The 111,305-nt window shown below is 40.2% G+C and overlaps 1 protein-coding gene across 1 annotated transcript; it reads right to left on the bottom strand.

Moving 5' to 3' along the window:
- Nucleotides 1-12,546: 12,546 nt before the first annotated feature.
- Nucleotides 12,547-91,686, bottom strand: ATP13A4 (ATPase 13A4). Its single transcript, XM_041002740.1, has 21 exons — nt 91,516-91,686; nt 66,237-66,410; nt 53,696-53,842; nt 48,965-49,035; nt 48,789-48,869; nt 47,554-47,623; nt 45,938-46,072; nt 42,635-42,704; nt 35,595-35,729; nt 33,243-33,413; nt 32,315-32,472; nt 31,237-31,425; nt 28,427-28,488; nt 24,526-24,676; nt 22,933-23,019; nt 22,553-22,706; nt 21,327-21,438; nt 17,705-17,829; nt 15,054-15,217; nt 14,044-14,166; nt 12,547-12,653 (listed from the first exon to the last, which is right to left on the bottom strand). Exons 1-21 carry the CDS (start codon nt 91,576-91,578, stop codon nt 12,570-12,572), a joined length of 2,526 nt encoding a protein of 841 aa, XP_040858674.1. The 5' UTR covers nt 91,579-91,686; the 3' UTR covers nt 12,547-12,569.
- Nucleotides 91,687-111,305: the final 19,619 nt, after the last annotated feature.

Genomic DNA, 111,305 nt, shown 5'->3' with positions numbered 1-111,305 from the left:
AGACTTGAATTTACACACTGAAAAACTCCAGAAATCACACTAAATGAAACTCTAGTAGAGTTACACCAAAACATTATAATTCAACTTTGAAGAGGCAAAAACACAGAGCAAGTCTTGAAGACAACAAGACAAAAATTACCCAACATCAATATAGGATCTTTGGTGTGCTAACAGTCAATTTCTCATTGGAATCATGAGAACCAGAAATAGGAGGGGATGGCATATTTAGTGCTGAGAGAAAATAGAAAGCCTACTGACAAAGAACTTTAAATTCAGTAACAAACCAGGCTTCAAAAATGGGGGACAGATTAAAGACATTCTGAGATAAGCAAAAATGGTAAGAGTTTGTTATTACAAAACGTACTGAAAAGAAATGATAAAAACCACAGGTTGAAATGAAAAGACACCAGACAGAAACTCACACCCTTAAGAAGAAATCATGAACTCCATTAAATGTAATTATATCAACAAATGAAAATGCAGCATTACTGTATTTTTGGTTTGTAGTTCTATTTTCTATTCCTATATGATATTTAAAAAGTTAGATGAAAGACTGAGATCATGACACAATGGATTAAGCTGCCAACTGCAATGCCAGCATCCCATATGGACACCAGCTCCAGTCCTAGCTGTTTCACTTCCAAACCATCTCACTATTTATGCACCTGAAAAAGCAACTGAGGCTGATTCAACAACCTGGGCCTCTGCCACCCACGCAGGAAAACCAGATGGAGATTCAGGCTCATGACTTTGGCCTGGCCCAGTCCAGTTGCTGCAATCACTTGGAGACTGAACTGAGAGAGTCTAGAGCCAACGCTTCACCAAAATAATGCCATCCCACATGCCCTTGCCAGCATATATACTGCTGCTCCTTACCAGCAACTAAACAGAATAGGCTAGGAGGCCCTTATAACATGTATCTGCCAATTAACAACAAAATGTTGACTCCAACAAAAACATACAAGAAAGGGCTCCATTCAGACTGCCCTGCCTTCACAGTAGCTAATGTATAACCAACACGCTTGCACATCAGATATCAAAAATAGACAAATGGAATTTCATCAACTTAAGAGGATTCTGCATTGCAAAGAAAACCCTCAACAAAGTGAAGAGGCAACAACAGACTGGGAGAAAAAATTTATAAACTATGAAAATGATAAATGATTAATATGCAGAATCTATAAAAAGCTCCAGAAACTCAACAACAACAAAATAAGTAATCCAGTTAAAAATGGGCAAGTGACATGAACAGCCATTATTCAAAGGAAGAAACTCATACTGCTAATAGATACATGAAAAAAAATGCTTGGGGATCACTAACCATCAGAGAAATGCAAATTAAAACAAGGAGTTTTAACCTCACCCAAGATAGCATGTCTATAATACAGAAATCAGAATGCAATGAATGTTGATGAAAATATGAGACAAAAGGCATCCTAATCTACTGTTGATGGGAAAAAAAGTACAAATACTATGGAAGATAGTACAGAGGTTCCTACGATATCTGAATGATCTACAATGTAATCCAGTCACCCTATTCCTGGGAATTTATCGAAATGAAATTAATGTATGAGAGAGATGGCTATACTCCCATATTTATTGCAGTTCAATTCACAATAGCTAAGATATGAAATCAACCAAGATGTCCATCAAGTGATGACTGGATTAAAAAACACAGTATATATGCACTACGGAATACCACTCATCCGTTTAAAAAATGAAATCCTATCTCGTGCAACAAAATGGCTGCAACTGAAAACCATTATGTTTAGTGAAATAAGGCAGTCACCAAAATACAAATATCATGTTTTCCCTGATGACTGCTAACACATACACAGAAAACAAAACAAAACAAATGTAATCTACACCAGCCAACTTGATATTTTAAGTTGTTATTGTTGTTAACATTCTTTGTCTATACTATAGAGGAACAGTGCGAGAGTGGGGAAGTGGCTTTCTATTTGTTATTTGTTGAATTATCTACCTAATGGAGTGTTAAGCCTGTGACTATGAAGTGAACTGAAAATATGTTACTGCAAAAAAAAAAATTTTTTTAAGAAATAAAGAAAGAGAATTGTTGAGGAACATAGGCAGGAGAGAGTGCTGGGAAGTATTACTATGCTCTAAGTCTGTATCATGAAAAACATAGAATTTGTTCCCCTCATACAAAGAAAATATGTTTTTAAAAGGGATAAATTGAATTAGTGCATTCATGAGTAAAGACCTAAATACAAGAAGACTTAAACACAAAATTCTTAGAAGATTAGGGGGCTAAATATTCATAATCATGGATTTGGCACTTGATTCTTAATATACCAACAAAACCATAAGCCACAAAGAAAATTGATTTTTAGCAATATTGGAACTTTTTATTTCAAAGAATATTATCAAGAAAGTTAAAGAGAGAAAAGCCAACAATAATGTTTTTCAGGTGTTTAATATTCACAGTTTATACTGCTCTAAAGATTTATTTTGTTTATTTGAATTAGAGACAGAAGAAGAGAGATTTGCTGGCTCACGCCCCAAATGACCACAATGGTCAGGTATGAACAAGGCCAAAGCCAAGACCCTGGAACTCCACCTGTATTTCTCACATAGTTCGAAGCAGCCCAAGCACTTAGGCCATCTTCTGATGCTTTTCTAGGTGCATTAATAGGAACCCATAGTGGTGTGCATGAGGACTGGACCTGTATAGGCAGGGATAGGCTGCAGCATTCATTGGCTCATGTGAGAGATGAAGCTAGGGGCAGAACTGACTAGGCATCTGCATCCATAGATGTATGCGTTGGCTGAATCTGACATTGCACTAACTGACATAAGTAAGAGTCAAGTCTGAGATCACCTCAGACAAGGTTTCTTAGGGGATGCCGCAGCTAGACCAGTAGAGTCAAATACCAGCCACAGGGAAAAATCAAAGAACGTTTGGCCTGATCTTGGAGTACATGTATTGAGACTGGGACTCCTCAGTTGCTGTTGCCTGTGTAGTGGACATCATGTTCAAACACAAGTGGGGGACATGACAGTCAGCTCATCTAGGCCAACAGAGGGCATTGGGAATCTCATCAGAGGATGGAAAGCAGAACAGGTTGGATGATACTCCTAGCCAAGATTTGCAACAAGGGTCTTGATCTATGGATGCATTAAAGTGGACTTGGTCAGCCAACAGACCTTGGAAAGATTTTCTCGATCCTGGAGCAATGAAGCTGGCAATGCCTCAGAACTATCAGTCACTCAAGTAACACCCTCAGAACATTCTTCCCCTAATCAGAGTCTCATTGGTGTCACAACATGACTGTCCCCCATCCCAGGTGCTGATATAGTTTGGCAGCAAGGAGCAGTATCCCCCACCTCAAGCAGACCATGAAAATTAAAAAAAAAAAAAGAACTGAAATACTTGTCCCACCCAACTTCCTCCATATCTTGACCCTCCCCACTCAAATTGGAGGCCCATATGAGCTCACATTCTTCTTAACTATGTAAACAATATTAAAAATAAAACTTAAAATTAAACATTAAAAAACGAATTATATAGTGATGATGATTGTATAATAATGTGATTGTAAATACTAGCCCTGAATTAAATAATTAAAAAGGACAGATACTGATATATATACAAACATGATACTATAATTAAGATAATTAAAATATTAAGATATTTAATGACATTAAGAATAATTGAAAAGCAAAGTGAAAAATATGATGCACAATTGTATGGAGAACAACTCTAATTTCTTAATTTTATAGAAAAAACACTGGGAAATGCATCAAAATACAATATTAAATGCAATAAATAATAGGATAGGTATTTTTTCACTTTATTGTATCTTGCAATGTTTTCCTCTCAATAGTGAACATGTGCTAAAAAATATATTTTAGACTTTGATAAACAGAAAAGAACCAAGTGTTTTTTAGGAAAAAAAAAATGGAACAATATCTGGAGGTGCTCATTAGGGAGTAAAGAAAAATCATAGAATGAGAGTTGCTTCAAATATCGAAAGAGCTATTTGGGAGAATAAAAACAAACCTAATCCAGATCACCTCTTGTAGAACTGGGACAGGTGACATTATATAGGGATACATTTGGCTTGACATAAAAGGCTGGCAACAGTAGGGACTGCCCAAGGGTGTTCTTTTATCAGATGTAACAATTATTTAATGAATTGCTTCAATACGTCAGCATTGTTAGAAGCACTGGCAGGGAACATGGCAGAGATGCATAAAGAAGGCGGGGGAAAAAAAAACAAAGGTGAATATGATTTGTGAACATGAAAAGTATCGCACAAAAGTGAAACAGAATTACATGATGGAAAAGCAGTGAATTTAGTCACTACCTAAAGACACTGAGGGGTGACATTTCAGTGTTCAATAGACAGAAAGGCCTGTGTGGCAGACACAAGTCAATGAATAGCAACGTGGCTAGAGATGATGTTGGAGAAGGCAAGTACAACAAGGAGAAGCAAGTGCTTGTTTTGACAGTTCAAGTATCATGGTGGGCCTTGACAATGACCGTGTCAGGAGGCAGCGGAAGTTTAGAGAAAACTGCTTCACTTCAGCACATTCTGAGCTTTACAACAAGGCTTTAAAATAAATAGCTGTAATAGCAGTTAGGATTAGGTGAGGTGACAAAAGAGGGAATAGTGTGAAAATAAGACTATGTAGCAGGTAAAAGAGGCTGTTAAAGGCTTATAACTTTGGTATGTGTCAGCCATGTGCACCTACCACAGTGGTAGGTGGGGCTGGCTCTTAAGGACCAGCCGCTGCTACATTTGCAAGCCAATTACTAAAACATGCCACTATTTTTGAAAATCACATAAATTTGTAATTCATTAAATAAATATATGAAAAGCCAAAGAACAGAATATGCAAAACTGATCATCTCCTGATTATTTTACCCCATTTTAAGATTACCGATGACCTTGAAGTTAATCATAGACATTAAAATTTCATATTATATTCAATACATTGCAAATGTTTTCAAAGAAATCCTGCAGAACTATCCTTCCGGTATTGAGAAACTGCTATTCCATACAAACAGGTGAGTGGTTGAAGCTTTGACATAATCTTTGTTGCTTTTCTTTTGTCTTCCTCATTCAACTCAAAGTAAAAAGTCAACCAACATTTATTTTGGAACAAATTCAGTCACCGATTGTCATCAATATGTTGATTATAGACACAAGAGTTTAGAGCTTAAAAAAAGAATTCTTTTGTTGAATTTTACCATGTGAAATTTGCAACTTGCTCACTACATTCTTGTTTTTAGTGAAGTTGATAATAAACTCATATAGATGTACAAACTTTTTGAGAGACAACTGTAAAGCAGTTACAAACACACCACTATTTTCTACCAAATAACACAAGCCAAAAAGTTGAGTTTATGCCCAGGATCTGGCTGATAGAAAGAAAAATGGTAGTGAAGTTATAGATGGGAAATGAACAGAGTACAAATAACCTCTTAGAGCAATTAACAATAAAGGGGAGAGCAGCTAGTGCTGAGTCTGGGTCAAGGACGAGTTTGAATAGAAACAGACACAAGAATATATGTGCTGCTGAGAATGCTCTGGTAGAATAGAGAAAAGCTGATGATAATGGAGAAAAAAGGATTGTCACAGAAGCAAACTACTAGATGAAGAAGAAGGTCTAAAAGTAAGAGCCCTGGAGGAACCAGTAGATAACATTAAAATGATCATGTTACAACGCAGAGCATTGACAACACCAAATGTTGGTGACGATACAGAGCAACAAGAGCTCTGTCAATGAGAACACAAAACAGTGTAATTCCTCTGGAAGCATGTTCTCATCGTGTCATCCAGCTATACTCCTGCACATATAACTCATGAGACTGAAAACATGTCCATGCAAAAACCTGCAAATGTGCAGCAGCTTTATTCCTAATTGCCAAAACTTGGAGGCAAGTAAGATAGTCTTCATAACTGAGTAAATAACTTGTGCCACATCAAGACGATACAATATGATTTAGTACTAAAAACAACTGAGATATCAAGCCATGGAGACATGGGTGGAGCAAAAACATGCATTACTGCAGTAAAGAAGCCAGACTGAAAAGACAACTGTTTGGTAGTCTGGAAAAGCTGGAACTCTGAAGACGACCAAGAGATCACAGGAGTTAGTCAGGGCTTTGGGGAGCAGGGAAGCAGTTGAATAGGCATTGCCCAGAGGACTTTCATGAGATGACTCAGCATGGTGCCAGCAGGAAAGATCCCTGTCATCCCACATGCATGTGTAAACCTACAGGATGCACAAGACCAGGAGTGGACGCTAATATAAATGATGGGCTTTGGGTGATTGTGATGTAGCAGCTGTATGAAATGTGTCATGTAGTGAGAGAACATAAAGGAGGAGGTTATGTCTGAATAGGGACAGAGCTTATGTGGTAAATCTTCCCTTCCTTCCAACGTCACTAGGAGGCTAGAACAGCTCTTACATCAAGAATTCTAAAATCTTCTTTATAAAGGGAAGTTGGGAAGAATTCATAGGGGTTTTTTTTTAATTTATTTGTTCTTTATTTCAACATGCAGAGAATTCATAGGTTTGTTAGAAAGTGAGAAGTAGGAATAAAATCATGGTAAGATTTCCTTTAAGCTCTGTTCTAAATTCAGGCTAGATTTGGAAATAAGAAACGGACTCATTGAGCTTCTAAAAATTGGGCACATTTCAACTGTAGTTGGCCCTAAAAGCAGTCAATGTGATTGATTTTCAAGCTGCTTATTTTATTTTACATGTTTTGCCATAATTTAAGAAAATAGCAAAATAATCATTCATCCTCTCATTTGCTAATGCTTTCAATATACTAATGCTGATAGATAGATAGATAGATAGATAGATAGATAGATAGATAGATAGATAGATAATAGAGTCAGTAAACATTGATTAATCGATCTATAGATCTTTGGAATTAAGCACATTTCACTGTTGCTGCTGCTGTCCCTCATGATAGACAAATCTTTGAGGAGTATAAGAAACTGGCTGAGGGGAGCCCCTCTAGAAAAAATTTTTTTAAAATGTCTTACTTGTTACCCCAATAAGAGTTGTAATGGCCAGATCCTGGAACAGAAACTGGTAATTTGAAAGGCTGTTTGTCTCCTGAAAGTAGAAACAAAGAAAGCAAATGTTTTCAAGAAGTTAAAATCTCTGGATTAAGTCACACATCAAACATCTTCTTTTATACTCTACAGCATGAGATTTTTCAAGTAAATGAGCAGGGAGATTGTGTGGTCAGGGCATATTTGGAATGGTGAGCAGCAACAATTCAGGAAGGTGGCCAGGCCATGCCTGTGACAGCTTCTCTGACCAGGAGGGCCGTCTTCATGGCATTTCACAGGGTTTCAGGTCTGGGTCTTGGAACAGCACTGTTAGTTTTTGCAGAGGAAAACATTTCCCTCTACCACATTCCCCCATTAGCAGGAAAGTCAGGCTCGAATCTGGCTCAGTAGAAGCAACCATCTCCAATAGTAACCAGTAATATTTGATAGTGCTACCGACATTCTACCAATGGAAAATAAGAATAGCTGAATCTCCTGGTTGTACACTTAGATGCCGTTAGATAAGAGGTTAGAAAGTCCTGATGGAGCACATTAACACTGTTCGGGGAAAAGGTATTCAGAGATCACTGATTTCAAGGAACCAACTTCCATGTTCTTCATCCCTGGGCGGGAGGACTTGAATGAGCCCCATGTCAAAGTCTACTTTTGAGTACAAGTTATCAGGATTACAAAATAGGGCCAGATTTTCATAAAACCCGTATTTTTCCAGCAAACTCATCAGTGAATAGAAAAAGACTTAGTCTGAAAGCAATGGAATGAAAAGCCAAAACCCAAGAGAAAAGAAAAAGAAAGGTAGAATAAACTCAAACAGTGCATTCACAAATAGCCATTTGTTGTCTCTTTCTGTTTCTTTCTGTTTCGTGTTAGATAGTGAAAGTTAACACAAGTTCTGTGAATTTTTATGGTATAATATGTCAGTTATCAAATGCCTATATTCAAGGAACCAGTTATATGCTGGCTTGTACTAACTCTGAAAGACAGTTCTTACATTTTTAGGAATGTTGTGGGCTGGGTGTTACATATAGGCAATGTAAAAACATAAATTATGTAATTATAGCATTAAATAAATATTAGAAACAAAGGTCACGTGCAGTTTAGTATTTCCTAATAATTTTCAGATATTTTAGTGCTATCCATACCCTTGGGGCTGTTTACAATTCTTGAATCTATAGTGCGCAAGTAGTATGTAACAGTGTGTAAGAGTACATTTATCACTCACTCAACAATTAATGATATCTGGTAGATCGCTTAAATTTGGCCATGTCGGGAATATTAGCATCAATGTAATTGGAAAGCATTAATTCAGTACGTGTTTTCCCATAGGACATCCAGTTGTGAAATTCTGAGTTATGAAATTATGAATGGGATTCGGAGACCCATCTATGGAACTGGAAAGATGCAGACTTGGTCCAACCAGGTGAAAAGCAACAGTGAGAACAGAAGGGACATGTTCATTTCTCATCCTCAGCCACGGCCAGTAAAACATTTCTCTGTTAAGAGAGTCAACACCAACAACTCCTCTTGTATGCTTCTATTTCTGGTGAATTTGATAAAATATATAGGATCTTTTTGTAGAGGGGCTGATGATGTGAACATACACTATTTGCTCTCTTTTCCCTAAGATGCATTAGACATTGAGAGCGCAACACCATTTGACTTTATTTCTCACTAACCAAGTGCCTCAGTCCCAAGTCATACCCAGTAGAGCAGCAGAACACCAACATACTGAATCATGCTGTACAGAGCCATGTACTTAAACATGCAAAATGAGGTCACAAGAGCTGCACGTCCTTCCCTGTGTAAGAAGAGAAATGGAAAGGGAATGAGATGAATGTAATGAAGAGAAATGAGTGTGCTGTTTGGCTGGATTCAGATGTCTGATTATACCCTTGTCTGCTAGCGTAGACCACCTCGAGCCAATGGGAGATGGCTACCGTTGTGCTCAGCAACAGCCGAGACGCTGAAGCTAGAACAATTCCAAGCCAGGTCCATTGGCCTTGTTCTGGTGATGCAGTCCAGATTTACCCAGACTCAGGTCCTTTGTGTGGATGTTGTGTCAGCTGCATAACTCAAAGTCAGTTCACAGAGCTCTGTCTCAGATGACATAGCAATGGCATGCCCCTTGTCTTGATTTCTTCATCTCTGAATTAAGGATTTAGATAAAGATTACAGGTTTGAAGGCTATTTGTATGCAATGAGCATCTTCACTTGTGTTATTGTTGATGACTGGTGTTGAGTAAACAAGACACATTTAAAAATAGATGACTTAGAAAATGCAACTTTTTCTAATCCACTTAGGAAAAATGAATTTTAAAAATTGCATATATGGTCATAGTGATTTCCTGGCATTCCAGTATGACTCTCAAGCCAGAATTTTCCTGTGTCAGAGTTTTGCTGCTGACATTTGCTCTGCCTAGATGCTAATTTCTCCTCTTTGCTCACCTCCTTAAACAAGTTTTCCCATCCAATCCATCCAATGTAGCCAATTTCACCTCTCCAGCCATGTTGCTATCATTTTCATTAGCCAATTTATTTCTTTGACAGTACCTATCAACCTTGATAAATACTTCATTTATCTCCATTAGTTCATGGCACTATCTGTCCAACAAACATTTGCCAAATGTTTGAATACATTTAACAAATTTAAAGGAGTTAGAAAGGCAGTTATTTTAATATTGTGGAAGGAGTGTGATATTTCTAAATAAAGCACAGTTAAACAAACCCAACTCTAAAATCATCTTCAGTCACGTACAGCTGTGTGAGCTTAGTTACCCTAAGAACTCTGAGATTCAATTTCTTAACTTTTCAAAGAAATAATAACCACATTCTTATATCTCTAGGCTGTTTTGAAGTATAAGTTAGCAGACATTAAATCACTTTTTAACTGTAAATATGCACTATTTAGAATAGTGAAAGGAAGGCACCATGTTAGCATTCAATAAAATGGAGAAGTCAACATTTTGTGCAAGAAAAAAAATTAAAGCCTGAAGACAAATTTTAGTGTGATTGAAAGAGATAAAGATTTTGAAAAGCAGAAATAGAAAGGGCATCACAAAAAAGCATGAGAAAGCAAAAGGGAATGAGTGTAAATGGGCTTTTCTCTGTACCCCCGTATAAAGCATCAAAGGGCATGCATTTTTAAAATAAGAGCCTAATCAACCCTTTCAAAACAGTCTTAACAAGTCCCAGATTCGAATTGTCTAAAAATAACCTAACCAATGTATTTCATTGAAAATGCCACTATTCTTTCAGTGTTATTTTTAACTCCAGATAATTCCACTCGGAAATAGAATGTTTGGTTTCATTTTTCCATGCAGTGGGCATGAAGACAAAGCAATGAGATCTGTACCTCAAGTGGGGAGAGAGGGTGTGGGGAGAGAAACGATGCTGAGCGAAGTGTATACTTACTTGATAAGGTGAGGTACGCATTCAATATTTGGAGTTTTAGAAGTGAAAGGCGATGCCACAGATGCCTCCTGCTCTGACAAGGAGATACCCACATGAGCCATTTTCAAAGCCTGAAAATAAAGAGGCAAATGTCACTCATGTTGACTCACACACATCTACACTGACGTCACATTAGAAAAGGCCAGCTGGTCACAAATGGCCTGTGGGCTCCAACATTAGTGAGATGACCAACCTTACTCTGTCTGTTGCATGAAGAAGACATGGAACGGAAACAGACAGTTAAAGCATCAGGAGCTCCAGAACCAAATTTCACCCCATTTAACCTGCCCTGATCACCAAGGATTCGCAGGCCTTTTAAGTCTCAATCCTGCCAATACCAAGAGGCAAAGAGGGCATATGTTCTCGAAGGCACCATATCCGACGGGCTCCAGGTGAAACTGGCTGTGAGGTTTTGGCCTCCCACCAACTACTTACCCCACAATCATTGGCTCCATCACCGCACATACCTACAAAGTAACTAAAAGGAAACAGTGTCAATCGTAGAGATTAAAGCTATCTCATCAGCTCAGTTCTCCCATTAGAAAGGCAAAGTCATCATTCTAACAGGATTTAAAACAAATATAGATTTTGAGCACATTCCATAAGAATAAGGTGTGGCTGAGCAGTTTGGACATCTGTTGAGAAATCCTGCACATTGTTTCAGTCAGTGTTTCGTGCACACCCTGCCCTTCACTGCCGAGAGATCATTCTCTACTATAACACAGGAAATTCACGATAATGTGATTAAGCATTACCACATGGTGGAGAACATGCAGATTTTAAAACTAGAAGATACAGTGCTTTTTGAAGTGTGCAGTTAATTCTTTGTGTTATTTTTGAAATGATTAGCAGACATACAAAAATATGTTCCTCATTATGGGATAATACATGATGTTTTGCTCCAGGTATACCTGTTACATCCTATCAGAATATAACAGCAGGGCCAGTCATGATTAGAACTTGGATGGGGAATCTAAATTTGAGCTTGTCATTTTTGCCATTTGTGCCACTAATTCTCTCTTCTAAAAGTTGTCTAAGTATTAAATTAGCTACTGGATGGAAAGTACATTAAAAGTGTAAAATGATAAATTGATAAGTATTAGTTGTTGGCACAATTAATACTAATAGGAGGAGGTTGTCCTGTTGTATTGATAGCCACTCAAAAACAGAGTGCCAGCTTGAAGAAGGAGAATGTTTTCCTACTTCTGGAAGGCTTTGTGAGTCTGAGTGAATAATTTTCTCTTATAGACATAATTATTGTTAGCTTTTTTAAAATGCAAGATTCACAACAAAGGCTATGCCTTTGCACTAGTTGCTATATTTTCTAATTGGTTTACTCTAAATTTTTTATCAAGTAGGCACACAGGGATTTCTGATTGGATAATTTTCTAATGACTGAAACAAGTGAGTGGAGAGATGGAGGAGTGAGCAGGAGTAGGAATCATGTGGATGATTGTACTGTTACTGCTACACTACAGTACTGTACAGTACACTACAGTACTGCTACCAGTGGTTTTCTACTAACAGAAAAATTAAAGTCCCACATGACAGGCATTTTATTTGGACTGTCTACTCCATCTAGAAAGTGAGAACCTTTGTGGCAGAAAGTAAGCCCTTTTCTGACTTGCAACAGACAGAATGTTTTGGTTTAAGAATATGTTTGAATTTTTAGTGTTATTAGAAGTGTTATATCCTATGAACCTCCCTCTATTATAACTATGATGATGATAATAAAAATAAATATAAATTCCCATATTACTCAAAAGAGCTGAGATCATACCTCTCCACTCCAATGACTACCACAGCCCCCCATGCCCCTTAAGCTCTAGTGTAGCTATTCCCAACTTTAGATGCTAATCGTGAAAAGCTTTGAGAAACGCTGAAGTCTAAGAACCAAATGAGCAGCTGAATCAGAATCTCTGAACAGGGGGATCCTGGTATTGCTAATCTCAATTGTAATCATGGGAAGAACCAAACCCCTAACCAAACTGTATGTCTTAGATTCCTCCCTGTGACTGTTTTGCCTCCATGCAGATCTTGCCACCTAAATTAACAAAGAACCTACTCCAGCTTCTGGAACTCTTCTACCAGACTGGATTTCTGCCCAGGAGACATTCTTGCAAAGATGGTCCCATTGATCAGTATCTGCAAGGAACCCAAAAAAGACATACTTATGATGTCAGGCGGTCATACATGATATAATTAATAATGTCTAGAACAGTAACACATTTGACAACATCATAAGAATTGGAAAATGGTTCCCGGGAGCCCCTTTTTCATCAGCTAAGTGGCTGGTGGAAACCAAGCATCAGTAAAGAAGACTAATAAAGATGAGCTAGAGGAATTTACTCCAGGTACCATGGAGAACACAGATCTGAAAATCTTGACCTTTATGGATTCTTGAACAACTGGATATGAGAAATCACTACATAAAAAGAGGTTAGGACCCCAGGAAAAGAAAAAAGAAGCAAATATTTCTAAAGAAATCATTCAAAACAAGCAGAAAAATAGCCAGATGGTGGATAATGACAATTTGTGGTCTTTGAATTAACCAAAGAAACCAAAGGTGATTAATTATGAAAGTAAGCTGAGACCCCAAACCTAACTAATGCTGTAGAATACTGATGGTTTGGGGGAAGTAAAGCTTGTGCAAGCTTTAGGCACCTGAGCTCTCGCCACAGAACCTGAGTTCCTCTGCGTTAGATCTATGTGTTCCCTACAATTTTTGGCAATAAGTTAATAAAGTTCTTTCAGTCTCAAAGTCTACTCTCTTTTTCACAAACACTGCTCAAGATGATGAGCAACTGAATATACATGCCTTCCTTTCACAATATATTGAACACAACTTTCTTTAATTGGTTCATATGCATATGGCAACTACAAATTTTTTAGAGAAATTTTGAATTGTCTTTCCATTCTGTTATTTCTGACACTTCTGAAGCCCATTCAAAGCTGTGTGCATGTGTGTGTGTGTGTGTGTGTGTGTGTGTGTGTATGTCTTCTCCAGTTTGTCAGAAATAGAGATGCAGATATCTTGCTTGTCCCCGCCATAGGTTTGTTCTTCACCAGAAAAACTTAAAGTTTGATCCTTTAATGAGCATCAGTACAGAAGTCCTCCTCTACAAAGCTAACAAAGCTTCTTTATTCCTTTTTATTTTCTACTTTAGTCTTTATTCTTTACTATTTGATTCTTTAGCCTTTTATATTTTTTACTGTATTTTAGAATTTCTACTTCTACCATACCATAAGAACCTTAATCATGACGATATAGTTACAGCTACCAAAAATCAATCTTTGTGATTTAACAAATCATAGATACACTAATCCTACAGATGGTAGAAATTTGGCTTTCATGTTTATTTCAAATCTAGCACTGCGACAGCAACACATTCAAAAATATCTGCCTTTAGTATGATACTTTGAACTAACCAGCTATAACTAGCCTAATTAGAAGTCTGAAGTTAGTTAGGACAGTTTTCTATAAGTGACATCATGAGTTTCTTCTCGGGGAGAATGCAGCCCTATTAGGACTTACCTTTGGAAGAAGGCTGCTGAAATGTTGACTTATAACATGGAAGGATTTTCCACTTAAAGCAAAATGGTAACTTCCTTCCTTACCATTTTCAGAGACTTCTTCTCTGATGTCAATGTAATTGTTCTGCAAAGCAAAGCACAGCTATTTTAGATTTTCTACTTGATAGATGGTTAAGAACATAAGCACATTTGGAGAAGAGAACGGAGACAGAGCAGGGTCTCTCTTTAAGAGTCACACTGTAATTGCTTCTCGGTCTTTTGGCTAAGATCAAGTGTGAAAGTCACACGGCAGCTCTCGTTCCTCGGAGACGCAGTGTCTCTTCACTGGCTCAATCTTCACGCATCACACCACTCGTGAATAGGGAAATAACATTTACTCATGTCCTCTTCTCATCCAGATTTGATCTCAGTGAGCCCCAGAGAGGAGCACTTTTCACATGTTTCAAGTGATAAATACAGAAGCACTGCAGCTTCACAAATCTCTCCCTGAAGTGACAACTTACTGGTGTTTTTTTTCTTCCCCCCCACCCCCCGCAGAATTAATACTATGCAGCAAGGACACAAGGGAGAGAGAATACTGATGAGACTGGAGATACATGAACACTCGTCTCTCTACCAAATGCATAGTTGGTTTTCTGAGGAATGCAACATGTGCTTCCCAAGGACCAAGTTCCCTCTGAATACAATGGGGAGGCTGACAAGGAAGGGGAAACGGGAAATTCACTTCACAGCTCTGGTTACCACATTGTTTCTCAGACCAAATCAACACTTTTTGAAAGAAAGTGAAAAGAATGAGTTCTTTCAAGAACCCAGGAGAGAACTGTACTTGCAAGCTCAGTGGGAACAATTCAGAATATTGAGATTATTGAGTTCATTGAATTGCCTATGTGTTAGACCTTTGAAGCGGTTATGCTGACTCCAGATCAGCCATAGGCTTGCCAATCACAGCTGTTCAGTCACAGAATCTAATCCCAGGGAGGTAGAACAACAGAGGGCCAGCTTCAGTTGTACCTGATTCCCATATGCGATGTGCTTCTTCTCTTCCACTAATTTCCATGATATAGATGCTGAAGAGGATCCAGTAGATTCATTTGCCTCAATGAGAATGACCTTCTGATTTTCAGAAACCATCCCAGACTTTCTGGCCACTGTTATTGCAGTCTGCAGATTATCACCTGCAAGAAAGGACAAGTACCCTGAGATGACACTGAAAAGATGGAACCAAATCACAAAGCCTGGAAAACCAGACCAGAAGGTTAGGCTTTCTTCAGCACATGGGAAAATTATATCTAAGATCTTTTCCAGCCCTAATCTGTGATTCCATGGCCCTGTTTCTGGCCATGTTACATTTCATCAATAAAGTTTTCAACGGTAAAGTTACATTAATTTAGGACACTGACAGCCTGCTCGCCAGCAGAGGTCCATTCCACTTCCACCACCCAGAGAGATTGAATACTGACCCACCGAGCTTCAGACACCTGATGGAGAAATGTAGCAACTTCTCTATGAGGTCCTAGAAGCTGGATAAGAAAAGATGAGGCAAAACAGCAAGCATGCATGCCTGGTGAAGTAACACACCTACCATAGGTGCACTTTGCCCCCACAATAATGAGAATGCTGAAGGAAACTCAAATGCACCATCAAAAGGGGGGAAATTTTTCTACTGCTTAATAACTTTAATAAGCCAACAAATGGTTTGAAGGTAATAATGAGAAATGGAATTTAGATTTACAAAAACTGGATTAAAAAAACTTAAAGCACCAAGAATATAAAAATATGATCACCATCACAAGAAGAGAGAGCACAGACTGTACCAACAGGTCCTGGTGCGCAGTGAAGCAAATAATGAATTTTCTAGAAGTTAAAAAAAAAGACAAGGAACAAAGGCAATCAGCAAATGAACAGTATCAGAAAATTTTCCTGAGAAGAACCAAGACAAAAGCATCCTCTGTTTCTCTGTTCCAAAATGAATGAATGAAAACAAAGAAAAGGGTAAAGATTATGTACAGACAAGGGCAAGTTGCCTACAATGAACTTGAACTAGGTTTGCAATGCACAATGTCAAACATCAAAAAGCAAAAGAATAAGAATAGCATCCACACAGAGATCATTAATAAAGGTCTATATCCAAGCAAGAGATATCCTCTATGTATCAGGACAATAAAAACATATCTCAAGGTTGCATCTTAGTCCTCTATTCCATTCAAGAACAGTACATGAAAAAAAGTTAGAGAAAAGCCATGAAAGAAACAGAACAGAAATTTCAAAATTGGGAAGAGAGAAATGGAACAGGGGTTAGAGAGAAGTGAACTCTTTGTATGTAGATCTAAAAGCTCACCAATAGATGATGGAGCCAGTATCATTACGCAAGAGTTAAGATGCCGCCTACAACCCCAGCATGCCACATGGGTGCTAGTTCAAGTTCCATCTGCTCTGCTTCTAATCCAACTCCTTGCTAAAGTGTCTGGATAAGCAACAGAAGATGGCCCAAGTCCTTATTCCCCTGCATCCATGTGGATGTGGGAGACACAGCTGAAGCTCCTGACTCACAGCTCCTATCTATGGCTGGGCCTAGTCCTAGTCATTGAAACCATTTGGGAAGTGCACCAGCAGATGTAAGACCTTTCTCTCTCTCTTTTTCTCTCTCTCTCTCTTTCCTCTCTGAAACTCCAACTTTCAAATAAATAAATGGAATAGCAAAATTTTTAAAAAAGAAAAGGTGATATGTAAGCACTAAATGATAACTTTGTGAAATAAAAGAATCAGGGTATAGGGGAAATTCTAACGAGTAGTAAAACTAAACCAGCAACTCCTTAATGTTGAACAAGGGATTAGAAAGGAAGAAAGTAAAGGTCATCCAAAGCTCTTCTGGATGTAGGCTTGGAGATGAGCAATGGATCTTTACAGAACAGGGAGTGAAGGTATCCCGAAATCCCCAGTGTGGAATGATGTTTGGAGAAATGGAGATCAGGAGGATGTGCTTTATTAAGAAAAGATTATATTTTTGTGACCCAAGAAATAGTGCTAGTTTTTTTTTAAATATGAATATGAGAGTAGAGAAAGATAAGCCAATACATCCTCAAAAAACATGAATTCACTAGAAAATCACTTGTTTAATCGCTAACTCTAGTCTCTTTCACAATTAAAAAAATAAAATCAGTTGAAAAATGCTCTTTACAGTATTTGACACATCTGTTTTGTATGACCCTTTCTCAGTCTTCTTTGTGTCTGTGACAAGAGCCTGGGGTTAACAGTACATAGGATAACCTCCACAGTCATAAGCCTTCTTCTAGAAGAGCCTCCTGTGTAGGGCACAGTACACATTGACAAAGGATTCTCCTTCTCACAGTGACACTAAAAAGCATCGTGTTGTCGACCAGGTCTTAACTCAAATGTCACTTCTAGAGAGACTCTCTTAACCACATCCTCCAAAGTAGTCAGATACGTTGCCCCAGAACACTCGTTTTTTGTACTTCAAGACAGTTGTTACCATTTGATTGATGTCTCATTAACTTTTCAGAAGTTTGGTGAAGCAGTAATTCTGTTGATTCTGTCCATCCCCAGCACTCAGCATGGAGTCTGGCACAAAGCTGCTAGTCAACCATGTGCAGTGAATGAACCCCTGTCCAAACCACAGTGAACGCTCACTCTTTTCACTGTACCTGTGATCATTACAGTCCTTATCCGGGCTGAGATGAGCTCTTCTAAGACAGGTTTTGTCTCTTCCTTCAATCGATTCTCCAAGATCAGCAATCCCAGGAATATCAGGTCTGATTCTACCTTTTCCCTGGAAATACACATGTGATTAAATAGGAACAGCACCTACGTGCTTTCTTGCAGAAGTGATGCAAAATGGAAGACTGGCCGAGTAGTTCCACTCACTGAAGTACTGTTCCTTGGGCCCTGATCAGGAATGATCCAGAAAGAAGATGTTCACATGTGTACTCTGACTGAAGCAACAGGAAGGAAGTGTTTCTTAAGTAAATCTTTGCTTTAACTGGTAAAGAGAACTAGCTAACTGAGCACAAAGGGCTTTGCTATGTACAGGGGTTACATTTATGGTCATGGCCTCACTACTTATCCACAAAGAGGAGCTCTAGTTCTGATACAAAACATGGCTCAGAATACATTAGATGAAAAAGAAAAGAAGACACCATTTCCTCCCAAAGCCATGGCCATAATAGATGGCATTTTAGCCACAGGAGGTAAGAAATCATTATTTCAACAAGAAAGCTCCTCCACTGAGGTCATGCTCCCCCTGCCATGCTTTCCTTATCAGTGGCTTTGCTCTTCTGCACACAGCATAGGTGTGTATATAGGTGCTTTTGCAAGTCAGTAAGACCTCCAAGGTTCTAATCTAATTATGAACATTTCCAGAACTCACTCTCCAAGACCAAGTGTAGCAGGGTACATCTGGGGTCAGAGATTCAAAGATGCATACACAAATAATTATGTTGCATGCAGGCGACAAGAATAAGACACCAGGACTGCCTAATTCTAATTCAAATACAGGTGGAATGGCACCTACTAAAACTTCCTTGCCTTGTTTGCCATACATTTGCCTCTAGATTTACCTCTATTCTAGGCCCTACATTAGCCAGAGCCATGGACTCCAGTTGGTGGGACTTCCAGGAAACTGTCAACACCCAATGGAATGGCAAAAATAGACATCATTTGAACCACTCATGTCAGAGTAAGGTACATGAATGGCATTTCCAATGGAGTCTAGCATTTAAGTCTCTTCATTAGCTTTCATTATATTTCAAACTATTTTCCCAGATTCGTTGATCACTTTATTATCATCCTGATCTCCAGCCAAGTTGAACTACTTGCCATGGACATTTTTTTTGCACCATGCTGCTATGAGACCTTCTTGGTTTCAGGTAGGAGGCTGAGCATTCTCCATGATTTACCACTGAAATTATTATTGTGTCTTGAGGCCCCACTCAAATGCTGTCTCCCCCAAAGACACTTCCCTAGATAGAAATGATTGCTTCCTTGGCATGTTTATCCTATCACCATTAAGATCATATTTTCCCATTATCATTGTTGATCTTCTAATCTCTCTAGCTTAACAACTTGAAGGAAAGCCCACCTGTGCTCAATGCTGTGTCCAACTACATCCATGACACTAGGAAAGTACACAGCAGATATATGCCTGTTTTAAATGATTGGATGGTAGTGACCACTTCTTGTTGAGTAATCTAAGAAAATTCAACTCCTTGTTTATGATTCTCATTGAGAAACCACATAGTAAAACTCTCAGGCCTGGGGGCATTAACTACTAGGAAACGTCAAAGGGGAAGAGACCATGTACAGAAACTATAGTAGTTCCTCACCCCAAAAATTTCACATTCAACTAGGAGGAAAAGATTAAACATGAATAAATATCTTGGTTGCATGGATGGCTAAAGAGAGAACTGTGGCAGGTCAAACTAGAGTTGCACAGAGTTGAAAACAATGGCACATTTTTGGATCGAGTATTTTGAAAAGCCTTTCTGAAGGAAGTGAATTTGCTCTGATCTTTGCAGGATAATCTAACTGATGTATGGCTGAGGTCCTCCAATCTTTCTAGTAGCCCAGTCACTCAGGCATAAGTTTAAGATGCATTGTTAAAGATGAGTCCGTTTTATATATGTGTCAATCACAGTGTGCCAGACAGGCCAAGAAAACGCCTGCAACATTAAATATCTGACACAGCCTGTGGTCCACATCAGCAGTAGCATCACTCGGTCCTCCGGCATTGGGCCTCGGGAGGGCTCACTCTACAGTAATCAGGATACTTAGATCCTATTTTCAGCCCTCCCTCTAACTTTCTGGGTAATCATAAATAAATCACATTTTTATCTGGTCAGCAAATTCATTTGTGGGTCCTAAAGTCTCTCCTTCTATCCTTTTATAGTTCATCTTTCCCTGAGTATTGAGTCTGAGTCAAGAAACAAAAAGGACTAAGCCCCCGAAGAGTCTCAGCTTGGAATAGTATGCTGGCTGTTCCTGCACCTTTCAGATGCCTCACTCTCTCCTGAAGTCTCTAAAACTAGCGGTGTGATACAAAGCAAGCACTGTCACCCCCATGATGGCACTCCACATGATTTTTACAGGCTGAAACATGTATGTACTGGGCCAACTCAAAGAGATTATGATTATAATACTGGAAACACCCTGTGTGAACACCCACGCACACACATACACATGGAAAGAAGATTTTGTCCTAAGCAAGGAATAACAAAAAACAGGACAATTAACTTAACTGTAAGAATATGTCATAATGTCGTGGTTTTAAGGTTTAAAAAAAAAGGCAAATCGACAACATGATATTTAGTCTCATTAGCGGATTTGTAATTAAGCCTCAACAGATTGAAGAAGTTACCACTTCATTATCTTTTTATAGGATGCAGGCCGTTGTGCAGCCTCACCTGTAGGTATCTGCAGGGTCTTCTAGAACAAATCTCCCCCACCCACAGATACCAAAGGACGACTGCATTATTTTTGGTGATACCTTCCTTGCATTTGTTTTTACCATGTAGGAAGACCTTATTTTTACATCCAATGTGTGCAGATAATATTACACATAAATTTTTATTTTATAATAGAGTGGAAATATGAAATATAGCTGTAACAAAAAAGTATTGAGTCTGATAAAGTTGAAAACAAATATATTGGACTTTCCAGATTTAAAATCCTTTTTTTTTTTTAACAACCTAGGTCTCATTATCTCCTAGGCAGTATAATCAGGAGTGACTGACACCAAGTATTGGAAATTGAATTGAAAGTGAAATGACCTCACTAGCCTAAGAACAATGAAAAGTTTTCAAAATAACCATATTAAATAAGATTGAACTCATAAGCACCACAGTCCATTCCAGCTGGGGAACATTTCTATTGTAATCTGTGATTCCAAAATTTCCCTAGGATGATCCTGCAAAAACTTCCTTTATTCTTTTCTATATTTACCAAAATAATGTAAATATAAACTATGTCATTATTGAGCTGTATGTTTATTACCATACAGTGAGATACCAGAATGTTTTACCTTCCATCCAGTGTGATAATTTAATAATAATAAGGATATAATCCCTTACTCTGAAACATTGCTTGAATTCATCTATCCATTTTTACAAAAAATATGAAATCACATTTTACATCGTATATAGTAATTATTCCTTAGAAAATTTCCCAGGTAGCAGTTAGCAACTGAAGCAGAAAGATGGCTCTACTCCCATTCACCAAAGTTCAGAGTCATACTTGAACACTAACTCGAAGAGCTGTTCTGTGTCTACTCACCTTGTTAAGGCAGTTGTGTGATGGTCGGTTTCTAGCTTCTTGTAGGCCAGTGCTATGACTCGGAAGCCCTGTGTCGTGTAAATCTGAAGTTCACTGACAAAACTAGCCGGTACTGTACAGAAAATATCATAGGATTAGTAAGAAATGTTTATGTAGCTGGTACTGGCAGCTAAAAAAATCCATCCTTTGCACAAGAAAACATTCCTCCAAAAAAAAAAGTTCACTACCAAGACCATGAGAATTGTAAACCTCACTACATTGTTAGGGTTACTGTTTGGGATCTAGTGAACCAGTGTAGAAACAAAGAGAAATAAAGTGGGGCAGAGGGGTGGATGAAGCAGTATGGGGAACATATAGAATTATTTTGTTCTTCAGTTTACTAAGGAAATACGTATTGAAGCTCTACTATACAACAGGTTATGCAGAGATAAAACTGTGAGCCTTATTCTAAGGGTTTATGCTGAGCTGAGTAGCAGCCAATGTGCTATCAACACACTCAAATAAGATCCTTGCTGTGATGCATGCAATTGCAATATGTTATGCAAGTGCTTCATTCGCATGTAAGACCGGGAGAAAGTGGCTAGGAGAAGGAAATTCATTTTTCACCAAGTGAACATCATGTTTTCGGGCACCAAGGCATGAAACAGGAAACCTTGGCTACTTAGTTCAGCTTAAAGAAGTTCAGCACGTGAGGAGAGGGGGCATCAGGCACATTTGGGGTGTCTGACGGACCCAGATTATGAAAGCCTTACATAGGATCTCAAAGGAGTTGGCGATAACACTGGAAGCAACAAAAGCATCAAAACAATAATGTGACAACACAGTTGTAGTGGAAAAACCTACACGTCCATCGTACAGAAAGTGAATCACAGAGACTGGAGGTGACAATTCACCAACTGTCAAAGTGGTCGGCAGTGGTGACAGCCTGAGCTGATGCAGTGATGGGGCCATGATTAGCAAGTGACAAGATAAAGGTACTAAGGGAAAGGGAGGGCTCAGATGTGACTCCTGAACTGTGTGCATGGAGGCATGGTGGTACGATGCCAAGACGGGAAGCTGGAAATCCAGAAAGCAGGAAAAGAAGGTTTGATTCTGGTACTGTTTGCAATGCCAGTGAGTTACACCATTGGTGAGATCCAGCAGGCAGCTGGGTTCATAGGTCAGCTGCTGCACGGTCACATGTTTGGGATGCAGTCCTACGGTCTCAATAGTGTCTGTTTACCAACCTGTCTCAGGGTAGCAGAAGCTGGCTACCCTTTCTGGTGCTCCTTTCATGAATGCCAGCCGGTCACCTCCCACTTCTTGGACAATGACGGTCATCCTCTGCAGCGCTGATGAGAATGGGAATTGATGCAGGATGGCAATTCCTTCAACTGGGACCTGGTTGAGACATAGGGAGTGGAGAGAAGCAGACAAACACAGCCTCCAGTCATTGAGAATTCTCTCTCCCTCCCTAAATCCTTAGGCTGTTAGCTAAGGAAGAAACATCTACCAGTTTTTACCTCTGAAATTCAAAGACAGCTCCGTGAACTTTGAACACCAGGTGTCAGAAGGGAGCTTCCCTTTGGGTCTTGGCAGGGTGAGAGGAATGGGAAGCAAGACTTACCTGGCTGTCTGTTTTGCAAGGCTTAACCACCATGGCATGCGCTGGCACTCCCTTGATATGGAAATCATCTCCAGAAACTGCCATTTCCTATTTCACAAATGGGAAATTTCATGGTAGGTATTTATGTATTGTTTGACCACAGATACTATGCCCAAATCCTCCCACTGAAAAAAAAAAATCCTCAGATCAGCTCTGTGTTTTCTTCATGTCTCCTCCCTCAGCTGGATGGAGGTAAGCTAGACTTTTTTCCAACACAGAAACACAGAATGCATTGGAAATGCTGTGGAACTTGGAAGGCAGACACTTCTGAATTATTCATGCAATTTATCCTGCTTTCTCTGTTTGGATGTGTTACACAAGTATAAAGGCTCATTCTCAATTTCTGAAGAATCTAGCTTGAAAATGGTGAGCATTTGTAGCCAGATTTATTTCGTATAAAGCAAACACCTTACATCTTTCTTTCCCTGGAGTTCAGTACTGAAACCGTTATCCCCAGTGTGTCAAATTTGGAATGATTGTCCTCAAGGTGAATCTGGACAGAACAGGGACTGTGAGTGTGTGGTTAATGATCAGTAATTTCTGTAATAGCGATCCCAGAATAAAGTCAAAAAACCATTCATGCAAAGACAATCAACTACTTTTAAGCATCTTATTGAATGGCTGAAATTAAAAAAAAATCTAACAAAAGAAATTTTACTCTCTAAGATTCCAAACGGGATACGGGATTGGCCAGATACACCAGCTTACTGTGGGATCATGCTACAGTAGAGTAGGAGGACCTGATGATGGGGTGAAATAGCACAGTAGTTGGGGACCTGTATTCTCTTATTTCCACCCTGTAGCCCCAACAGACCAACGCTACTTAGTTTTTAGAGGATGTTTCTGAATAAGATGTTCGAGATTCCAGCATTTTGTCTTGTCTTGTGTCATGTGAACACTGCTGGGCTAATTCAATCCTTTTATCTTACGGTCAAAAGAGCCAAGGACCTGACACAAGACTGAGCTGTCAGAGCAGAGCAGAAACTAGACCCAGAGGAGCCAGATTCCTAAACCACAGCACTTCTCTTACACTGAGTTCAGAGTCTCCACAAAAGCTCTGTAATGACTTTCCTTTACATTGTTTCCGTCTTAGAAATGAAACCACTGCTAAATTAACTCGGGCACAGTGAGTCTGTGCGCTATCCTAAGCAATCTAGACAGTGGTGTTTCTTAATCCTCACTTTCTAAAAAAATGTGTTCTTTCCATTTATTTATTTTTGTTGACAAATAAAAATTGCATGTTTTTGTGGTGTCCAATGGAACATTTAGATACAGGAAAACACTGCATAAAGAATCAGTCAAGCTAATGCATCCAGACGCAGGTTTCATTTTTAAATGTCTCATCTTATTGACTCCCCATAATAATCCTGTAATGCAAGTTGCTCTCGTTAGTTGCATTAAACCAGTGGGGAAACCAGGCTGCAACTAGTTTTCACTTTACTGTGTGATAGTGTTGGAGACTTGCATTTTGCAAATGCTAAACAGCCATAAGAGAACCTGGGTTTCTCTGGCATTGAGGATGTTTCTGATATTCTCTGCAGAGTTGAAGCTTACCCAGGCAGTGGCTTCAAACATCTTGAGGTCCAGGGGGTCTCCCTGGATGGTCCCATCAAGGAGGATCAGAGAGTGGCAGCTGGCCATGGCGGCACACAGCGGGCCCCATGGCAAAGCCCTGCCTGAGACAAAGCTGTGGACTTCCTGGAAGCTAAAGGAAGAAGAGGGAAAGTTTTAGTCCTTACCTGTTCATGCCAAAATGGAGCTGCTTGAAGCTACATTGTTTTGACCAATCATGTTAACACTTTTTTGTCACCTCACATACTCACTGTCCAAATCCCCTAATCAAGAACCTTTGTTCAGCATCACATTTGGAGTAAGGTGCAGGAATGAACTCTGATGTTCTTTCCAGGTCTCTTCTTCCTGTTTTCCTCATCCCTTCTCTGACTAGTTTAATTCCAGAGACAAGACAAGAACTTAAGAATCCCCCTCTGTTCCATGCTCTTCCAGTTGCACTCCAACTAGCAGACGAATTCTTCTGCAGTTCTTGAGACAGAATAGACCAACTCAATGCTAGATATTTGACTATGTGAGTATTTTGCTCTATCAGTCAGTTGTGTCTGAAGAAAGTGTCTCCCAATACATTTGATGTTTGCCTGACAGCACACAGCCAATAAATGCGTGAGTGAGTTGATTCCTAGAAAACTTCAATACCATAATGTTGAATATATGAAATTAAAAACATTTTCAAAAACACATTGAATTCCTTTCTTCTACCCTGACATCCAGTGCATATATCGCAACCACTGCCCTCATCATTTCCTACTGAAATCAAATGGAATATCATGGAGTAAACCAGTTAAGGTGCCAGTCGGAGCACACAAATCCCAGGTTGGAGTGCTCACACTCAGTGAGGAAGTGGAATGCCCTACTTCCAGTTCTGGTTTCCTGTCAATGTGTGCTCTGGGAGGCAGCATGTAATGCCTTGGGTACATGTATCATGTATCCCTTCACCCACAGGGGAGACCCAGCTTGGAGTCCAAGCTTCTGGCTTTGGCTTGATCGAGCCCTGGTTATTGCAGCCATTTGGGGAACCAGGCATTGGATGAGAGCTACGGGAAAGTTTCTCTCTTTCTCTCTCTTTCTCTCTCTCTCTCTCTCTCTTTCTCAGCCTCCCCACCTCCAACCATTCACATACTAAAATGAATACACAAAGATAACAAAAAATGTTGCAAACAGTTTTCCTTCACTAGTCAAGAGTGAGACCAAGTTCACTGTCAGACCCACTGGAGGGATGGCCTCTTCAGTCAGTGGACAGGTCCTTCCAGTGCACAGCAGAGCAGTAAGTGCACAAAGCAGTCCATCCTGCTTGAAGCAAAATCTTCCCCATGGAGGCATGGAGGCACTCCGGATCTACGTGCCCCCTCGTCTGCATGCTAACTTCTTCCAGACTGTTGGATCAACTCTTCCCTTGTCCTCTAGCTGTTCCACTAATATGCAGCTGTTTTAGACTTCTCATCTGCCCAGTTACTGTGTGTGTGTGTGTGTGTGTGTGTGTGTGTGTGTGTGAAAGTTTGCATTTGTCGGATTGCTTTTAATGTGGTTTTCAGGATCAGAATATGATTTCTCATCACACAGATATGCATTTCTTTAAATGCAATCTTAAGTGGATGTAGCATTTGGTCTTGGAAGGCATCCACATCACAGAGTGAACTCACACTGCAGACACATTTTTGCCCTATTTTAAATTCAAGCTTCCTGTTGTGACACTAAGCGTTGTAAACCCAGTGGTCTTACTACTGACCTTGTGGGAGATTATTATGCATTGAACTACAGGTCCTCTTAGTGGTTTGCAACATGCCCCATGGTGTTTGAGTGAACATCTAAAAGGAAGAACTCACCAGCTCACAGTAGGGCCCGGTGCGGTGGTGCAGTGGCACAGTGGTTAAGGTCCTCGCCTTGCACGCCCGGGATCCCATATGGGCGCCGGTTCTAATCCCAGTAGCCCTGCATCCCTTCAAGCTCCCTGCCTGTGGCCCGGGAAAGCAGTCGAGAACGGCCCAGAGCTTTGGGACCCTGCACCCGCGTGGGAGACCCGGAAGAGGCTCCTGGCTTCAGATCGGCATAGCATCAGCCGTTGTGCTCACTTGGGCAGTGAATCATCAGAAGGAAGATCTTCCTCTCTGTCTCTCTTCGCTGTATATCTGCCTTTCCAATAAAAATAAAATAAATCTTTAAAAAAAAAGATGACATGTACATGCTGTCATGGATATGTAATCCTAAATTCATAATTCCGAGTCCCAAAGGATTGGGTCAGACACCAGTTTGGCAAAATACATGGAGTGCTCTGTCATCCCTGCCCTTGTAGGTTTATTAAGCCATTTACGGTGGATCAAACCTGAGAAGCCTGAAGCAGTTAGGGAAGGGCCCGAGGATCTGTCAGGACCTTTTTTGGAAAAAGATAGGAATAATCAGAGACAAGCTCACCTTTAATAAGATATTTAATAGTCAGTTAGTGAGATGCTATGCTTTTATTTACAAGTAAATCTGTTTTCTCTCATATTAGTTATTAAATTTGTCAATTTTTTCAAGTTGCTTTGAGTCACTTGATGTCAACTTTGATCTTTTTGTCACAAGAAAAAGGGGGAGTAGGTAGCAGGGAAAAAAGGGAGGCGGTGCTAATTAATCAATGTAATCCAAATAGTGTATCAATCATTTTTGTAGAAACGTTAAAAAGCCATTTTTAGAAACAGCAAGTTTACAAATTTCTTAAGCAGAATGGTCCAAATGCAGAACATGCTTAGTTCATTTTAAATGAATAAATTTGACTGTTCACCACCTGTGTGTCCCTGACACAGTGGGGTGGCATTGAGGATGCACGTGCAAACAAGAAAAAAAATTGTTCTTAAGATGCTTATGTATTTTAATATAGAGATGCAGCTTTTTTTAAAGAAACTTACAGAAAACCCAATGTGCTTAATAGTGTATGCAGGGAGAGTAGGTGCTAGCTAAATCCACGCTCCAGAAAAATCAAAAAGAAATTAGAAAAGCCTTTGTCTGTACACTAAGGTGGTGAGAAGCATCAAGATTATTTCTTAACCCCAGAACTCGATTTGCGTATAGCTAGTATTCTAGTAGACAATGTCTTAACCATATATGATTTAAAGATAATTTGTGAATAAATTTTATGTCATCTGCATAATACAAAAGAACCTTAAGGAACCTGTTTACCTAAAATTCTCTGTGATTTAGATTGTCAGGGTGAAAGATAAGTATTTTCATTTTCAAACTAAACATAAGTGTCAAAGGTGTCTCATGCTGGGTTCCTAGCATGCTGGAGGTGGCGATGGGGAGAAAAGCCAGGGAGAGCAGCAAACTCATACGTGACCACAAGAGGGCAGGCCAATCTTCACTTTCTTAGGTTGGTATTGCCAAAATAGTGTCTTTTCTGGCTACCAAAACAAAACAAAACAAAAACAAAAACAAAAAAAAACAAGGGGAGGGAGTTGTGGCAGTGAAAGTGAACTTCTCAGAACCAGAATACGAAGGATGAAGAAATCCACCAGCTGTGGCTCCAGCTTCCGGAGACTGAGGATCCAAAGCCACCGAGAGGTTTCTGTTGGGCAGGAAAGACTCTCCCCGGAGGGTAATGTTCCGGCGATGTCCTAATTACTTGGACTGGGCCACCTTCGGGCTTCTGACAAATAAAAATTGGCCTCTGGGAGAAAACTGCACACCCCAGGAAGGATTTGAATGCTATCATAAAACTTCTTGGTCTTCTGGGTTGGTGAGTGGCCTGGGACTAGAGAGCCCAGGGAGAAGACTTGCCTTAGGTTAAGATACAATGTGAGTCAGTGCTCACCAGAATCCAAGCCCACGTCCTCCATTCAGTGTTTTCAACTGATAAAGGAGGGATTCTGGACAAAGGTACAACACAGCGCATTTAGCCTAAGCTACTCACCCATTCCTATCACAGGGCACGACTCCCCAGAGATCCAAGCCATCCCTTGTTAAGGTACCTGTCTGAACAGGAAGAAAAAAAAAAGCAGCTGAGTGACGCTGAAGACCCAGCTGGCCTGTAGTGAAGGCCATGCTACCAGAACATGTACGTCCCCACACACAGTCAAGGTCAGCACCTCAAGGACAGGCTAGTCAGGGAGAACGTGGAGTCCTGGGCACGAGTCAGAAGACTTCAAGTGGTCTTTCAAGCTGGCCCTTAAGCCCTTTGAACTTAAAAGCACCCCAGTTACACATGTCAAAGGATTACTTTTGAGGTTCTATGGGCAGAATGAATGGATGGGAAGATCTGTGGTAAGCTTGTGATGGGTAAAACGGGTGAACCCCAGTTTTCAGAGAAGTTCAAAAGAGGTCATCAGAAATAAGTAATAGGGTAGAATTTTTACCTAAATGTTAAAGTGCATGGAAGACTCTAAAGAAATGATTTGCTATTTTTAAAACTTACGTATTCCATTGTTTCAAAGAGAGGAGAGAGGTGAGAGAAAGAAAAAGAAAGAAAGAGAGCTTTTTTTCACTTGCGGGTTCACTCCCCAAAGGCCTGCCAACAGCTAGGAGTGGGCAGGGCTGAAGCCAGGAGCCAGGACTCAGACCAGGTCTCCCACTTGGGTGCCAAGAGTACAGTCACCTGAGCCAGTACCTCTTGTCTCCCAGGGACTGCATGTAGCAGAGAGGCTCTTAACGGTCAGGACAAATGCTCCCTCCCTCGTTTACTATTTGACGTTTCCTTGGTTAAAGATGTTTACTGGAATTTCTCTCAAGACGTTGTGATGATTAAGAAAGAGTTCAGACTAGGTTCAAACAGCAGCTGTGTGACCCCAGGCAAATTACCTAATCCCTCAGAACATCAGAGCAGGGTTCAGTAACATGGTTGTAATCACATAGAAGATTTTGTGAAGATTAAGAAAATTAATACAGATAGCACACTCACTCTCCAAAATAATGTAAAAGCTAAGCATAATGATAACATAATTATTGGTTATTTTTAGTTTAAATGCATGTGACATTTATCTTTCTCTCACGTCTATATCTTTTCCCAACTCCAAGGATATTATCTATAAATAGAATGTATTTCCTAATGATTATAAAATATTGAAATAATGTCAAGAGCCTTGTTTATCACCTGTTATTGGTAGACTTTTTAACTTTTTATTTTAGAGTAGTTTTAAAGTGAAATAAGTGCCATTGTATTCTTAGAATTATATCTACAAACTACACTAAATCTATTGTTTTTATGACTAGCATATGAACATGAGAAATTTTGAGGATTGGGCTATAGTAACTATTATATATGTACTGTGATGCTGAGAATCTGATATATTAATAAACTCCTTAAAACTACATTTAACTTTTTTATAAAAGAATAGTTTTAAATTTACAAGTCAAAAATGCAAAAGTAGGGGGCCCAGAGGCGTGGCCTAGCGGCTAAAGTCCTCTCCTTGAACGCACCAGGATCCCATATGGGCGCCAGTTCTAATCCCGGCAGCCCCACTTCCCATCCAGCTCCCTGCTTGTGGCCTGGGAAAGCAGTCAAGGACGGCCCAAAGCCTTGGGACCCTGCACCCGTGTGGGAGACCCGGAGGAAGTTCCGGAAGAGGCTCCTGGCTTCGGATCGGCATAACATCGGCCGTTGCGCTCACTTGGGGAGTGAATCGTCGGACGGAAGATCTTCCTCTGTCTCTCCTCCTCTCTGTATATCTGACTTTCCAGTAAATAAATAAATCTTTTTAAAAAATGCAAAAGTAGTACATTATGATAAACTAGGCATTACAGAGTCCCAATCCCATTGGTTCTCTGCTACCAAAACCTTCCATGTATTCTTTACCAAGCATAGACTTTGGGAAAATGCAGAGGTTTTCTCAAGATGAATGATGATTATGGCTGTAGAACACTGAGAATGTACTTAATGCCAATAAGTACATTAAGTACATTCTCACTGTACTATGAAATGGCTGAAATTGTAAATTTTGCATTGAATTTGCAACAATAAAAATATTAAAGGAAAAACATGGCAACAACAAATAACCTTTACTGTCTCTTCTCGGCTCAGAGTGTGTAGAAATTCTTACGCAGATGTGCAAGACCCACAGACACCATCTCCCATCACTAATGCCCTTCTCCTGTCAAAACCACACACTCTGCTTTGCCGTGGCCACCTATCAGCAGTCCCTTGCAGTTCTGTTGCATCTCCGCACAGCCCCACCTTCATCCCAGCACATGTGTCTGCAGGCTACAGCAATACTCTCAAGAGAGGTAGAACGCGGTTCATAATGGCAAATACTCAACCGTAATTTTAAACAATTGAACTACCGATGGGAAAATGAAATAATGGCTCATGTGGGCATTTGTGTAATCAAATCTCATAGCAAGACACAGTTTAATAAACTCTCCTTTTTTACTCACTCATTAGTGCAATAGCTATTTATTGAGCACTGTCTATAGGACAGGCAGTATTTTTAGCATCAAGGATACAGTGGTGACCAGAGTGAAGGGTTTAAAATTTGTCCTTCAAATGAGGATTCTGACTGTGGCGTGACAGGATGCTTTTCATAAAATATCAAAGTTGGGAAGACCCTCCAAGAGTCACCTATTCCATACCTATTACCTCTTCTAAACTGCAAAATCTGGGAGCTCAAACAACTATCTGTCCCAGAACACACCAAGCAGAAGTTGGTATAGAGATTTTCTGCATTTCCTGCCTCCTGTGAGGGCTAAAGCACCTATTCGAGCTGCCCAGGACAACAGAAGCACACATACCTTGTCAAAGCAGACAAGGTTTAACTGTCCACATACATTGATCCTCTGCGGGCTAATGCAGAAGATGCCTCTCTTCCTCAGCCTCCTCTGGGCATAGATGATGCCTGTGGTCAGAGCAGCAGGGAGAGCTGGGGGAACTGCGATTGTGATAACATCGAGGGCTTTCTTCACCACCTCTTCAGGAGGTTCCTAGGAGACAGTCAGAAGCAGCAGTTAGGTGACTCCGTGCAGTGGGTTTGTGCCTTCCACTTTTTTCCTGTTTGCTTCCTTAGGCTGGATTCTGAGACATGGTTTCAGTGGTCAAAGGGTATGAAGATGTATTAATTCAACATATTTGTCTACTAGCTTCCCAACACCTCACCAGCTCTGGCTTGCTGAACTTACTCGAAACCCCTCACTTAATAGCTGCCAAATAAGCTTAACAGAAACAAAAGCTTTCTGAAATTGAAAATCTAAAAATCTTGTTTTAAAAAAGTGTGAGGGAGAGCCCATGTTGCGGTGCAGCAGGTTAAGGTAATATCTGTGATACTGGCATCCTGTATCAGAACACCAGTTTGAGATGCAGCTACTCCAGGTTCGGCTCCTTGGTGATGCATATAGAAAAGCAACAGAAGATGGTCCAAGTGCTTGTGCCTCTGCACCCATGTGGGAGACCCAGATGGAGTTCCTGGCTCCTGGTCTCCAACTGGCACAGTCCCAGACTTTGTGGCCATCTGGGGAGTGAATCAGCAGGTGGAAGGTTTCTCTTTCTCTCCCTCCTTTCCCTCCTCCTCTTCCACTTTGCATTTCAAATCAATAAATTTTTCAAAAAAATTAAAAGTGCAAGAGGAAAGTATGCAAGAGTAAAAACGTGACATTCAACACACCATCTTACCTCACTAGTCCATGAGAGCTAAACTGTTACATCACTCAATGATCACTTGTATGTTGGGGAAATGGGAGTCTATAAGCAGGCTTTAGTATTTGACTTTGTTAGTAAACCATGTCCTGGAGTAGAGTCAACATGGACAGCATAAAGCATGTAGAGATGATTGTCCAAAAATATGCATGTGTGTGCATGATAGCAAAGGCAGCTTACCCCACTGAGCACAAAAACACAGAGCGTGTAGATCATGCCAATGGTGGCCGTCCCTATGAGGCACAGGAGGAACCTAATGGCATCCCTGTACAGCTTAAAATTCATTGGCTTTGGGTAGAGAATTGATCTCACGAGATCCCCCTTGGCAGTGTTGAATCCTGAAAAGCAAGCACACACATACACACCCTTCAGCCTTTCTCTGCTGCTGCCTTGTTCAAGGTCTTTAAGCAGTGTTTGCCCTCGAAGGCAGCTGAAAGATCCTTAGGAGAAGGCACAGTGGTTGAAATGGAACTTGCTTCTCTCTCTTGAAGCCAGCTAGCCTCCCTAGGCTTCCAAGCCACTGCTTCCCATTTCAATGCAATCCAGAAATAGGAAAGAACGAAACAGGTGACAAGACATAACTTTTCCAAATATAGCTTTAGCTTAAGGAACTGATTCGTAATGTGCACAAGCATGCATGCACACAGCTCAATTCAATTAAACTTAGGTGACCCATTGAACAATGACAAATCTGCCCTTCTGACACTGATCTGTATTATCAGTTTCTGATCATCCCTATGTAGAAAGAATTTGGGATTTGGACTTAGAAGACCTGAATCTCATGCCCAGCTCTGTCACTGGTTAGGTCATTTTTTTTCCCTAAAATTCACCTGAAACATGTGGCCTCAGCTTACTAATATGCAAAGCAGGGACACACAGTATTTTGCCCTGCCAGATGTAATATTGGAAATCAAGGATAAAGCGCAAAGCACACAAAAAGTATATGCCCTGGCTCAACTGACAATTAGAATATATTCATTTACATGTAGTTGCCTTGTTATCTAAAGACTGCTCCTTATATAAACATTTCTTAATAAATACAAGCTACTGGATACCTTAGCTGAGATTATTTGATTAATGGTGACAAGAGCAAGAAAGAGGCACTAACCGGTTTGTAGCACCACTGCTCTCACATTCCCGGAACAGGTGGCCTTGACCTGGATGACCTCTGTCCCACAGAAGAGGACATGCCGCTTGTAGTCTGCTTCACTCTGTGTTTTCCAGGGTGCAGAGCTATCCATCTTGGGCAATGGAGTTTTGGTGACTGGAATACTTTCTCCTACAGAAAATAAGACTCTCATTTCCAGAGGTGAGATGCCTCATTCGTTCAAATCCAGCCAGCACTCACTCACCATGCAACTGACATTTGTGGCAAACTTGCCATCAGACAGACATGACCCTGGGTGCTGAGAGTATAAGGAGAAGACACCTCTTGCTGTTAAGAGGCCTCTAGTTGACAGTGGGAGAAAGACATACACACGGAGAAGAATATAATCTGTAATGTCCGTGTCTAGTGCTATGCTCCAAACATGAGAGTTAAAATAGACAAGAAAAACAGCTGTGCAGTCTCACATGGAGGGAGGTGTTGGAATCAGAGGCCGTGGGAGCGCTGTAAGAGAGTCTGAAATGTAACGTTCACCAGCACTTCAACGTTTTCCTATAGGACAGGGGACTATTGAGCTGTTTCACCCTCAGAGAACTAGCCCAGGTGCGTAGGAGAGCACTCTATCCTCAGTGTGGGAAACAGTGGGGTCTGGTGGAGTCGAAGGCTACATGTGCAGTTGGGAAGTGATCACCAAAGTCCCACAGGAGGGATGGTGGTCTCCATCATGGCAGCTCGCAATCAGAATTGACAAAAAGGGCTGGGTTCAAGAAATAAGGAAATAAGAAGCCACAAAGCTTGAGGAAACATTTCTATTGACCGATCACAGGGACAGAGGAATTAAAATTTATTTCCTTGTTCCTGATTTAAGAGGTGAGGCAGAGGGTGGCATTATTACTCATCAGCAGAGGGATTCTAGAGGAGGAGGAATTGTCCTTCCGGCCACTGTGACTTGGAGCCGCCTTAGAGAATGATGGTGTTGAGATGCCTTGTAGTCAGTTACCTGTTACCTCTTTATATGAGCCCAGGACTTGGAGAGCACTTTATCTTAAAAGTTAGCACAAGAGAATTTTCAGAAAACATGAACAGGATAGTCAAATGCAACAGAAAGATCAGTAGGGGGGGAAATTAAAGAATCCACTGAATCTGGCACGTGGGATGACCTTGGGTTGAAGTGTGAATGCCACATAAGCAACAAAGTTGTGAAAGCCAACTGTGGCCTATTCAGGGATTGCACCTGGAAAGCCTTCTGCTGTCTTGCAGAATGGGGCAGAAGAAAGTAAGTTACGGTACCAAAGCATAGGACTTCCTACATATGGAAAATAGGCGTCGGCAGTACTGATGTCCTAGCATTCTGGGATTTGTATGAATCCATGAGTTTCTAAGCAAAAGATACTTGACCCACAAAGAAAGGAAATGGGTGCTTTTGTCTCCGTTTCATGCCTTCCTGGTCTGCTGAGAGAAATGGATTTGTCCGGATCCAGACAAGCAACTGGAAACATCACTGTGCTTTCTGAGATGCCCAGGTCTTCTCTGAGGAACACTATGATTCTTCATCTGACAGAAAGGCTGGCACAACACCTCCCACAGAGCTCTGCACATGCACTTGAGCACGTCACTCCTCTTTGAGCTTCAGTTTGCACATCTAGAGGGCTGAGGTGGCCTCTCAGGACCCTCCTGGCTCCAGCACACGGTGTAGCATTTTTTATTCATTTTCTTTAATTTTGCATTTAACTGACACATAAAAAAACTGCATATTTCTGGGGTGCCATGTAATGTTTCTATACATGTATACACTGGTTGACCTCCAGTCAGGGAAAGGATTTTTGAATGTGTTCATCACAAAGATGCCTTAGGAGTCACCACAAACTCAAATGCCTGAGGAGATGGAGATGTGTAGCTGCACCCTCTCTAAAAATGAAATAGTTAGTCCAAAAAAATCTCACTCTGCCAGCTGTGTCACCATGAACTTTCCACACGTTTAAGCTAAGTAGAAAGAGCTTGGACTTGATCCAAACAATTTCAGAATGCCATCGATGGTTTTCAGACACTCCAAAATGTATTTGAAGACATATTGTATGTCAAAAAAAATTATGCTCAAAAGACACAGACAATTCTGAAAGAGCTGATCAACTCTACAACCTTTTAGGATACAAGGAGAGGTCGTCACAATTCTTTCTAAATGCTAACCACTCAGTCACGACGGTATGACACTCAATACTTAGATTGTGACTTTTGCTTCCACTCTCATATTCATCCAAGTAGGACTAAGGGATATTGGAAATAGAGGTCCCAGAGGAGTAGGGCAAGAGCACCACAGCACTGGGACCGTCCAGGGCTATGGAGACAGATGCTCACCTGTCAGCATCCCTTCATCCACCACACAACTGCCGTCAATCAGCAGGGCATCACATGGCATCTGCACTTTGTTCCCTGTCAAAATCAGTACATCTCCAGGCACCAGGAAGCGTGATTCCAACTCCTGGACTCCATCTGAAAACAAGCCACAGAGATGAGGAGATGTTTTCCCAAAAGATCTGCTCCAGCTTTTCTCAATGTTGGAAATCAATTAAAAGGTAGCCAGGAGACTTTTAAAAAAATATTTTAGAAGAAGAATATTTTTCAACACTTAGTCAAAATATGGAAGCAAAAAAAAAGTACACAATACACAATGTAAATGGCAACCTTTGTGTGGGAAATAAAGATTAATGACAAATTCAGAAAATATTCTAAAGTTTATAGATAAAACATTAATATTCCTAATATATTAAAAAAAACTCCTTGAAAAAGAGATGTATTTCAATTAACTGTATAGAAAATTTACTAAATAAGAACAGATCCTGCACACAGAGCAAAAATACTTAGACACTTGAAAAGGTGCTAGTTCCTTCCTGATTTCCTCCTTGCCTGCCTGGGCTTTCTTCCTTCCTTACACAATGTCAGGGATCATGGCTCTGTGCGAGACAGGCAGCCATGGAGCGGCTCCTGAGACGGGGGCAGCCTGATTGAATGTGGAGTCAGTAGGATGGAAGGGTGTTTACATGGCTCAGTACAGAGTGGCAGAGCCTGGCAGATAGCACCATGTTATGGGATGCTGGGATCTCCTCAGGGTGAAAAAGGTGAGAGTGGGATAAGAATCAGAGAGAGTGCCAGCAGTGATGGAAGATAGATTACATTCAAGCAGATATGATACAATGATGAGATACATTGAAGTTAATTAGATACAGATATCTCATTAAATACAGGAAGTTACAAATATAAAAAATTATTTTTTTACAAAAAAAAACCCTATGGTATTGGTTTAGAATTAGAATGTGTGTGTGTGTATGTCTATGTGTGTTACATGTAACAAAGATAATGCAATTTTAATTGTGTATAACAATGTCTGTGTGTGTTTATAGAAACTGAACTTATAATAGGTAAGATATGGAATCAACCCAGAAATCCATCAACTGATGATTGGATAAAGAAAATGTACTACATAGATACTGTGGAATATTAGTCAGCCATAAAAAATGATCCACTGTCTATTGCAACTAAATGGGATGCAACTAGAAACCAGTATGCCTAGTGCAATAAGCCAGCCCCCAAAAGACAAATACATTTTTCATGATCTGTGATAACTAATACGGAGTACAAAGAAATGTAATCTATATGAGGAGATTGATATATGGGATTTTGATTTTGATTTGCAATCTTTGCTTGCACTCCTGAGGAATAATAGGTTAGGTTTTTTTTCCTGCTTGCTATATGTTAATATCTTTAACTAATGAAGTGTTAAGCCTGTGCTTGCCAAGTGAAATGAACACATACTACTCTAAACATTAAGGGGAAAAAGGAAGTAAGGACGAACGAGGGTGTGGGGAATGTGGGTGGGAAGGCAGGTCAGTGGAAAGTATCACTAAGCTTCTATATCTGTATTATGAAATACAGGAAGTTAGTTCACTTTATAATCATTTCAGAAAAAATTAAAAACAAAACACACAAAAAAGTGTACATAAACACACACACATAATGTTTACTACTCCATTTGCTTGTGCATATCTTCTGTCACATGTAAGAGCTTAATATCAGCAAAAACCCAGTAACAATAAGCATATCCATTTGTCCAACTTGTGCTTTACAAATTCCATTAACTCAAAAAAGAACAAAATTTCCTAAGAGGAATGTCGTATTGCAAGGCTAGACCTGGAGAAGTATAATGGAAGCAAGACTATTTTCTTGTGCCAACACGTAGGGAAGCACTGGGAACAGATGAAAAATATATCAAAACCAACTTAAAGAGCTCTCTGTGCCTCAGTCTGCAGCAGGTTGATAATGCTAACAAAGAACTACAGCCGTTGAATACAATACAGAATGCAGGAGCCCATCACATCATAAGTGAGGAGAAAAACAGGCTTTCCTTCAGCAAAATGGCAATTATTGAATGTAGAAAGACAAAATTAGAAAATCATTATTTGGAAAGTATCAAAGTAGTAATTAATTTAGCCGAGAGACATCAATGAATACTCAAATTAAGAAGTAAAAATTCTGTGGTCTGTTTATAAAGTTTCAGAGTATCTCTTAACGAAATAACTATTAATTACCAAGAGCAAGAGAGTACACTGACAATTTTGGAGGAACGATTTAATTAAGTAATTCAAGTCAACATTGACACTAACAGAACAAATTTAAATTATGTGTCACCTTAGAGGAAGTAGAGAGAATGCAACATTACACCTGTGATAGGATATCCAACAACGCATAACCTGAATTTATAAGAAACATCAGATAAATTCAAAGTGAGAGACATTTAGCAAACATTAGGCAAATCAAAATTGGGGGATACAGAGCTGAGCTGATCTGAAGCCAGGAGCTTCTTCCATGTCTCCCACATCGGTGAAGGTTCCCAGGGCTTTGAACGATCCTCTACTGCTTTCTCAGGCCAGAAGTAGGGAGCTGGATGGGAAGTGGAGCATCTGGGATTAGAACCAGCACCCAGGTGGGATCCCAGCACAGGAGTGTTGAACTTCAGCCACTAGGCTACCATGCCAGGCTCCACCTATTAGGTTTTTTTGATAGAACCATGCAGACAACTATTTTGAGCGACTTTAAAGTGTAATATTTTAGAATTAATTATATAAGAGTGAAATTAACATTTTTCATTTAATTGTTTTTCATAATCCTTGTTTATGTTACTGCTGCCTTTTAGCCGTATTATTGTTACTAAACTCTTTATTTAATAGACCATTAAGTCTTTGATTATCATGTAAATTAAAAATGTGCTATCTCAGAGCTGGCGCTGTGACACAGTGGGTTAAGACACTGGTGTCCCATGTGGGCGCTGGGTTGATTCCGACTGCTCCACTTTCAATACAGCTCCCTGGAAAAGCAGCAGAAGGTGGCCCAAGTGTTCAGTTCCCTGCACTCATGTGGGAGACCCAGATGAAGCTCCTGGATCCTACTTCAATATGGCTCAGCCTTGACTGTTTCAACTCTCTGGGGGAGTGAAGCAGTGAGTGGAAGAGATCTCTGTGTGTCTCTTTCTCTCTCTCTTCACCTTTAGCCTCTGCCTCCCCCCACCACCCTGTTACTCTGCCTTTGAACTAAATAAATAAGTCTTTTTAAAAGTGGATTGCCCCTAAAATAAAAAATGAAAGAGAAAAAAAAGACAAAAGAGAGAGGAAGGAAGGAAGGAAGGACAGTAAGTATTAGTCTACTCAGAATAGTATCTCTGAACTACATTGAATCTTTCCTCTGTGTTAATATCTTACTAGGCTGAGAATGGAAAAACATCTGTGTGATGAATTTTCCAAGAGTAATATTTAGTATCACACTGGGATATCACAAAAAGGGACAAGCAAGAATTCCAAAGCACAATGGTTCTTGAGTGCTTGCTCACCACTCAGAGCTCTTGGATATAATGAAGAAAAGCAAGTGATTGCATTCATGTCTTGACAGTAAGAATTTTTGGTTATATAAAAAGGAGTGATCTGAGTACAAGCATTAAAGTCAGGTAAAATTCCAAACATTTATAAAGTTGAGCTAGCATCATTGTAAGTATGAGCATAATTTATTTTATCCTTAAAAATTATTTCCCAAATATATTGTTAGATGAAGCCTGGAAATCATCACTAACACCATTACAATAAAGTAATCTACAGAAAGACTGAAAAAATAGATGCACCCAGGATTGGAGCAAAGATTTTTCAAATGAATCTAATAAAGCTCTCAATGATGATCAGGGTCATGGTAAACTTGGGGTACTATTTTAAAGAGGCTCTCAATGATCAAACAGGACAATTTGAACAAAAACAGGAATAAAAACTAAGATAGATGAAAATGCATCAACCATGTCTAACGTTAGCACTTTAACAATGTCTCAGATGTTAAATGATCCAACCCTTAATATGAAAGCTATTTAAACAAAAGAAACAATCAAATATTTGTCTTACTTTCTTAAACTGAGTCTCGGGGTAATGAAAGAGTTGAATAAAGATGTTTCTCCTTATAGAAATAATCTACCTTGAATATATAATGGTGTGAGAGAAGTAAAAATGAATTATTTTCTTTTTTTAAAGATTTATTTTTTTATTGCAGTCAGATATACAGAGAGGAGGAGAGACAGAGAGGAAGGGCTTCCATCTGTTAATTCACTCCCTAAGCTGCTGCAACAGCCGGAGCTATGCTGATCTGAAGCTAAGAGCCTGGAACCTCTTCTGCATCTCCCACGCAAGTACAGGATCCCAAGGATTTGGGGCCATCCTTGACTGCTTTCCCAGGCCACAAGCAGGGAGCTGGATTGGAAGCAGGGCTACCAGGATTAGAACTGGCACCCATATGGCATCCTAGTGCATTCTAGACGAGGACTTTAGCCATTAGGCCACCGTGCCAGGCCCAAGGCTAGTGCACTTTGAGGCAGGTGTGATTTTTTTTCTTGCTTCTTCTCTTTACCCTGTCTGGAAATATGTTTAGATTTTCCTTCATTAGCATCTTTAATATAACATTCACAGATGTGAATGGCACGTGAGACTATGTCTAAAATGCCAACTATTGACATGTGGAGCAAGGAGGAGCCTGTGCAGTGAATGATGGAGCCTTTCACCTCTACTCTGATGGTGCTATGCTCACTGTAAGGGAAATTATTCATCTTTGTGCTAAGGAGCACTCTACCTGCAACTTCTTTTTCTAATTTAACACATGCTGATTGATGGGATTCTCTGCTGTAGGGCCCAACGACTTCTCAGGATGGCGATGACAATCTGGGGGACACAGTCATTCCAGTACCAACTAGAATTTCCACCTCATGAGACGGGTAGAGATTGACAAGCCTAGGACATGTAAGGCCTTATGCTCTTAATCAGTAAGAAGTAGCTACAGAAGATGTGATGAAGCTACATTCTTCATCAACCCTTAACATAGGGGGCCAAAAATCTCTGATGAGGGAACCAAATCAGACAGACAAATAGTAGCTTAGAGTTATGAACTGGAAACCATAACTCCAACCCCCACATGACCCCTTCTTCAGAATGTACTTCCCCCACTCGGAACTTGAGCAATGGTATCATGGTACCATGAGCCTCCTCTTTCTGGGCTCGCAGGAGGCCAGGCAACAGGGAGGGATGCTCTCTTTCTTTTTCCCACAAGCACAAGATGAAAGCTGAAAGATCTCTGTCCTGTCTTGCTCCTTCCTGTCCACTCTAACCCTGAATGTGTCACAGGTGTATCTGGGATTTACTCACCTTTTAAACAACTGGAAAGATATATCATAGCCATATGTTATGAATAAATTAATGCCCCAAAGATCAAATTATAGCTTCAGTATAAATCAAATCAAAATCCTGTCATTTTATTTAAAAAAATAACAAGTTATTTGTAAAATTGATGGACATAATATTCTATATCAAAACTTATTATGAGGCTATTTTTGTGGCAGTGGTAAATATATCAATAGAATAGGACGCAGAGCCCCAAAATACATCCACTTGTATATGTACAACTGATTCTTTACAAAGATGCAAATGCAACCACTAGATTAATCTTTTAACAAACATTAAGGCATTTAGATACCTACTTGAAAAAAATAAACTTCAGTCCCAAACAAAAAAAAATTGATTAATCGAAACAGAGAAATCAAAATAAAATATAAAACTCAATAAATACCTAAAACTACAAAGCCTTAGGAAACAATATGAAAAATTGGTAACCTTGAGCAAGCAAAATTTTCTTGGTTATAAAATCAAGAATGTGATTTGCAAAAGAAAACAAATTATAGACTAGATTTAAATGTAGAGTGTGTTTTTAGAGAAATGCTGTGAAGAGGATGAAAACGTAAGTCATGGACTAAGAGAGGCTATTTGCAAAGCATGTTTCATACAGGACACAACAAAACAATCATATGAAAAGTCTTGAATAGACATTTTATAGCATAAGAGGTATAACAATAGATAATAAACACTTGAGAAGATGTTCGAGGCCATCAGTCACTAGGTAGATACAAATGAAAATGACAATGAGATCATACTATATTTGAAGGTGTCTAAAACTAAGAAAGATTAACCATATCAAGTGTTGGTGAGAGTGTGGAGCGACTAGAACTCTCATCCCGCTGCTGATGGCAATGTAAAATGGTACAGTCACCTTGGAAAAAGTTTGACAGCTTCTTGAAATGATAAACATATGCCTACCACATGACCCAACCATTCTACAGCCAGTTATTTCCTGTAAGAAATGAAATTGTGTGTCCATGCAAAGACCTGTGACCACAATGGCATAGCAATATTATCTGCAACAGCCCAAACTGGAAAAAATTCCAAATACTCATCAGTGTGTGAATAGATGGATAAATTGGTGTTACCATGCAACGGGATACTCTCAGGCATAAAAAGGAAAGAATTATCAGCACTTGTAATAAAATGGATAGAGTGAAAGAAATTTATAAACTCTGCTGCTCAAAAATGAAAACAAAATAAGTAATAAGTACAAAATGCATACTGCACAGCAGCACTTGTGTAAAATTTCCAAAAATGAAAGCTGATCTAACATAACAGAAGACAAGTAAGTGAATATCTGAGTCTGGTGGGAGAGGAGGAAGGGCTGAGAGGTACTATAGACAAGCACAGGATACCCATAGGTGTGGTCAATCAAATTATCTTGACTGTGGGGATGGCTTCATTGCTATTTATTTTGTATCAAACAATACATCATAAATAAGATCCATTTATCATATGCCAATTCCATTTCAATAAAATTATTTTTAAAGGTCAAAAATATACTAAATGCTACACTTTCATAAGAAAATGCAAAAAAAAAAAAGGTACATATAACGAATGGAGTAGTAGCAACAATCAGAAACACAAATTTCAGTGCTTTTCTGATTCCATATACAAACCACATAGATCTGTAACAATGGATCTTACCTTTTCTTCCCAAAACAGAGACTGTAATGCTATTGTGTGACTCAACTAGACGATGGAGTTTTACAGATTGCTGAAAAAGAAGAAAAAAGAGGAAAGCCTTATCTGCTTGAGTAGAGATGTCAGATGTTTTACTCTGTAAGGTGCCCACTTTATTTAAAGATAACTCAGTTTCCAGCTGAATACACTCTTTATAAACAAAACAGTGAGCACGCTACCCTTCAACAGAAAAAGCTTCCAATTTGCTGTGCTCCTCTCCGGGCCAAAAAAAAAAAAAAAGGTGTTCTTCAGCAGAAACATGTTCCCACACATGCTTTTCTAGTCAAAAGGAGTATTTAAAACACACACACACAAATTTGTGTTCAGTTAAGTAGGTGCGTGTCATTGAGAATACATCATTCAAAATGTGTGTTTGTACCTACATAGTTTAAAGGACCAAGTGTCCTTGCAGCTTTGAGTTGTCCCATTTTATAGTCTCCAGTCAATTAACACTTAAGGAGTTTGGTAATTCCTGCTGCTTCCTCATGGTATTTATTGTTCTAGTACAAGAAACATATGGAGTAATGAACACACAAAAAAATAAAATTGTATCTATTTCTACACGTATTAAAAAAAAAATAGATCTTCCAACTGATTTGGGGCGTGAAAAGTACCCATCATTCAGTGTGTTCAGTTTTCTCCTGATTTTCAAATAAGACACTCTACATTTCCTGACTTAATATTATTTGCAAATAATATTTATGTATTCTAAAAATGATTAGCAGATATAAAGTCAAAGACGGGGAGTTTGCTATCAACTTTTCCATTTACTCATTTGTGCATTCACTCAGCATTTATTGAGCAGCCTGTTCGTGCTCCGGAAACTCTGCTAAGAAATCGGATAGAACGGTAAAGAGAAGATAGAGCCTTCTACCATTAAGGGACATACACTGTCTTGAGAAAATGCATCTCAATGCAATATTCTACATGAATGCATGATCACAATCAGCAACGAGATGAGACTAAAAGCTCCAGGACTCTGTGGAGCAACAGGAACAAAGAAAGTTTTCCCTGAAGAGGTAATATTGAATCTAACACCTGAGTAGGAGTCATTTTAGTCAAAGGAGTGAAGGTAAATTACGAAGATGCAAAGAAAGGGCAATTCCAGGTGACATGTCTCCATGTGCTCATGTAGCCACAGAAAGGACTATGTTTCAGGAAACAAGGACTGCTATGGTTAGAAGGCAAGAAGTACAGAGGAGGCTTGGGTGAATTCAGGAAGGAGAGCTAAGCAAGACCAAATGTAAGCCACAAGTGCAGTCAGAGCAGTTCAAGCTACAAGAACCACCAGCAAGTTACAGGTGCAAGAGGAGCAGGGTACTCTGACTGCACTCTGAGAATCCCTCAAGGTCTGAAGGGATTTTCTCACAGGGGCTGAGAACTCAAAACTATTTCCATAAATAAGATATTTGTATCCCATCCAAAACTGTAACGTTCCAGATACCAGAAAACTGAAAAAACTTCTCAGAATCTTAAGGTAATGGTGAGGTTCAGAAGTTAACGGTGACAGGAGCCAACAGTAATACTTTGCAGGAACTTGGTCAGTGAGAGCATGTGAATAATCATGATTTGGGTTTATATTTCAAAATGGTGGTTCAGGGAGGCTAGTTTTGTAGTTGAGCAGATTAAGCCACCATTTGCAACAATCAGCACATCGGTTGTTCTTCAAGCCCAGTTACTATGTTTCTCAGCCTTTTGGCTAAGATCAAGTGTACTATGTTTCCAATCCAGCATCCCTACTAATGCACCTGGCAGAGCAGCAGAAGATAGTCTGAATGCTTGGACCCCAGTAAGCCATGTAGGAGACCAGGATGGTGTTCCTGGTTCCTGGAGTAAGCCTGACACAACCTCATCTGTCTCAACCATTTACAGAATGAACAAACAGAGGCTCTCTCAGTCTCTCTGTTTCTCTCTCTCTCTCTTCCTGTCATTTTGCCTGTCAAAAAAATAAATCTTAAAATAAATGTAGTTCACCCAATTGCACGGAGACTGGATTAGAGGCAGGCAAGAACAAATGTAGTGAGACAAACTGGCAGGCAATTGACAGGCAGGGGATGGTAACTTGGACAATGTTGGTAGAGCAAGAAAAGTAACTAACACTAGAACCATCAACAGAACCGGTCATATGACTGGCAAAAAAGGAAAAACGATTTTAAGAATGGGATGGCAGGCAGATTCCAGGCTTTTGCAAATGAACAGTCAGTGGTATCATCAAACCAAAGAAGCCTAATGAGCAGATCTGGGGAGGAATTCTTGAGTTCAGTATTGACTGCATTGAGTTTAAGGTAACATTTTAGTTATGAGAATGGGGATATTAAACCATCTATTTGAGCTTTGTTTTTAAGGTGGAAGAGGTTCCAAAATATCCCATGCTGATGAAAGGAGTCTCAGGCAGAATGAGAAAGAACTCACAGACTGCATGAGCTTCCCAGTAGGAGGAGAGAGGAGAGCATCTTAAGCCGGCAGAGGGCCCTTCCTCCACCACAGTGAGGAGTGAGTACAAGAGGAATGTGTGGAGGTGCATGTCTGGGTCTGTGAGCGTGGGGAGTTGGGCAAATTGTCCAGTGCCTCCCATCTTCTCTGTGAAGTAAGTGGTCAGATAATCAGTTGAATCCTACAGAAAGTGGAGTATAAAAAAAATAGGCATCCCAAAAAGTTAAAGAGATGACTTGGAAAATTAATTTCAAAGAATGAAAGAGTAACTTGAGTAACTTGCTCAGAGACATAGAAAGTTTACCTGTATGAGATGGGTAATTCATAGTTTTAGAGAGAAGTCAATCATGTCTTCTCTGGGATTATTTTCCAGTAGTGCCTAGACCCTCTGGTGCCTAGCAAAGTCAGGAGCTGAATCAGGACCTTGACAAATGAGTGTCAGTCAAACGTGAAGTGCAGGGGAACGCATGTTGAAAAGGTGCCTCTGCCTTCTAACCTTCTAGCCTTCACCATCTTCAAGGTCCTCAGTATTCTATATATTTTTAAATTTACAGTTACTTCTTGAGCCTTTGCATTTAGGGGAAGAGGTGGCTAATCATCCCTGAGTAAAATAAAGACAGGGGAAAAAAACTTGAGGTCAGAGCTTAAAACGAAGAGGAAGAGATGGGACCAGCTTGCTGAGTATTAGTGACTGTGCTAAACATTTGCAAACTTGATCTCAACCAATATGAAGTGGGCAAAACTATTTATTGGCTTTCCTTTTTAGTAAAGTTTCAGTGAAGTAATTATTGCTGTCTCTCTTTCTTAAACTACAAAATTAATGGGAAAACTCACCTCTCTGAGATCATATACTGTCAAAGCTATGGAAATGATGGACATGATTATGATGGCAAAAGCATATTCCTTATAATCTTCACTAAACCATAGACAGACACTGAAGAGTTGAAATATGTAAAATGGATTTAGAACCTGTTAACAGACAAAAAATAAGAAGACAAGGGAGATATTTAGACTTCACACTTGGTAATTCATTGACCTGTTTGTTTCCATAACATCTCTTTGAGATGAGTCATCCCATGCAGTCTTACTATTATTATTAAATTTATTCAGCAATTACATCTGTCAGATACAGCAATAACAACTTTACCTAAATTTGTTCATTTAATTTCCGTGTAACCTTGTTAACCAGAAGCTATTGATTTACTACATTGTAAAGATAAAGAAATGGAGCCTTCAGTCTTGAGAAACTTGTCCCATCATACAGCTGTGATCAGCACTGAGTGGAGATTCAAATCAAGTCAATCTGATCCTAGAGCACTTATAAACACAAGTGCTACTGCCTTTTAAAACTTGCGAAGCAGCATGTCTTGTGTCATCATGGTGACCATCTCCAAACTGTCTAAGAAATAGATACAAATATTTTCCATTTATAATCACTAGACTGGAGAAAGCTGAAATTCTAGTTCAAGCATATGAAGTTGAACGATTGTCTTGGCTATCATTCTATTCTGTGGCATATTTCAGTCCCTTGAGGAGCTGTACAATAACAGACGAGTTCAAGATTACATTTTCCCAAACGTAGAAAGCTGAGTCAAAACTGGTAAGTTATAGTGGAATGTGGAGAAAACCATAAGGGAGAGACATTAACTCCATGAGTTGTGCTTCTGCTTTGTGGCCTGAATCACATGCTTCTGCATGGTTTCCATCAGGGCAAAACCAGCACGGTAGTTCTTGCTCCTACTGAGAGAGGAAGCATAAGAAAGCTCCTCTCAATTTGCTTCTCTTCCTTTCATGCTTCAAGATTTGCCGGAAGTATTGAGATGTTACTTTGACATTAGGAAACACTTTTTTTCAAGCAAGGACCAATGGGTGCCAAGTACAGAGAAAGTTCTAGAGCACAGCTTTGTGGCTATGAAACATGAGAAGGCCAGGGATGGAGTCCACATGGAACATTCGTCCTTCTTTCCCTCTCGTAACTACAATGAATTAGGTCAGTAGAACTTAGTAAGGTTAAATAGATGGTTTTATTCTTCCCAAAGCTTTAAATGCCAAGGAAACTGTGTATGTCCTTAAGAAAAAGATTATTTATATAATATTTATCATTTTAGCTTCACAAAACTGAAATGGGCGAGGTAGCAATAGTATTGCAAAAATTAGAAGAAAGAGAAGGAAGAAAGAGGGAGAGATGCAAGTAGGATGAAACAGCACGTATCCAACTAGACGTTAAATCACACAAGTACGCATGAGAGTCCCATTCTGCATTTTATTACACAATGAACAAAAGAGGCACTTCAAGAGAAAGAGAAGATAAGAAATATGAAAAATTCACTTGACAGTCTTTTTAAATACCTCAAAAATTAATCATTTATTAATAAGTAGTGCTACTGATTCTTTGACTAAAACAAAATTAATTTCTATCAAATACTGAGAGGAAATATTAAAGAAATTACCTCTTTGATGAGAAGTTTCCAAATTGGTGTTATTTCAACATCAATAGTGTTGGGTCCACATATTAACCTCCTGTAGGAGAAGAACACAGCTCACTTTGTTGCCAATAATGAACAATGAAACTCACTCTCACCCATTCAGAAAAGGCTCTACTCCATGCTTGCTAACTCACTTGTATGATCAACATAGCCCTCTCTTGTTTTGTAATATTTCAATCTTTTTCTGAACAACTGTGTTCCAAGTATTCAAAACAATAAACAAAACCATATTGCTTCTCTTGACCTAAATTTCCTTAAAGGTCTAATAACTTCCTCAAATGGTGATTTGGATATTGTATATCACCTATTCTTTCATTCAAGCAGTTTCAAAACTGACATGTTCCTGACTTTGTCTCTCCTGAATTTTTGATTCATGGAAGAAGGATGGGGAGGTCATTTAGAAAAAAATATACCATACCTATCATCCTACCCCAGTCCAGAAATGATAGAAATCTGCAGAATTTGTTGCAATATGAGGGGAAAGATCCAGGGCTCTCAATACATAGAATTACACGTCTGTCTAAAAGAAGACTCAGAGATGTGTTTTTTTGGTTATGTGGAAGACTGACATTTTGACTTATTTTACCTTTGCGAGAACTCTAATCACGCTCTGTACCTTTCACAGACCCTCAAATCCAAAAGCTTGGTAGAATGTGTTAGAGCAGGGCTCTCCAACTGGCCCATGCATAAAGCTGACTTGGTGACCTTATTGAAAAGGAAGGCTCTGGTCCATTAGGGGAGAGACCTGATCTGAAATTCTGTATTTCCAGCAAGCTCCCCAGAAGGTGCTGATGTTCCGTGACTCTAGGTGTTCCCAGAGCCCTGGAAACAGAGTGAGGAAGAATGCAAAAGTCACAGAAAGAGCCCCAGCAAGTCCATCACTCGGTCCCCCTGCCCTGTTCTACAGCTTGGAAGCCAAGGCCCAGAAGAAGACATTTGTTCAAAGCCACAGATGCACTCGCCATCCCAGTGGCCATCCTAAATCCTCTGCCTCATAACTGACTTGGAGTTCTGCAACAGCAAATCTTCCATGGAGTTCTTATGGGGCTCCCTAGCTGCTGTTGAAGCATGTAGGAGATAATGTATGTGAAAGCATCCAAATAGTGCTAAACAGAGCATCATGACATTTTCTGATGTTAAGCGATCGGCTAGGGTGATAACAGTTCTTTTAAGCTGCATGAGCAACAGTTTCACAATACCTAATTTCTTGTTCTTCTCTTGTTAGACCTGATCCAAACCTTAGGTGTATCTTGGCAGAACTGAGCCAATCTTCCAAAGAACTAGAATAATAATAATAATTAGATGAGCATATTTAGCAGTAACACATTTGAAGTCGTAATTTTCCTTATTAGAGGTACTTGTTAGAAGAACATACCCAATTTTCTGGAACTGTTCTTCCAAGTTGTTCCAAACATATCTTATTTTCTGCACTTTTATGCATCTTACCTACAAAAGAAAAGCACCAAGTTTCTAGTGTGAGGATCACAGAGGACACACAACCACAGATGAGACAAGCATTTGTGGAAGAAACAAAGAGTCTTGATACACTTATTTATTTTATCCTTCTCTATTTTATCTATCCTTTTTGCTTCACCAATGGCATACTTTATTAGAAGTCATGATTCAGTAAAATTTGTCCTGGGCCTACTCTATTGATAAAATACATTAATTAATAACTCATGTTTCTATACTCTATTACTTTTTTAAAAAAATTTAGTTATTTTTATTAGAAAATAAGATACACAGAGAAGAGGAGAGACAGAGAGGAAGATTTTCCCCCCCCCCGTTGTTTCACTCCCCATGTGACTGCAACAGCCATAGATGAGCTAATTTGAAGCCAGGAGCCCAAAGCCTCTTCCGGGTCTCCCACATAGGTGCAGGGTCTCAAGGCTTCGGGCCATCCACAACTGCTTTTCTAAGCCATAGCAGGGAGCTAAATGGGAAGCTGGGCCCCCAAGATTAGAACCGGAACCCATTTGGGATCCTGGAGCATGCAAGGTGAGCATTTTAGCTGCTAGGCTACCATGCTTGGCCTGTCTATTACTTTTAAAATGTGAAGGAAAGAAAATATTTTCCAGGGCCAGCACTATAATTTAATGTGCTAAGCCTTTACCTGCAGTGCTGGCATCCTATATGACTACCTATGTGAGTCCCAGTCATTCCACTTCCCATGCAGCTCCCTGCTAATGTATATGGGAAAGTGATAGCAGAGAGTCCAACTGCTTGAGATCCAGAAACACAAATAGCAGTCTCAGCCAAAGCTCCTGACTACTGCTGTGCCCTGGTTGTTGTGGCCATTTGGACAATGAAGAAACAGCTGAAAGAATCCCACCTCTGCTATTGTGCCTTTCAATTAAATATTTTTTTAAAGATTTATTTTATTTTTATTGGAAAGGCGGATATACAGAGAGGAGAGACAGAGAGGAAGATCTTCTGTCCGATGATTCACTCCCCAAGTGAGCGCAACGGCCGATGCTATGCCGATCCGAAGCCAGGAGCCTCTTCCAGGTCTCCCACGTGGGTGCAGGGTCCCAAAGCTTTGGGCCATCCTCGACTGCTTTCCGGGGCCACAGGCGGGGAGCTGGAAGGGAAGCGGGGCTGCCGGGATTAGAACCGGCGCCGACATGGGATACAGGCGTGCAAGGCGAGGACCTTAACCACTGCGCCATCGCGCCGGGCCCATAGTTTTGAAATTCTATAGAAACATGGAGGATGGAAGACATCCTGAAAGAGATGACAACTGAGCTACAATATTAGAGAAATGGAAGAAGATTGCTCAGGTGAGAAGAGGACAAGTAGAAGAGATAGTCCACGAGTCAGTTGAGAGGTGCGACTCAAGGAGTGGGGCTCTGTAACTGCAGAATGGAGAATAAAACTGGAAGAATAAACTAAGACCAAATATGAGCAGGGTTAAATGCTAGGATAAGGTATCTGTGACTTTAACTTATAGATGACAGGCCTTGGAATAATCTATAGAAGATGCTAAAAAAGATTAAGCTGGTAAGTGAGGGATTGAGGGTGTTAGCAGTGGAAGAGGAAGGGCGAGTGCTGGTGATGATTGCCTTCTTGCTTCTAATGTCTCTAAGCAGCTTTATATGTGAATCTGAGTTGCCATGAACTGCTGCACCAACCAAGCACAAAGAGAAGCAATAGGAGTGTGATACTGCAATACAGAAATGGTTATAGTCTCAGACTTCAAAAACCACTTGTGTTTGCCTGTTCCTTTCCCCTCCAGCAGGTTCTGATTTTATTTGGCTGCAGTGCATCATGGGCATGAATATTTCAGAATTTCCCCCAGGTAGTTTTAATGTGCAGCCAAAGTCAGGAAACAATGTTCAAAGCTTCTTTTTATAGCTACTCTGCTGCTGTATGCTTTAGCTGAGTATCTTTGCACCTCAGTTTCTCCAGGAATAAATGGAGGTAATTGGCCAAAAAATGTTTGAGTTCTACTTCAGCTCCTCTAGCTATCTCCTATACCTAGAAATAATATAGTCAGTGCAGGCATTATATAATAAATTGTAAAACTGGAAAGAGCATATAGCTGGAAAGTTTTAAGTGCTCAATATATTCTTGATTAGGTAAGTGAACGAATGCTTTGCAAAACCATATCAACTAGAAATATGGTTTGAATCCCTGCACTCCAGTAAAAGTTACCTCAAATGAATCTTGATTCCACTCATTAAGCAAATGTGTGTGTGTGCATGTGCGCACACACAAGCTTATTCAATAAGTTAGTTGCAAAGTAAAGTATTAAAAATGTGTCCTATTTCCAATTGATTTTCATTACAAACTTAAAGGGAGCTTTCATTGATAATACTCAATAATTGATAATAAATAGAAAATTAGAGAACAAAGTATTCGAAAGTGTCCAGTGCTGCAAGGGCTCAGCTATCATGATCCTATGAGGAACTCAAGTTTGTTGCCTTAGAATTTAACTTTCCTTTGCAGTACTCCCCAAAGTTTTGCAGAGAGGATTGGGTACTGACAATCACTATTTTTTCAACAGCTTCTCACACATTGTCTTCAGTCTTTCTCATCATTCTATGGTAGGACAGACATTGCTTCCCACTCACTCTGCAGCTGAACTTCATTTTGATGGAGCCACTTGCAAGGCTGGAATTATCACGCTGGTCCATCTAACTCTAAAGTTCAGCCCCTCAAAGGATATAATATTTAGTTTTCAAAAGAGAATTTGAAAATCCCTTAATGTCAGCATTCAATTTGTATACAGTAGGGACTGTCCACTTGATGAACTTCATAAATTTGATGATCTGTTTTAGAAACATTTTTAAAAAAAGAATAAAGGAGAATCCGCAGTAGAATGTGAGGCCCTGAGAAGTAACAGAACTTTAATCAAAAGGCTGTGAAACCACAGACTGAAACATACAGAGCATCCTGAACATGGAACATCCAAAGATGAAGGCAGCCATACCAAGGGATAAAGGGACTACTGGTACATTGTATTGTAGGCCTTAAGATAGAGACTGCATGATGACTTTTACAGCCACCCTTGCACAATGAGAAAGCTAATGTCCTCATAGACCTTCCAAGCATCTTTGAGATTCCCCCACACAAAACTCTGCCTGCAGTTTAACTGCTTAGTTCATCACCTTGGGAGCCTCTGCAAGCAGGTGACAGGTTAAGAAAGAGATTAGTTTATTCACCCATTCCCTAGAACTTTGGACCAGGAAACTGTAACTCAGAAATGGAGCATTTACTGCAGAGTGGATTTCGTCATTCCACCCCTGAATCAGGAAGAGTTCCTCTTCCTAGGCTTCTCGCCCTCCGTTTCTTGTTGGCACATGCTGCCAGAGCACCCTGTTTCAGCTGTGGGTTTCAGGTTGGCATGCCATCCCACAAGGTGGTCCTTATAGTCTCCCCAGACTATATTTGCAAACCAGAGTTAGTTTCTTGGTGGCACTCTCCAAACTTCCTGTAGATGGTCCAATTGATCAGTTTGGTTGCTCGTTATTGACATCATGTCACCAAGGCTGATCCCATAACTTCTCTTTCAATCCAATGAAAGTTTTAGCCCTATTGTCAATTTAAATTGCAGCAATTCACAAATCACCTTAATATATGCCTTTTAATACAAGCCTTCTTTTTTTGGATTCACAATCGCCCTGAGAAGCAGGCAGGGAAGGGATCATTGCTCTAGTTCTGTAAATAAGAAACTCAAGACTCAGAGAGGGACGGTTATCAGCCCAGCTCCCTGAGAAATGAAGATATTGAGCATAGATAGAAACAACTTTCCTTTTCTAGACCTCTTCGCCTTTCTCAAGTTCTGTTTACTTATTCGAGCATCTCTTCATTTGTCTGTACATTTATATATTCAATGCAGTTAAGAATGCATGAATTTCCAGACAGTAAGACTCTGAGGCCATGTGCATAAGGCAGATCTGTGAAGCCCGCTTCTCCACGTGAATTAGGAAATCTGTTAGGTGGAGGGATTTGACCTCTGCTGCTATGCTTATTTGGGCAGCTAAGATCACTAGGTGAAAATAATTGACTGTTTAAAAAATGCTTGACAATTGGCTTTTATTATTTTTAACAATGTAGCAAACAATTTGTCTCATTAAATGTGTCACAGTATCAATGTTAACTAGTCATAATCTGAGTTGTATTAATTTAATATAGTGAAGAAGGATTATCCCAATACCTTTGAATGACAGAATTCAAAATAAGGTCATTTTATAGATATAAGAAAACTCCTTAGAATGTGCCTTGGGTGATAATCGCCTACTGTCAGATTAATCCTTTATGCAGGTTATAATCCAGAACATAATACCATTAAAGGATGATGTTTTGGACCTGGCACTATATGGACCATTGAATTCCTTAATTTACTGAATTTCACCAACTAATCATAGAAATGAGTATTTTACCATTGTATTTTATTGATGAGAAAACTTAGATTCAGCAGAACTAAATAAATCAGGTTTGCACTGTTTAGAAGCATAAAGCTGGGATTTCAAGTGAGTCCTTTCTAGCTCCAAAGTCTATTCGTTACACTGCCAGTCAAGGATTGGCACAATGGAGCTCCCAAAGTTCACCTTGTTCTGGATTGTGTGAATGTGGAATCAACTGCAGGCATAAATGCACCTACCTTTAGGTCTGGCTTTCTGATGGCTCTGTTGATGATGTATTCCTCCTCAGTAATGAGAGGGTGGTCAGGAGTGAGACCAAAGGCACTGCTCAATGCTGACAAGTAGATCCATGTTACCTTTTTCCGAGAGTAAGTCTGGAATTCATCCTGAAGAAACAGATACCAGAAACTCCATAAAGTTAAGACAAGTCATTAGGCTATGATTCAACTTGAAAAATAGTATTTTAATGCAACTCTAAGTTTATGGAGTTGATGAACATTCTTGGCAGAGTTATGTCTTTGAAACATGTTGGATACATAGCATGTATGAATATGAATTGCCAACAGAGCTAGAGAAGCAAGAGGTATATTCTCAGTTAGGAACCCATGCTCCTCCCCTTACCTTACCTTAGGCCGTAGTGCTAGGTCCAGGTGCAAAATTTCACAGAGAAAACAATAAAACAAGCATTTCAAAGGTCTCAGTGTATCTCCAAGGGTGAGGAAATCACTTAAGAACACCATCCTCATCTTTTTAAAAATAATAATAAATTTATTTTAATTTTGGTGATGTTTACATAGTTGAGAGGGATGCATACCTATATGAACCACCAATTAGGGTGGAATGGGTCAAGGAAAGGGGGAAAGTGGGTGAAACAACTGCCTCCAATCTCCTTTTTTCTTCTGAGTAAGTGGAGAGACAAGGGGAGAGGGCTGCTCCAAGCAACCCAATTGCATTCACTACCCAGAAATGTGGGAAGGCCACCCAATGTCATTCCAAAATCCCCAATGTGGAGCATGTTCCAATGACACTGCAAAACTGATGCTGAAAGTTCTGACATGCTGTGATTTCACTGTTCCAAGCCTGAGGGAATCCTTCCAAGATCCATTAGCTGACATAGTCTACCTTAGAGTCTATTCACTCAGATACTTGTCCAGGAGAGCTGTCTAATTTATTCAGCTCTCTATAGTACTAGACGTCCTCTGTAGGCCTCAATGAACTGGTTGTCTTGGCCCCCAGGACCATCTGGGCATGCCATCTGCCACCCAGGCCTCAGCAACTATGGAGAGCCAGTACTGACACATGCACTCCACGATCAGACCACATATTGTGTGATTTTCCACGGTTGGAGTTCTGAGTTCAGTGATCCAGTTCAGGGGATCCCCAAAGAAACCTTGCCAGAAGTGACTCCAACCTGATTCCTTTGTGTGCCAGACAGTGTGGAGTCCAGCTCAGTCCATCACCCATATCAGCTTATATACACACACACACTGGTGGTTGCAGTCACCTGATCAGTTCTGTCCCCAGCCCCATCTCATATGCAAAGCAATGAATACTGCGATCTAGCCTAACCCTATCCACCACATACTTGGCCCTCACATACACTAGCAGAAGCTAAAGCCTAGTCAGAGTGACCCCATTAGTCCCTAATAAGCCCAACCCCAGCCCTGGTTCCTGTGCATGCCAGTATGTACAGCAGACTGATCCAGTCTGTCCCACATCCCATTCAACTCTTGTACACATCAATGGGCATTGGAACCTAGCTCAACCCAACCAACCCCATATCCATCCCACACTCATATCAGTGGGTGCCACCACCTGTCCAGCCAGGTCCACCCTTAGTCCTGGCTCTCAGTGCTCACCAGTGGGAGGGGCAGCTCATTAGAGAATTGCCCAGAGTTTCCCTACTGGGCCAACTCCCATGCCCAGATCTTGTACTTTCCACATGATACTATGGCCTAGTTTGATAGGAGGTTTTGCCCAGTCTCAGTCTTTTCCAGCTTACACTCATTCCAGCTCTTACTGTTGGGTGCTGCAGCCTAGCCATGCCTGGTCCACCCACATACCCAGCTCACATGTGATACAGTGAGTATAGAGACCAAGCCCAATCTGACTTATATGTACCCTGACTCTTGCGAGCACCAGCAGGTGCTGAAGCCTAGCCCAGTTTGGCACATCCAGTCTACATCATGCCGTGGGATGCTGCAGCTATGTCCAGTCCATCTCAACACCCCCATTCCAGCTCTCATGCTCACTAGTAGGAACTGTAGCCCAGCAGGGGCATTCCCTTAGCTCCCTGACCAAGTTTGCTCCCAGCCACAGATCTTGTGCATGCCAGTGGTTGTTGCAACCCAGCCAGGCATAACCCATCACCCAGCTTGACCTTTGCCATCAGATGCTGTAGCTTGCCCTACTCCCATGAATGTTGTTGAGCTCCATAGTCATGTCTATTTCAGCTCATCACCATTTTAGCCATTGAGCAAACCAGCTAGTATGGCAGTCCCACACGGATGAGCCCACGATCCCCCACAGAATCTGCTCCCAGACCTGGTTCTCTCATGAGCTGGTCTGTGTTGTAGCCCAGCCTAACATGATCCATTCCCTGTCCCAACACTCACTATGGATACTGCGGTTGATCCCTATCAGGCAAGCCACCCAGCTATGGTTTTTGTGTGCCCCTACAGGTGGTGGTTGATACCCACAGTCACAGTTCAGGTCTCCCACATGGGCAGGTGTATCGGTTTGGGCCCGAAAAGTCCTCCAGCTTCCCTCCTCTAAACTACCCAGTCTCAGCATCCTCATTTATCTGCAAGTGCAGGATCCAGGTTGGAGGAAGTCCCCCAGAAATCACTCCTAACCTGTCACATTCTCCCTCAGCAATCCTCTCTCCTAACATCTCCATCCCGCTTACACTCAGTAATCCACAGCTCCCCATGCCTGCAGACCCTCAGAAGCATGGAATGAATGGATTAGTGAAGATCACAATGGTCCACGGAAACAGATGTAGTAACAGCAACTATTCTTATCTGGAAGGGCAAGTGCTAAGCATAAAGCTCGCTCACACGTGTGGTCCAGCATTAAGATATAAAGGAAAGTCAGGCCTGGGAAGAATTGTATGCCTGAGGAATGCAGATCAGAGCTAAGGATATTCACCACCACAGCTACATCTGCCATAAAGAGCTGCAGAGCTGACTGCAAAAGGCACAGATTCTCCCTCCAAGAGAAGCCCACCTCCATATCTTTGCTCCTGCTGCTTCCTTACCCTGGAATCCATATTCTCCTCTCAGTTCACCTTCACATGAATATATGGGATGGAGCCTAACCATTCTTCAGGGTCCAGCTCAAAGTTACAGCTGAGGATCCTCTAATCTCTCTGAGTGATCTGTTCTCTAAACCTTCAAGATGATCGTTTCCTTCATCATCCCACCCTTGGCCTTCCCACATTATAATTACTCTTGGACTGGGGCAAGTTTTTGTGCTTACAATATCTGTGAGGATACTCACAGTCCCTATCTGAGTGCCTAAATTTGAGCTTCAACTCTACTCTAAATTCCATCTTCACGATAACATGAAACCATGGAGTCAGCAGGTGACAGACGGTTAGTTGACTGGGTAGCTGACATTCATGTGGGATTCCTGGACTGAGTTCTTGGCCCCCAATTTCAAGATGGTCCAGTCCCACATGATGTGAACGTTCGGGGAGTAAATGAATAGGTGCGAGAGTGTTTTCTCCCTCTTTTTCTTTCTATCCTGCTTCCTCTCCCTCTTTTTCCCTCCCTCTTAAGTGGTTAAAACAAAAAGTGGTGTTTTGTAAAAAGGTAAAGGTTAATCTAATGCAACAGCTTTGTTTTTACTCCAAGTGACTAATGAAAAATGAAACCCATTTCTATACTACTTATTGTATAAAGGTAATTTATATTACTTGCTGTATAATAAGTATTATTACCTTTATGCAATACTACGTATTGTATAAAAGCAATTTTAGAAGTTCATAAAAAGCTTTTGGAATGCGTGCATATTTCTCTACAAAACACAGTTTCTATAGATGTTTGAAAGATCTCTCCTAGCTTGCAGCATCAGTAAGTCAAGGATAAACTTGGGTGTGTTTGCCTCTAAGTTTATACTTCTTGCCATTATTAGCCCTGAGTTCAAGTAACCCATAATTCTGGATGATGTAAAATGGAATCCTGCAAAATGTAATATACAACAGCTAAACAGTTTTGCTAGTGCGCAGTGCTGACCATGAGTTGCCTCTTGGTTAACACATTAAGAGTCTGAAATCATTCAAATTTTTAAGAGTCAAAAAAGCAAATAAAAGCAAAGAAAGTATGTCAATGCGTAGTAACACCCAGGGAGATGATATTACCAACTTCCCTCAGCTTTCAACTTGCCGTTGACCGTTAAAGAAAAAATAGAGGGTTGATCTTAGAACTCTCCAAGCCTGATTTTCTTATTTCAAAAAGTAAGAGTAATACTCATACTGCATTTAATGGTTCCTCAAAAGATGTGAAAAAATAGTGTTTCTGGTGCTAGGTCTGGATCATAGCATAGATACAACAGCTAGGTAGCATATAGTGCCTTGCCTCGTTTTTTGCAGCATGTGGTTCTTGGGAGCTTTCTGAAACTTCCTTTCCCTTTCTGGAGAAGCAGCATCTTCCCTTGGAAATGTCTTCTTCCACTTTAGTCTGCTTCCTAACTCTTTTTCAAGCACTTAACACTTTGGAAAAACAGGTGAACCTACCATTATAAATAATTGGCCTGAACACAAATACATGGAATGGTTTGCCTGGCAAATCTGGGATTGTTCACATCTCAAGCCTCACCAAACAGGCTTTCCCTTCTGTTTAACAAAAGAAATGATGACTTGAGCCCTTGAACTCTGGGAGAGTAGATTTAAAAAAAAAAAATTAGCGGTAGGTTTCGGAAGTTGAATATACGCAGAGGATGTATGTTTCACCTGGACAGAAAAAGACAGACACCTGAGCATTTGTTTTTAATCTCCTGTGGCCTTGCACTTTCTGAACCTGGAAAATGTCAGGCTAACATATCACTGAAGTGGATTATTTCCTTTCATTTTTTTTTCTACAAGCAACCTCGTTCCTTGGAATTTAAAAGCAATGTAATGATCACTTGAAGTCAGGGCTGTGACTCTTCCAGTCTGGGAGCTCACTACACACACCCACACACACACACACACACACACACACACACACACACACATCTGAGCTTACTTCAAAAAGAAGAAAAAGAAACCCATTACACAGTTTCAGGAGACATTAGAAAACCTGCACTTTTCGCTTGGAGATGGATGCACTGCAATGCTAACAGGATGAACTCTAGCCAAGGTCAAGTATTTAGAGGATTAAAATTAATGCTCAGACTCTTTTAAAACATCACAATTTTGACAAATTGTATAAGTAAGGATCTTTTAAAAATTTTTTTCACTCTCTCTCTCAGCCAGACCCATGGATATTCTTGATATCTTGACCTCATATTTCCCATATTGCTTCATTAGGAAAAGTTAACAATGGTTAAAATGTAGGCTTTAGTTATAAGAGACATAGAGAAAATTCTAGCCACTGGAGAAAGTTCACATTAATTATCTTATAAATTTCTGGGGATATATTGACCTAAAACGTGAAGTGGGCAAAGCAATCAAGTTGTACAGCTGAGAATTTTTTGTTCACATGCAAAGGAAATAGTTCTTTTTGATTTGTTTTTGAAGTTGTTTTCTAAGTGTAATGGGAGATATGGATTATCTAGTTCATTGAAATATTGAGAGAGGAAGTGTTAGTAAGAAGTAACCAGTGCTCATTGAATGCCTACATGCAACGCAGTCTCCATCACGGTGTTTTACACACATCTCACCTTGCTCAGTCCTCTCAAACTCTCAAGGAAATAAATGTTCTCAGCAGCCTCATCTAACAAAACATGCATTGGGGACAAAGTGAAGGTCAGAAACTGGCCCATTATAGACTGACTTGTGCACCCCAAAACTCATGCTCTGAAGCACTATCATGAAATACATTTGGAGGTGGAGCTATTAAAGAATCATAAAGATGAGATGAAGTGCTGTAATCCAATAGGAAGGATGTCCACAGAACATGAAGACGTGACAATGGAAGTACAAGTGCTAAAGGAAAGGCCCTCTGGGGGTCCAGGGAGAATGCCATCACCTGCAGGCCAAGAAGAGGCTGCACCAGAACTGACTCTGCTGGCACGTCACTCCTGGGACTTCCAGCTTCTAGAACTGAGCATATCTGTTTTTTGAGAAAGTCTGCACTATTCTGTGTTGAAGTCCTATCAGCAGAATAAACTGTTCAGGGAAGGCAGCTTTAGTCACTTCACAGTGCGGTCACTGGGGAAGCAGTCACTGCGCAGGACATAGTGTTAGCTAGCTCCTATTAAACATTATCTCTCAGCATGGGTTTCACTTCTGCTTGCAGCTTTGATCCTCATGCTTTTTTTTTTTTTTGGCTTTTCTTTGCCTCTATGTGTAAAATATGTCAAGGGGAATCATCTCTACAGGGAAGTAGCAAATGAGACATGTATGGACTTAAAAAGCTTAAAGCTCAGGCCCAGCACAGTAGCCTAGAGGCTAAAGTCCTCTCCTTCAATGCATATGGGTGCAGTTTCGTATCCTGGTGGGCCTGCTTCTCATCCAGCTCCCTGCTGGTGTCCTGGAAAAGCAGTCAAGGATGGCCTCAAGGCCTTGGGACCCTGCATTCACATGGGAGATACAGAAGAGGCTCCTGGCTCCTGGCTTCAGATTGGCGCAGCTCCAGCTGATGCGGCCACTTGGGAAGTGAGTGAATCAACAGAGGGAAGATCTTCCTCTCTGTCTATCCTCCTCTCTGTATATCTGACTTTCCAATAAAATTAAATAAATCTTTTTTAAAAAGCTGAAATCACAATATTAATGGTCATGTGTTATAAAGGATAATGGCTTAAGACAGAGCAATGTCTGAGAGGCTAGGTCAAGGATGTCAGGGATTTCTGGCTGAATATTTAATTTACAAACTAGGTTGAAATGGGAGGTGAACGGGTAGAATCCAGAAAAAGAAACATGTACCTTAAAGAAACTGCACTGTAATAATCTACTTTCTCAACCATGGCAACTCACTTTAGTGTTTACAATAAAGTGCCTGACAGAAACCATGCAGACAGAATACCAATTAAATTCAGTATATTTCATTGAATTAAACACAGATTGAAGATATTGAATATCTTCTGTGCATATGTGGTAAGTTATAGAAAGAATGAAAAGTAAACCACAGTCCTTATGTGCAAAAAGTTTAACATAAGAAAAAGCTAGAGAAAGAAATTCAGCTGACACACTATCTGTGTCCATCAAATTTATGAAGAGAAAGGGGATAAGAGAGGGGAATCCTGCTTCCAACATCACTTAGCTTGCAAAGTCACTTATTCTCTGTGTCTTTTTCTGTAAAATCGCAAAATAGCACCCATTTCCCAGGATTTCTAAGAGAATTAAATGAAATAATAACTGACATGTTTTATTACAAACTACAAAATGTATCGCATTTTAATACAAGGCAACATGCAAAAAAAGAACTACAACAGTCAGGACCAAAAATGGAGCTGAAAAAACACAGGGCAGGTTACCAGGCTTCTCCAGAGCTGGGACAGAGAATGAATCAACACAGAAGCAATGGAGAAGCTGATATGAATGAGGAGGTCCTAATAAGTAGAGATAGAGTGCCTGCTTTGCACATCTGCTCTCTAGAGAGAATGTGTGTGTGTGTGTGTGTGTGTGTGTGTGTGTGTAGGTATGTTGGCTCCTCACTGCCATATCACATCACCCTGTAAACATGTAGTTATCACATACAAGAAGTCTCCTTGGAGATCTTCCTAATCTAAATGCTGGACTCAGAACCCTAACCAAGAAAAGAGAGAAGACAGAACAGGTCAACCAACCATCTCAACTATAATGGACTATGTCAATCAGTGGACTCTTCAAAGACCTCATAGTGCTTGGAATGGCAAGATTGGCAGCGGTTCATAACTTGAACTATCAAAACCACTTGAGCAAGAACCTCAGAGCATACCCTACATCCGGGACCTGGGGAGGGTGGGAAGTTGGGTAGGCCTTCTCCCTTAATACCCCCAAGGAAAAAATATGGAAAAAATATTAGTCTTATTCACTTTCCTGTAGCCCTTGAACCTTTTTACCCTAATTAACTACGTAAAGATTGTCAAAATAAATTAAAAAAAAAAACATATTAGTTATCACCTGTGTCCTTCATACCTGTATTCCTAGTGATTAGAAAAGCATCTGGTAAATACTAAATGAATGAATGAATGAATGAATGGAAAGAAGAGTTTCAGAAGAAACATCATGACATTATGGTTAAGAGTATGAACAAGGCATAATAGATATTACCATATCCAGGTGTGAAGATACAATGCAATATGCATCCCTACTTCTAAATCAAAGATGGACTCCCAATGAAACTGTTGGAAGTATCTAGACAACAAAGTGTTGGATTGTCTGACAACGTCTGTACCAGCAATGTTGAGACACACTTAAATAGCAGACTGATGCAATTATTACTCCTTATGAAGAACTAAACTGTTATAATAATATGGGGAAAATCAGTCAGGGGTGGGAATGGGGGGGCAGAAATCCCAGACCCTATGGAATTGTACCATAAAATTCATCATCATAATAATAAAAAGAGTATGAACAAAACAAAGCATCAGCTTGCATAATGGTGCTGGTTTGGGGAGAGACCACTTGTGGAGGAGGAGGAAGCACGTTCGGGCAGCACAAATGCTGCTGATGGGTGAGAATCCTGGTGCACGGGCAAATGCATTTGCATGGCTGATTTGCAGTTTCTGTTTTTGAAATGCAGGGCTCTAACCTTGGCATCTTTAATTGAAATCAAAAAGAAAATGTCCTTCTCACCTCCAGTAAATACATCAGAATTAAGTGCCTTGAGTCAGGCCTCATAAGCCATCACTGCTCTCCTCTGTATGCCGTGATGCACAACGACAGGGAAGGAAAAAATGTGTTTGTAATTATAATAAAGATGAAAACCATGGAAATCATCAGGAGCATTGAATTCAAACCGCCAATGAATGTAAATCATGCTATTTGCATAGAAATATGGCATCGTTACAGATATTGGTCAGAATTCAGAAGTAGTTGAATAATGAATAAAATGCCACTTTAAATGTGACATAATAAAAATGTAATTGCTCTTACCTTTTGGGAAAAGATGAAAATCTCTAGAGGTACTCATTAAAGGGGAGCCAAAAAGAGCTAAAGGGAACGGAGAGTGCGTGATGGACTGTGTGTATGTGTGTGTAAGAAGGGACTACCGAATCAGCAGTGCCCTCTGTAATCTTACCAGCATGAGATTGATGATAAACCCCAAGCACTGTGTGTGAGCATATATGTGTGTTTTAATAACATAAAGAACAGACAGACACCATTTCAGGTGGGAGTCATGCAGTCCTCACTAATGGGAAGTCATTATGCCATAGCTATTGTGACATAATTCAAATAAATTTTAAGGTGACATTGTCATGCAAAAAACAAAAACTCACTAGTACAAGACTTTCAAACTACTACTTGTGCCCTAAGCTTATTTCCCTCTAAGACTTAGACAGTAAGAATGTTAGAAATACTTGAGTTCTTGCCTAATTACATAAAGGCTCATTTGGAGTCTCATTTATTTGGAGAGTCTCTGGCATAGCAAATCCATTTAGTATAACACACCAGAGTAGGTAATTAAAAATTAAAGTTGAAATCAAGATGAAGAAGACAAGATCGAAGCTGGTTTAGACTGTTCTGATTAGTCAAGGAGGGGCAGTGACAGGCAGGAAGGATTTCACACATTTCCAAAGAGGCAAAGAAAGGGGCCCAAAGAGGGACCCCGCTTCTGGAAGACTCAGTGCTTTTTTTTTTCAGTCATTCCACTACATACCCAATTGCAAACCTGACCACATGCAACTAGAGGTCCCTTGTCAGTATGGCTGAGGGTTAAGATTGCTAGTCAGACGGTACCCTCCCGGATGCTGGGGGTGGGGAAGAGTACACCAGATTTGCTGTGGAAAGAGGGAAGGGTACAGCCTCCAGAGGAATAGGGCTGGGAGAGGTGGATGGGGCTTAGTGCAGCAGGTTCTTTTGTGTAGAAAGTCATTGGAGTTTCTTGGACTATAACACACTCACACGTGCATGTGTGCACACACGCATACAAAGTGATGTTTTATCAAATGTGTGACAGTGTGCAAACGGCTTTTATGCACATAATCTTGCTGCATCCTCACAGCAGCCCATAAAACAGCAAGTATTTTGTTTCTTGTATTTTGTAAGTGAAGAAATTGAGATTCTGGAAAGTTGGGGAATACACCTAAGTTACTAGGACTAGAGGTCAAAACTAAGGAAAGACTCCAGATCCCCAAATGCACTGTCTCTAAGTTACTCTTTTTACGTTTGTTACTCTGAGCTTCCTCTTCTTGTTTCCCTTACCTACCGCCCTCTCCACGTCTCCCATTTTCCTGCTTCCCCTTTCCATTTCCTTGCATAGTTCCTCTTATTCCTGACAATGTTCAGACTCGGCAAGCCAAGGGAGCACAGTTCAGCCATCAGCCATTTTCACGTGGGTGAGTGTTTCACAGCCCTCTGGAAGGCAAAACCCTCTTCATTTCTTGGATTCTGTTCTTGCTGCAGCAAAGGCATAGACACAGAGGAAGAATCATCTAAGAGACAAATCTCAACACCTGCTGGGTAGAGTGAAATTCCGTTCATGCCAAAAGATGTGAATCTCATGGGTCTCTATGTTCCTGTGGAGGAATTGAACTATGAAAGGTTCCAAAACATGGTGGCCTTATATACCTATTGATGTGTGTGAAAGAACACATGCCATCACCCTAGAAAAGCACTCAGGTTGTGAATTGGAGGGCCACTTATATCACCTTTATAAATCTGGATCATTCCTCTCTGAGACTACAGAATTATACAAAACGACTCTGAGTTATAAATCAAATGCACAGGTGTCTGTTCCTCTCCCAAGAACCTAGTAAGTTATAGACTTCTCAAGGAAGAGATCACCATTTTCAGCAGGTTTTCTCCAAGTGTAGTTTCTTACCAGAATTATTGGCATCCCCCAAGAACCAGCTTACAAGCCATACTCTTCATTGTAAATCCAGCAGATTTAGAAAGATGCCCCAGATTTCTTCTGTAGCCTTTCTGATGTCAGCTGAAGTTTGAGGCCCACTTTGCTCAGTATATTCTATGAGACGGGTCCAGAATCAGGTGCCAAAATGGACTTAATTAGGCCCATTGCCTGCATATGAGCCCAGGAAGGTTGCATCACTTCCCCAACTCCTAACCCTCATGCATCAATAAAGACATTTCATGGAGTGATTTCCAGACACTCTTTTCTCGTGCACATATTGGGAGCTTTCATGAAGTAGGATCTGAAGCATTAGCAAAATGCACCTGCAATCCAATATCACCAGAATGATCTGCTCTTACTCCACTACAAACTCTTGCTTTCTTAAAGTTTGAAGTTTACTCTCCAAGGAGCTCTTACTAAATTATACTTCGGTAGTTCCCTCAACTCTGCCTGTGTCATATTTCACAGATCAGCTACACTGAGACATAAAATAGATTGTTCTGAAGACTCCAGGATCAAGAAACGAGGGCCACAGTTGACCTCAATGGAGCAAATCAACATGAAAGAATACCTCATCCAGTTCCTCAATTTTGTTGATTTCAGATTGAAACACATCATGTGTATGTGTGTAAATGTGTGTATATGTATAATTAGAAGGGTTTTTTCTAATCTCCCTCATTATGAATAAAATAGAATATTTATCTGAAGAGATTATCACATGTAAAAGAAGCCAAACTTCCAAGATGTGCTGATTTTTCAAAAATCCTGTTGAACTCGGTTTTTGTAAAATGACTGAGACACCACGTGGACGATGGGCGTTCCATGTCCCAAGGTTCAGGTACCAGCTATTTCCAGTTTCAGATTTGTGTTCATGTACACCTGAGGAGACAGCAGTTGATAACTCAAGTATTCAGGTCCCTGTCATTCACCTGGGGGACTCAGCCTAAGTTCCTGAATCCTTCCTTCGGTTACACAATTTCAGGGATCTGAGGAATGAACCAGTGGAGAGAATCTCTCTCACGCTCTTGCCCTCACTCTCATTCTTGCTCTCTCTCTCATCCTTTCAATAAATAAAATGAACAAAAATAAAAGTTGTCATTCACTGACAGGAACACCAGAGAGAATCCATAACCTAAGGGATAAGGTGAATGCATTGCTCCCCTAGCACAGCTGTAGAATGCAACATACCATATCAATAGCTGTCACTCTATCAAATCAGAAGACACCATCCCCCGCAGAAGGATCCTAATCTCTCCACCTCACCCTTCCCCCGAACACATAGTGCCCTTCCAATTGAGGGGGGTGAGGAAGACAGACCTGGATAATTCAAGATTCACAGAGGAAGGGTGAGCATGAATTTTGTAACCTGGAGAACAATTTTATACTGCTTACTATTTTGAGCCAGAATTTAGTTGTTCTCTAATAGTCATAAGTCTTACAATTTTTTAATGCTCTTTCAAATAAAGCTTCTTAATCAAATTCCATCAAACTATGATATTGAATTCTTGATAGATGCAAAACTGTATAGAAAGTTAAGACGGAGCCTCTACCAACCACCTGCTTTATGCACCTTTATTCCAGGCATTCCACAATTCAATGGGAGAAAAGGCCATAGCTACAAAGTAAGATACACACTTACTGTTGTCCGCAGCAACACAACATCTGCTTCTTGCAAGGAACATGGGACACAATTGGACCATACATGCCAAGCCGGTCTCCAGTAAAACACCAAGGGGAGAATTCCAAATGACAAGATGGATCCAACCAAACAGAGGGCTTGTCGGCATCCATGAGTCCGGTAGCCAAATACTTCCTGGGACATAATCAAAAGGACACAATACTGGTTAAGCATTACGAACAATACATGAGCAGAGTTTAATCTTAGTGATGAAACTGGGTCCAGAGGATGAAGGAGTTGATGAGGGTAAAAAGAGAACTGAATAAGTGATGCACAGAATGGAGAAGATTCTTGAACAATAACTGTAAGGCATGATCCAAGAATGCCAGGTAGTTGCAGTCTAACTGGGAAAAACCATTTGTGTTGTTTGAGTACCCAGGGTAAATTACTACATTACAACTTCAGATACCTCTGACCAGATACCTCTGGTCTTCTAATCATTCCTAGTCCTGCTTTATTGCTGAAATGAGATCATATTAACTTCATTCCTGAAATGATGGTACTGAGCTCAGAAAGGTTAAACAGAATGAACGACTTGTCCAAGGTCACACTGCAAGAAATTCTGCTAAGATCCAAACCCAGGTCATTCAGCCACTAAGCTTAAAAGTTTGATTCAGAGCTATCACAGTCCTGGTCACAAGCCAGGTGACAGAAGGCTAGTTGATGACAATAGCCACATGATCCCTTTTGTTGGAAGCAACAGTATCTTGAGCAGGAGGGACCGGCACCAGGCCTAGTCTTTGGAATCAGGATTTCGTGAAATGTCTTTGGATCACAAAGATATTAACAGCCAACTTGTCTATAGGAGTTTGGTGTGGAACTATTGGTTTGCATGCTCCTTTCCTGTTCAGATGCAAAAAGAATTTTACATCAAAAGGGAAGCCCATGGAGATTGGTCTACCAGAAATCATGCTATTAAGTACCTGCTTTATTCTATGGCAGGGTGTGGGAGGACTGTTATTAGAATCTGGAAGATACTATGAATGTAAATAAGTGCCTTACTTCAAATGAATGAATAATCAAAACAAGTTTTCTTAAAAAAAAAAAAAATGGGCCTGGGACAGAGTGGAAACCATCTTCACAAAGTTTATAGCTTCAATTCCACAACTGTATCCTGCAATGTCACAGCCATGTTACACTGAATAGAAAGGATGAAATAGAAGTGGCGGAGTGACTGACTAAAAGTAGAGTCTCTAACCAGGACATTTTGAGTTTGAAGATCAGCCCAGCCACTCCCGCGTTGTACAAGCGTCACTCAGTTATTTAATATCTTCATTATTCAGTTCGTAATTTATAGAATTGAGTAATGATGATACTCACTTTACAGAGTTGCTCTAAGATCTCAATGAGTCAATCAGTCTAGGTGCTAGATCAGCACTTTGCTATTGCTGCCATGGCTTGAACCCATTTGCCCAACACAAACCTGAAATTCTGTCCCTTGGCTTATCAGCAGTTGGATTCAGGAATTCTCAGTGTGAATGTTCTTCCCTTGTTAGAATGGCCTCTTGGGTAACAAGGGAGCTGAGAACAAAACTTTAAATCACCAACTTCTCTCTCTCATCTGATTAAGACTACATTATCAGTAGGGGTTCTGTGCTCTCAGCTGAAAGCTGATTTCATGTGTAATTATTAGGTTCCTTCCTATCATTAGCAAAACATAAAAATACTATATGGCTTCCTCCAGGATTGCTCAAGGTTAGCAGAACTCTGATAACGTATTCCAATTAACCCAGAAATGCACTCTTTTCAGAGAGGCAAAGTACATCTCTCTGTTTTGGTTAGCAAGAATGAACAAGAGCACGGTTGTAGTGGAGAAGGACTCTGGTTAAGTTTTTCCATGTGTTTTTCTGTTAAAGTTCCATAATAAACAGATACTATTGTTCCTTGATCCTCCAGGAAAACAAAAAAGCAACATGCTTAGAGTATCTCAGAAAGCTCTTGCATAACCCATACTCTTGGTCTGCTCACTTCGATGGTGACAGCACCACTTCCACGTCTTCATATCCACTGCATTGACTGTGATTTGTCTCCAGGACCATAACCGTTCTGAAAAATGCATGCCTCTTCCCCTGTTCCAGTTCTTCCATGAAAAGTTTCAAAATCTCAATCCCATTTGTTCAAAATTTCCATCGTTAGCTCTGCTTTTATCAGCAGCACAGCTAATCATGATGGTTTTGTAGCCACTGGGCAAAAAAGTTTTCAATCATAATTGTACAAGCTGAACCAGTGAATATATTTGTGGTCCTGGTGATCATTTAATGATCAGTCCTCTTCAGTTAGAATAAAATGATGCAGAAGATCTGCTCCTGTGAATTCCATCATTAACATCATCTCTCTACCCAAGTGCAAAAGGCAGCCATTGCAGAGTCAGGGCAAGGGGAGATGTTTGGGAGGACACAGAGGCCATAATCTGTTCACAAACTTCAGTGACTTCATGATTCTCTCACCTATACTTGAACACATTTTTTTCTATTTCTTCTTGGGTCAATGTTAACAGAGTCACTGTTGCTCTTATACAGGCTTTTCAAACTCGTCTTCTTACCTTTCTTACTGTTTCAAATGAGATCTAGTGCAGATGTGTTGTAGTAAGCTACTGAAAATTTATCAGAATGAAAAGAAATTGAAATTGATGCATGTTTTTTCATAACATGAATTTTTTTTCCTGAAATTTTTGAAGATCTCATTGTATTCTCTCATAGGAGAAAAACATTAAAGAATTTTTCCAAGGCACAAATGTCAGTCCAACGCAAAGCTGGTCTTAGTTTCAGAATTTTGTCACCTGTGGAAGATTACATGTGCTGGACATTGCTTTGCCTCATTTTCTCTTTAATTTTAGTTCAATTTAACAAGTGTTCATTGTCTTCCAAATGTTAAGCATGTGCTAAATCCAAAAGCAAATGAGATAGCACTTCTAGCTTCAAGGAACTCACTTATTTAATTAGAAATGGGGGCACACAAAAATATGACACTTTAAAAGTTAGGGCAACTGGGGCTGGCACAGCAGCTCAACAGGCTAATCTTTGACCTACATGCACTCCTGTCCCATATGAGTGCCAGTTAGTGTCCCATCTGCTCCACTTCCAATCCAGCTCCTTGCTTATGGCCTGAGAACGCAGAGGAGAATGATCCAAAGTCTTACAATCTTGCACACACGTGGGACACCCAGAAGAAACTCCTGGTTTTGGGTTGCCTCAGCTCCAGGTGTTGCACCATTTGGGGAGTGAATCAGTGGATGCAAGATCTTTCTCTCTGTGCCTCTTCCTATCTATAAAATCTGCTTTTCAAATTAAAATAAATGTTTTTTTGAAAGAGCAGAATCTTCTTTCAATAAATTAAAGAAGTTAAGGCAATACATGTGTTATATAAAGGTGTGATGCTATTAGGTGTTACCTGAATGACATGCCACTAGTAACAGAACTGGGATATGAGTTGTCAACCAGAGGGGCTCCACAGGGGCTCCAGAGAGACTTTAGTATACAGCACAGTGTCCCTCTAAGAGATGCCGTGCTCTCAGTCTGGTGTAATTGGGTGGCAATAATCTGTAAAACATTGCTACATTTTTTAAAGAAATTATGAAACAATGTGGACTAGAGTCATTCAATTATCACTTATTGAAGAGAGTTTCATTGTACCGACCCAAAATGGATTACATTTCAGAGACTATTGCCAGACATGGGGTTTGAAATTGTACAATGTCTTGCTTTGCTATTGTTATCATCAGGTGGCAATTTATTTCCCGAGTTTATGCAGTATCTTTTCATATTCCCAAATATGCTGAAGGGAACTGCCCCTGCCAGCCTGCCCTCCACCCACTCTTACCTCCCACAAGACAGTGATCAATGAGATAAACACACAAAGAATATTTTTTAAAAATGTCAAAAGAGTACCAGACAAATAATTAAACTCTTGGTAATCCATGCCTGTTATGCAATAGCACACTGTCCCTTTTTTAGCCCTGCCTTACCCACACATTTCTCCCTTCTCCCTCTGTTCCTGGACATCCAGGTCCTTTGCATCCCTCGGGACTTGACCTTTGGCTTTCAGGTGTCCAAGCCATCTCCCCTACAGCCCCTAGGCTGTATGTGCTCTCTGCAGCAATGATTTACACCACAGCCCAGAGAACCTTCTCTGAATCTAGAGACCCTCTCCAAAAAAAACCAGACATCAATACACAAACTTTTATATAGATATTTGGAAAGGGCAGCTTTCCCAGATGCTAAGTAAAGCTATACTCTAGAAGGATCACGAGGCTAAATCAAGATCAGTCATTCAGAACTCTCCAAGATGGGAGAATTGGGTGAGTTCATGTTAGAACAGATGAGGAAGGAGTAGCCTAGGAGAAGTTTAAAAAAAAAAAAAGGTGCTATCCCATGAATCAGGAGAGGACAGGCCAGTGGCAGAGGGATACCTAGAAACCTTTGGACATGGGGAAGAAGCAGAGACAGCACTGCTGTACTGCAGTGAACAGATACCCCAACAGTGATTGGAGCTCCACTGGTGGTCAGGTGGGAAAAGGAGATTGTGGGGAATTTAGAAGGTAAATCCAGCTATAGCATTGTGGACTCTGCTGATTTTTTTAATCAGATTGTGAGCAGAAGCAAGGTGGTGCTGCCCAGGTGCAAAGGTGAGGGAACAGAGTGTGTTTCATGACCCAGACCCTCACCACTTCTACATCAGGCATCATTCTGAGTTCAGTGGCAAAGACTCAGGAGGAGCAGGTATGAGGAGGGGCAACAGCAAGCTGTGCATGCAATAAGCCAGGAGAGAACTCATTTCTGGCTCAACACATTGCAATAGTTCCACTGGGAAAATAATACCAATTTCACATCCTACAGATTCCATCAAAAATAGGTCCAGATTGCCTACAGACCTAACTGCCAATGGGCTCTGGCGAGAAGAGAAAAAAAGAAAAATACTTCTGCAATGCATGCCACTGAGACCCCCATAGTCTAATTTGAAGTCACAGCTTGTATCTTCCTAATCCCAAGTTTTGCTGGAACTAGGAGAGGGAAAAGTCTGAGCAGATAATGGTGTAGCACAGCACAGAATCACAAGGAGTGAAGAGTGGCAACCTAGAAGCCATGGCTGCAGAGGCCGTGGCAGAAGTGGAGCATGGAAGCCCAAAACTGAAACTCACTAGAAGGAGCAGGGCAAGTAAAGGCAAATGGAATATCAAGAACTGAACAGGTTCAATAAAGTTGACCAGTAGACCTGTGTATGACACAGCTTAAAAAATGGTTTCAAGGAAAAGAAATTGCTAATCTGAGTTGCAATGACCAAGGGCAAAAGAGGCACAGACACAATGAATGCAATTACTGATGCCTCCTCTGTAAAGGTATGAAAGAGTATGTCGACCTCAGAGTTAATTGAGAAAGACACACAAAAAAAAAACCTGCCAGATAAAGAACTTCTAAAAACCATTATAAAGCTCCTTAAAAGAATTAGAACCTTGTGCAGGAAATAGCAATATTGAAACAAAATTAAACTGAATTATTAGAAATAAAGAATACAGGTCTGGCATGTTAACCTAGTGGTGAGATAACATTTGGGTGCAAGTTCATGTCCAAGCTGCTCCACTTCCATCCAGTTCCCTGATTGTGGGCCTGGGAAGACAGGAGAGAACAGCTCAAAGCCATGGGACCCTGCACTCAAATGGGAGACCTGGAAGAAGATCCTAGCTCCTGGTTTCAGATCCACTCAGCTCCAGTCATTAGGACTACTTCAGAAGTGAACCAGCACATGGAAGATCTTTCTTTCTCTCCTTCTCTATGTAAATCTGATTTTGCAATAAAAACAAATAAATATTTTTAAAAGCAGAAGTGAAGAACACAACACAGCAAATCAAAAATTCATTGGTGAGCCTCAATAATAGAATAAATGAGGCAAAAGAAAAAAAATCCCAGAACTGACAGATACCTCCTGTAGTAGTGCTGACACAAGAAAGCTGAAAGAGGAATTTCTGACTGAAGCTAAGAAAAGTACCCCAGAATTGAGGCACACCATCAAAAACTGAACATAAGAGTCATGGGAATGTCTAAAGGGTAAGAAAGATAATCTGGGGTGTATTCAATTAAATAACAATTGAGAATTTCCCAAACATAGAGAAAGATATGGGAAACAAAACACAGGAAGAGCACAGGACCCAAAATAAAGTCAACCAAAAGCAGTTCTCACCAAGACACATCATAATCCAGCTCTTCTTGGTTAAACATAAAGAAAAGATATTTAAATACACAATTGAGAAAAGTCAATTAACTTATAAAGGAATCCCAGTCAGACTCACAGCTGACCTCTCAGAGGAAACTCTACAGGCCAGAAGAGAATGAAATAACATATTCCAGATCTTAAAAGAAATAAAATGCTAGCTGAAAATAACATACTACGCAAATTTTCTTTGAAAATGAAAGATTATGCTTCCAAAGCAAACAAAAGTTGAAAGATTCCACCTCTACTATACCTGCCCTACAAGTGTTACTTAAAGATGCCTAGTGACAGAATAACACCAACCAAATAGAAACAACCAAAAATAATAATAATAATAATAATACGAACCAATTCCCAAGTGCAGAGAACTCCTCAATAAATGTGCAAAGGAAATCTAAATCATTGGGTTTATGAGACACCCAATGCTAAAATGACCACCGTAAATCACTACCTGTTGATGTTAACCCTGAATGTAAATGGCTAAAAATCATCAATTAGATGACATAGATTAATGGACCTGATAAAAAAAAATTCCATCTGTTCCCTACAGGAGACACATGTCAGCAACAAAGATATGCAGAAACTGAAAGTGAAGGCTGGAAAATGATATGCCAGGCTAATAGAGGAAAACATGAACTGTTGCAACCTTTTGAACATCAGGTAATACAGACTTCCATGTGAAAAACAATAAAAGAAATGAAGAAGAACAGGACATAATGATCAACGGATCCATTCCGAAAGAAGAAATTACCATAATAAATGTGTACTCATCAAATGCCAGGACATCTAGTCACTTGATACAAATACTAATGGATTTAAAGGGAATAGATTCCAATAAAATAGTAGTGGGGAACCTTTACATCCTACTAATGTCAATACACAGATTGATCAGATAGAAACTCAATGCAAAAACAACAGAACTCACCTAGACAATAGAACAAATAGATTTAATTGATGTCTACAGAACCTTTTGGTCTATATATGCAGAATACACTTTTTTCATCAAGACAGGTAACCTTCTCCAGAATTGATCATATTATAGGCCACAAAACAAGCCTCAGCAAATGTTTAAAAAAAATCAAAATCATGTATTCTAAGACCATTATGGAATAAACTTGGAAGACAAGAAGAAGATATGAAAATACTTGGAGACTGAGAAACATGCTGCTAAATAGCAATGGGTTATAGAAGAAATCAAAAAAATTTTAAAAATTGCTTGAAATGAATGAAAGCATCAACACAACATATTAAAACTTATGGGACACAGTCAAGGCAGGATTAATAGAAAGTCTATTCCAATTAATGCCTATATCAAGAAACTAGAAATGCACCAGGTAAATGAGCCAACCACACATCTGAAAGAGCTAAAAAAAAAAAACCAGCAGAATAATTGCAAGATTAGCAGAAAAAAATGATTAATCAAAACAAGGGAAAAAATGACAAAAATACAGGGAAAAAAATAAATGGAGACCAAAAAAATATATAGATATATAGATGTGGATACAAAATCAATGAATCAAACAGCTAGTTCTTTATTCTATCAGATCTACACAGAGAAGAAGAGACAGAGGGAGAAAGATCATCCATCCACTGGTTCCCTCCCCAAATGACTGCAACAGCCGGAGCTGACCTGAAGCCAGGAGCTTTTTCCAGGTCTCCCATATGAATGCAGTATCCCACGGTTTTGGGCCATCCTCTACTGCTTTCCCAGGACTCAAGCAGCGAGCTGGACAGAAAGTGAAGCAGTCAAGCCATGAAGCAGCACCCATATGGGATCCTGGCAATTGCAAGGTGAGGATTTAGCCATGATACTATCATGCCCAACCCAAAGAGCTGGTTCTTTAAAAAAAAAAAAATCAACAAAATAGATTCCCTACTAGTTCAACTAATCAAAAAAGGAGGAAGATATGAATCAGTAGAATCAGAGGTGAAAAAGGAAATATAACAGGAAAAAGGAAAAAAGGAAAAATAACTATTACATGCAACTATACACCATTAAATCAGAAGACCTAGAAGAAATGGATAGATTTCTGAACACATACAATCTATAATATTGATTCATGAGGTAATTGATCATCTAAGTAGACCTATAACTGAGACTGAGATTGGTTAGGTAATTAACTCCTTCCCAACAAAAACAACAACAAAAAGCCTTGGGGACCTGGGCCAGAACGAGGAGTAACCTGAGTGCAACTGTCCCTTGCCTAGATAAACAAGATTGCCATGAAGAATGCACTCTCTATGACAAAGATTGTCTGTCTTCTCTGACCCTGATTGGCACATGTCTTCATAAACACATTAATTCATTCAATCATATCACAGTCAAATGTTCTTCCTGGGAACCATTCAGCTCCTGGAAGACAATTTTTTAACCCAAAGAAGGCTCTTCTAAGCTTTGCCTGGGTAATTTGACTTCTATATTCTAAACGTGAATGACCTGGATGACCTGATCCATGAATTCTGGAGGCTCAGAAGGAATGGCTCATTTTTAGGCTTCTTATTGACATTTATTCCTAAAAGCTTTATATCAGTCCCAAGTTATTTCCACATAAAGATTATGATTTATATTAAAATAAACCAGACATTGTGACAATATTGTCCTCGTCTTACACTGTAAGAATCAGGCCTAAGACTGGAAGAGAAGGTCATAAACATGTCCTGCTGTAACCCCCAAACACAGTCTTCAAAATATCTTCAGTTCAAATTCTCCACCACATTTGAGGCATGGCCACGGTCTACCAGCTAGAGACAAATTTCTCATCCTCAAAGGACTCACATGGAAGATGAGGAATTTTTTAAAATGACTATGATTCAAGACAGAAGTTATCAAGCACTCTGTGAGATGTGCAAAGGAAAATACGAGCTTCAAGTGGGTGAAGAGCTCCCACTGATATGGTAATTAGGAATGGCCTTCCAAGAGAACAGCTAGTTGACATGGAGCTGGAAGGAATGGGTAGAAACTCAAGATCTGGAAAGGAAGATTGTGGAAAGGACTCTCCGAGTTGAGGAGCTGGTCTTGAGCAAAGGTGCAGAGGCTGCAAATGTGGAGTGTGTCTCAGGACACAAAATCACATTAGTATATGATGAGGGGTCAGCACAATGCAACATAACAGTTACCTCAGGCATGCATGGTCCAATATCACAGTTTGGGGTGGAACTTTAGGATTTGAAGGGATGTGTGCCACTCCGCCTAGCAGGCAGCCAAAGAAAGTTTGCCAAACACTTAAAATAAGGCACCTCCATCTCTCCTCACAACCAACAACACTTCTCTCACACTTACCATCATTCCCTGGAAATTCCAAAGACAGAGGTCACTAGCTGTGACTCAACCAGTCAGGCAACAGTCTAGTCACGGGATGAGGCAAGACAAAGGATGCTCAAGGCTGTAGCTCCTTTTGACTAATCGAGACTAATCCTCTTCTCAAACCAGGATGCTGCCAGCCTGGGTTGTGAAAGGTATTTCTTGTCACACAAGTTGGCTGGTGGGAAAGCAGCGGCGGCAGACAGGGTGATAACACTCAGCTCTGTGAATAATTCTCCACCCAAACTTGGACCGAAGATCATGAAAACAGAGTTCATGTGAACCATGACTTCTTACAATGTTCCAGACACCCTAAATCCATGTTTCTCCACACCCTACTTTAATTCGTACAAGCAAGGTACTTATCAGCCACGGGTCAAAACAAGGAAGGAAAGCTTCCAGGAGGTTAAGGAATGTGTCCAGAATCATCCAGTTGGTAGGTAACAGAGCCAGGTTCTTCTTCATTGAAACTGTTTCCACCTGACAAGACTGCCTCTCATGAGGAACCTCCCTCCTTCTCCTCTCCTCCTCCTCCTCAGTCTGATATTTCTATCTGCAGATGTCAGAGGGGACAGTGCTTGAACACTTGCTGTTTGTTCACATTTTGAGCTAATGGCTGTGATGCCCAGACAAGTTCCTAGATTCCTCTTAAACAGGTTTTCATAAGCTTCAAACTGCAGAGTGAGACAAAGCAGGCAAGAAGGACTACACCCAAAGCCAGACAGCAGTTTCTGTAGGAGACATTCTAATCTCCTGATGGAGCAATCTTGAGCAAGAGGCATATCTTAGACTTCCAGGTGATGCTGAGATTAAAATTTCTCTTCCATGTAATATATATAATTGCTTTTGTTCCTAGTGTATGCTACTAAAATTTTGGAATTTCCTGAATGATTACTAGGGCCCTTGGAACCACACCTGGGTTTATGCTAATAAGGTGACATTTAGTGGAATCCTAGAGAGCCTCTAGATGGGGAATGGGTTATGGAGGAGTCACCCATGTGAACTCTGCCATCTTCAGCAAGTTCAAAATCAATCCTGCCTGTGTGGCGGAATCTTCACAGAATCCCCTAGGGAACAGATTCAAAGAACTTCAGAGCTGATGAACACATCCATGAGCTAGGAAGTATCACACCCCCACTCCAGGGGACAGAATCCCTCCTGTGAGAGGAAATTTCGTGAGTCATTCTAGCATATTATTGAACATGAAGTGGCATGGATTAAAAGAGCCTTGAAACTACACTTGATTTAAATAGAAGTTTGGCTTGCCTGGAGACTCCATACTTGATCATTTCCATCCTTAGGACAGACTCACGAACTGCCTGTGATCCTGTGGAGTATGATCATGAATCTGGGTGCTTACTACCAGAATTGAGCTTTATGATAAGACACACATGGAGAGTCTAGAGGATTCAAGGACTGGTTGGTGCTGAAGGGAAAAGCTCCACACATTTGGTGTCATAAGCACCGCCAGGTCCGTATCTGGGACTGCCTGCCCTCTGCAGACAGCCTGCCCACTTGAAATGCAAAGGTCCGTATGGGAGAAAAGGCAAAACATTTAGAGCAAAGCACCTGCTTCTGCCACTTCCTAAATTTATCATCTGGAAGCCATAACCTCATAAGAGAAAATAAAAACACCAATGCCTTCCTCACAAAACCATTATGAGAATGAAATGAGATGAAAGCTGTAAATGTTACTCATTTATAAGTTGTTACTATTATGAAAAAGTTGAAGTATTGACTGTTTGGAATGCCCTCAGTGACACCCCAGTGTGTGTGACCCCTTGGCATTCTTCAGCTTCTCTCATAACACAGTCTAAATAGTTACTCAGCCACTTTCTAAAACATCATCCTGTTTTGAATCCATGGAAGCCCTTAACTCTGGTATTTTTCTTACTTGTCTTGTGTAAATTTTGAGAACTCAAGAGGCGTTTCTGTCTGACTTGTTGATTCCTGGATTCCTGGCATAGTAAAATTATTTCTGACAAACACTAGACCTACAAATATTTTTAAGTGAACAAGTGGTGCAGAATCCATTGTAGAAATCCAATCTAAAAACTAGATTGGAATAGACGAGGTTAGTGGAACAGGGGGGTTAACAGTGACAATCATACACTGTTGGCTTCTGCAGAACATTTAGCAGACATTCAAGTCATCATTTTTCAGAGAAGAAAGCTGAGGCCTTAGGAAAATTCTCAAATGAGGAGCTAACGAGAAAGCACTGAAAAATAATATTCTCCTTCCACACTCGCCTCCATCCTGCAATAGGAGGATCTCAAGAATCACTTCTCATTTACCATAGGAGTTTAAAAAATGAAAACCGACTAATGAATTCTGAGAGAGGGACAGATCAACTATGCTTTCCCTCAACAATATCTATAACAAATGCCACCCTGGCTCACACACCTCCAGTGAAGCAAACTAAACTTCCTGAAAAAGGTTGTTCCATTTCTGGACAAACCTGCTAATAGCTACACTGTGTGCCAGACACCAGGCTACAGCCCAGAGCGTGGGAACGTGACCTCCCAGCCCATTACCACACATGAACGCACACACATACACACACTTTCCTTTCTGTCAGAACAGTTCTGTATCTTTAAAATAAATTATTTTATCTTTTGAAAAACAGGATTTCAGAAACAGAGGGAAAGACGGTTCCTCTATATATTAAGTACTATTTTGCCATTAAAGGTTTGTGCCTAAACAAACCTTTTATAAAAGAATTCTTTTGCAAATCACTACATTATCAAGCTCTCCTGTTGAGATGGCCTGGCATCTTTTCCGTGCAAAGAGTGTTAATAAAAAAGTAGAAGAAATGCTGAAGACCAATGAGTCCCACCCTATGTAGTGGGAGGAACATTCGCTTATTGTGTTGGTGGTGAGAGATAAAATTATTGACATCACTGCCATTATATGGTAATATTGGAGAGACACATTCATGTTTTATGACCCAAAAACTCCATTCACAGTATTTTCTTTACAGGATCATGGCCTTATATTACCTGAATATGCAAACCATTAAAAAAAAAACTCTCAAAGCTGAAAATCCATCCACAATTAAGCTTACTTTTCAAATGATAGTCTTATAGTAATGCGCTCTGCCTCAATGAAAATGAGCATACTCAATGTAATGTAGCAGTAGGGATGTATGTCAAGAATGGAATGAACAGAAGAAAACACAAAAGAATATAGTGTGATTCAATTTCTAGAAGCTTCAAAATCATTGTTTAACAATACATAAACAACTAGGAAACACATTTTAACAGAAAAGTAATATTTATAAAAGTCATGTGTAAAGTTACCTTTGGGGTGGGAATAAGCAACAAGGAATAGAGATGGTTAGAAAGAGCCCAAGGAAGGCCTCTGGAATAACAGCGGTGTTTTAGTGTTCAGACAAGCACCATGACCATCAATTTCAATTCAATCTTAAATTGGCTATGTATATTTTTAGGCAATATGTGAAATTTCAAAAAAAAATACCTTATGTTTTCCAGTGATTGCCTTGCACTTCTGCTTATAGAGATGATATCAACATTTGCCATACATATGTGCCCCTCAGAACCCATAGCAATGGCCCTTAGATTTGCTTAGAGTCATGAACCACAGGTTCACAATCTCTAGAACAGAAAAACAATTTAATGGCCTAATGGTATGATTTTCTCAAATGCCTGGGTTCCAGTTCTAGCTCCACTTTTTATTCCAGTTTCTTCCTCCTGTGCATCCTAAAAGGAAATAGGTAACAGCGGCTAAGTTACCAGGGTCCCTGCATGCGGGTAGGAGACCTGCATTGAGTTCTCTGTCTCTATCTTTCCAATAAATAAGTAAAACAAGTAAGTTTTTCAAGATTTTTAAAAGAAGTTTCCAGTGTGCTACCTTTATTGTTTCCTCTCCCAGAGAAGAGAAAAATATTCTAAGAATCTTTAAAATTACTATTCATGGGACAAGCATTTACATGGTGGTTAAGTTGGCACTTGGGGGACACACAACCCATACCAGAGTCCCTGGCCACATGCCCTAGCTCTAGTTCTAATCCTGCTTCCTACTAACCAGTTCCTAAAAGGCAGCAGGTGATGATTCAAGGGCCACACACATGGGAGATTTAAATGGAACCCTAGCTTCCTGGCTTCAACCTGGACCCACGCTAGCAGTTAGGGGAATTTAGGGAGTGGACCAGCCAATCGAAGATATGTCTGTTTCCCCTATGTGCATGTGTGTGTGCGTGTCTGCTTTTCAAATAAAGTTTTAAGAACAAGTAAATCCGTAAATAAAGGTATTATTCAAATTAAACTCTTTTTTGGCATGAAACATCCTCAGTCACAATGAGTCACATATTTGAAACCAAACACACCACTTACACCCTCCTCTCTGTGAGTCACCTCCACACCATCATGGACCTAGCTGTGTGACTCAGAGATCTAGGAATTCCCTTTAATATGCTCTTCCTCGCTCCTCAGACATCTGAGTGCCCAAAGCTTGTTGTTCGTCTTCTAGACAGCTCTGAAATCGGTTTATTCTGCCCTAGCCCTGACACTACTGCTCTATTAATTCAGTCTGTGCTCTGACTGGATCAGCGCGAGAGCCATGTGGACAATTCCACCTGTCTGAGGTTTCCTATCTATGGAGTGTCCTTCTTCAAACTGATTACTAAAATGAGCAACTGTTCTGGTTTCTCAGGATATCGGCTTTTCAATGCTAATGCCCAGAAAATTCAAACAAAACAAGAAGGTTGGCCAAATACTCGAAGCTTTAAATCCCTTTAAAATGCATGTACAGCCCTCCTGGAACTTAATCGCACTATCTTTCCAACCTCAACTTTGTTCTCCCTGTCTTACTTCACTACCCTACAAACGAGCTTAGCCAACACACACTTGGTTCTCTGAAAACAACGCACTTTGTTCCTTTACATCTCAGTACCTTTGTACATTGTGTTTCCTTGCTTGTAACGTGCTTTGCCTTAACCTGGGCTTGCAGGCCAAGTCCTATTCATCTACCAAGAACTTTCAACCATTTTGCAATGTCTCACTGAAGTCTTTCAGAGGTTGGTTATAGCTTTCTGTTCTCATAGCACTTGCCATAGGACTAGCTCACTAATTATTTCTTCCACCAGATACTGAGACAAAGAATTTTGCTTCATATAATATCTAGCGTGGGAACTTGTACATAATAAATACTCAATAAATAAGCAAACAAGAAAGTAAGGAAGGAAATGGGAAAAGGTAAAATTATGTTGACAGTATTTACAGTATTTATTTAAAACATTTATCCTTCTTGATGAACCTGAGTGTTTTTAATTGACATATTATACATATTCATGTGGTGCAATGTGATATATCAACACATGTTTGTGACATGCAATGATCAAAACAGGAGTAAATTATCATATATATCATCTTAGACATTTAGCATTACTTTGTGTTGGAAACTTTCAAAGTACTCTTTTCTAGCTGTTTTAGAGTATACAATCAATTATTATCTACCGTTAGCCTCCTGGGCTGTGGATTCCTAGAACCTATTCTTTGTATTTAACTGTATTTTGGTATCCATTAACCAGTCTTCCTCTGTCTCACTTTCACCTGCACTTTCCAGTTTCTGGAAGCCACCATACTGCCAGGATTTTTAATCTCCTACATATGGATGAAGACACATGGTGGTTGTCTTTCTGTCTTATTTCATGTAACATACTGTCCTCCAGGCTCACCCATGCTATATAAAATGCCAGATTTTTATTCTTTTTATGACTGAACAATACTCCATGGGTTATGCCAGCCAGATACCCTTAATCCATTCACCCATTGATGATTGACTCCATATCTTGATTGCATATTTTGACTATTGTGAAGAATTGCCATCAACAATGTGAACACCTATCCTTCTTAGCAGAATGAGGAATTTCCCTCTGTCTTTGACTAACTATGAAGTTGAGTAGGCAAGAAAAAATATACTGGGAAGGAAGAGAGAAAAATAAAGATCTCCCACCCTCTGGCCAAGTCTCTAAATGCCCACATCAACCACAGCCAGATCCATACAAATTCAGGAGCCAGGAACTCATTCCAGATCTCCCAAGTGAGTGAGAGGGATTTGGTTCTTCACCTGCTGTTTCTCAGCACACACACCAGCAGGAAGCTGGAACTGGAAAATCCAAGGCCCGGCTCTCTCTCATACACGATGTTGGAATTCCAAGTGGCATCTTGACTGTTGCACTTAAACACTGGCATACACGGAGCTTGTAGGAAGCTCCTTAAAATAATGCATTATGAAAAAAAAAGCTCCGTGTCCCAGAATAAACTTATCTTTTAACTACATTTCCCCACAGAATTTTTAAAGTACACATGGAGAGGATAGCACCAAGATGACAGTTGTGTTGAAATTATCCGAAAAGAATTTTCAAGTCAGTATCACCAAAACGGCAATAATATTTACATGTACACTCAAAACGAACAAAAATTCAAATGATTCAAAGAAGAAATAAAAAAAAAACAAGGAGTAGAACCAAACGGTAATTCTTGGAACGGAGTACTATAATACCTGAAATAAAAACTCAGTGAATGGATTCAATAGCAGAACTGAAGGAAAATAAAAGCACCAATGAAATGAAAGAAAGGACAATAAAAATATTGCCCTTTCAAAACCACACAGAGAAGCTGCAGCAGCAGCCAGAGTAATGGCGCTTAACTATGAAAGGAAAAGTTTCAACTTCCACAGATTTCTCATCAGAAACCATAGATCTAGGAGTAACACAGAACATTTCTAATGAGGAAACAAAACATCTGCTGATGGAAATGTTTTCCATGAAAATATGCCTCAGAAATGAAAAAGAAATAAAGACATTCTTAGATGAAAAAAAAAACTAGCAGCAGTAGTAGTCACTAACACACTAATCCTTAAAGAATGGCTAAATGGGAGGAAAGAAGGAGGAGGAGGAGGAGAGGTAGGAGGAGAGGTGGTTGTGGTGGTAGTGGTGGAGGAAGAGGAAGAAGAAGAAACACTACAGACCATTATCCAATATCCCTTGTGAACTTGGGAATATAGAAACAAATGTACATACTAAAATATCAAATTGAACTAAGTCAAATCAAACAACATGTTTAAAGAGTGGTACACCATGATTAAATAAGGTGCATTCCAGGATTTAAGCTTCTTCAACACTAAAACCTAAACCAAGCAATGTCAGTTTAACAGACTAGAGTATTAACAGACTAAATAAGAAAATCACCTGAATATAGCAGTAATGCAAAAAAAAAGATAGTTTAGAAAAATGCATCTCCATTTGTGATAAGAAAATCTTACAAAAACAGGAATAAAAGAAAACTTTCTCAGATAATAGGGAGAATCATTAAGAATCTACAGCTAATATAAGTAAGAATGATAGATTGAATGTTTTCACAATCAGAACATGAACAATACAATTGTTCACTGCTCCTACACAACCATGTACTAGAATTTGTGGTTAGACAAGAAAAAAATAGGGATTAGCTTTGTGACATAGCTGTAGAGCTGCCACCTGCAATGCTGGCATCCCGCTTGGGCAACAGTTTGTGTCCCACCTGCACCTTTTCCAATCCAACTCCCTAATTGCAAGATGACTGAAATGCTTAGACCCCTGGATCCCATATTGGTGCCAATTCACATCCCGGCTGCTCCACTTCCCATCCAGCTCTTTGCTTATGACCTGGAAAAGCCACGGAGGATGGCTCAAAACCTTAGGCCATTGCACCCACGTGCAAGACCTAGAAGAAACTCTTGGCTTCAGATTGACTCAGCTGCAGTCATTGTGCCCATGTGGAGAGTGAACCAGCAAATAGAAGACCTCTCTCTGTGTCTCCTTCTCTCTGTAACTCTGACTTTCAAATAAAAACAAAGTAAATTCTTTCAAAAAGAAAACAAAACAAAAGAAAAATCTAAGGAGAATAAGATAACTGCATGCAAATTACACCACTTAAATAACCAGATATAGTGACATGTAGGGATTGAATTTACAAGCAGAATCAAAAACATCACCTGTGATTTCATCTGTTTAACACTTAAAATGTCCCCAGCTTAGGCAACAAATAAAATGATACAGTGGACCCGGCTTGGTAGCCTAGTGGATAAAGTCCTCGCCTTGCACGAACTTGTCTTCCCAAACTCGATTCTTGGGTCCTTCTGTTTTGAAACTGGCTTTAAAACACCAATCATTCCTCACAAAATTGTCTTCTATGTACTGATTTTCAGATTGGAGTTTCGGACTTTCAAACTTTGCCAAGAGTAATAGCTTCTTGATACACCAAAGTGATCACAGTCTCAACTAGAACCTGATGTGGGCACTCACAGAAGTCAGAAGGTGTCCTTGCCTGGGGTACATTTCTCTGGAAAGCTTGCCAGAGTTGGCCTTCTTCCTGGTCCTTTTCAGAAGAACATCCAACGCACAGGCATATTCCTTGTCCAGAGCAGCCTCTGGCTGTGGGTGGATTTGAGTTGACCATGTTCCGAGATGTCCTTCCTACCAGGCTATGGCTCCAGAACTAACCAAGAGTTTTATGCTTAGCATTTGGAAATAGTTATGGGTCATTTGGTGGAGGGATGGAGGGGTGATAGTGCTCTGGCTGGGATCCACAGAGTCTTGAAAGTGGCTTCTGGGAATGAGACTGCATTGAAGAGGTCATTCTGAAGGACAATTTCTTACAAATTACTGTCTTCTGTGAGTCTGAAAACCCTCTGAGATCCAGCAGTGCTAAATCAAACAGTTGTGCTCATTCCTTCTTTCACAAGTAAGTCACACAACTGCCATAAATTCCTAGTTTCCACTTCATACAAGGTCTCCAGATATGACTTCCCTTCCTTGACTAAAGTTAACCTCACAATGCTTCGAAAGAAAATTGAGTGTCATTTAAATTTCTTAAGATGGCATACATGGATTTTTTTTGTGCCTGTTTTAAATTTTTGAATATCTGTGTGTGTTGGCAAGGGTCTTAAAAAATTTTAAATTGTCTCAGGAGTGAGAACGGATCTCAACAAGTCATGTGCATTGAGACCTGGCTCAAACTGGTAGCACTGTATTATTAGCTCCATCTAGAAGTCCAAGACTAATCTGATCACGCTGAATTGAGGTGAGATGAAATGCTGACAGAGCCAACACACAATACTTGTCATCAGACTCCTGATATTGTGCTTGTGTCAAAGATACCCTACTACTTTCTCCACCATTAACAAGTTCAACAAGTGCATTCGGCATTCAGCAAAATCAAGAGGCAGCGGTCACAGTTTGCCATTTACTTAGCCAAGTGAACTTTAGTGTCTCACCTAAACAGTCCATGCCTCTGTTACCTTATATTAAAAATTGAGATGGTAAAGACTCGTAGGAATTCCAAGAGGACTGAATAAACTGGTGTGTGTGTAAAGTGCTTAGTCCAGAAATTGACCCAAATCAATCACCACATAAGTATTTTCTGTTTCTCTTCCTAATCCTACTGCTAACTTGATCCTATCTTCCCTCGAGGGATTAAAGGACAATGTTATCTTCTGACACTGGACAAGCCAGTAACCTCTGAGACATGCTTAATAACTATTCACCCGGTTCATTCCTTCCCTCTAATCCCACAGTCTATAGTTTATAAAGGTGTTTAAATTTCAGTTTCTAAAGATCTTTCAAATCCAACCATGTAGCCTGCACAGTCAGACCAAGCCCTACACTCAGAAAAATCCTGACACTTGGATTTAAATGCTCTGCTGATGCTATACTAAAATTATTGATGGTTGTTGGACCAGGGACACCTGATTTTCATGTTGCACTATGTATGTACTCTGCCTTGCCCACTCAATTGTGAGCTTCTTGAAAACAGAAGCTGTTTATTGTTCACTCAAATTTTTCCTTGATTAGCATGGAGGATGCCTGACACAAAGCAGAAGTTTCTTAAACAATGGTAGAGTTTATATATTAATGGATGAAAGGATAGAATGCAGTACTTTATAGAAAAATCGTATAGTCTGGCTAATTAACTCTAAAGAATAAGCTTTATGGGGCTGTGTGATGGCTCAGCAGCCAAAACCTCACCTTGCATGAGCGGAAATCCCATGTAGGCATCGGTTCGTGTCCCAGCTGTTCCATTTCCCATCCAGCTCCCTGCTTGTGGTCTGGAAAAGCAGTAGAGAATGGCCCAAAGTCTTGGGATGCGGGAGACCTGGAAGGAGCTCCTGACTCCTGCCTTCACATAAGCTCAGCTCCAGACATGCAACCACTTGGGGAGGGAACCAACAGATAAGGCATCTTTCTCTCTGTTTCTCCTTCTCTCTGTAAATCTGCCTTTCCAATAAAAATAAATAATTTTTTTAAAAATCATAAGCTTTGTTGATGCTTGGTGGAAACAGAAGTCAATCGACAAATTAATGGGATTATTGACCGCTTCAAATAAACAATACAAAATTTTCTAGTTTTTTTCTTTAAATTAGTCAAATGGTTTCTCCCTTCAAACCCTGTTGTCTGCTTTTCTTGTCAGAAAGTAAAATTGCAGGTTAATGGCACTTACAATTGCACCATCAAGCATGGCTTATTTGTGCCCAGTATTATGCCAAACAATAAGGGAAGGGGTAGGGCAGGAGGAGGCCTTGGAAAGAATAATTGAACAAGATCCCTGTATTATGGATTCAAACTCACTCCTCAAGAGTTTATATCAAAGATGAGTTGACTTCATAAGAGTTCTGTAGTAATGAATCAAGAACAAAGACATTCAATTTGGCCAATGTCCCAGCTTCCTGAATACTCCACTGACAAAAAGTCTCAGCCTGAACACAATCCCTGCACTATGAGTGCTGTGGGCTCACTAGTTAACATTGGCATCCAACTCAGAAGTACTCATGGAGCATAACAAGTAAGGGGCTATTGAGATGGTGGAGTGCTTCTGCTCAGGGTACGAGAGAAGACTGACATCAGCTATCAAAATGGGCCTGAGCATTGGTGAGGACAAACGTTCCTCTTGCATGCTGAATGCACGACGGGGTTTCCAGCGTGATGGAAACCGCACACCACGTTACTGCCACCTTAAGTAGTGTTAGTGTGGCAGTATTAACTTCTTGCTAGGTTCTCAGAAAAGACACAGAAGTTCAAAATGAGTTTCTCTTGCTTTGCAACATTCACTAGTTTTCAGTAACCTACTATTAGCATAACTCAATATTCTAAATATTTGCCAGCACTCAAATAAAACAATCATTATTTTATTATGGTTCACCACCACCACCACCACCACCCTGTGAATACATGCCCAAGGACAATAAGAATATTCTACCTGGATATCATTGATTCATTTGTACCACATGTCATACCAAACCAGAATAAAAAATAAGTCACAATCTATTCTTTAAAATGTAAATATTTTAATTAAATATTTAGCATAATATTAATTAGAATAACATCAAGGATAAAGCAGAGAAAAGTCAATGCCAAAAAACACATATTAAATTTTGTTCAGCTTCAAATGAAGCAAATGCAAAAACATACAGCCATAAAATATCATTTCACATAACAGATGAGCCAAAGCTAAAAGATTGATAATGTTCACTACTGGCAAGTCTGAAGGAGAAAAAAAGCCTTCTCATAAAGGACTTCTGCTGAATATAAATTGTTAAAATCACAACACTTTAAAAGGCAATTGAGAAGTATATATCCATCAAAATATAAGATGCACATCTCCTTTGATGGAGAACAATTTCGCTGGGCCTTTATCCATAAGTAAATAATGATAAATATGGAAAAATGCATATAGAAAGCTGTTCCACACAAAATAATTAGAAATAACAGAAATTGCAATTTGGGAGAATTACTTAAATTAGAAGCGACATGAATATGCAACCTGGGAGATTTGTTTAACACACACAATCCAACTATGACTGAGACAGGGAAATGTTTATGTAGCACTATAATTATGAAAAGGAAAAAAAATCCATTGTGCATTTTCATGTGTTAAAAAGGGTAGCTTCAAAAAAACAGTAGGTGAAGAAAGGTGGAGATGGTAGCTTCAAGAAAAGAGATGTGTAGTTACACATTATTATACAATATTTGTGCAATTTGGAAAAACCACATATCAGTAATTTCACATAGCAAATAACTGGAAAGTAGTAAATTTTATGCAGGTATATTTTATAAGTATGGAAGAAAAATCATCAATGTGATACTTATCATATTCAACTGTAACCTCATCAATTATATTTACTTCATTCTTTAGTTCCTTTTGGTTATTTCAATATTTTGACAACAAATTTTACCTTTATACTTGAGGGTTTTTCTTCTCCTCTTTGTTAAAATCTAATAATAAAGGACAAAAAAGAAATCTGGGAACTGTATTTTGAAGTCTCCAAGGCCTGGTGTCATGGCATAGCAGTTTATGGACATTGTTTCAAGTCCTGACTCCTCCACTTCCAAACTGCCTCCTTGCTAATGAACAAGGAAAAGCAATAGATTTCGTGTTCCAAGTGCTTGAGCCCCTGCCACCCACTGCAGACCGAGAAGAAGCTCCTGACTCTTATCAGCCTGGCCTCCTCTTGATTGCTACAGCTGTTTAAGGGAAAGAACCAGTGGATAGGAAATTTCTCTGTCTCTTCCTCTCTATCTGTAGCTCGGCCATTCCAATTTTTTTTTCTTAATCTTTGAAAAAATCTCACTTGAAACAAAACACCTCTCCAGAGAGATGATGGTTTCAGCTACTAAGCCATGCTTAGTTCAGTCTTGGTATAAACAAATGAATACTCAATGTTCCTAAGATATTTCAAAGCAGATATAGATTATATTGGAACTCAAAGGGATGTGAGCTCTTAGAGTGACATTGTCCTTTTAGAAATAAAGAAACCCGAGTCCCCAAGCAGGTGTTTTCCCAAAGTAATCACTGCAAAACCAGCACAGGGCAGCTCTGTGCCTTTCCATGTCTAAATGGTTTCCTCTTACCATTATTGGATGAAAACAGATGACCTCATTTTGGTGGGGTAATATCCATTCAGTTGGTTAACTACAAGGGCAGTTAACCGACTTAACTTCTACCTTTGTTTATATAACAACAACTAGGACACCTCCAGCATTTTGTGTTTCTCAAAGCACTTCCACATAGATATTCTCAGTTGATCCTCATAAACACCCCATGAGACACTAATGGGGTTCAGACGCCCCCCCCCCCGGTGCACTTTTACAGATTAGAAAACTGAGGCTCGAGTCAGTAAGTGGCTGGCCCAGACAGGAAGAACTAGACCTCTGCTCCAGCCTGGCACCATACTCTTTGAGTCTTTCCCATAGTTTGGAAGACCATCTCTGGAGGTCATTTTCAACACATTCTTCCCTCCTTTGGCTCCTGTCTCATTGTGCAGTTTCAAGGTTATCGTTTGAGGTCACCCAAAAGCACTACTTAATTATTGTTTCTTTCATTTTAGAATGAAAGGTAATCCCAGGCATCTTTAGGCTTGATTCTTATTCCTGTTCTTTATATTAACCTGGGAGATAACTATAGAGAGTTGTTTCATCTTAAAATGTGGAGACATTCTGGAATCAAAGAAATTTAATTTTTCAAGGACACAAACTCAAGCAATGGTATGAAGTAAGAATCTGTGAATGCTAGTATGACCCATTTCTAGACAATCTTGACTTTCTAAAGGGGATTAACATGGAAGCGAAAGAGAATGATCTATTCAGAAAATATAAATCATATATAACAATACTGGCACTAAGGAATATGAGATCAGATGTTGTAATTGTTCTATGAAAGGAGAAGAACTAAAAAAGGTATCAATGGACTATATTCAAATCCAGAGGCCGAAGAGCTGCCAACTTAGGTGAATCTATATGAAGTTTAACTCCTAGGCCTGATAATAACCATAAATTCTCTAATCATCGGTTTACACATCTTTAAAATGGGGCTCACACCATCTTTTTTATAGGGTTATGGTGAAGACTAAGGTTAATAGTGGCTAAAAAAAATAGTTCACAAACTAAAAATCAATATAAAAATATGTGGGATACACTTAAGGTGTTCCAATAGTATCTGGAGGCTAGTGCTGCAGGCAAGAGGTGAAGGAGTGAGTGAAAGAGAGACCTAGTGTCGGACACTGCACCAGGCAGGTGGCCAGGCTTCTCCAAGCAGAACAGAACAAGGAGCTCCAGGGCGCATACTAATACATCGTGTCTGCTGTGAACCCTAGCCAAATGACTCCTCACCAGAAAACACAGTGTCCCTGGCCAGAGCAAAGGCCCTGTCTTGGTGAGGCTTTGACTGCATACAAAACCAGGCTGACCACCCTCATGCCTTTGGTGACGCTGCAACAAAGCTGTGCTAGGACAAAATGGCCTTGTTGGAACGTGGAGGTTAGGAAGATGCAGTAGCTTCTCTAGAGGTTCAAATGGCTTCTAGAAAAATAGGTGATGCTTAATACGGCTTGAAAGATCAATCATTGAAGAGTGGGAAGGATGCCTAGCAGGAGAGGGGACGTGTTGCTAAATGAAAGACGGAAAACAAACACATTACAGGAGGAGGGAGCCACTGCCTTCTGTGAGATGTATTTAAGAAGAGAATAAAATGCTCAGCGTAATACCAAGAGTAAGGAAACGCATTTCCTTTGAGATGATTTCTAACATGAAACCAGACAGCAATTTCTTCAAGGTAGGACCTAGTGGCCATTGTTGGCAGTCAAAGCCAAGTGAGGATATGGCTAGGAGAGTCACCTGAATTAAGGTGCCTTTCATTTCTTTCTAATATTTTCATCTTTGATAGAGGAATGAATCTACTCCTGACAGTCCAAACAATGTTGTTACTATAGGAACAGGTAAGCAGATTAGACTTGAGAGTTTTAGAACAAAGAATGTAATAGGGCTAAATCAATTAACAACACACAAACAAAAACATTTTAAGTAAATATCTTTCAGGTTTGCTATTTATACATTATTAATTCCAGGAGAATAAAATGCGATTATAGATAAAATGCTATTATAGCAGGAGAGCATCGCATTCTAACATTTTAATTACATCATTACTGACATAAAAGGCTATGCTTACACAATTAGCAGAAAGACCTTATTAAACACAAGTGCACACTTCAAGCTCTCTCTTGATTACATTGTAATTGAGAAATACAGCTGAAAATTCAGCAAGAGCATAGAAGTCATTTTGACTGTCCTACAGTTCCCAAGCTGGGAACACATCAAAACTAAGGGAGCCCGTCAACAATTCAAGTTTTCTGTGACACAACTTGAAAGCCACAAGTCAAACTCCAAAAGCAAACAGACGTGTGTGTGGAGAGAGTTGCTAGTATTTTCTATGATTTTTTTGGCTGACAAGCTCCGTGAGCGAGACATGTCAGAAGAGAAAAAGGTCAAAGAGGCCGTGTACTGAGGCTTCCCTGCTGATGTTCTGCTCCTTGCTATCTGACAACACCCTACTCCTCACACGACAGATGGCTGACAGGACTCGGAGTTTGGAACAACTCGCTCAGTCTCCAGGTTCTAAAGGCAAACAGTGCGTTGTGCCTCTCTCCCTTTCCGCTTTATTTCCAAAGAAAACATACTTGATAAAAAGGAACACAATGCTTCCATTCTAGCAACCATCTGTCAGAGGAGGTAACATTTCTGGGTCAGACAGATTTCTTGGACATCACTTTTTCACACGTAATAACGGAGTCAAATCACAGCGCTGTGTGTGACCGTGTCTCCGAGGGAGAGCATGTAGGTTGTGAGCACGCGTGCGTGTTGTGAAAGTTGGAGAGGAGGGAGAGGGGAGTGTGCTAGAATCTTACCATCTCATTCTCTTCTCCTTCATTGAGCAAAGCGTGCTGGCCCTTCTCAAAGTGGTCCCCCATGAAAGAGTTCCTGCACTCCTGCTCCCTGACACACGTCCTGAGCACACACTTCCAGGACGAGCTCGCTGCCCGCAGAGCCACCAGCGCCGCTCCCCAGCTCACTGGAAGAGTTAAGGCTCCTTCAGGTTAACACTCCTGGAGCACACACCTCCTCTCGGGAAACTGGACTCCTCCCACCAGTCATCCTCTGCTCACAAGAATTTCTGGTTGCTTCTAGCCAAATGCATTCTCTCTCTCTCTCTCTCTCTCTCTCTCTGTTCTCTTCTCTTTCTCTCTCTCCTCTCTTTCTCTCTCTCGGAGAGCAGCTGTCTCAAAGGAGCCTGCTCCCATGCCGATCCCTTTGTGCCCAGCTTGCAGGCAAAGAATTCATTGCCTGCCCAGTGCCTGCCAACATCGGGCATCTCACTGCAAAGCCAGCAGGACTATACCAAGTTGGCAAGACTGTTCCAGGGAGGAGCCGGGACAGGAACTCCCAGGTCTGCCTTCTCCACAGGAGCTGAGGAACAGGAGTGGGGGAGGATTTCTGAGCCGCAGATTATATTTGATTAATGAAAGCCCCGATCCTCAGGTTTTTAATAGTATCTCCATTCATTTTGCTTCCAAAAGCTACAAACGATCGCTAATCCCTCTCAAAGGCTTTTGTAATCATATTCTCCTGTGCATGCCAACACAGTCCCATTTAATAGCTATGTGCAATTAAGTCTACATTATGGGAAAATATATAGAAAACAAAACTATATCCAATTACTTTATGTAGTTGCTTTTTCCTCAAATACGAGTGGCTAAATGCTAAAGGATATCAAGAAATAAAACAGTCAAGGGCCTGTACAGCAAGATTCCTTTTTGTTTATTCATACATTTATTCAGTGAACATTATTTGAGCACTGGGATTATGTACATAAATCAAATCATGCTTGCTGCCCTCGGGCTTGTAGGGATTCAAGCAGGTCTGAAGGAAGGTGTGGGATTGTTAGGCAAGCTGGAACCAAAGTGTCAGAAAGCGGGCAGAAGTCACAGTACGGTGTGGAGGAGCACGCACACTCCGACTTGGAAGCACATCTGGATTCCAGCCGCTGGTCTGCACTGGCTCTGCAGGATGATCGCCAACCTCGGAGGAACTGGCTCCTCTCATTTGGTAAGACCCGGCACGACCGTGGAAAGAATAGAAGAGATTCGTACAAGCACATGGCACGTTGGCACCAACGGAGGCATTATCAAACTCCATTTCCAACTTGACAGCCGGTGACAGAACACTATGATGGAGGACATGTGTTCTGAGTCTTTGGGGGCTTGGATCCAATGTGGGCTTTCTTAGGCAGTACTTAAGCTACCTTTGGACATTGTAAGTTACATAAATTCTCTAAGCCTCTATTTACTCACATGTAAAAGAAAGGTAATTTTAGTAGGATCTACCTCTCCAGTTTTTTCAGGAACACTGTCTGGCCAATAACAGGCATTCAGGTAGCAATGGCTGTTTTCCCCCCTCACAGTGTCGACTCTTCCTTCACACTAAGTAACAACACTGTCTTTAATTTCCCCAACTTGACATGACTTACCTAATAAGAATAAGACCAAGGAAGGAGTATGGAAAGTACATATAAAACCTTAAGCAGGGGCTAGCATTGTGGTACAAGGTGTTAAGCCACAAATTGTGCTGTCTGCATCCTATATTCGAATCCTAGTCTGGTTCGGACCAACGCCACTCTGCTTCCAGTCCAATGTCCTGCTAATGGGCCTGAGGAGCCAATCAATGGCCCTGCCCCAGTGGGAGAACAGGATGGAGTTTTGGACTTCAGGCTCTGGCAGAGCCAAGACCAGGCAATTGCAGTCATTTGAGGAAGTGAATTGACAGATGGAAAATATCTGTCTCTCTTCTTTCCCTCTTCCTCTTCTTGCTCTCTCTTTTTCCTTCTTCCTCTGTGACTATGCCTTCCAAATAAATGAATCTTTTTTAGAGAAACTTAAGCAAATGATAAAAAATATAAGATTAAAAAAAGATGTAAGCAAAGCAAACTCATATTTATTACAAACATATAGTTCTCCAATTGACAAAATTAGTGTCATAATCTAACCCAATAAATAAAAATATATAATAAAATATATAAATATAATAAAAATATATATAATATTTTTAAGTCAAAACACAAAGCATGGAGCGTCTTTGGGCAGCAGGGATGAAAATGAATTGGAATCAGTGATGACTTCACAGTTTTGTGAAATATTAAAATTCACTGATTTGCCCATCATCAAAGGCTGACCTGTACAGTGACAAAAGTTTGTATTTTTGTCAAAACATATTACACCTCAAAATGGTAAATGAACATTTATTTTACAGTACTGGTCAGTAATCATTTAAGTATTCAGCAAGGTGGGGGAAGAGAATATATCAAAATTCATCTCAACAGCTGGGGCTGAGGTAAACTATTATGTGAAGTGGGCAGATAAGGGAGGAATGTTTTGTCTTCTTGGCTGAACCTGGCAATACCTGCTGGCCTGGCTCCTAAATACACTTGGCAACTCCTGCCCCACTGTGGGATTTGGGTGACTATGCAATTGATAAAGATCTTGGGGGGAAACTGCACACAAACTTAGCCTAGCAAATGAATCAAGTTCTTGAGCAGCAGCTGAGTCCCCAGCATCATCTTAGAAGAAAGACCAAGTCTCTGGGGAAAAAATCGTTAGCCACAACATAGCTCCATGAATCTGAGGACTCACTGTGAGGCGCTGACAGGTTCCTCACTTTTCCCAGGAGTTCTCATGGGAAACATCCATGTCTGACCTCTGGCAGCATGACTCATGAGCAGAACTCACCCTCAATGCTGTTGGCTATGAGCATCTAGAAACAGAGTGAGATTTCGTTGGAAAGCAGAGAAAACATCACTGTGGGTGTCCATGCAGGAGGTGCAATTCTCAGCCATTTACACACAGCATTGTTTACAGCTTTCCCACTGTCGTGGCTATGCCCATTCAGTCGAGAAAGAAACACAAGTGCAAGGAAAAAAATATCTTGCCTCCATTAAAGCAGAAGGTGACAGAATGAGTCCTCAGACTCAGGAATGCAGCTCTTTCAATCCGTGACCCAGGTAACTAAGGAAGCATGGCTTGGGCAGGTTGATCTGGCACATCCAACATGCTGTTAGTGGAATTCTGCACTTAGATGACTAGGACAACCTCTTGGTCATGAAGCATCTGAGAGAGATCTACAGACCAGACAGAAAGAGATTTAATGGGTGGAGATTGTGGTGATCAGACAAAAAGTAAGGCCATGGGAAACACATCTGGAGTGAGGGAAACCTTGAACAAAAGCACAAGCTCTTGTTCAAAGTTCATCATCCCCACTGCAGGCAAGGAGGTATGTTCAGGATGATGTGCGCCATGACATGGCTCAGCAACCACAGATTAGGGCCAGCCCATGCGAGTTTTGAATGTCAACCTGAGTGTATGCTTAATACAACAAGCCCTAATATAAACATGTGTTTTTCCTAAACAGCCTATACTGTAAAGACAGTTTCCTTGAATCTTCTAATTTAAATCTCCATTTCCCTTCAGAATTCTCTTGGAAAATTTGCTATTTCTTTTTTTAAGGATTTTAACAGCCTATACTGTAAAGACAGTTTCCTTGAATCTTCTAAGTTAAATATCCATTTCCCTTCAGAATTCTCTTGGAAAATTTGCTATTTCTTTTTTTAAGGATTTTTAGTTTATTTATTTGAAAGAGAGAGAGGGAATGAGAAGCCTTCCATCCACTGACTCACTCCCTAAAATGGCCTCATTGACTGAAGCTGGGCCTGGCCAAATCTAGCAGCCAGAAGCTTGTTCCAGGTCTTCCAAAAAAGTGCAGGGGCACAAGGACTTGGGCCATTCTCTACTGCTTTCCTAGGCGATCAGCAGGGAGTTACATCAGAAGTGTAGCATTACCCACATGGAATGCCAGCATAGGGGATACCAGCATTACAGGCATGAATCCGCTTAGCCACAATGATGGCCCCTTGGGAATTTGCTCCTTTAGAGGACTTTTCTTAAATCAATCTCTCCTCCTTTGATTTCACTTATTCAGTATCTCTACTGTGCACTAACTATGCCTAACAAGTGTTGTATGGTGTGTTGAGAACAGGAAATGTAGATTTGGTGTGGTCTGGGTTCTAATCTTAACATTTTTCTGACAGATTCCATCCATTCATTCATTTACCATTTATTCAACTAAATCGAGTGTGATAAGACTTGTGATAGGTGAAGAACAGAAATTAATAAAGTATAGCCTGGGAAAGTTAACTATATTATTATAAAACAAGTCCAATATTGAAACACATTTTCCAGAACAAATGTTAGTTACCTTGGAGTGACAGAGGATGTTCAAGTAGGGGATTGGGCCAGGGAAGCTGGATGAAAGCAGAAACTTCTGACATAAGTAAATGGTCATGGTCAGCGAAAGCATTAGTGAAGCACATTGACAGTGCGGGCCTCTCAATTCATGACCCTAGTTACTAAGGCATAGGGATTTTGCACAGAGCCCATTCTGGAAAGAATGATGACCAGCAAGAAATGTTGCTTCGACCATTCTCTAATTCTGTCTCGATCATTTATCCTCTAATACTCTATCCCAAGTAAGATGAGAAAGGAAGAGACATAATAAAAAATGGTGACCTCTTTACTGATCTTGTATCTCAGCTTCCTTTCGTGTCTTCCAAGAGCATGTCTGCTGCCCAGAGCAGTTCTCACTCTCTGGGTGTCTCTGGGAGATGTCAAATAGAAATGATGGCAGTACCAGTTTCTTTGCCAGAACAGCCAGGATGCTGATTTTTTACTTGCATAGCCCATTTAGATGGTGTAAAGATATGTGGCAGCAATGTTTCATCTTTCATCTGAGAACTCTGCAGCATATTACAAACATTAGTCCTTGCAACATCACTATGATGTAGGGAGGTGAATAATATTATTACCCCCATTTGAAAGCGGTAGGAACTGAGTCATAAAGAGGTCACAAGAAACTGTTGAGGGTCATGTGTCCTCAGCCTGGAGTGGAACCTGGGGCTGATGCAACATCTTCTCTTTCGTCTTCACTCATCTATTCAGTCCTCATTACACTGATCTGATACATGCAATGTACTTGAGATCTTAGTTACAGAGCTTCACCTAAACTCCAGGGCTTACTGTTACTCCTAATTATCCTCATTTTCACTAATCCCTACTCCATGGAGCATACTGTGGCCAGCAAGGAGGTGATGTCCTGAAGGGAAAATTACTTGCCTCAAGGTGGTGGAGTGAAGTTTAATTGAATTAATTAGTATTTGTAAAGCATTTAGCAGCCTTTGGATTAAAGGGTCTTACATAAAGATACAAAACCTCCCCATTAATTATAGAAGAAAAGAGCAGGCAAGCAGCTGCCTTGGCTTCTCAAAGGATTTGCTCTGAACTAGGCCCACTCAGCACTGGATTCCAACCTTCGTCAGGGTGGCTGCGGGCGGTATGCTTTCCCACCTGCAGGAAAGTACCCTTCCCCAACTCTGCTTTCTGTTTTTTCCAAAAATAAATGAACAGCTTCTCACTGGAAGTAGAGCAGCACCCCTTCTGTGGCCCTTGCTTTAGTTGGCACCTGCTATGACCATTACAGGTCATGAAGGGGCAGTGCATAAAAACAAAAGCAAGAAGAGTCCATCCTCAGGCAGAAACTGCACACAGGTCTATAACATTTTGAAAATTGGGAACCTGAACATCTGAATACACAGAATAAAACATCTCATCAAGTGATGATCAAGAATCAAGAACTATTAAGCAACTAGACTGGATGTTAGGCATGGCTATGGAGCCCTCACCGTGTCTCCAGGGAAGAAGAAATAATACAGGAAGACTCTGTAAGAATTGGTACAAAGTCATAATTGGTGGGAGTTGAGACTCAAGTCTTATACGTAATGTACTTCATACAACACCTTCTTGCTCCTCACTTTTTTTTAAGGAATCAATCTCTTGCGACTTGTGTTATGGCACAGCAAGTTCAACTTCATTCACAACACTGGCGCCCAAGTGGCAATGTTACTTTTGAGCCCTGACTGTTTCACTTCTAATTCAGCTCCCTGCTAACATTCTTGGAAAATTAGTAAGATGGCCCAAGTGCTTTGAATTCCTGCAACCATGTGGGATACCAGGACAGAGTTTCAGGCCACTCGTTTTGGCCTGACTCAACCATGGCCTTTGTGGCCATTTGAGAAAGAAACCAGCACATGGAAGAACCCTCTCTCTCTCTTTTACTTTGCCTTTTAAATGAATTAATTAATCTTTTTTTAAAAAAAAACTCTCTAGAATATTTAAGATGAGATCCCATTTGCAAACTATAAAGCAAAAATTTAAATAAAGCTTTAAATAAAACTTAAATAAAACTTTCCTAGCACTCACCAACTGTACAGACCTATGGCCACAGGCATATTGTGCATATTCAGTGTCTTGGGGAAAATGCAAGGGGTTTGATATACAGCATTGGACCTCACCCATTCATGGTTAAAAAAAAAAAATGTATGTGTGTGTGTGTGTGTGTTTAGGGAAATATCTGTGCTAATAAAGGAAATCCAAACAAGCAGATAATGGAAGCTTATGGCAATCTTTGCTTACTGCTCAGAAGAGCAGTTGTCCAAGGAGGCAGGAGAAAGAAGAAAGAAGGAGAAAGAAGATTTAAGACTGAAGTGGAAACGCCCCAACACACAGTGTGACACTTGGAAATTCAGACAGGAAGGTCTGACCAGGGCCTGACCTCCAGTGGCTAATCCCCAGTCAGCAACCTTCATCCTGGGGAAACTGTCAGTTCCAGATGGCAAGAGAAAAGTTGAGTGTTTAGTTCCTAGGAAGGATTTAGGGCTCCAGGCAGGCCGCTAAGCAGGAATTTGGGAATGGTAGCACCCACAGAGGCCCTTAGGTTTAATGAGGCAGAAGCCCAGTTAGCAGAAGAGGGCTGCTTCAGGTAGACTCGTGGGCCCTGTGACTTGGTGCTCAACAGTGGAGAGCAAGATTGGGCTGGATTCACTACTGTTATATGGGCCTGGAATGATGTGGTTCCTGTGGGAAATCAAGAGTAGGCACCTGCTAGGGATGGAGAAAGGTGCAGAGCTAGAGCCCTACCTAGCCTTCCAAAAATCCAGCTGAGAATGTTTGATACTGGTTACCTCTTTCATCCGTAAGTGAAGTGCCGCACAGAGGGAAGATCAAGAGAATTTATCAGCAATATCTTGGGAAGGAAAGGGAATTGAAATGAATGACAGATGACATTCGAATCTTTCATGTGTGTATTATATATGTCTTACAACCCCCTCAGTGAATTTGGTGATGAGAAGTGTTATTCCTGAAGGGGAAAAAAAAAGAATAAAGCAATATAATCTGGTATTCAAACTCTTCCAGTTAACGTGACACTTCAAATAAACACTCCAAATAAAACTGTGCTTGCCATGTAAATGTAATCTGAATATTAAACCCTGAACTTCCAACCCAGTATCAGTTCTCAGTTTACAGACCAGTCACTGTCTTGGTACCTCCCTCCTTTGCACACCCCTGTGAAACACCACCCACATCCTCATGCAACTATTGCTGCATTTTTGCCTCTGCTGGCATGAAGCTCAGGTTTCTATCCCTTCTGCTCAATCTCTCTCTCTCTCTCTCTCTCTCCCTCTCTCTCTCTCTCTCACTAAGGGACTTGGTTTATAAATGGTTGCGTGTTTTCTTGGGTGCATTGTTGATAGCTCATTCATCTCAAAGGAGGCAGCATAGATAAGAAGTAGTTATTCATCCTTGGAGTGTGTCAATCACCTAGGAGCTTATCCAGACCCCACATGCCCTGCTCCCATCTCAGATCTACCAAATCACAATCTCTGATGTTAGAAACACAGAACCAACATTTCAGTGATTGTAGTTGTGTTGTGTTCCTACTACTTAAGAAAAACCAGAAGGGGTGTCATGTATTGGACACAGTGGAGTTGTGTTGCTGCTTGGAAGGCCTACATTCCATATCAGGATGATTGGTTCTCAATTCCAACTCACCAGCTTTGGATTCAGCTTGCTGCTAATACACATGCAGGGAGGCAGTGGATGATGGCTCACACGCTTGGATCCTTGCTGCACAACTACTTGGGTTGACTTTTGAGTTCCTGTCTTCAGCCTGCCCCACCCCTGGATGTTATATTCAGAAACTGAATTAGTGAACCAACAAATAGAGGCTCTTTCTCTCTCTCCCTCTTCCATCCTCTCCTTCTGTGTATTTCCCAATGTGTCTTTCAATTTCAAATCAAACGAAAATAAATAATTGTTGAAAAAATAAAACGATGTGGCAGATCTGTGGTCTAGATAGGATGTCCATGAAATGTTAAGTATGAAGTTCAAAGCTACAGAACACTAAGTATCATGATTCATCATTCACAAAAGCAGAAATTATCTGCTTGTGTGTGCATTGGATAGTTTCGGAGAATATTTAAACAAACGCTTCCTCGGACTTGAGATTTCAGCCTCTAGTCTCTTGTACCCTGTCCCTCATTTTCCTAACCCCTGCTGCACTGAAACCAATTGCAGCCCAACAATCAGCAACTGACCTTAGTTAGAACTCACAACCATGGAGCACTTAACAAACTACTGAACTGCCCTGTTTCAGCGTTTCATTTATGAAATGTGATACTATTACTGTTCCACTCTGTGGGATTTTTGCAAGGGTAAGTAAAATATATATATATTTTATATATTATATATATATACTCAGCCCATTGTCTGTCAAATAAGGATGATTTCTAAAGAAAAAAACAAAAGCAAGAAAAGTAGAAAATTGTTGCACTAGAGAATTAAAAATGGGAAAAAATAGTGTAATCTTTCTAAAGTGGCTCACTGAAGGCTGCTTGAAGGAAGGGAGCACTCAGTACGAACTGCTGAGCACAGGAGCAGCAGTCACAACTGTCACGAGCACCAGAGGAGACAACGGTGGATGCAGCGCCCGAGCCTGCAGCTCACACAACTGTGCAGCTGCTCCAAGGACAATGTCAGTGGGCTTCCAGCTAACACAGGTGCAGTAAACAGTTCTCTGGAGATGACAGACCTGCCCTTATTCTTCTAATGCACTCGTTCTGCTACTACCCCAAAGTACCATTCCATGTAATGGAACCAACACCTCTGTGATTGTCCTTAATTTTGAACCTACACGCTTTTTCTTTATTTTTTTGTTGTGATACTTTCTGTCTCTATGATAGAAAAGATGGTTTTTCCTCTCCAAGATCTGAACATTTTGTGTGTCCGGATACTAGCTGGCCTTACTCCCTTACTCAAAGTACCTGTGACCCTACTAGGCCAGACGTGCAGCCCAGTCTACTGGTGACATTGTGCCGCTAGAAGGTGTTAAGCATCATAAGAGCTTAGCACACAGTCTTTCTAGTCCCACAGCTACACACACACTCACATTTCCAGCATATTTCCTCCAGCCCAAATGGCAATATTTGCCTCATCATTCATTTCCAGTACCTATCTTACCTTTACACCCACTCTTTACAAGCCTTCTACTCATCTTTTTTCAATCCTTCTGGTCAAAGATCCATCTTTTGTCACAGAGATCATTTATAAGACCATATGAATCCAGTATCGTGATTCATAGTATTTTCAGTTAATATTAAAACAATTGGCGGCATATTCGGGATAAGAGTGAAATAGGAGTCTCTGTGAGGACCAGTTGCTAATGTTTATTAAATAGAATATATATATGATAATCAAACTTAAGCCAGCAACATTGTAGTGTAATAAGTAAAGCTGCTACTTCTATAGCACTGCCATCCCAAGTGGACACTGGTTTGAATCAAGACTGTTCCACTTCCCATCCAACTCTTGACTAATGCACCAAGGAAAACAGCAGGGGCTGGCCCAAATACTTGGGCTCCTGCACATATTTGGGAACCCAAAGGAAGTACCTGGTTCCTGAGTTCAGGCCAACTCAGTTCTAGCTGTTGCAGCCATTTGGGAAATCAGTGAGCAGATAGAAGATCTCTCACTTTTTCTGTCTCTCTCATTCTAACTCTGCCTTTCAAAATAAGATAAAAAATAAACAAATCTTTAAAAAATAATAATCATACCAAACATGAATGCTTGTTATGTTACTTGCTATCAACTCCATGATACAATTACAATGACTAACGTCACGTTATTCCACCTCTAGAAATTGCTTCTAAGAGAAATATCTTGAACATATTCAAAATGAATGGGAACAAAAGTTTACACAGCATTATTCAAACTGAATATACCTGTGTTAGAGAGTGTCATATAGCCATTAATACAAATTTTTGTGATATTTAATAATGTGAAAATGATAATAAAATGTTAAGTGGAAAAAAGTAAGCAAATTTAAGATTTTTTAAAAATAATACTTATGTATTTGTCTTTATTTAAAAGACAGAATTACAAAGTTAGGAAGAAATAAACAAAATTTTCATCTGCTATTTAATTCCCCAGACAGCTACATTGACTGGGGTTGGGCAGATCAAAGCCAGAAGTCTAGAATTCCATACATGGTCTCATGTGCATGGTTGGGAAGCTGAATCAGAAACAGAGCAGAGAGGACTCAAATTGGCACTCACTGTTGTGCCACAATGATGACCTCAAAATAGGTCGTTCAGTATTGTCCCTGGCTGCAGAGAACGACAGAGAGGGACAGCATAGAGCAAAATGCTACCAGCAAATATCTCTGTGTTGGAGAATGTCTTGCTTTATTAGCTGTATCACATAATTTTCTACAATAAATATACTTCTGTGTTGTGATCAACATGAGTGTATTAAAAATGTGTTTTGCTGCAACACAATTTCCTTAAACTGCCCTTAATCTCTCCCGCAGTCCAACGCTCTTACTTGCCCCATTGAGAGCTTCACAATCTCTTTGATGGAGTCCATGAGCTTCAAATTAATATTATTCCCAAAGATGAGTAGTCAGAGATGTAATGCAGTTTAATTACACAGAAAATATCCAAATAGAAAACCCTGGAGACCCCCGCCCTTGGTGGTAGGAAATGAATCCTAATTAAGGACCCACGGAATGTCCTCAACTGCCCTAGGACACAGAAAAGTAGCAGTTGCCTCACACCCTCTCTTACCAGGATCTTGTCTTTTGCAACATTTTATGCAACATTTTATTTTTAATCTCGGTGATGTTCTTTCTTTCTTCCTTCCTTCCTTCCTTCCTTCCTTCCTTCCTTCCTTCCTTTCTTTCTTTCTTTCTTTCTTTCTTTCTTCCTTTCCACACAGCTCCTAACTCCCTAAAATTGCATTGGCCCTGGTTCTGATTGAAGCTTGCCTGACATTTCCTGAGAAAGAATTTCCTTCCTTTGGTCTTGTGAACCCAGGAGAGGCAATTCTCTCTGAGATGCAGAGTCTATGCTGTCAGTAGAACAGCACTACCTGATGCAGCTCCCCATCCTCTGGCAAAGAACTGCTAATGACTGCAGGAGAAAACCTGATTCTTTCTATAGAGGAAGAAATGGCAGGTACCACACACTCTTGTCCAATGGCAGACCATAATGGACACTCCTCTTCTAAATACATACACACAGGCACTGAAAGGAGCACAGATTTGTAGGCAACCTGTGTCCATGGCTGTAAAGATCGTTCCCTTACAAAACAGCCCTAACAGTTTTACAGGAGGGTTGAAAGAATAAAAAGCATATACAGTGGTGTGCGGAAGTATACATAAAGCCAACACTTAGACCTTTGCTTCTAATATCATCCCCTAATAAAAGAATCAAAGCTCTTAGGAAAATGACCGACTCTAAAACTGGGGAAGCAAATAGAAGATGAGCCTGGAGCTTCTTGTAACTGCATTCCACAAAACGCATACCTAAAAATAAACTGCAGAGTGGGCCAGTACAGTGGCTCTACAGGCTAATTCTTTACCTGCAGCGTCAACATCACATTTGGATGCCAGTTTGTGTCCTGGCTGCTCCATTGCCCATATAGCTCCCTGTTTATGGTCTGGGAGAGCAATGGAGGATGGCTGAAGTCCTTGGGCTCCCACATCCATCTGGGTGACCCAGAAGTGGCTCCAGACTTCTGGCTTCAGATTGGTTATTGTGGCCATTTGGGGAGTGAGCCAGTAGATGAAATCTCTCTCTCTCTCTCTCTCTCTCTCTCTCTCTCTCTCTCTCTGACTCTCCTCTGTAAATCTGCCTTTCCAATAAAAATAAATAAATGGCATAGACATGACAACTGAAAATAGGGATAACTGAAAGTGCTCTCAATAGCCAAAACTGGGATAATTTGAGCAAGAATATTTTTAAAAGTATGGATTATAATCCAAATAACAAAATACTCATGAGATTTAATCGATATAGATAAATTCTAGAGTGAGTAAATAAATGGAGAAGAAACAAGCAGTCCTTGCAGAATCCAAATAATTGATGGAGAGCTCTCCCCACAAGGACAGTTCCAGGACTCTCTACACCCTAAGCAAGGGCTCTCCCAGCAACTTTCTTACAAAGAATGTATCATGGACAAGGTGAGTGGGGAAGGAAAGCTTTGCAGCGGGATAACTTCACCAACACTCTCCAGCCAGAGGTCAAGACCAGCACCAGTACTGTCAAGTGATACTCTGAGTACGCATCCTTAAAATAAGAAAGTAAGAGTGGCATGGAACCTCTATGACCTCCCCCTCCAAGCCCATACTTCCAGTCCAATCATAAGAAGAGCATTAGATACATTTCAATCGGAGGACAAATGATCAACACTCTTCAAGACTACCAAAGTCACCAAAAACAAGGAAAGTGTAGGAAATCATTATGGACAAGATGAACCTGAGACCTGAAAACCAGTGTTAGTGTACCATCCTGTGTAGAATTTCTCAGCATTGGGCCATTTGGAAATTTATAGTATCACTCACAGGCCACACAAAGTTGAATTTAAGTCCCCCCTGCAGTTGCATTGGCAAAGCCACACCAAACGATTTCATGAGCCTTATACACCTAACAGAACAAGCATTTCCCAGCCCTGCTGTATGGGAATCTGAAAGAGACAAAAAGCATTGGATTAAAGTAAGGAGATATGAATAACTTAGACAGTTATTTAATTGCAATAGGAGAATACCAACTTAATAATAATGATTAAAAAAATCCCATATTAATGTAAGATGTTAGCAATGGGAAAAGTTGGGTGCAGGGTAAGCTCTATGTACTACTTCATGATTTTTTCCATAACTATTCTAAAATTAAAGGTTTATTATAAAATTACAATAAAAATTTTTTGTAGACCACAAAATGTACGACTAAATAACGGTTTCCTTCTCTGTCTTTGGAAAAGTACATTGTTAGGAAAAATGTATTCCTTAATTTATGATATGACCGTTTCATTACATGTTAATTAGCAAGATCTCAATGCATTTTACTGAGTTTTGTTTTCAAACTCTTCACAAATGGCAGGAAATATTACTAAAAGAAAGGATGAAGAACTGGATGGTAAACCTCATTCTGCCACCGCCTCACCCACTTCTTCCATTTTTTATTTATTTTCTTTGCTATTTGAAAGGCAGAGATAGAGAACTTCCACCTGCTGGTTCACACTCCAAATGCCTACAGGAGGGGATAGAGCAGATGGAAGCCAGAAACCAGGTGGACTTCAGGTTGGTATGCCATGCTGATAACATAATATGCTAAGAAGAGCACGTTGCCTCTTATCTTCTCCAAACCCCCATCTAAACGCTGACAGTATTAGACAAATGCAAATTAAAAGGTAGTCTACAAAAATCTGATCAGTTTCCTTCAAAACAGTGAAGACCAGAGAAACAAGGAAAGTGTGGGGGAAGAAGTCAAGCTAGAGAAGTCAAAGGAAGCAGAACTACTAAGTGTAAGGTGTATCTGGATGGAATCCAGGGCACAGAAAGGACATTAAGTAAAAAAAAATAAAAACTAAGGACTTCGAAACAAAAATTTTGTGGACTTTGATTAGCACTAATGTGCCAATACTGGTTCCTTAAATACATAGTGTCTATGTAAGATGTTGACAGTAGGGAAAACTTGGTTTGGGCCTTTGGGAATTCTTTCTATGCCATTTGTGTAATGTTTTCAGTAAAACTACAGCTATTCTAAAAGTAAAATTTTGTTCTAATAAAACTGCATATAATGAATTTCTTACAGTAGCTTCCAATTACTGTAATTTTACATTTCCAACAGCCTGGTGTTTGAGTATTAACTTGTTAAAATAATTGAAGCTGCTTTGATGGCAATACTAGCAAGCTACGTTAGATTGATGGTCTAAACTGGCATAGATTTTTAAAGGAAACAAGATCCTTGGTTTAATGAGTCAACCCTGCCCCCTAGTGGCTGAACATTTTAGATACATTTGCTGGCAGTGGCGTGCTCTCCAGCCCGACATCCTTGGAGCTTGTGGGCACCTCGACCCTTCCGGGTGGGCCCTGATGAGAATGGCACCTGCATGTGAGGGAATCAGCCTGTGAGATGCCATGTCTAGACAGCAGGGCAGTCTGAGTGGCAATAAATCCTAACAAATCTGGCACTGAATGGTATCTGTGATAAAAATATCTCTATTTCTCCAAAATCACATTTTAATATGTGCTACAAATACTGTATACTTCTTGAAACACGCTTAGCTTTCTGAACACTTAGGTAAAGCTAAGAAATATACCAACTTTAAACCTAGATTGACTTAGTGAGGAATAGGGAATGAATACATGCAAATTCCTAAACAGGGTAAATGTAGAATCATGGCTCCCAAAAGGAATAAACTACTACAGTGGAAAGGTAAGGCCCAGCATCTCCTCTGTCTCCCTTAAGGTATCCTTGCCATCTTTCATCAAAAGGAACTCGCTGAATTGAGAGAGTTATATAGCTGGCTCTACTACATTCTTATCATCAAAATCCAAAAGTCCTTTGCTTCTCTGGTAAAGAAAACCTTGATGGTCTGTATTATCTGGGGGAAAAATGTGTTTAAGAGAATTCCAAGTCTAGGAATTCCAGGCCTGGGATCATAGGTAACCACCACTCAACATGTAAACCACCCCTCACACCCCCCAACACCCCTGCAGCATGCAAGACCTAGTGGTGCCCACCCAGTCATCACAATTCACCAAAGATCATAGCACACCAACTGATCCAAGGAAAGTCATAACCACTGACAAACCAGAAACTTGACACAAGATGATCAGGTACTGTTCAGCCCCAATTCCAACCTCTAAGAACTTTCACACCTAACTTTTCTTGGGGAGCCAAGGGGCTATTCAATAGCTGCCAGGTTTCTTGCTCTTTGCACTTTGCAATAAACACCTCCTTAATTCCACGCCCATCCGTCAGTACTTGTTCTTTTGTACGGTGGGTGAGCAGACCCAGGTTGAAGGGGTCAGTGGCTACATCTCCAACTAGTTTGGAGTGTTGTCGGACAGCACCGAAGGGAACATTTTTGTCCCTTGGCAATATTTGGCACTACCTGCAAGTTCTTGACTGTCTTCACTGAGACAGGACTGGAAGGAAGGACAGCTATTGGTATTGAGTGAACAAAGGCCAGGGATGCTGCCAAAAATCCCACAATGCACAGGTCTGCCTCCCACATTAAAGAACGCTCCAGCCTGTGTACCAACAACAAAAAGGATGAGACATCTTGACTTAAAGAATGCAAAAGCTCTGAGTCCAAAGCTTCCGTGAGAACCTAAATCTGCTTCAGTGTTTACAGAACACTCTTTTTTTCAGATCTGTTTATTTGTTTGTTTTACAGAAATGATAACAGAGAAGAAGGAGGGTTTTTTTTTAAGATTTATTCATTTTTTTATTGGAAAGGCAGATTTACAGAGAGAGACAGAAAGATCTTCCACCCAGTGATTCACTCCTGAAATGGCCACAATGGCCAAAGCTGAACCTATCCATTGCCAGGAACCAGGAGCTTCTTCTGGTTTCCCATGTGCGTGCAACATCCCAAGGCTTTGGGGCACCCTCCTCTGGTTCTCCAGGCCACCAGCAGGGATCTGGATGGAAAATGGAGCAGCCAGAGCATGAACCGATGCCATTATGTGACCCTGGCATTTGTGAGGGGAGGATAAGTCAATTGAGCCAGCATACCAGGCCTAGAAAAAAGCTGTTTAATTTTCTGGTCCACTCTCAAAATAACAAGGACTGTTGTTATGCCATGCTAAAGCTACAAACCCTGAACTCCATTCAGGTATTGTCATGTCAGGGGCTCAGGAACTTGAGGCATCCTCTGTTGCTTGCCCAGGCATATTATAAGGGAACTGGATCAGAAGCAGAGCAGTCAGGACTTAAACCAGTGATCCTACATGGGACGCCTGCATCACCAGCAGCAACTTAACAACCTACAGCATGAAGGTAGCCTCAGAATTTATAGAAATTTTGGAAAAGGCATTGCATTTTGTATAATTCATGAAATGTGGTCTGAACAACGTGATCCAAATCATTATGGTCGAGGTGATTTAGTGTATGTCTGGAAAATGGCATCCAATATCAGAGATAAATTATTGTGGGGGTCTCATTTTTTCCAGTGATATTGATCAAGAGAAAAAAAAATTTAATCAGCCTGTGCAGTAGACTAGTGGCTGAAGTCCTCACTTTGCATGCGCCAGGATCTCATATGAGTGCTGGTTCTAATACCAACGGCCGTGCTTCCCATCCAGTTCCCTGTTTGTGGCCTGGAAAAGCAGTTGAGAATGGCCCAAAGCCTTGGGACCCTGCAAAGATAGAAATCACAGCATGTTGACCAAGAGCTCTCGCCATTGCTCTGAAATACCTGAAAGATGAGTTCTACAACCACTGTTCATGTGATTCATTTGCTGATGCAGTAGGATTCAAGTTCCTCCTTGATCCCACAGATCAGTATATTGTAACTTAGCATCCTAATTCCTCCAAACCCAACTCATGCTGCCAGAATTGATTAATATTCCCATGGAACAATCCTGAAAATCAAAACCACTTCACTCTCTTTCCATTCCACAGAGCAGATGGTATTGCTAAAAGTTGGATGAAAATAAAATTTAAAACATGAATTGAGGACAGGTGTTGTTAAGTAGCAGGTAAAATCCCCCCCTTGGAATGCCCGCATCCCCCATGAGAATGGCTGGGATCCATTCCAGCTTCCTCTGACAACTCAGGCTCCTGCTAAGTCAGAAGATGATAGACCAAGGATGTGAGTCTCTGCCACCCACACGGGGAGACCCAGGTGTAGTCCCTGGCTCCTGGCTTTGACCTTGTCTAGCATGCTGGCTTTTGCATTTGGGGAATGAACCAGCAGATGGAAGGGAAAAAAAGCTAAGGAAACTTGTCCAATGAAGTATTACTCAATACAAAACAAGAACTCATGTTATTTAACTTCATGGCATTGTAAATTTCTTATTTTTCTTCCTGTTGTTGATTTTGCATTGTGGCTTCTCATTTAAGGGGATGTATAGTAACTATGTGATGGAGACGATCATATCCACATCTGAGGATACAATGCAGTATGCATGTCTCCTTCCAGATCAAAGATGGACTCTCAATGAAACTATTAATTATAGCTTGACAATAGGATGCTGGACTCTCTGCCATTGTCCATGCCCACAATGATGGACATATGACTATGTATAAAGAATTATACTATAGTAATGATATAGGGGAACTCAGTGGGAGTTGGAGGGAATTGAGGAGCTGATAAGGGAACTCCCAGGGCCGATGGAACTGTATCATAAAATGATAATAATAATAATAGGAAAAACCACTTGACTGCACAAATAGAGGTCTTGCACATTTATTTGTTGGCCCACCCTTGATACCACACTGTCCTATTACAATTGTTTGACAGTAAGTCCTGAGGTCAGATCATTAGAAATATCTAGCATGGCTTTTTTTGTTTGTTTGTTTGTTTGTTTTTGACAAAGAGGTACCTTTTAAGCTCTTTGAATTTCTATATAAATTTTCAAATATTTTGTTACTTTCTGTAATAAATGTCTTCTGAAGATATGAAGAGACTATATTAGTTAATTGGAGGAACATTAATATAGCAATATTGAGTCTTCTGATGTCTATTATATGAATCTTTATTCATAGAAACCTTCAATTTATTTCAGCAGTGTTTTATGGTTTTCTGTGTTTTCTTAAGTTTATGGTTAATTTTAGTGCATTCTTCCAATGCCGTTCTATTGTATGTTCATATATACAAATCTTATGAGAACAAAGCTTTCAGATTCCAGCAATATTCCTTTGGTTTCATTTTCAAAGACTACTGATTCAGTCTCATTTTGCATTTAAAGGTAAATATATTGAGACTCAAGTGATGAGTTGCTCAATTCCCAGTAGACCCTGAAAAATTATTTTTAGAAAATTACTTCATACTCTTGGACAGAAAGATAATTTTTAAAGATTTATTTACTTGTTTATATCAAAATTATCTTACAATGAGATAGGGAGAGAGCTTTTCTAAGCACTGGCCCACTCTCCAGGCTTGTCACAACAGCCCGGTGAGGACCAGGATAAAGCCAAGAGCCAGGTGCTTCCTCCAGGAGCCCAACACGGTGCAGGGACTCAAGTACTTGAACCATCTTCCATTGGTTATCCCATGCCATGAGCAGGAAGCACATTGGAAGTGCAACAAACAGGACTTGAACCCAGGCAAATACAGGATGCTAGCACTACAGGCAGCAGCTTTATCAGCTATGCTATAACATTGGCCCATTGATATTTGAAGTAATTTTTAAAAAAGAAAATACTGATATACATGTTAACAAATTCAAAGTCTAAAATAATTTACAATAACAGCAGATCTTCTTCCCATACGTGACCAAGCTTCAACTCCTCCTCTGACCCAGCTTTTCAAGAGGGCTTACTATTTGAAATATTACATAATGTACATACATGGCCGTATTTTTTATTCATATGTATATATTCATATGTACATGTATATGCTCTTTTTCATTGCTTTGAAAATATCTGTCTTATCAGTCTTGCATATTTCTTTTTTTAAGTAATGGCTCCCTTTATTCTTGCTTTTCAAAGAAAAAAAGTGAAAGTTTTGGTTTTTAAGTGCTGACAAGATGACTATTCTTAAAACACAGGATAAACCAAACAAAATAAGTCTGTGGAATGAATTAGGACCAATGGTGGCAGAATTTTATGATCTGAAAATATTACAAATCAGAAATGAATGCAGTATACCTAATCTACCAAAATTTTAGTTTTAGCCTAGCGTAGCCTATCTTACATGTGCTCAGCACATGTACATTAATCCACAGCTGCACAGAATTATCCAGAACACAGTGTTGGGTATCTCATGCAATTTACTAAATGTGCTACTGCAAGGGAACAACAAAATATAGTATGGGTACTCAAGCATTGCTCAAATGAATGATTAGTATTGCTGAACTAAGGTAAAGTTAAAAAATATTTCTTTTATACAGATTTATTTTTTTCTTATTTATTTGATAGGCAGAGTTACAAAGACGACAGACACAGAGAGAGACTCTTCTACCTGCTGGTTCGTTTCCCAAGTGGCCACAACAGCCAGGGCTGGAACAGGCTGAAGCCAGGTACCTGGAGCCTCCTCTGTCTCCTACGTTTGTACATGGACCACACCCACATACTTAGGGTATCTTCCCCTGCTTTTCCCAGACGCATTATCAGGAAACTGGATTGGCAGCTGAGTCTAAACCTGACATTCATACGGAATGCATGTGTTGCTAAAAGAGTCTTAATTTGCTATGCCACAACACTGGGTCTTAAAAATCATTAAGCTGCATCTTTGTAGTTTTGGACAAT

Source organism: Ochotona curzoniae, unplaced genomic scaffold, assembly GCF_017591425.1.
Source record: "Ochotona curzoniae isolate NIBS_2020 unplaced genomic scaffold, NIBS_Ocur_1.0 scaffold_2587, whole genome shotgun sequence".
NCBI lineage: Eukaryota > Metazoa > Chordata > Mammalia > Lagomorpha > Ochotonidae > Ochotona > Ochotona curzoniae.
The sequence above is the reverse complement of the archived record's forward strand: the minus strand, read 5'-3'. Positions and strand labels throughout refer to the sequence as shown.

Coding starts and splice junctions, on each gene's coding strand:
- ATP13A4 (XM_041002740.1), bottom strand. CDS start 91,578: ATGGGGGACCACTTTGAGAAGGGCCAGCACGCTTTGCTCAATGAAGGA. Junction 46,073..47,553: donor GGAAACTTCTCATCAAAGAG/GTAATTTCTTTA, acceptor GTCTGTTAACAG/GTTCTAAATCCATTTTACAT. Junction 15,218..17,704: donor AAGGACTGTAATGATCACAG/GTACAGTGAAAA, acceptor CCTTTCTTGCAG/GTGATAATCTGCAGACTGCA.